This window comes from Podarcis vaucheri (assembly GCF_965113315.1).
Source record: "Podarcis vaucheri genome assembly, chromosome: 11".
In the NCBI taxonomy this organism is placed as follows: Eukaryota; Metazoa; Chordata; class Lepidosauria; order Squamata; family Lacertidae; genus Podarcis; species Podarcis vaucheri.
Genome location: NC_138749.1, coordinates 42,993,526 through 43,137,704, shown reverse-complemented (window position 1 = coordinate 43,137,704; position 144,179 = coordinate 42,993,526). Strand labels below are relative to the sequence as shown.

Here is a 144,179-nt window from a genome sequence, read left to right as displayed (position 1 = left end):
ATGAAAAGAGAAACATGCGCATAGCATTCCTGTTTGCATGCTTGAGATCTTCCATCCTGCTTGCTATACATTACTGAAGACTCTGCTTCACCTACTTTACTCCGCCACAGCTTGCCTTACGATTATTTAAACGCAGACGATGCTTTTTCTCCAGTTAAAGGGATTAGAAAAAACATGGTTGTCGTCCAATATGGTATATCAATCCTTCAAAATGGATTTTAGCAGCTGTGGCATGTGAAATGGCGGACCGTGCTATGTGGGACTTTAGCATCAAAGCGCATGCCTATAGCGTGTGCATTTATTATAATTTTATGCTACCCAATAACAGTGTGCCCTGGGTGCTTACAATAAAACATTTAAAAAAACAACAATGTTAACACGGATATCCCGTGTAGATGAGGTGGAGGTGACCCTCTGCACAGACCTGCCTGGCTGTGCCAGACTCTGCCAGCAGAGACACCAGGCATTTTGGAGGTGGGGAGGGGCAGGGAGGAGGGGGAAAGGGGGCAGCCAAGAATCCACTGTCAGAGTTAGGATTTTGCCCTTCTCTAGAGGTAAAGCTATAAAAAAGCATCAAAGGCAGCAAGTAAAATAGAATGCTAAGATACACAGCATCACTAAAAGCAGATCACCAAAACTTCAGTGGGTTAAAAGTGCACAGATACAAAAATCCTGGGACAATAAGGACTGTTGAAAAAAGATAATATGGAAGGCATTAGGCAAACCTCTAACTGAGGTGCCATCACTAAAAATACCCTTTCCCCAATATCCACCTGTTGCACCTCATGTGGCAGGAGCATCTAGAGAAGCATAGCTGTCAACTTACAGATTTGAAAATAAGGGACCAGCAGCCTCGAAAATAAGGGATCAGCAACCAAAATAAGGTACCTTCTGCGTCCCTCCCCATTCCCTCCTCTTCCTCCTCCCTCAGGCCGCCTCCTCAGCTGCCACCACCGCTGCCGCCTCTGGGCTCGCGGGCGGTGTGAGCAAGTCTCCCTCCCCCCCCTCTCGGGCGGGGAAGGGCCGATGGAACTCCTCACACAAGGACGACGGCGCCAGCGCACGCTCTCTCTCGCAGCGGAGGACCCTGAGCCGCTGCTTCCCTCCCGAGCCGGGCAAGCATGAAACCCGGGAAATTCAAGGGACATCATCAGTAAGGGACAGCAGCGGGACACAGCGCTGGGATAAGGGAGTTTCCTGCCAAATAAGGGACAGTTGACAGCTATGGGGAAGGCTTGGGGTCCAGGTGGCTGCAAGCCTTCTCCATAGCTGTCAATTTGTTTCCTCATAATCGTTCAGGGAACCTGGTACCAAGTTGTTAGGGGCTTCAAGGGTCAAAGCCAGCATTTTTAGTTGTGACACAGGCTAGGAGCCAGGGCAGATGACAGAACACTGGCATAATATGGTCAAATTAACCAGTCCATGTTTAGACACTTGTTGCCCCTTTCTGAAGCTCCCGCACCATTTTCAAAAGCAGCTCCCACACGCAATACATTGCAGCAATCCAGGAGCGTAGGTGACTGAAATAAGGCACTGTGCATCCCCGTGATATTGCAGGAAGGCCATATCATTGGGATCTGGTAAAAGGTCTCTGAGCCCATTTGAGCCTCTGTTGATGAAACTGGATCAATCAATACCCCCAAACGGCAAACCTGATCCTTTAAGAGCTTTGCAACCCCACTCTGTAACCTGGGCAGATGAACCACCTCCTAACAGCAATAGTGTGGTGGCAAATTCAGAAGTGCAGGGTCCCTTCATGATAGTCACATCCATAACTTTCTGCAAGCATACAATGATCATATAATTATACAACAACAATGCATTGCAATGATCAATGCATATGTTGCCTTTCAGCTCAATATACTATTTTCTGTGCACATACCTGGGCAAATGATTTGGAGTGCTCCAATACCTTCTTTTGGAGTGACTATTTGCCATGAAATTCCTTTTTACGGAACAAAACTTGCACACATTTCTCTCGAAACCGAAGCACCTTGTGTTCCTAAATGCTTAGCATTGGAGCATACAGGGGCTAAAATGTTGAGTGGATGATTCTAGGGTACTGATTGTGGGGGGGAATAGATAAAGCTGGTGACACCATTAATTTAACGTCTAAACCAATTTGGGGGAGGGAGCTGAACTTGAGTGTCACAATGTTAATAACAAAATCTTCTTATCCCCCTGCCCAAATAAAATGAAGTGGGGGGGGGTGAAATAGGGACAGTGATTTACTAGGGACCAGCCCTGGCTTTTGGACAGTTGGAGGGTATGTAGTTACAAACAGCCGAAAAGGAAATCAGGGAACTAATGGCTTATTGATTAGCAGTCATTGATTGCATATTCATTTATTTTTGTGAAGCCATTTAAATTATTTACAACTTGTATTTGTGCACTGAGATAATGAATGTAAATCTCTCCCATTTTCTTGTTCACCCCTATTCTCTGATCTCTCACGCCCAATGCTGTCTATTTCCCCTTGTTTCGGATTCAAGTTCCATACAGGCAACGAGGTTTACCAACATAAACTTCGGATGGGGCAAGTATTAAAAACGGGAGTTCTCAAAGATACAGGCTTGAATAAGACAGCCCCAATTCATGGCAGAAACACAGGCCCTCCTAGGGTAGTCATGTGTCCTGCTTTACAGAGGAGAGTCCTCTATTTGGAAGGGCTACCAGATGCCAGTCCTTTAGTTGAAGGTTCCATCTGTTTGAAGGCTTCAGGTCTGGTTTAAAGATAAGGAACCACATTCATATAAAATGGTCTGGTTTAAAGATAAGGGACGCGGGTGGCGCTGTGGGTTAAACCACAGAGCCTAGGACTTGCCGATCAGAAGGTCGGAGGTTCGAATCCCCGCGATGGGGTGAGCTCCCGTTGATCGGTCCCTGCTCCTGCCAACCTAGCAGTTCAAAAGCACGTCAAAAGTGCAAGTAGATAAATAGGTACCGCTCCTGCGGAAAGGTAAACGGCGTTTCCGTGTGCTGCTCTGGTTCGCCAGAAGTGGCTTAGTCATGCTGGCCACATGACCCGGAAGCTGTACGCCGGCTCCCTCGGCCAATAAAGCGAGATGAGCGCCGCAACCCCAGAGTCGGTCACGACTGGACCTAATGGTCAGGGGTCCCCCTTTACCCCTTTACCAGATGCCAGTCCTTTAGCTGAAGGTTCCATCTGTTTGAAGGCTTCAGGTCTGGCTTAAAGATAAGGAACCACAGAAAGGAAGGGCAGAAACTTTGAAGTTGCCCATCCACAATTAGCAGCACCTGGTCAGCAGACTAAGCAGGTACACAACTCACAATATCACTTAAAACATGTTGCTTCCTATACAGTCTCAGTGCACTGCCTTGGCAGGGTTCTGTTTGTTTGAGTGGCTCCTCTTCCTTGCTGAGCCACCTGACTTTGCTAGGAGAGAATCTGCTCTGTGACACAAGTGTCAAGCATTTTAATGAATTATAGAAATCCCTTTTCTCACCATGTCAGCAAGGTAATCAAGGGACTTGAGCACACCTGTCTGGCTTCTCCCCACCCCCACGCAGAACCCATCTGGCTCTTCATTAATAAATGAGGGCCTGGTGCTGCCAACAGATGTGCTAGGGAGGGCAATTACCTCTTTGCAGAAGCCAAGTGCAGTCAGCAAAATCCATGTTGATAGCTCAGTTGCAGTGCGTGCGTGCTTGGCATGCAGAAGGCCTCGGGTTCGACTCCTAGCATCGTCAGTTAAAACGCTCAGGCAGCAGGCGACGAGAGCTATCGCGTGTCAGCATAGAAAAGACTGGACTAGGTGGGACTCATAGCCTGACCTGGTACAAGGCACCTTCCTGCATGTTTCACTGAAGTGCTGGAGTTCCTAGGATTTATGAAGCAAACCAGGTGGATATCATTTCTCTTAGCCTTAATAATGCATGTGGAATATCAGCCGGGACCCTCTCAGTGGTGGCTCCCCATCTGTGACATGTTCTCCACAGTGAGGTCCGCCTGGCGCCTTTGCGGACATCTTCTCAACATCAGGTAAAGATTTATCTTCCCTACCCCAGGCTTTTGACGGACCCAGTTAATTTTGTTCTGATGTTAGTTGCTACCAAGGCTTCTTGTAGGCCAGCTATTACGCAGTGTGTGTGTGCTGTGTGTGCAGGGGTTTATATTAGAATATCGATATTTTATATGATTTTTTTAATTGTCTAATGTATTTGTTCATTTTTAAATATCCAATTGCTTGGACACCTTAGCAACAAGTAACTAATATGTGGAATCCACCATTGACATCATTGTCCGCTTCCTAAAAGCTCATTGTATGGTTCACTCTACAAAAGACATATTCATATACTTAGCACACCTGTGTTTTCCTCTTTCTTTGATGAACGGCACTCAAACTATCCAAAGCCACCAGTAGCTTTTGAAGTCTCTGCCAAGTCTTAAAAGTAGCTTATAGATTGAAAGTGGGAAAGAGATTTCAGGGCTGGACTGTGTTGATGAAATGGGGATTTAGAAACAAGTTTGGGCACAGAAGCCTCTTGTACCCAGCTACAGGCTCTCACCACCCCACCTTTTGTGCAGAGATGCAAAACACCTGGAACAACTCCCTGGGATGCATGGGCAACATAATGCTCTCCACACATTGTTGTACTCCAACTCCCATCATCCCTGGCTATTAGCCATACTGATCGGGGATGATGGGAACTGCAGTCTGACATCCGGGCGGCACCATGTGAGCTACTCTCTGCCCTAGGACTGCTTCAGCGATAGAGTTGCTCTATCATACGCTCCGACATTCCTCAGATGGAAATAGGGACATTCTATTCTGCATCAGTGTCAATTCCTTAAAGGGGTAGCTGCCCCTTTTGCCTGGAATCGCTCCTTCTCTGGGTTCCTCCCACCTACCCCTCCAGTGCGCTGTGAGCAGGGAGGAGATGGACGTGTGACTACCCCTTTACTTCCATCTGCATGCCAAATGGAGAGAGGGTATTTTTCCTTCCCACGCTGCTATAGGTGGCAAAAGAGAGCTGGAGTGCTTAAGTGATGGGATGACTGTACTTCCCCTTCCCTAAGAAACCTAGTGGCTTTGAGAAGGTGGTCTGAGGACTCTGTCAGGGTCCTAGAGTCCACCCTCTTTCTTCCCAAAGCTTGGAGGAAGTGCTCACCAGGCTTTGGGAAGGAGACCTCACACCTCCTCCCAATGCCGCCTGCTGGCTGGGGGAATCTGGGACTCTGTGTGACCAAGTGAGAAGCCTCAATGGCTTAAGGCAGCCTTTCTCAATCTGTAGGTCCCCAGATGTTGTTAAACTACTAGGCCAGAGCTCAGGGATGATGGGAGTTGTAGTCCAACAACATCTGGGGACCCACAGGTTGAGAAGCGCTGGCTTAAGGTTTTTTGTGACTATCCCAGCCTATTTGGGGCACTTGGAGGGTTTGTCCTATGACTGCGGTTCCCAGTTGGTGGTCTGCAGACCACAGGGAGTCGGCAAAACTCACCTGAGGGGGTCTGTGGCACCTTAACAAAAGCTACCACTGAGATATTAAAAATTTAAAAAGTAGGGGTCTGTGGCTTTGTTTTTGCAGTACTTAGGTAATTGGGAATCACTGCCCTATGAGGGTTTTTTTTCTGCAAAGGCCAACTAAACCCATATATTGCTAAGAAGAGCCCAATAAAAACCAGAGCACCACCTCTCAAGTGAAGTTCCAATGAATAAAAAGGGATGCTGTTGCTTTGCATTATTCCCATAGGACAACAGCCTTCAGTTTAGTCCTCTCTTTTCATTGTCTTTTAAGGCGACAGCACATTGGTATTTGCATCTGTGTGTGGTGGTGGTGGTGAACTTATTTGAAAAATCAGCTCACTTCAAAGTAAACAGAAGCCTATATTTGCATTAAATTAAAATTCAAAGAGGTGCAAATTACATTTACTTTCTATTTGCTAACATTCCATTCCTTGTCTATGAGCAAATACTCTAAAACATTTATAGTAACTATTCTTAGCCCCGCTAAAAACCATGCCTCATACCTTAAAATACTTTGGTGCAATTTTCGCTTGCATTAATTAGCAAGCGTATTCGAAACATTTTAGCCTGGATGTTGCTGCATTCCACTTTGTGACCTCCATGTCTCCTCGTTGTCTTTCTCTTTCAACTACACTGCAACTATCTCTCTATTATTCACACATTTAGAATTCAACAATTATTGCTACTGAGCAGGTCACTAAATAGGTTTGTATTAAACATTAACCTACATAGCACTTTGCCTCTATACCCATCAATTACTCAGATTATTCATATCGATTTGCTAAATTATTCAGCATGTCCTTATGTACATTAATTTGTGGAATCAATTTGTGCTTAATTTCCTGTTACATTTCTCTGGGAGTTGTGTGTGTGTGTGTTTGCTGCTATGGTATTGATACTGTGCAAATCTTTCCGACTTGCTAATCCATCATTTGAAACAGAGTCCACATTTCTACAACTTTTCAACTAATTGGGTTAAAAAAAAAGTTTTGGCATTCAGGCATTCTTTTTGCCCTTATTATACCCCAGCATTTTTCCACGAAACCTTGTCATGATCATTTGAAAGATTATAGGCTATTTCAGTATAAGAGCTATTTAATTAGTTGGTGTCTATTTTTAAAAATAAAGAAAGTCATGAATAATACACTAAAGAGCAGAGACCTTACTACCACCACCTGTGCATTAGCAATTTCAACAAATTAGATGGAACTGTATGCTGGACTCAACTGTGACCCCTACAATCATCCTTGCTTTATTAACCTCTAGAATTTCTGCTATAATGGTCTGCCTTCCAAGTCTGTTCAGACACAGGTGAAAAATATATGCAATGTGGTGCCCATCTGAAGTTGTGGACTTCGTATCCCATCATCCCAACCACTGGCCATGCAGGCAGGCGCTGATGGGAATTGTAGTCCTAACAATCCAGAGGGCACCATATTGGCAACCCCTGCAATAATGCAATACAGTGGTACCTTGGTTTTTGAACGTAATCCGTTCCGGAAGACCGTTCGAAAACCAAAAACTCAATACAGAAGCCTCAATACAGAAAACTCAGTATGGAAGCCGCATGGCATGTTCGACTTCTGAGGCGTATCTGAAAACTGAGGCATTTACTTCTGGGTTTATGGTGTTTGAAAACTGAAATGTTCATCAATGGAGATGTTCGAAAACCAAGGTACCACTGTATCCCTAAATGGGGGGAAATGGGTGTGTGAGAGAGAAAAGAATGAATGGTCAACATTGTTATGAATGCTCTCTGGGATCAGAGGAGGAGTGCACAGAAACAAAGTCCTAGCTTTCAAAACTGTTTACTAATTTTCATTTATTCGAGAGCTCTCAGCCATACAACACATTCACACATGTTCTGCGGGGATATAGTTGCAAATGTTGTTGCTGTGTCCTACTATGGGCAGATCCAGCTCAGCAGCACAGAGAAACAGTGGAACAGGACCAAGGTGACACTTCACATTGCACCATGAAGTGCTTCAGAGATCTTCCTTCCAAAGATTGTTCTGACTTCAAAGTTCATACACTCACAACTCCGTCTTTTGATTATCTGGCACAGTCTTGATTGTACATATTATCGGGGTTGCAGGATTGGCTTGAAAAGTTCGCAGGATTGCAAGATCCTTGCATCATCTTTGACATCCCTCCTCGCCATCTGAATGTCTGTAGGTCTGTGGCATGGAACAAGTATTTATTGGTGGCAATAGCCAAGCTTTGGAATGTCCACCCCCCAGAGGTCCATTTTTATGGCAAATAAAAGTAAAGAACCCTTGGATGGTTACATCCAGTCAAAAGTGACTATGGGCTGCGGCGCTCATCTCGCTTTCAAACTGAGGGAGCCAGCGTTTGTCCACAGATAGCTTTCTGGGTAATGTAGCCAGCATGACTAAACCGCTTCTGGCACAACGGAAGAGCGCTGGGAAACGCCATTTACCTTCCCGCCGCAGTGGTACCTATTTATCTACTTGCACTAGCATGCCTTCGAACTGCTAGGTTGGCAGGAGCTGGGACAGAAGAAGGGGAGCTCATCCCGTCGCAGGGATTCAAACCGCCGACCTTCCAATCGGCAAGCCCAAGAGGCTCAGTGGTTTAGACCACAGCGCCACCCGCGTCCCTGTTATGTTCTGCGGCTATTATGGCCAATAGCTGCAGAACTTCACAAGGAAAACTCTTTCCTTCCATTAACATTTTATTTGCTGAAATATTGCTTTGCTCAAGTTGTTGTTTCTGGCCCTGACTTGAAAAGAACTTCATTGAGAACAAGGGTCTTGGAATTTCAAGTATGTTCTGTTAAGTCTTTTTTCTGTAAGAAACACACAGCACAATCCTGATACCCCAAAATTGATGCTAGAGGGGGTTAGGTTAGCATGTTGGTGCCTCTTTGCTGAACTCAACCAGCAGAGAGAAGTTTCACCATTGAAGGGGTCAGCCTGGAACTAGAGTAGGAACAAAAACCTCATCTACTCCACCAACAAAAATACATTTGATGGTGTGTACTCTCTGACCTCATTTAGAATTGCTCCGAGAATATTTTATAGTCCCCCCCCCCCAATACAAAACTTCGGATGCATTCAAGATTGCTTTAGTTTCTCCTTGGTACTCTCAAACATGGTAGTGATTTTCTTTTTAAGAACAAGCGGGTGCATTTGTGCACTCATAACCATGTAGACAGAGTGTGTTTGTTTATTTTAATAAGATATATCCCACCATTAGAAATCTTTATTCATAAGGGAATGTGCCATAAAAGAAAATGTAATAAAAAAATTCTGCATACAAATCTTGCAAGTCATGTGCTCAGAAGTACAGTAGGTGTATTCATACATAGTCCAAACGGCTCCTTCTTTTACAATCCTTTTAAGATTCAATCTGGGAAATTGCTTTGAAACAATGAAGTCACAAAATCAAATCACATGGAAGACTATTGGCTAGAGATAATGATATTTGGAGATATGCTGTTTATTCCCTGCGTTCAACAGGAAGATCATATGTGCAACAGCAGCCACAGCAGTTCAACATGAAATATGAATTTGCCTTTTATGCATTAAAAATCTCTAGACAAGGAGAAGGCAACAGAGGGTGGGGAATTGGCTAAAAACCCATTGTATGCTTTTTGTGGTTATGCAGAAAATTCAATAAAAAGAGAAGTGGAAGAAAGTTATATTATAAGCTCACAGTTGGGTGAGAAACCATTCATTATGAGTAGTTCCCATCAAGGTAAAAAGGTAAAGGACCCCTGGACAGTTAAGTCCAGTCAAAGGTAACTATGGGGCTGCAGCACTCATCTCACTTTCCAGTCCAAGGGAGCTGGCATTTGTCCACAGACAGCTTTCCGGGTCATGTGGCCAGCATGACTAAACCGCTTCTGGTGCAACGGGACACCGTGACGGAAACCAAAGCGCAGGGAAACGCCGTTTACCTTCCTGCTACAGCGGTACCTATTTATCTACTCACACTGGTGTGCTTTCAAACTGCTAGGTTGGCAGGAGCTGGGACAGAGCAACAGGAGTTCACTCCGTCATGGGGATTCGAACTGCTGACCTTCCAATCGGCCAGCTCAAGAGGCTCAGTGGTTTAGACTCAGGGGTCGGAAAACTCCATACCCTCCAACATTTCTCTGGTGAAAATAGGAACATCCTAGGGAAAAGTGGGACATTCTGGGATCAAATCAGAAACCGGGATGGTTTCTCTAAATCAGGGATGTCCCTGGAAAATAGGGACACTTAGATGTAAGACTGAAATATACTCAGAGTCGAGTGTGGATTTCATGCTCTTTATCCAGCTCATAGTAGTGAGGAATGAAAGTTCCCCCAAAATATCTGCTTTATATACATTATTTACACAATGGGCCGCACGTGATTGGCTAATTCTGGGATTCTCCTGTAGGCCAATCAGGTTGCGGATTCACTTCCACCTGGAGCTGGATTGGGTGGCTCCTGCGGACCAAGCATACTGTTGCATTGTTCTAGGACCAATCAGACTGCTGCATTCTGGACCCTACTATTCTAAGACCAATCAGACTGCTGCATTCTGAATCCTATTGTTCTAGGACCAATCAGACTGCTGCCTTTTGGATCCTATTCAACTCAGTACATAACAAAGACCATCACTCCAAAACTGTTAGAACTTTTCTGCTCCCTCCTCCAAAGATAAATCCAATCTTTGGGGGATGTTTTTGCCCCTTGCCCCTTCCTCCTGTGCTAGCGAATGCACCCTGGAAGCTTCTTTCCTAAGAGCCACAGCAGCTCCCAGACTCACTGCTTTTTTCGAGTAACTCTCCAAGTTCCTTTTTGTTTGTCCTTGAGAATGTTAGCCTGTAAATACATCTTCATGCAATTTCTCTGCTTAATGAAATGCAAGCATTTGATCATTCACTTGTCTATCTATGTCCCCTCCTCTGCATTTTACCATTGATTAAGTGTGATGTACTGAGGAACTAGGCCTGTGTTGATGTGATTTAAAGATCTGCTTAAGCTGCCTTCTCATTTGAACTCATCTAGAAGAAATTACTTTTAAACGGCTGTTGTTTGGGACCAATAGTGCCAATGCTCTAACTGCATACAAAGTGATAGGGTAATGAAGTATTTAACACAGCGGCAATGAATTCTCTTAGCAGAGAGCCGTGCACATCTTAAACTTCCAGAATAACCAGATACCCAAAAGATCTAAAACATTCAGCAAAGGACGTGTCAAGAGATAAGCAGTCAATATGCAAAATGGAAAGCCAAAAGGCTATATAGTCTCTGACACATTTTATCACTCTACATGTAAGTCAAGATAATGTGGACAGATTTTATATGAAGATCGTATGTGGCATCAGCAGTGAATTCCTGTTGTTTTCCTCTTGCAAAGGAAGACTGAGGGAAATACAAATAGGAGCAGTCTGGGGAATCTCGTTGAAGATTCTCACCGTTGCCTCACACAAGGTGACTTTCCTTGTGTGCCCTGTATAAAGTTGCATTTAGGCAGCCATGTGAGAGAAATGTACACATTCTTATGTGGCCATGGCTGGACTCATCTCTGCCAACCCAGTACACAATCCACCCATAGCTAGGGCTAGGGAAGAAATTCAATTCAGTTGACATTTAAGGCTGAACCCACCAAATCCTCTGTTTCAAAAACAATACGCAGACCAAAACAGTCAGGTAGTGTGTGTAAAAATGTACATGCTAAGGTAAAGTCTGCATAAGAATACTTATATTAGTGAAAATATACACACTATACAAAAACACACTGCAAGGGGAAATTACTTTACAAAAATGTGTACATTAGGCATAGGCATGTGTAAGTTTGCATAGAAAAAAATGTGCATATTAGGAGAGATTAGCAATAAAATGTGGACAACTTCATACTCTACAAAAACATGTTGAAGCCAAAATTCAGGATGCCATCTTCCCAGAAACCCCCCTCCCTTTTTTTTTATTGCAAGAGCATGGAATCCATTTTAGTTGCTGTGATCTCAGTCCTCTCCTCAAAAAAGCTTTTTTTGCAGGGGTGTGTGTGGGGGAATCACACTGTGAAATCACATGAGATCATAGTATCCAAAGTGGCCACCTTTCTTTTGTGATAAAAATGTGGATGTCCCGTTTTTTTCTGGGACACTGGGGGGGGGGTATGTAGCTTTTTGTGGGAGTTAAAAAAATAAATAAATCACAAATTGCTGTAGAAAGGCAGTGAAAAAGAATTTAAGATTGGAAAAATGAGAAACTGGGAGAACTAATACTGTAGTGGATACTGTTGAGTACACTGGTGCCTGTGGGCACCAGGTTGACGATCTCTGTACTACATTCCTTCCTAGAGGCTCGTAGTGAATATATCTGCACAAAAAAACAGAATGTGATCCAACTTAAAATGATCAAAATAAAGTTAGAGATTTAAAAGAGAGAAGTCAGGATGTAAAAAAAAAAAAAGCCTTTTAAAACCTTGGAGGAAAATACACTTATGATTTGTCTGAGAGAGTCAGCCTCATTATGAACACTGAAATGCTTAAATATCTGTAGATTTGGCACATGTGTAATTTAGGTCCTGAATCAATTTGTCAAAATGAAAATTGACAAGTTACATTGATTTGGTTCCTTGTAGCCTTTGCCACTTTTTAATAAAGCAGTAGCAAAATTATATCGGTGAGGAATCCTTTTCAGACAAACAGTTTTCTTCTCTGTAATAACCTTGGCGCCCTCAGAATAGAGAGGAAGAGAAATGTCCAAACAGTGGAGGAAAGAAATAGAATATTAAAAAGGTCATGGCTGTGTGACACAGTATTTTAATTCATAAAATATGGGATGTACTCTAAATGCCTCTTGACACATCATTCCAATGACAAATTCCGTAATAAGGACCACAGAATGGCACAAATTATTCCATCCGTTTGACGAAGATTATGATGAGAGTGCAAAATGGTGCAAAAATTAATCACTTCCTTTTGCATTGTTTAGTCTTGCACTCTTCCTTGGATATATTATTTAGAAATATGATACAACATATTTAAAACCGCTATTAAATATGATAAAAAAGAAAACGGGTCACATTTTCCCTCCAGTCATTAATAATCTTAAGTTTTAAATAAAATAATCATGAAACTGGGTTAGCACTCCATCATTTCCCCTTTTATTTGTACATAATGTTTTCTGCAAATGTTGTATATTAACTCTCCTTCCTTTCACGAAATGCTCCACTGGAGCACAAATCCCATCTTACATGAGTGGATAAAATTGATAAAACCCATTAATAGGCTTCTTAGCAAGCCTGTTAATGTAGGCTGTTTCTGCAATTTATTAAAATATTTGAGAGAGTGTGTTGTTATTGCTGTCCTATGGCATTCTACTTGTGCTTTTAAAAGTTTTATATTTCATGAATATTTACTTCACTGAACAGCGGTACACTTTGTCAGTTTCGGCGCTCTTCACTGGAAACAAGGAGGAAAGCTGTTAGCTTGGGGGTGTAACAAGGGGCCTATACCAGGGGTAGCCAACTTCCAAGAGACTGCGATCTACTCACAGAGTTAAAGACTAGCAATGAACTACCCCCCTTTTTTGGGTTCAGATCCAAGTTGTTGAGCTTTCTTTAGGGAGAAGGAAAGCCCCATTTTTTGGGGGGGGGGATGCAAGGCAAAAGTTTTTGAGCTTTTTTGGGGGGAGCCAAACTTGTTGGGCTTCTTTGGGGGGAGCCAATGATCTACTACAGACATCCAGTGATCTACTATCTACCTGTTGGACGTGCTTGGCCTATACAATCAAAAACCAGAGAGAAGATGTACCACAATCTCTTTGGAAAAACTGAAGACAGCAGGAATGTATAACAGCGAGTAGTTAAAGACATACGAGTTGTGCCGTTAGGTAATGTGAGATGGCTGGTTTGGGGTATCCTGAAATGGCAGCAAATTGTTATTTTAAAAAAATGATTCTCACTGTACTTCTACACCCGGGAAGGGGTGCTTGTGGCATTTTCTGCCCTGGCCAGCTTTAGGTGTTATAGGGGCATGCATCAGATTAGAATGCCATATGTCCAAATTTCTCCAGACATTACTGGGATTTCAAAGGCAGGGAGAATTTTTGAAAGGTGGTGCTTTATCCTGGATCTTAGGCAAGTCAATCGAAAAATAGCAGGGGGTTTTTTGGCGGGGAGGGAATCAACAACTTTCGGGGTGTACTGAATTTTACTTTTTGAAATACAGCAACCCTAGATTAGGATGGATTTTGCTTGCCAGAGGTGAAGAAATATCTCTGCATGAGTTGCACCAAGGCACTTCAATGATCCATACATTTTTTAAATGCTGTAGGTGAGCATCTGCAGAAAGTGGGATTTCTTTAAGCTTATCGGATCACAACAATAGGATGGGATCGTGGGTGTAGAGAGGCTAAACAACTTGGGGGAGAGGGCACAGATGGGAAACTCCGTTGTGACTGACAGGTCTAGTTTGTAATCAGAGGGAATTATTTTACCTGTGCTCTCTAATCCCAGTGCTCAGGGAAAAGAGCAGATTTACCAGAGTGAAATTTATGACTCTAAGCTTCAGGAACATGCCAGGATGTGGCGGGCAGAGGACTCAGAAGGAGAGCTCCATCATGAGTGATAGCTCAAGTTTGTAATCAGAAGGAATGATTTTACCTAGAAAGTGAATCTCTTCATTTTTCCCATCCCAAAACGGAATATAAAGGTGCCTAGGACAAAAGTCCCTGGACTTTTTTTTTATTTCATTTTATCAGTGAACAAAATAAATCAAAGACAAAGAACAAACATCCCTGGACTTTTTGTCTGTAATTTGGCGGGTTTCTTACCCAGAGGCACTTCTTTCATGTTTGCAATTTTCTGATCGGTTGCCAATAAAATAGAAGGGGAGATTAAGTTATTCCTACCTTAAAACTGTAAGGGACGCTGGTGGCGCTGTGGGTTAAACCACTGAGCCTAGGGCTTGCCGATCAGAAGGTCGGAGGTTCGAATCCCCGCGACGGGGTGAGCTTCCGTTGCTCGGTCCCTGCTCCTGCCAACCTAGCAGTTCAAAAGCACAAAGTGCAAGTAGATAAACAGGTACCGTTCCAGCAGGAAGGTAAACGGCGTTTCCGTGTGCTGCTCTGGTTCGCCAGAAGCGGCTTAGTCATGCTGGCCACATGACCCGGAAGCTGTAGGCCGGCTCCCTCGGCCAATAAAGTGAGATGAGTGCCACAACCCCAGAGTCGGCCACGACTGGACCTAATGGTCAAGAGTCCCCTTTACCTTTACCTTTACCTTAAAACTATAGCACCTACTTTACAGGGAAACCATTGTAGCGATCTGTCAGGGAACTGACATCGGAGCCAGAGGTGGAGGCGAGGCTCTCAAACGATGCTGGAGAAGGGCCCAGCAGGGGGAGAGGCGGCTCACCAGCTGGGGAAGGAAATCAGCGTAACACCAGGGATAAAGGGGGGCAGATGGGGGAATCGGCGAGGGGGCTCCAGGACTCTTCGCCGGAGATCAGCGGGGAGAGCACGGGTCCTCCGCTACCCACGCCCTCCCTGCGCAGAAGACTTCCGCGCAGAGAGAGTAGGAGGAGACTTGGAGTCAAACAACTTTTATGCTGGAAAAGGTTTAAGAAACGCCCACTGACGGATTCTGCCAGCGACTGAACAGCCACGAAGTGTAGGGCTGTCCAGACAGAAAAGGTTTAACAAACTAGCCAGGAGTGGCACCAACTTGCGCACGAGTAACCCCTACAGTTATTACACGATCCTTCTGAAATTTGGCGGAATTCATACCCTCTGAAGGGGTGACCTTGCCTGCCCCAAACTGAAGGCAAGGCTTCAGAAATCTGTAGGTGAACTCCATTATGACGAAATACAGATTTATTCTTCTTTTTTCTATTCTACCTATGCCATTCGTTTGGTAAGGGGTGCACAATCACAAGAAATGGTATGGGTTGATCACAGGATGCAAATATGGCTCCAAGTCATAGAAGGAAATGAAATACAGTGCTGAGGTGTATTGTATGTATATTTAAATTATTTGCACTTCCCTCCTCCATGTCCAGCATGAAAGCAGAGCCTGCTTAAAAAGATTGTTAAAAAATTGCACACTAGTAACTCTGGACTTATTTACATGCCTGGTTTTACTTAATGTGTAATTTGGCTGTGGAGCAGCCTTCTAATGAACAAACAGTTGCTCATCTGTTCTTTTGGGTTACATATATGGAAGTTTATCTAGCTTTTGGTCATTACTCCTTCCCTTTCCCTTTTTCTGTTGTTCTATTCTGCTTCTGCTTTTCGAACAAAAAGATACCTGTTCCTTCTCATTCCAAATTCTCCCACCTTCTTTTTGTTCTTTTGCTTTCTTCCATTTCCACATATCATTGTCTGGTTTTCTGTTTGTACCAAAGTCACCGCAGCCATCCAGGCAGCTTTTTATTTCCCTGCTATTGCTGTCTCTGCAAAGTATTCATTGACACATCCTACGAAGGACATTTATACCAAAATAAATCAAATTCTCACTTTTTTATCACTCAGGCTTTAGCAAACATATTGTATAGGGAAATAGATCTGGATTTTATAAATACGGTCTTAGGTGAAGCAGGGTTTTCATAAAAAGCAGATTTTCAAAATTGCTCACAGAAGATAAGCTCAGAAATGCAACTGGGGGAAGATCTGTTGTGTATACATAAAGAAAAATTATTGCTGAGCAATTCTACTGGAATAATAGAATTTAAGACAGCAGTAACACAAACTATAACAAGTACTATTCACCTTGGTATATATGAAAACATGATGAAAGGAACTCATTGACATACTCATCTCGCTCTTCTTTTTAACCTGTTGCTGCATGTATCAGTAAGCTTAAGAGTGTTGTCGCGCTGCATGCCACCTCAATCTCCGTCCGAGCCGTGTGAGATTCCAGGAGCTCCAGGCTGGTGTTTCCCTTTGGAGGCACAGCCAAGACTGTGGTGTCTTTAGAATCCATGGTTTAGTTACACATATATACAACCTGAACTTATGGTAGAGGGGTTCACAGCATTAACACCCCAAAGGGTCTTATTTCTCGCATAGCGACAACCTTGCATTCAAACAGCAGTCAAGCATTGCTCTCAGTCATCGCTCTGACTCTCTCTGCTACTTGCTTTTTTACTTCTAGGGCACATCACTGCCATTTTCAACTCTAAACTCAGGCTTTGTCCTTTTTCCACCCATTTGCTGTATCACACAGAGCCCCTTTCCTTTGTTACCCTGAATGGCCCATCGCCCAGGCAATCGCCTCAACACTGGAATCTTGCCTGGCTTATCTTTTAACACTTTTTGGATCCAGGAGTTAGAAGGATCTCATATACAGTCATACCTTGTGTTGAAGTAGTTTCAGGTTGAGTGTTTTCAGGTTGCGCTCCGCAGCGACCCAGAAGTAACGGAGCATGTTACTTCCAGGTTTCGCTGCTCGTGCAGACGCTCAAAATGACATCACGCGCATGCGCAGAAGCGGCGAATCATGACACGTGCAGACACGGGTTGCGTTCGCTTCAGGATGCGAACGGGGCTCCAGAACGGATCCCGTTTGCATCCAGAGGTACCACTGTATAGCCTACTTCTTCCACTCCTCACTTTGGGCTGGTAACAGGGCAGCATCTTCCATGACACCTGAGAGCAGCGCAGCGCAGGCTAGTTTACAGCAGTCTAGTTTAGAGGGGAACGGGGGTCCTGCCATCTCAAACTGACTCTACCTAGCACCCACTTACTGAGGCTGCTGTCTCACCCTGCCTAATAGCAGAGTCACCCCTCTTTTCAAGAGCAGATCTTGAGCATCACTCAAGAGTGCCAGGCAGCAGCCTGGGCTCTCAGAAAGACAGTCCAGCAGGATCCACCAGCTCAGTGGCACTGGAAGAAAATATTAGAGCTCTCACCTGGAGCACAGCCTAGGACACAACTCATCAGGGTCAGCCTGATCCAGTAACACTATAGGATAGCCCCTGCCCCAACACCATGCCCACGCTGGGAGCCCAGCAGCGCAGGGACTCTGTAGCCCAAGATCCCCGAGTCAGGACCTCCAGAGTCTATACCCTTCAAACCTACACCCTTTGTGACCAATCCCTTTTATGCCATGTCCCCAGGACGCCCCACCAATGCATGCATCATCCTTGTAGGAACCTTTATGAAGATGTAGTGATGACACCAACTTGGGTGGATTTAAAGGGGAATTAGAAAAATCAGCAGAGAACAAGACTGTTGGTTGCTACTAAACATGACAACTAGTATATATTACTTCCGATATACAGTATGAGGTCTCTGGATACCAGTTGCCACAGATCACAAGTGGAGGCATGCTGTTCAGCTCCTGACCTGCTGCTGTGGCTTCACATGGACATCTGGCTGGCCACTGTGGAAACAGCAAGCTGGATTATCTGGGAATTTGGTCTGATCCAGCAATGCTCTTCTCATGTAGAACTGCTGAGCTCTGAGCCTGAGGCCTTCCCCTTTGAGGCCTTCTATTCCTTGAGGAAGGGATGGGGCCTGGGAAGGGTGACCTGGCCCCATAAAAGTTTTGAGCTCATTGAAGAAAATTGCTCACTTGGAAGTGATCCTAAGTGCCGTCTTGCCAAAACCAGATCAAGAGAGAAAAAGAGGAGCCAACAGTGAACAGCTATTTCAGCATCTCTTTCCCCCTATGGTTAGTTGGCTGGAAAGAATCTTATGAGATATTGGCCCTAGCTGGCTTACTATAGTTTTGTTTAAACCACACACAAACATATGACAACCACTATCATAACTGATAACAGAAAGCTAAAAGAAATGGGAGCAACAAGAAAACCACGGCAGCAGGATAATACTGTAATTAAAACCAGCCAACTGTGTAGCAAAGTGGGTCTCCTCCTGAAGACCACAAAGGAGGAGGAAGTCAATTGTTTTGTTGATAGCCTTGCCTTGCTCTGCCTTCCACTCACGCCATTTTGTTTTCCCTTGTACTGCCTTCTGAGATCAGTCTTGGACGTCAGCTTCGTGCCTGGTGCCTCTGCTCTTGGGAAGTACATGTTTCTAATGATCTGCTTTCATCTGCAGATGATTTATAATGTGGTTCCACTGTGTTCTTTTTTTAACCTGTTGGGTGAACATACATCAGTAAACATGATTGATTGAATAGCTGTGCCTCAGTTTTGCATTAAAAGATTTGCAAGGTTGATCTCCTGCTGATGAAGGGGGAATTCATAAGTTACCTTATTCATATAAGAACTGTAAATGACATTTGATAACCCCGGTGTGTGAAAGCAACACACAGTCATCTGTGCTGTTTGTTGGATTTTTATGCAGAGGATGCTTTGTCTATAGTGGGCATATGGCAATTGCATAGGTAATAGGCAGCTCCCCTGGCTACTGGACTGTCAGCTGTGGTCCTTCCTTTTGTGCCCACAAATGAAAAGGGATGTCATCAGCAATGACCATATTTGAACAACTGGTCAAGGGGCCTACAACTCATGTCAAGGGATTAGTCTCCCTGTTGTACAAAATGCTAATAAATGTCTCTTTCGGTTCTGACCAAGCTCAGAGGTTCTGATGAGAGCTTAACTAGAATGCTCCATTGGAAGAACTGTGGAACAGGTTATGGGCTAAGTCTTTGTCAGCTCAGACGAAGTAGACGTCACTAAAAGTAGCCTGTGGTTGGCATCTTTTGAGGCAGCTCTCTTTCCTACAACCAGGTAGTTCCCCCATGTGCTGGAGGGAGTGCCGAGTAGTTGGAACCTATAAACACGTGGTGGGAATGCCCTAAGATTTCTGATTTCTGGGGGAAAGTAAGTAAGATTTCTTTAATAACAAGATAGACCATTGTCTGTCCCCCTTGGCTCTTTTACATCTATATTTTGTCTGAGATTGCAGGGTGTTGGACTAGATCAGGCTTCCTTAACCTCGGCCCTCCAGGTGTTTTTGGCCTACCACTCCCGTGATCCCTAGCTAGCAGAACCAGTGGTCAGGGATGATGGGAATTGTAGTCTCAAAACATCTGGAGGGCCGAGGTTGAGGAAGGCTGGACTAGATTACCCTTGGGGGTCCCTTCCAACTCTATGATTCTGTAATCTCATGCAGGTGAGTTGAGACAGCAGATAGCTGTTTCTACTGCTTTGTTATGTCCAACATTTTCTCTTAAATATTGCCATGAGATGCAACATTGATCTGAATGATATGGATCCAAACCCTGGCAAACTTCTCTTCTTGGAACAATCTCCCGCGAGTTGAAAGTAGCTAGAGGACAAGAGACCTTTTTCTTTTCTTTTTTTGCCCTATGGCATTACTCCATTAATAACAATGACAAACACCCCTTCACGGCATTTAAAATGCCCACAGCATTTAAAATGACACGTATTTACAGGAAATTCTGCAAAATATCTCTTGAAGTATTACATATCAGGTTCATCACTTCGATTGTGTGTCTAACTGAAACTGGTTTTTCAACTGATGTGCCAGGCAGAGAAAAAAGAGAAGTTGGCAAGAGTGACATTTCAGTTTGATAGAGGTAAGGGTCAGTTTGTCCTGCCCTCTCTATATTTTCAGGCCACATGTGATCAGCCTTCAGAAGTCCATCTTTCTCCTTTACACAGCCTCAATATCTGCTGTGAGTGACTGACTATTACCCCTATGGGTAATGGCCTTAACTTACTGGTCGAGCATCTCCAGTTCAGTCCCCAGCATCTCCAGGACAGAAACTCTGGAGAGCAGCTGGTGGTCAATAAAGACTATGCTGAGTGCAATTGTCTGATGCAGTATAAGGCAGCTTCCTAGGTTCACCCCTGAAATCTGAAGTGACTCCACGGGACAGAGGATGAAAAATGGACAGACTGATAAATGTGCCCGCTTCCTTCTAGTTGTGATCTGCACACCAGGAACTATCTTTATGCACAAAGTATTTTTCCCTGCATGGAATTGCACTTTGATAATCCTCCACTGGATCTGTATTCTTTAGAACTATAAATACAGCTGAACTGCTGTGCCTTTTCTTTAAAATTCAACTGGTCTCTTGTCCTGATCATCTCTGAGCTGCTGCGCTACCTCTTCCAAAATACACGTGCTGAAAATCTGGGTCTTGTAGTTTTCATACAGGCAAGATAGCAGTTGAGTTTCTCCGAGCACAATTTCTTTCATAAATTGATAATGATGTGACTAGGAGCTATTTATAACTCTGCTCCTGTGTCAGCTCTTTAAAAGTAAACACGCTATTTCAATGCAGCAATGTACTGCAGATCAGATCTTCAGAGGTAAGCATCAGATTCAGAGGCAGCATATTTCTGAGTACCAGTTATTGGGAGCGACATCAGGAGAAAGCTATTGCTTTCCTATCCTACTTGCGAGTTCTCCCTAGGCATCTGATTGCCATTTGTAGAAAGCAGGATGGCTTTTTGGTCGGATCTGGCAGACCCAACAGGGACGCAGGTGGCGCTGTGGGTTAAACCACAGAGCCTAGGACTTGCTGATCAGAAGGTCGGCTGTTCGAATCCCTGTGACGGGGTGAGCTCCTGTTGCTCGGTCCCTGCTCCTGCCAACCTAGCAATTCGAAAGCATGTCAAAGTGCAAGTAGATAAATAGGTACCTCTCCAGCGGGAAGGTAAACGGCGTTTTTGTGCACTGCTCTGGTTCTCCAGAAGCGGCTTAGTCATGCTGGCCACATGACCCAGAAGCTGTATTTATTGGCTCCCTCAGCCAATAAAGCAAGATGAGCGCCGCAACCCCAGAGTCGGTCACGACTGGACCTAATGGTCAGGGGTCCCTTTACCTTTACCTTTAGCAGACCCAACACCCCATGCAGGTGACTTGAGACACAGTTAGCCTTTTCACCTGCTTCGTTGTGTCCAATGTTTCCTCTTAAATATTGCCATGAGATGTGGAATCTTAAGGCTTAAAACTGAGTGAAAAATATTTTAGCTTATTTTATGAGGAACAGGTTCAGCAATATTCCGTTATAAGATGGGCTTAACACAACATGTCGGAAACAGGTTTCCATCAATAGTGTCTAGTTGCATTTGCATATATAGTAATTGTTCCTTTTTAAACAGAGTTTGTAATTCAGATGAATATTTGAATCGGGTAGAGAATTGGCTTGAAAACTCTGTAATTCAGTTGTTTAGAGAAACGGGACGGGGGATAAATAGTTTACTGCATGTTTTGCTTTCAAATTACTAAGTACCTCAACAAAATTACTAATATTTTTATCACGACCCATCTCCATCCATCTTTCTGTGTTCTCCCATTTCCTTGCATCACAACTTACCCATGCTGGTAGCATCATCCATCTGATTCAGAGATGATTCCATTAGCTGGATCCTGTTTGATTCAAGTCAAGCCTTTATTTTTCTGTTTTATTTTATAAAAGCTCATTAATACCTTATCCTTTAGGGGGGGGAACCCATGGCAACAAAATGAAAACATCACCCCAAAATAATCACCAAGCAAGTTGTGTTGAAAAAATGACTCATGACTTTCAATTGTACTGTTAAGATGTTTTTATTTAGTCGGGCTATTGGCTTTTGCTGAATTTTCCTCTTGCTGTGTTGCTTTTGGTTTTAATGTGTTTAATATTTCTGTTCTGTGCTGTCATATTTCATTGTATTAGTTGTGCAAATCATCATTTTAATTGCAAGCCACCTTGAGGGCTGTTGTTAGGGCTGCAAGGGGGTGTAAATGGGTTTGCAAAGGAATCAATAAAACGCTCATGTCCGTGTATTTCATGGTAATCATTCACAAAGCTTTTCTGTGAGTACAAAACCTTACTAGTTGCGAATACACTTACTAGGAAGTAAGTTCCATGCTGAAATTGATGGAACATTCACATAAAGGTGTTTACAATCAGAATGCCAATTCCTCATATCCTTTATATACACATCACCCCTGGTGACTGTGCCAATAACCATTTGGTGCCTATTCCCTTTATTGAAAAGCTGCACAGCTCTTCTTGTTTAGACCTATGGGGTTCTGTGGAGTCGGAGTCAATGGCAGGCAGAGCCATCTCATTCTAACTTAGTCCACATAGTCCTCCTCCTTGCTCAGTTGCGTGTCAAGGCCCCTCAAACACCCCCCCCATTTGATGAATAAAACACGTTGACACCGGTATTTTTGGTTAATGGACTAATCAAGGGAACAACTTTATTGGTTATAGAATGTGAGTGGTATCGGCTTAGACATTGCACCCGAACCGACTATATCTGACTCCTGGCCGCCATGCAGAGAGTCTCTCAAGGGTTAACCAGCAGTAGAGGGAGGCCTGTTGATGTACATCAACTCAGAACTCCACTCAGGGTCACCGGAGAGGTCGTGCTATGGCCCTAGCCTCTACCCAGACTTTGGACAGGAACTACGACCCCCGGATTCCTTTAACAGAATACCCTTAAAAGGGAGGTGCAGGTGATAGCCACAACCTCCCCTCCTATCAACCACGCTTTTCCAGTGCCTAACCGCCAAACCTTACAAAGTTGTGATGATTTGCGACAAGGTAGGCAAAAACCAAGTGGCTGGTGCCAATCTGCCAAGTGGGAAGATTCCTACCAGGCCCCTTCAACGGGCAACCACCGAGGTCCATAGCAAGGTCAAGGTGTCGAATGCAAGAAGAAAAGGTGGGAGATCTGCAGGAAGCTGAGGGAAGAGCTCCTGGCCTTAAATGTAGCAAACCACACACCCCATTCAGCTGGATTGGCTGGCTGCGGCTGTGAATGGGCCGGGACCCCCCATGTCCCCCACGATGTGCCGGGACTCACCATGTCCCCCATGATGTGAGGGACTTGTCATGCCCCCGCTAAGGGCGGGAGAGTGCGAGACCAGCACACAACCCAGACCTTCCTGTGAAGGAGAGCAGCTTTCTGAGACTAAGGAGGGGGAAGCTAATAGCCATGGCTGCCCCATGGACAGGATGTAAATAAGGGGCTGGCTGAGGGCAGAATGAGGTGGTGCCCCACTCTCCCTAGCAGACCAGTCCATGCTGGCAAAAGGGTTGCCTGTGCTTTAAGAAAAAAACAGGGCTGCTTTTCATCCGGAACTCACCAGAGCTCAGTTCCAGCGCTTCTCAGGTGGGTGCCATTGCCATTATAAAAGGGGAAAAGGGAGGTGTTCGTGGTGAGTTCTGGCACCTCTTTTTCCAGAAATACAGCACTGTAAAGGAAATGGGCTCCATAAAGCATGTCCTAAGAAATCTGACGGGAAATAAAGAGGAATTTCCACAGAAGGAGGCCACAGTAAGAGCTTTATCGTAACAAAGTACTCAGAAATGCCACAAGCCTATGGCATAAGAAGCCATTTAATGACTACTTGTGCAAGAATATTGTACAGTAGGCTATCTACTTCAGATTACTGAAATTTCAGGTGTCCTTGTTAGTCCTCTCTTTCATAGTCATGAGTTACTTGGAGGCATAATTACCTTTACAGCTAAAAAGATGAATTTTCTCCAGGGGATTAATTGTAGCAATTTAAAATACCATTGTGAGTCGTTAACATCTCTTAATAATCACTGAGAGGCTCATGTTGTAAATGTTAGCAAGGCTATTCAAAGCATGGCATAAATTCATGACCTAATCATTTAATGCAGCACAGTTTCCCCAGCAATAGACCTTCCCCTCTTCCCTAGAACATGTTCCTACAATCACACTCTACTGCTGCAACTCCTGGGCAAGTGCAACACTGACTTGCGTGCCAGAGATGGGATAAGAACAGTTCCGTGCTTTAAGCAACAATAGCGATGGTTGAGGGTTTTCTGGTTTGTTGGTTTGTTTTCATAGCTGCATTCCCCACAGGAAACACAAAGCTTGAATGGCTGTTGAGCATCTCTGAGTTCTCCAATCCACTTCCCAAGCCTGCTCCACCCTGAACCCGGCCCACCCATTGGGCACAGAGCCACTTGGCAAGCCTCATCCCATAGGCCGGTTTTGCTGAGTGATGCAGAGAATGGAACAGTGTGAGATATTTTCACTGTGAGCCCATCATCCTTGCTTCAGGAGTTTTTAAGCCCCAGCCAGGGCTTTTTTTCAGCCAGAACTCTCGGTTCCAGCACCTCTTAGGTGGGTGCCATTGCCATTATAAGAAAACAAGGGGAGCGTTCGTGGTGAGTTCTGGCACCTCTTTTTCCAGAAAGATAGCACTGGCCCTACCTCAAGGATCCCCCTTTGCTGGAACAGGCAGGACATGCATACAGCAAATTCTCTTATGCTGCATATAGTGGTCTTGGACTCTGTACAAAGCAGAAATGGTAGGATTGTCATGGTGATTGGCCCTCTGTTGGTACTGGTGCCACCCTCTGGAGCTGGCCATGGGTTTGGGTGAACAACCCTTCCCAGCTGGGCAAAGAATGGCAGGTTCCCCACACTGGAGGAGGAAGAGAAGTACAGTGGGAGCACATCGCCCCGGCAGCACGATCCCGGTAGGGTACCATCGCAGCTGCCCCCCTGCCCGCACTGGGTGCATGCCCCTGGGACGCGCGCCAGCCCCACCCTGCCCCCTGGTGCTGGAGCAAGAAGCTCCGCCACTGGTTCCCCATTCCATATGGAAGCTCCAAAGTCAAACCTTTCCTCAGCCGTAAAATTTCCATTGCGTCTTTGGACAAATCACTGTCTCTCAGCCTTACTCTCTGTCATAGGATTATACTGATAAATGAGACAAAAATAGCCAAGCATTGTGTACACTGAAAAGTGCTATAGAAACAAGAAACAATTATGTTATGAATCATTTCACCACAGTACTCTCTATCTGAAGAAAAATTAGCTGTGTCACCAATTGGAGATAACATCATTGGAGATTTTGCCTTGAGCTGTTATGTGGTAGAAATCTGTCATTCTTCACTGCAGCAATGTTCTCGGTCACAATGAATAAAATTCCCTGCCACATATTTTCCAGTATTTGTACCATTGATCATTTCTATGGAAGGTTTTTGTCTTGAATTGTTCTGGGATCAGCCACAATTCTACTGCTCTCCAAAGACCGCTGTGACTTGTCTCACAATATGGAGTGCTTTCCTTGTCTGAAACCCTGAAGAGATGCTGCCAGTCAGTGCAGACAATACTGAGCTAGATGGACTGTTGGTCTGACTCAATATCCTATCCTGACTGCAGGGGCGGAGGAAGCGGGGTGCAGTGGGGGTGGGCCGTCCCGGGTGTCTTTGCTGAGGGGGGTGACATTTGGTGTACCGCCTGCCCGCAATTCCCAGGCCAATCCCAAACTGTCGGGTTTTTTTTGGGGGGGGAGCTGCGCCGCTTTGCCGGCAGCATTCTCCCCTGTTAAGTTGTGGGTGAACATATCAGACGACACAGCGATTCTCCAAACAGCTGTTGTTTATTCACAGGTCAGAACAGAACTGAACTGAAGGGTTCAGTCAGCCTGCTTATATAGAGCTCCACTACAACGTAACTGTAACAACTTTCTGTAACTATCCAGTCACTGAATGTCACTTTCGATCCCTTATTTGCATATGTGGACCTGAGTAAAAGCTATCTAGCGTATCCCCCTGCTGGCCCAGGGTGAGAACTTCAGTACATAACATCCCCTACCCTCTTTGTTTTGAAAGGTCAGGGGAGGCTTGGGAGTTGCGGGCAGACAGTGCACTGAATGTCCGTCATCAGCGGCTCACTCCACCCCCATGGGCAGCTCGCTCCACCGCCTGGTTCAGGGTGTGTGCGCTGCTCCGTGCACCTGAGGGGCTATCCCGCGCCTGGGAGGGCACCCTCCGCGCCCCACGCCCCTCGGGAGTGCGCCCGCCATGGGCATCATGGGCATATGCTCCGCTGCTGCCTAACTATCAGAGTCATTGTCAGCGCTCGCCTATATTCAGATGCTGAGCAGGAGGCAGGAGCTGAGCCGGCAAAGAGAACTGGTAATCAGAGTGAGAGAACAAGATGGGATCCAGACACAGAAAAGGCCATCCGCAAAAGCCCAGCCTGAACTGAAAGCTTTGGACTGTGGGTGTTCTTTGACAGTGGTGGATTGCTCTCTTTGTTTTGCATTTCTGCCAGTAAGAGTGGCTTGTGCCCATTGTCAACAGTAGGGTGGGAAGGCAGAAAGCCCTAACAGCAGTTGAAGCCAGAGCCAATGACCACACAAGACAACCAATTCTAGTTTTGTCCAACCTTCTCCTCATTGCTGAGTTCTACAAGAGTAGATAAAGGTAAAGGTAAAGACCCCTGGACGGTTAAGTCCAGTCAAAGGCGACTATGGGGTTGCTATGCTCATCTTGCTTTCAGGCCGAGGGAGCCGGCGTTTGTCCACAGACAGCTTTCCGGGTCATGTGCCAGCAGGACTAAACCGCTTCTGATGCAACAGAACACTGTGATGAAAACCAGAATGCACAGAAACGCCGTTTACCTCCCTGCCACAGCAGTACCTATTTATCTATTTGCACTGGTATCCTTTTGAACTGCTAGGTTGGCAGGAGCTGGGACAGAGCAACAGGAGCTCACCCCGTCATGGGGCTTCGAACCGCCAACCTTCCGATCGGCCAGCCCAAGAGGCACAGTGGTTTAGACCACAGCACCACCTTTTACCTTTACCTTTTAGCTTCTACAAGAGTAACACTGAGACTATTGGGGAGGAAGAAGACAGGCATGCAATGTTACCCCTCAGACTGATGGTAAGTAAAAAAGCAGGCTGGCTGGCTCAGGTCAGACAGGATGGTGTGGCAGTGACACATTTGCCCTCATTGAATAGCTTCCACAGACTCCTGCATACCTTGGGCTTTACCTAAGTATTCTGATCCTCCCTCTTGATTGTCCATGATCCCTCCAGTTTTGTTGGCACTCAACCACCTTGGCTCACTATTAGAGGGAATAAAGTTAGTTATGGCAGTGCTTTCCTACCTCCTACTATTTATCGGAGGCCCTCATCATCAGTTGGAGAAAAGATGGATTATTCTGCTAGATTGTGATTCTGAATTTGCATTATATTTCTCTTTGTGTATGTGCAATCCTTTTAAACATTCCACTCTCTATATGTCAAACTTAAGTCATATGAATGAATCAGTGTCTCATTTCCATACCACCTTGGCACAGCTCAGGCATATAAAATATATTTGTGGGCACATTCTTTTTCATTGCATTCTCAGGTATCCTGAATCAAACTGTTTAGCTCTTATATTTTATTATCGAAGAAAATAGTAGAGATCTAAGGGGAAGGGGAAGCCAGGCTTATTATATGTTGTGGGTGCCAGGGTTTGTGGGTGCCAGATTTCCCTAAATTCTGGATTTGGATTTGGTAAGTGTTAGAACTTAATCAATGCTTGGAGGGTTAAAGTGAAAGTCAGACTCTTAATAGCTGGACTCAGCTTCATGTGTTCAGGAGATCACCTGAGAGATGGGCCATTAACACAGAACAAAGAGAGGGAGATAATACCTATTGGAGTGTTAATGCTATGAGCCTCTCCATCGCAGGCTCGGGTTGTATATGTGTTTGAATAAACCAGAAAGCATAAAGACACCACCATATCTGCTGTGCCTCATTGCCAAAGGAAACATGAACCCTGGGTAATTGCCTGGAACTCCTGGAATCTTGCACCGCTCAGAGATCGGGGTGGCGTCTCACAATACAAATCTAATGGAGTTCGCACCTGAAGCTGGAGAATGAAAGAGTTAATTTCATTAGCATTCCAATTTTCCTTTCAATTAATACATCTAAATGGCACTCTGTGAACGAATATAAAAAGAGACTCCAAATATACCACCTTTTGCTATAAAAGGAGGCATATTGGCCCATAATTTTATATTGTCTATAAATGGTAAAATCTATGTGGCACTAAAGTCTTTAAATGTACTTACTGGTGCATGCCCAGTTTCCTTTGACTTTCAAAGCAATGACCCTCATCTCCAGTGGAATGTTTCAATAAAAGGTGGATTGCTACAGAAGACTGTCAGAGGTATGGGAGACAATGAGCTGCTTTGAAGTATTGAGGAGGAACACTGGGAAGAAGAATAAAAAAATTTCCTTCCAGTAGCACCTTAAAGACCAACTAAGTTAGTTCTTGGTATGAGCTTTCGTGTGCATGCACACTTCTTCAGATACACTGAAACAGAAGTTGCCAGATCCTTCTATATAGTGAGAAGGTGGGGAGGGGTGTTACTCAGAAGGGTGGTGGGAATGGGAGATTGGCAGATAGCTGAGATGAGCCTGTTGACGACTCTTAACGACTGTAATAGGTCTTACAGGAAAAGGCAAGGGGTGAGAAGTTGAGAAATGGTTTAGTCATGTATAGTGAGATAAGAATCCAATGTCTTTGTTCAGCCCAGGTCTTTCCATGGTTTTACCAAAACCATTTCTCACCTTCTCACCCCTTGCCTTTTCCTGTAAGACCTATTACAGTCGTTAAGAGTCGTCAACAGGCTCTCCCAGCTATCTGCCTATCTCCCATTCCCACCACCCTTCTGAGTAACACCCCTCCCCACCTTCTCACTATATAGAAGGGTCTGGCAACTTCTGTTTCAGTGTATCTGAAGAAGTGTGCATGCACACGAAAGCTCATACCAAGAACTAACTTTGTTGGTCTTTAAGGTGCTACTGGAAGGAATTTTTTTATTTTGACTATGGCAGACCAACACGGCTACCTATCTACTACTGGGAAGAAGAAGCTGAGCATGATTTTGTCCTAGTGAGCAGTGGCCTTTGAAGGTGCTGGCGTTAGAATACACAGCTGCTATTTAGCATTTAGAGGAGGAGCAAAAAGCTTGGATTAGGTGAGCACCATTGGTTGCATATCTTGCATAAATGGAAGCAAGACACCTTGCATAGACCAGTGTGGTGTAGTGATTAGAGTATTGGACTAGGACCTGGGAGACCCGGGTTCAAATCCCGACTTGGCTGTGAGGCTCACTGGATGACCTTGGGCTGGTCACTGCCTCTCAGCCTAACCTACTTCACGGGGTGGTTGTGTAAGGTTACCAGATGTGCCCATTTCCCAGGGACAGTCCCTGGATTTACAAATCAGTCCCCTGAAAAAATCCATCTATTTATCAGGAAGTTGAAAAGTGTCCCTGGATTCATTGGGGGGAAAACTGGTAACCTTATATATTGTGTGGATTAAATGAGGAGGGGGAGAACCAAATATGCCCTCTTGAGTTCCTAGGGGGGGAAAGGTGGGATATAAATGTAGTAAATAAAATAAACAATGAGATCAGGGATGTTTTTAGCGCACAGTTGGAAACAGAATATAGAGTTGGAAACACATTTGAGCAGTTGGAAAGCTGATAATGTGAAGTTTAGAAAATGAAAAAATGATACTTTTTTATGCTTGCAAAAACATTTTTGTATAGATTAGCCTACCGAGTTATATATAACATGTGGATGTATGTTTTAATCTGCTTTTGGTTTATTGCTGATTTTAATTTCTCTGTTCTGCGTGTTCTGTGGTGCTTGTTCACTAGTAAGGGTATTTAGGATTTCAGCCTAAATGGAGCAGAAAACACACACGCAAGTTTTTATTTGACACATTTTTGTTAACATTCATAAAATAAAGATTTGAAAACAAAGACTCTCCTTTACAGAAAAATGGTGCCCATGCAGGACTTTTATTTTATTTGTGTTATTAGCATTTTGATCTGCATCAATCTGTCTTTCATTAACTATTTTTCAGTCAGAATAGGCAGTTCTGATCTAAAATATATTTTTTGGCCTTCCTGTTGTGAACCAGATTGCACACCTAAAAAAAGCCATATTTTCATCAGTTATGTTGTGTGGTGCACCTACTACTGACTAATGAATGATAGGCTAAGAATTCGCTGTTAAACCCTTTTTAAAAAGAGGTCTTTCCAAGCAGGTGACTGCATTTCCTTTTTCTTCTCCCAGGCCACATTTTATCAATATTCTTGGTCATATTGTACCAGTATGAAATATTAAACTCTCTGAAGTAAGGCAAGCTAATGGGATATTGTCCAAGACAGTCATGCCTGCATCTAAATAAATTAGTTGTATATTATTATTTTTTCAGTTTTCTCTCGGACAAAGCAAGCTGATAAAATAGTATTATGATTATTACTATCCTTTCTTCATCTCTGTAACTCAGTCAATAAGAGCATGAGACTCTTAATCTCCGGGTCAGGGTTTGAGCCTCACATGTTTGGGATGGGCTGGATGGGAAGTGATGGGAGGCTCCAACCAGAAAACCCCCTAGGGAAGCGTCAGAGGAGGAAGGATCAGAAGGCAGGTCAGAGGATGAAGTGGGGACAGAATGGTTGGATCCTGAACAAGCAACAGGCTTGAGTGAGAGAGAGGAACCAGAGGCAGAAAAGCACCGCAGACACGGGGCAGGCAGCTGACATGGAATAAACCAGGCATGTCCAAAGTCCATTTCAGGGGTCTAATCCGGCCCGCCCGTCGATATAATCCGGCTCCTGTGGCAGTATATGTCCTGGGATAAAATCCTTTAAAAAGCTCAATAACTTTGTTCAGCCCTCACGCATGTTCACTTCATCAAATTCTTTGAAAAAAGTTTGGGCACCCCTGGAATAAACCATCCAAGTTCCATGAAAATAGATTTTTAAAAATTCTATGTATGCATGGCAGTTGCAGATGTTTGGGAAGACAATGGCATTCTAACTGCACAACCTAAATCTACTAACAACACAGCCCACAACATGGGTTTACTCAGAAAGCAAATCCCATTGAGTTCAATGGAGCTTACTCCTGAGTAAGTGGCCATAGGAGTGCCAAGGACATGTTTCGGCTATGGTATATTGTGCAGGTTGGCAGAGTGCTGGTAAGATTGATTTTTAAATCCAGCCCTGCAGTACAGCAGCTTGTGTAGAAATAGTATGCATATACGTTCTGATTAGTTGAAAGTCACACTGGTCAGACTTCAAGCCACCTGCTGTTGCAAGAGAATTAACAGTTCTTGACATGAACATATCATCAAGTGTCAATCTTCATTAGTATGTAATGGACTCCTTCACTGGAAAGAGCTAAGGAAATAATTTGTGTTGAATAAGATGAAGCAGCAGCAGTAGCATTAATAGTACAAACAGAGCAAATCACAAAAGAGCTAAGAATAGCACACACATTAATTAAGAGCACAGCCCTCACCTATGAGAGAAGGAATGGAAACAAATAGAAATGAACATCAATTTACTCTTGAAACATGCATTTTTTTAAAAAAATATATATACTCTGATTACCCTATCTTAAGTAACATTTCATGTTTCCTAAGTTTGATAATTGCATAACAGTATTTGAAAGGGAGTTGCTGAATGTTCTGTGATAGAGACAGGTGTACCGTGGTACCTCGGGTTATGAACTTAATTTGTTCTGGAGGTCCATTCTTAACCTGAAACAGTTCTTAACCTGAGGTACCACTTTAGCTAATGGGGCCTCCCGCTGCTGCTGCACGATTTCTGTTCTCATCCTGAGGTAAAGTTCTTAACTCGAGGTACTACTTCCGGGTTAGCAGAGTCTGTAACCTGAAGTGTTTGTGACCTGTAGTTCAAAAGACAGCGAACTGTTGGAGAAATCAAACAAAAAAAGCCACATACATGTTTACATTATTATGTTCCCGTTCTGCGAAGGGCAGGAAACATGGAACACCCCATATTCCTGATCTACCATTGCTTCATTCGCCTCAGAGTATTAGTTAGTCTGTCCGTAAGTAGCACAGAAAAAAAAGGAATGGATGGCTTGCATCAAAGGCTCATACACATAATGATACATAAAATAAATTGTCGTGACTCAACCTACTGATTAAATGCAGTTAACAAGCAAAAAAGTGAATCACATTTTTTATTCTTCTGATCGCATCTAGGAAACGAGGCAGAGCCAGGGATTAACAGGCTAACAAAAAAGAACCTGCCCATATTATGCAAATGTCATCCTAAACAGATGATACTGTTACAAACAATGCAAAACGGATCTGTAACTTGTTTAAATTAGATTATATTTCACACCAAAAAAAGAGGCAATAAAAATGAGCACTTGTGTTTTCCCAGCTGCTGCTGCTGCTACCAGCAATGTTGTCAAGGAGGGAAGGGAAGGAAATCAGATGGATTTAATTAGCTATTAATTGAGATTGCTACACTTAATATAAGACATTAAAACAAAGAGTTTGCAGCGTGGGCTTAGAATCTTAGAAAAATGGGGGACTGTGCTTGTGCCATCTGGATTTCCTATTCCCTCCTTCTCCCACCTAAAAAAAAGCTGCACCTAAGGGTCAGGAGTATAGGGATGCGGGTGGCGCTGTGGTCTAAACCACAGAGCCTAGGACTTTCTGATCAGAAGGTCGGCGGTTCGAATCCCCATGACGGGGTGAGCTCCCATTGCTCGGCCCCTGCTCCTGCCAACCTAGCAGTTCGAAAGCACGTCAAAGTACAAGTAGATAAAAAGGTACCACTCTGGTGGGAAGGTAAACGGTGTTTCCGTGTGCTGCTCTGGTTTGCCAGAAGCGCTTAGTCATGCTGGCCACATGACCCAGAAGCTGTACGCCGGCTCCCTCAGCCAGCAAAGCAAGATGAGCACCGCAATCCCAGAGTTGTCCGCAACTGGATTTAACGGTCAGGGGGTCCCTTTACCTTTACCTTTAAGGGTCAGGAGAAGTTTCAGAATGGAAGAGAGGGGATTTAGTGGAAATTTGGGAGTGGGTAGCAATGTTGTGCACGGGGGAAAATCTATCTGCTAGAGCAAGACAGCTTTGGATCCATGCCATTGTTGCGGCAAATTTCACATTGGAGTAGAAAACGAACAACCGACTGTATTACGGTCACAGGCAGAATCAAATATGTTAAAAGATGTTAAAATAATACATATAAATGTACTGAGGAACCATCTGCTTTCTACTTTGTTTGAATATGGAAGGAATATAGCTACCTTATCGGTAAAATAAATAGTCCTCAATTGGTCAGAAAGGGACCAACATGTCTTCTAGGCAGAGTTCTTTCAGGAACAGAGGGTGAAATGGATGGCATTGCAATTAAATGTTCAACAGCACCGCACAAGCTATGTTGAGAAACCACTTGATCATGGATTTTGTGTGTGTGTGATTGTATTCTAGCAAGTTATATGTTTTAAAATCCCCCTTTAATTAAAAAAAAATCAAAAAGTAAAATCCTTGTTTGAAACTGAAATACATATACATTTTGAAATACACATGCATGTGCTTGAAACACATATGAATTTCCCATTACTTGCCATTAGCAGCAGTTGTCTGTACCTTCTGATTTTTTCCCCAGCATTAGAGTTGCCATATGTCCGGAATTTCCCAAATTTGGCCATCAGAAAGTGTCCGGGTGGAAATAGCTTAAATGTCTGGGCAGTCCGTGTTGGAAGAGTAGATTTTGGCAAATTTCCTTAAAAATAGCTCAAAAAAAATAGTTGTTGGGTCAACAACTTTGCAGAAAACAACAGCATCCCTCTAGATTTTCACTTTTTGAAATACGGCAACGCTATACAGTATGCCTCTGTTACCAGCTCTGCTGTTTCCCTGGAGAAGTGCAGAAGCATGTGAACAGATCACCCTGCAAATGGCAACTTGGCATGTGGCTAGAGCCACCATGTAGCAAGCTTTTAAACATCCATCACAGATGTAGAAATTGAGACTTCGTCAAATGCAGTACAGAAGGGAAGAGAGGCCTCTTATTAAAAAATGCAATACAAATATTGTGTGAACATATGGATCCACCAATTTAAAGCTCACCAGTTCAAACCGTCTCTCGCCTGGTCAGTGGATTTTTCTATTTAGAACATCATATTGATATTTAGCTGTTGATAACATAAATGTTGATAAGCACAAGAATGTGCTGGCTGTATCAGAGTTTCAATTCCAAGAAAGAATGAAACGTTTTAATGACAGTGACAGTAAATCAGTGACAAGCAAAGGAAACAGAGGCTGCTATACAACACTAACTTAAGTGTTAGCTGCAGGTTTTTGTGTTTGTTTTGCTTTTTTAATGAAAGGTTTATTTTGTGTTGAACTCTACTGGAATCTTGTACATATGCCAATAAAGGTTTGAGAATGAGAAAATGAGAAAGCAGTGGCTGTGTACAAACCATACATGGTTTCCCCAAAGGAATCCTGGGATCAGACGTTTACCCCTCACAAAGCTATGATTCCTGGCACTCATAGGAAGACCCCTAAAATGTTGAGCTTTTTTAAGACAAACCCCAAAGTTGCTGACCTTTTTTATCCAAAAATGCCAAAGTCGATTGACTTGCCTAAGGTCCAGGACATAGCACTGCCATTTGAAAATTCCCCGCGGACGTCAATACCGCCTTTGAGATCACAGACGTATGGCAGCCCTATCTTAATAAACTGGAGTTTCCAGCAGGGCAGGGTGAGATGGCTCCAGTTTCCAGTGAGATGTTGCCAATATCTTATGAGATCTTGAGTGCACACGAGATCTTTTGAGGTTTCAGCGCCCCTGCTTTGTGGGCACAACTCAGGTAATGGAGTTTACGGTGGTATGTCAAAACATGCCTAGTTCCTAGAGTTCTTTCTGGGAAGTAATGTGCTTTAAATGTATGGTGTGTACACAGCCCAAATGGCAAAAGTCATAACGTCATTCTCTCAAAAGGAGAAAGCAGGTGCCGAGGTTGTTGTTTTTCTTCCCCTGTTTATTTTTTCCATCTTGAGCTGATTCTTCAAAAGAAAAAAAAGCACCATAGAACAAAGGCAGAACAGCATGAGCTTTGAGAACAAAGTGTTTCAGGACCCCCTCCCCAAAATATGGTGAAAACAGGAGAAAAAAATCGACATTTTCAGTGGATATTCAGGTGGTTGCCTAAAATTAACTTCTTTTTTAAAAAATGTAAACACAAATCAGTCTTTAACAGCCAGATGGTTAATGAAGGCAAACTAGGCAACTTCTATAATTCACAATAATGCTTATGGTAATGAGCCTGCATTATAAACTGCCAAGTGATACATAGCACCTACTTCATATAACAAAGCCCTTGGAGTGGTTGATACTAAAAAGAGAAATGTTTCATCTCTGTGAAGAAATATTGGAAGTATAATTAACAACCCTCGTTAAGCACTCACTTGAATAGAACACTCAATGTTTGTTCTAAACAAACGCTTTCAGCTGAAAATCTTTGTAATGTACTGTGGAAGAGCCAGGCTAGAAGCAGGAGAAAAGTAAAAAGTAGCCACTAAATGAGTTCGTTTATCCTGGTTTTCAATCAGGACACCATTTCCTTTTTCCATTTGTTTTGCTGCTAGCAGAGAAACTGGGGTACCATGGGGGAAGCTGCAGATAATGTTAAACTTGTGTCTTTTCCTCACATGCCACTTACAGTTGTTGTTCGATTCAATTTTTTAAAGAGTGAATCTGTAGCTAATTGTCTACACTTTTGGTCCCATGTCACTGTTTTTGGAGAGTCGGTATGTATCCTAATATTAGTCCAGATATAAGTTGGAAAATGTCCATTTCTCTTTTTTAATCTATCATACAGAAAGCAATGGTCACATCCAGACATCACAAAGGACAATATTTTGCGGTAACAAGAATGCACTGTGACATACAAGCATGTACAGTCAACCCTCGGAACTCAAACAGGTCTGTTGCTGAACGTTTCAGTTCCTGAACGCCAAAAACCCAGAAGTAAGCGTTCTGGTTTTCAAACATTTCTCAGAACTTGAACGTCTGACGTGGCTTCCGCTTGAGTGCCAGAAGCTCTTGCAACCAATAGGAAGCTGTACCTCAGTTGTCAAACATTTTGGAAGTCGGAACGGATTACGTTCGAGTTCCGAGGTGTGACTGTACTTTCCCCTATTCTCCTTCATATAAAGGAAGTTTTAATTAACAGGCTTACTGGTGTTACAGGCTGTCTGCTTTAGATGTCATGTATATTTCTTCAGTTCAGAAGTGGGCAGTAATCTCTTTCTCTTCCTCGCTCCTCCACTCATTCATAGGAGACAACTCCTAGGAACCATAAAATAGGAGACAACTCCTAGGAACCTCCCCATAACATATTTGAGGGGGGATGCCGTCAAAAATCAATGGGCATTGCTATTCAAATTGTGTGCATGCAGCAAGCCATGTGATCAATTATGCAGGGCAGGGCTTACCTGCCCCCCCCCAATAATTTATTCAAGATGGCGCCCCTGCACCCATTCCATGCTTTACAAGTGCTAATAGGTTCTTGATATGTTACAGAACAAGGAAAATAGTTTGAAATACTGATAAAAAATTTATATGTTCTGAACACGTGCAGTTTTAAACTTGCTTAAATCCCAGCTCCATCACATAAACTGGAGTTTTCCTCTGCCACAATTGTGCTAAATAAATTTGCTTGGGTATTAGCACCATTTTGTCATTGATTTAGAGTGTTTCCCTGCTTGCTATATGCACCTTTGCCTCATATTTCAGGAGAGATTTGGGGTGGGGTTGGGGGTACTGGTTGCTGCAGGGGAAGAAGAGGAACAGGAAACTGTCGTTCATCAAAATTACTTACGTTATGAGCCAAGCCATAGCTTGCTGCACAATCTGAACATGACAACAATGGTTGTCAAAAGCTCTACACCACAACTGTGCTCATTATGCTGCTATAGGAGGCTTTCAACATATTCCAGACTCCCCCGTTATGGCTGCTTTCTTTCTTGGTCGCAGTCCAGCTACCTTAAGTAAAACCCATTACTACAACATCTATAAGTGTGATGGTTTTCCATGGCTTAAGGCTACATCTCCAAATAAGTTCATTTTCTTCTGCTTTGCACATTATCTTTATTAAGCAGCCGAAGAACCTGCTGTTATAAATGTCTTTCAAAAGCTATACTTTTGTTTCAGTCTCTGGCTCAGATTCTCCACACTCCCGGTCATACTGGACTTGGCTTATTGTTTGGTGCCGTGTGTCTTCCATTACCCAGTTTGCTGTTCTTTTGTTTCAAGTCTATGGTTTCTCCCGCTCTTCCAATCATGCTGTTAAATGGCTTTGTTGTCTTGCAGCATTTCTGTCTGGCTTGTTTCATTCTAGAGTCGGTTTGGATACTCTGTGTATGAGGCTATTAATATATACACAAAAATATTTGGAACTATCTTTTGAAATGGGAAGAATTTAAATTGGCTGAATCTAACTGAATGAAAAGGGACGCGGGTGGCGCTGTGGTCTAAACCACTGAGCCTAGGGCTTACCTTTCCCTTTCCCTTTACCTAACTGAATGAAAACAGGTTTCAGTTGCGGGGGGGGGGGGTATGCTTTCCCATTAAACACCCCAGATGAAGATTTTCTTGTACAATAAATGCACAATTGGTAATTTGTTCTGGTGAGTAATCCAAACACCTTTCTTTAAGCCACCTTCAATTCTTGAATTTATGTTAAAATATGTGCTATTTTATTGGTGAATGTGGTGTGTATATACCTCCCCAACAAGCCTTAATAAGAATAATGTTTTAAAGATGATGGATCAAACTGTATCCCCACTGAGTCGCAGAAAGTCTAAGAATTAAATCAGCATTTCTTTTTTTAAAATTTTTATTTATAAAGTTTCAAATATAACAATAAAAAAAAAATCCATTTAAAATATACATCCAATTCTAATCTTTCCACTTTCAGACTTCCTTCAGTCTATCTGGAATTTTTCATGTTTTCACAATTGTTCACATTTCTTGTATCTGTATTGTTTTGTTTGGGGGTTTTTTTGACCAAATTAATCTTAACAATTATTATAAAACAATATTTCTTTCCCTTATTATCACAGAGCTTCTTGAAAACCTACAAACGTTAATTGACCTTCACATGTATTTTTAATATACTCTGGAAATTTATTCCAGTCCTCGGTAAATCTCTGGGCTCGCTGATTCCGAATTCTCCCCGTTAGTTTGTCTAATTCTGCGTATTCCATCAACTTCATTCTCCATTCTTCTTTCGTCGGAATTTCTTCTTGTTTCCATTTTTGTGCCACCAAAATTCTTGCCGCTGTTACTGCATATAAAAACAACTTCTCATCCTTCTTTTTTATGTCATTTCTTAATATTCCTAACAGAAAAGTTTCTGGCTTTTTAACAAAGGTATACTTCAACATTTTTTTCAATTCATTATAAATCATTTCCCAGAAACCTTTCATTTTTTTACATTCCCACCACATATGATAAAATGTTCCTTCTTTCTCCTGGCATTTCCAACATTTATTACTCACTTTGTACATCTTTCCAAGTTTTACTGGTGCAACATACCATCTATATAACATTTTCATAACATTTTCTTTTATTGTAGTACATGCAGTAAATTTCATTCCTTCTTTCCATAATCTTATCCAATCATCAAATTGAATATTATAACCAAAATCTTTGGCCGAATTAAATCAGCATTTCAACACAGATTATAATCAACGAAAATCCTTTCCAACTGTGATATGGTAAATATTTATCAATCATAATTTGCTGAAAATTATGAAAGTTAAGAAAGTAGTCCTATTTAGTTTCAAACATATTTGTTCTAGAATAACTAGTCTGACTTCCTAAAGTGGGTTAATCTAGTAAACTTCGTTAAATCCCATCTCTTCCATAAAGGTTCTATGGGAATATTTGGGAACTTTCTGCAGTGAGCTGTTACTCTTAGCCATTGTACATATGCTCAAAACAAATTCCAAATCAACCAACACCATATCATTAAGTAACTCAGTAGAAATATCAAAGAACCAAAAGGCAAATCATATCCAATAAAATTTCTCATAATGCTGGCTCCTATTTTGCACACTGCAACAGTGGTAATGGTTTGCACTAATAAGTCCACACTTTCAACAGTATATATTATTGATATGTAGCAGCAGTCTGTGAGCCAACCAAGAGGAGAATGGCTTGACCACATAATGCTAAATTGTTTGGCTTACAGGTAGTCAGTGTGGTGCCATCCAGATCTTGTGGACTACAATAGACAGGGAAGATGGGAGTTGGTCATGACGGCTGGGGCTGATGGGAAATGTAGTCCACAATTACCTGGAGGGAACCATATTGATACACACACACACCATCAGGAATGTCTGTCTAAAACCTATTAAAGTGAAGGAGAGTTACTTTATATTCTTTCACAATTCCAATGAAACTGGGCAAGAAAAAAGTCCTCAGGGAGTTAAGCCTAATATTCCAGTGACAGTGAAGCATATTGCCCTCCCAGGAAGGGCTGATATCCCACAATGAGCTATTAAAACAAAGAACTTTTAAAAATAGCATGCATGGAAATTATGAGTAGATTAACACTATTTGAGGTGGTTATTAGTATGAATATTCGGACCCTTTGAATATTTCTTAATAATGTTCAACATATGACAGCAACCAAGCAGGATGAAGTCCTCATCAAATAAAACTCCTATTTCCTCAAAGGGTGTTCAGGTATTTGTTCAGCTGAGCAATCATTTATTTCCTCAACTATTTGCCAAAGACAGTAGCCAGGGGATTCTATTTGGCACAAAGCAAATAACATGAATATTCAAGAGTGTGTTGCAGTATTACAAGAAACTCCTCAAAGTGTACTGTCAAAGTATTTCTGCTGAACACACACATGTCCCCAAACGTCTTAGCGCAAGCTTTGACAGGTAAAATCCAATCACTTACCATACCGCTGTCTGGCGTGAGAAATTCTGCACTACACAGTGACCTGTCAAACGTGATTTTACATCCATGCAAATTTGGAGTGTTTCTTAAGGGTCACTGCACCGAAATCAATGGCATAAAGAACAGAGACTCAACACTTGCAAACATCAGCTTACAGCCAGTTTGAAATGCAATCCAGTGGAAGCTCAGGTGCATGTCAAACAGTTTCCCGTTGCAAGATTCAGACTCAGAGATTTTTGCCACTTTCATGAGCAACCTGCTTCTATGCAACCCAAACATGGTCCCCAGCCATGTGGAGAGAGACTATGCATGTGTAGCTTACCGTATTTTTTGCTCTATAAGACTCACTTTTTCCCTCCTAAAAAGTAAGGGGAAATGTGTGTGCATCTTATGGAGCGAATGCAGGCTGCGCAGCTATCCCAGAAGCCAGAACAGCAAGAGGGATTGCTACTTTCACTGCGCAGCGATCCTTCTTGCTGTTCTGGCTTCTGAGATTCAGAATTTTTTTCTTCTTGTTTTCCTCCTCCAAAAATTAGGTGCGTCTTCTGGTCTGGTGCATTTTATAGAGCGAAAAATACGGTATACATACATACATACAAACACTCAGTTCATTATATGACACTAAACACATGGAGGCAGGGATAGCTGGTACAATACTGCTTCTCTTTCACATAAAGTCTGCTTCTGCTTCTAGGTATTCCTTGCAATGTGTGAATTGCCTGCTTATGTTCCATCCCCCGCCTCCCTTTGCCGTCTTTGTAAAACCGAATGAATCTGTGTGAGTTTTCCTAGAGCTGTCATCAACGAAGCAGCAATCCCACTCTTAATTTCTCTATCTCCACAGCTGCATCATACTATATCGGCATAATATTTTTTTTTACCCTTTTCATTTCAGCCCAGTGTAGTGCTTGCTTCCACTGGGAATTTGTAACCGAATATGTAATTTAAGCACATCTATATACAACATTTTTATTCAACTTATTGTTTGGATTCATTGTAACATCTACATTCAATAATGTTCTTACTCGCTGCATTGTGGAATGTAGCACTGAGTTTATGAGCTTTCATTTATTGCTTACCGGTATATCAAAGAGAGATTAAAGAAGAAGAACAAAAAAACCCTAAAGCCTCAAATCTCCCTCCGACTGTTTTAATATTGCAATCAACCTGTCTCTTCATCCATTCTGACTCTTTATACACACTTACCCTGAAGTAAATTGCACTGAAATCAGTGGGGCTTACTCCCAAGTAAGGAGGACTAAACATGTCAGGATTGCATCGCCTTTCTTTTTAATGTATCCCATCCATACAATACTACAGCTGAAAAGGGAACTAAAACAATGGGAGGGAGGGATTTTAATCATTTTTACTCGGTAATAAATCACCATGTATAAATATAAAATGTTTTAAGCTCTTTACAGCTGAGCACTTTGCTAGATAATTAAACACTTTCTCTCTGAAAACATGCGATCTTTCTGTCTGTCACAATAACAGTTACTGCGATGTGCTAAGGAGGACTGTTTACCAGTCAGGATGGCTTGCAGAAAGGGTAACCACAGTCACTTCAGAAAAGATTGGCTTCCACCAGGAAACAGGCACTCCTCGCAAATCAATACCTCATTGCCTACTACCTGCGTCGTGTATTCCTAATCTGACGGATCTTGTTTAGAGGAAGATGGAGAATGACAGACCAATCCTAACACCTAGATCCGCTGGCTACAGTGGGCTGAGACTGCAGGGAAATGCTTCTCTATTGGCAAACAAGAGCTGCGCTGGCAGAGGCTCTTACCTGCAGAAAGGTCCCTGGCACACCCTCCAAGTAACAACATTCTCACCTGCTTCTGATTAGCATTCCTTTTCTTTATTTTTACACTTCTGGGTAAAGTGCAGAATAGACTGAGATAGACCTACTGTATCCTAGTTTGGATGGGACGGGGGTGGCGCTGTGGTCTAAACTACTAAACAGGGCCATCTTAAGCATATCCGGCACCATGGTTCAAAGATCCCTCTGGCGGAGCCCCCCCTTTCCCAGAGTTGTCGACCTTTCCCCAAGCCTCTGCGGGGATCACTCTCCTCCCACGGAGGCTTGGGAGGCAAGGTGCAAGCCCTCCAGCCATATAGTTGATGGGGCACAGCTGGCAGGCGTGCAGGGAAAGGGGAGGCTGCCAGCAAAGCCGCACAGCTCCCCAACTCGCTGGGGCGCCCCTGAGAGGCCAGCACCCTGGCGCAACGCACTAGTAAGCCCAATAGGAAAGACGCCTCTGCCACTGAGCATTGGGCTTGCTGATCAGAAGGTCGTCGTTTCGAATTCCCGTGGCAGGGTGAGCTCCTGTTGTTTGGTCCCAGCTCCTGCTAACCTAGCAATCTGAAAGCACACAGTGCAAGTAGATAAATAGGTACTGCTCTGGTGGGAAGGTAAATGGTGTTTCCATGCACTGCTCAGGTTTCGCCAGAAGTGGCTTAGTCATGCTGGCCACATGACCCGGAAAACCTGTCTGCGGACAAACATCGGCTCCCTCGGCCAGTAAAGCGAGATGAGCACCGCAACCCCAGAATTGTTTGCGACTGGACTTAACTGTCAGGGGTCCTTTACCTTCTTTTATCCTAGCTTGGAATGATACCATCTGAATTGATTGTTTCTCCTACATGACTTAGCAGCATGGTCATCTGTTTGGCTTGGACACTGAACGAGGAAAAAAGAAGATCAAGAGTATTTTATAGATCTAATAAGTCAGACGAGTCAGAACACAAAGCTACAACAATAACTTTTCCCGGGGGCAGCAATATACACCAGAATCTCTTTGGAGAATTAAAGTGAACAGGGGTGGGGGGGTGGGGGGAGGATAAATTCAAAGTAAACAAATGAAAGTATATATCATACCTTCCACCTACTAGACATTGTATTTGGAAAAAGAGCTGGCTTCATTTCTTGTGCATTCTTAACTGATTATATTTCCAGTAATCTTAATTACTGGACTAGCTGGGATAAAATGGGTTTTAAACAATACAGAAGGAGTGGCAGCTGACATGAATTGCAGGTATGGATCTTGAACAGATGACTGCAATTCAATTGAAACTTGCTGGGGAGAAAACCTATAATAACTGAGGAAAGTCAGACGGCTCAGGAATGAAGTTGTCAATTGCTTCTGGGGTCTCTGTTGAATACTGTCAAGCTATGTGACACATTAAATATTACTACAATTATATATATTTTGCTGTGTGTTCAAGTCTACCCTGAAATACGCAATTCATTTATTTCCATTTATGGAATTTTGGAATTGTACTGCATGCTTTTATACTCTTTATAATAAGATGAATAGTGCTGATTTTTGTAGCACATTCAATCCACTCAGAAACAAACTAGAAGCAGGCAATAGTGTTCCTCACATCTACTCAGTCACATAGCTCTGCAATAATCCTTCATTAAACAGTCACATTTTTACACTAATGATGCTGCAGTTTAATGAAGGGTGGCTCCTAACAAATCCTGCCAAATTTTCTAGAGGATCTGAGGTGTGAGGGGCCCAGCTACGACGTTGCTGACATGCCACAAAGCTTCAAAATAAGCTTGCAATTCCCAAATCCAACTTGCTCTAGTTACGCTGTTGCTGTTTTTGGAAGAGCTCTAGGACTTGCCCATCAGAAGGTCGGCGGTTCGAATCCCCGCGACGGGGTGAGCTCCCGTTGCTCGGTCCCTGCTCCTGCCAACCTAGCAGTTCGAAAGCACATCAAAGTGCAAGTAGATAAATAGGTACCGCTCTAGCGGGAAGGTAAATGGCATTTCCATGCGCTGCTCTGGTTCACCAGAAGCGGCTTAGTCATGCTGGCCATGCTGTACGCCGGCTCCCTCGGTCAATAAAGCGAGATGAGCACTGGAACCCCAGAGTTGGCCACGACTGGACCTAATGGTTAGGGGTCCCTTTACCTGTACCTTACCATAGTAAAAATCTGATCACATCTCTGTGGAAGGCCGTATTTATTATTTTACCCAATCCATCTTTCCGCACAAGTCCTTTCTGAACATATGTATTACAGTGGTACCTCAAGTTACAGATGCTTCAGGTTACAGACTCCGCTAACCCAGAAATAGTACCTCGGGTTAAGAACTTTGCTTCAGGATGAGAACAGAAATTGCAGCGGCAGTGGGAGGCCCCATTAGCTAAAGTGGTGCTTCAGGTTAAGAACAGTTTCAGGTTAAGAACGGACCTCCAGAACGAATTAAGTTCTTAACCCGAGGTACCACTGTACTTGGAATCCATAGGCATTTATTCAGAAAAGAATAACAAAGATATTGTTTTAAGTTGCAGGAGGTAGGTAGGTTGTATACTGAGACCCTTCTAAGCCCTGGATCCAGCAATTGTTAAAATATAAACCAGGCGAGGTGATAGCCTAGGTAATGGGCCATTCAGGAGGAAAAGGAAGTGTCTCGGCCCCAGAGGGCAAATTAGTGGGCCTCCTTCCCTCACCTGGCCAGTACCGTATTTTTCCGTGCATAAGACAATACTTTTTTCTTAGAAATAATAGGCAAAAATAGTGGGTTGTCTTATACATGGATAGCAGAGGGGGGACGGGTGATTGGTGGCAGCAGTCAGCTGGAGATAGTCATTGCCAATTGGGCGTGTGATTGGTTGCTGCGACAAGGCCTGTTGATGATTGGCTGTGGCTGTGGCAATTGGACATTGATTTACGACAGTGTGTAATTTGCTGTAGAGCGATTGGTGGCGGTGACTCCCCCCCCCAAACAAGTGCAATAATTCTGGCCAATCCCCCCCCCAAAAAAAAGCCCAATACCTTTGGGTAATCTCCCCCCCAAAAAAATCTTTTTGTTGCGGTCCCCAAAAAATAGGGGTCGTCTTATACATGGGGGGGGTGTTATACACGGAAAAAATACGGTAATTAGGAAGAAAAAGACCCAAGTGGAGAGTTGGGTGATATGAGCTAGAAGTGAGAAGTGGAAAAGCAGCAAGCTGGGAATCCAGCAGGGGTGCCGACTTGCTCCCCACCTTGAGGGGGCCCAGTGTCATGTTACCCGTCCCATCCCTGCCCGGTGCATCAGAGATTTTGCATCAGCGGGGACTGGGGAGCCTGGAGGGAGTTCTCCACATTCTGCGCCTCCTGTTCCTTCCACTCGCCCAGCTGGATGGGGGGTGGCAGCCTCTTCTCTATTGGGGGGCTCCGTCCCCTGCCCAGAAATATTGAGGGGGCTGAAGCCCCTTCCGGCCCTGTATTTGGTGCCCCTGGAAGCCAGAGAGAGAGAGAGGTTTGGTTTCCATTTGAATCCAAGACTACAGCATTGGGGAAGCAACGCACTGTGGGGTCTTAATAATAATAATAATAATAATAATAATAATAATAATAATAATTTATTATTTATACCCCACCCATCTGGCTGGGTTTCCCCAGCAACTCTGGGCGGCTTCCAACAAAACACTAAAATACAATAACCTATTAAACATTAAAAGCTTCCCTAAACAGGGCTGCCTTCAGATGTCTTCTAAAAGTCTGGTAGTTGTTGTTCTCTTTGACATTTGGTGGGAGGGTGTTCCACAGGGTGGGCGCCACTACCGAGAAGCCCCTCTGCCTGGTTCCCTGTAATCTGGCTTTTCGCAGCAAGGGAACCGCCAGAAGGCCCTTAGCGCTGGACCTCGATGTCCGGGCAGAACGATGGAGGTGGAGACGCTCCTTCAGGTATATTGAACCGAGGCCATTTAGGGCTTTAAAGGTCAGCACCAACACTTTGAATTGTGCTCAGAAATGCTGTGAACCCCTCCATTGCAGGCTCAGGTTGTATATACAGTATGTGTAAATCAGAGGTTCCCAAACTTATTTGGCATAATTTGACTGAAACTGGAGGGGGGAAGTCTGCAAAAAGGGCCTATGGGTTTCCTTAAGAGCTCCCCACTTTTGTTCTCATTATACAGGGAGTGTTCATCTTGTCACTGTTCAGTGCCATTTCTTCTGCATTTATGACCCTTGGCTGGCCCAGAGCGAACTAATTGTGCTTAGAGCTTTTTGGTAATTCAGGGAGTTGTATCAGTTGCAGCAGAACACTGAACGTCTAATCTCTTTATCTCCAGCCACTCAAAGTATTGCCATATTGCAGTCATTTTTATGGTCTTTACCATTGTCACTGACTTGCTGTAATACCTAATCACTTCCCATATTCATTTGGGCTTAAATGATAGCCCTTTTTTTCCAGTGTAGCTTTTTGACATGATTAGTCATAATTGGTATCATTTTTGTCAAGCATCTCTACAGTAGATGGGATAAACTGTCACGTTGGCTGCAATGATTGCTAGATAAAGGAAGAAAAACATTTTAAACCCCGCTCTCCCATGCTTTAACTATTCTTATGGGGGCCATTTCACCTATTATTATATGAAGTGGAGGTTTCTGTTATTATGTGACAACATTTCTCCAAACTGAAAATATAACTCTGCATTTTATACTACAAAACAGGTTGATTGGGGGAAATTATATGTGTTTTCCTAAGAACTTATCACTGCAGAAGGAACCCAAAACCATTTAGGCAAATACTTTTAATCACAGGTTCTTGAAAAACTAGATTTTAGCATGGGAATTACTGTTGTTACTGTGGGAAGCACTTGGCATTTCCCATGTGGAAACGGAACTAAATTTTCAAAGTGAAAATCAGTCTTCTTTTTAAAGTGAGGAGGGCACGCAGATATAGTTAGAGTTGCCAAGTGATTAGGGTTTCACTAGCCCATATAGAATCTCATCTTCCGTGCCAGAACGGGAGTAGTGAAAACCAGGGTAAAGTGATGGGTAAAAATGTGCCCCATGTGCACATGAGGAATAGTTGGCTAATAGCTTTGCTGTGGCAAGGGGTTTCACACGAGCCCATCATGGCATTGGACTGCCATACGCCTTGAAAATCAGACCCTGCAAATTAGGGTCATGGAACATGGAAGTTCAGGAAGGTGCTCTGGATTCTGGACTACAAGCTGACTGAACCTGATGGGTCGGATGCTGGTCCCAGGGACCACCTGACTAGCAAATTGATGGGGTCTCATGGCATTTTGGTGGGTCAGGGAACTGAGCCTGCTGAAGCATTGAGGTTCAATGTCTAGGGCAGGGATGTAGAACCTGTGGCCTTCCAGATGTTCTCGGACCGCTTCTCCCTCATCCCTGAACATCAGTTGGGTCTATTGACTGAATTTCTACATCTTTGCTTTTGGGCAAAATAAACCCAGTTATTCTGAACACTTAAAGGAATGCGCCACCTAAATGCAAAAATATTATTATGGTTGTGTCTGTTTTACAGCTGGTTGGATGAGGGAAGAGGCACACAAATCCCAACCACAAGGAAGGAGGGCATTTCAGAAGTTTTTGAGTGCTGTAGATGTACAGTAGCTGGAACTCATCAAGTCTGCCGTCCATAAGCCCTAAGCTAGAAAGCTGACAGGAGGATGTTTTCAATGGTTTGGAAAGGAAATACGTTGGTATTTGGTTGCTAGGCAATGGACTTGTAGGCCTCTGTCTCCCTACTTAAAGGACCGCAGTGTCACTTCATTTTTATACCACTTCTGTCAAAGTCCTTGCCTGCTTGCATACATAATAACTACACACAGAAATGCCTGTAATTCAAAACAACGCCAAATAAAACAAAAATCTTTGCATGGCACTTTTAAGAAACCCATTAAAACTTTGCCACTTTTCTGAGAAAGTTGTTTACACTCACCCTCCTGTCAGCTGTCTGGCTTATAGCCTTCTCATCATGTTAGCTTCTTGACCTTTCCGCCATATGTCTGCTGACCTTCTGGACTGTTCCCTTTATGGGATTCAGCCATATGCCCAGATCCCATGCTCAGAGCACCACTTCCAATAATGGATTAGAGCAGAGGCCTCAGAGATAAGAGCTGACATTGCTTTCCATTGTTGCTGTAACCTTTGCTAACTCAGCAGCACAGACACTCTCTCCCGGTCCCCGAGTTGCTGTTTCCTGCTGTTCAACGCCTGTTTCAGGAATGACCTACTTGATAGACATAGCACTGTCTAAACATCCGCAAAAGCCATTTTAAATCTAATGTTTGCTGCTAACATTAGATGTAAAGGGTGATGTACTATGGGCCATTAATCTGTATGTGTAATCTGCTTTTCGTAGTGACATAATATAAGGTTTGTTTCATATCCTATTTGTCTTCCTGGCGAGACAGAAGTGCGCCCATAGGAATGCTGGGGACAAATTCTTGCGTGTCAGACACAAGCTCCTGTTTCACATACAGAATGGCTCTACCAGGGAGTTTGGTATGAAAATAAAATGAATTGTGTTCCCTGCCCTTCTCCTTGAATTTCACACTGTTTAGTCTTAAACCTGACTGTATATTTAACAGATGGGATTTTGGCTTTCTGAATCTTCGTTCAAATAAACACGATACGTGGACAGCGATATCGCAAACCAAACAAAACCCTAACCAATAGCTCTTCATGTTCTGTAGCTGCCGCCTGCTTCTTCTGAATGGTACACTTTCATCATTTCATCTTCTGAATGGTACACTTTTGTTTTCTTTTGGAAACATGCTGTAAAAAGTGATTTTATGAAACGGTGGTTTCATCGCTAATGTTGGCATTGGACCAGAATCAAGTGGTCCCTTGATGCAGTTGCAAATCAACAAAGGACCACATGTAAGGGACGACACCATTAATCCATCATTTTTCCTTTGGCAAAGAACCTGGAATTTCCTATAATGTGCAAAATTATGCATACAGAATTTCTGTAATATAAAGGTATACAAATGTATAGGCCTTCTGCACTATTCCTTATCTGCTTCCTAAGCAAGCTGGTTTGCCTTCAAAGAGGTATTTAATCATGGTTATTGCTTCCGTTGATTCTTTGTTCATCCGTAATTCATAAGGGTAGAACTGCAAGTTTTTTTCCTTTCTTCAGGGAAGGGGGAGATTTTAAAAAATCCCAACAACTTGAACCGTGCCTTAAGTTTCAAGTACAATTTTTCCTGGCAATTCCCAGAGCGAAAGGACTTCTGAAATTGTGAGCCTCCTCCCTTCCCCACCCACACAACAGATGGCTTATTACACCCTGCTCTGTGAGCTTACAATGTCTCCACAATGTCTCAACTGTCTGTTCTTCTTGTAGCGCTACTGGCAGAATGTGTTCTGCGTGATGGCTGCTCCTTCTGTAATTTTTTGATATTAGGTGTTGTGTTGTTGTTTTTAAATAAAACAACAACAACAACCCCCACCAAGCCCAAGTGTCACGGTTTTGTATATTTGCCCACATTTTCAATCAAAGTTAAAATTGTGCACTGTGGGAATCTTGCATCGATCTCACCTCCACGTTCTTTTCCCTAAAGGACATTCCATTGATTTCTCATTTTCTGTTCTTCCATCAAGGGCATAAACATAGCCAGAGCCATATCCACATGGAAGTTTCTTCTGCTTCGTTGCTTCTTTAGCAGATTGTGACTCTCTTCCTCAGTGTGTCCCTAAATGGGACAATATAGAGGTGCAGGTAGGTAACTTTTAGATTTTGGACTTGTGGTTGCATGGGTCCCCTTCAGAACATGGAGACGCTTCGTATTTTGCTGTGTGGGCCCTGGACTTGTGCCTCAAAGTCTTGCCCTGACAGCCCCACTCACACTCCTGATTAGCTTTACAAGCTCACTCAGTATGTACCGTATTTTTCGCTCTATTACACGCACCTGACCATAACACGCACGTAGTTTTTAGAGGAGGAAAATCCGTAGGCATGCCACCCGTAAGCATTCCCGCCATAACACGCACAGACATTTCCCCTTACTTTTTAGGAGGAAAAAAGTGAGTGTTATGGTGCAAAAAATACGGTAGTTAGAGTGCAAATCTCATTTTGTTTCAAGAGTGGTGAGGCTCCCAGGAAGACAAAGTAGGTCTATGCTAAACAGCATTGTTGAAATGTCAATGTGGTGAGTGAGGCTTCTGAAGGTTGATACATCATTGAAAGCTATTAAATTCATCAATGTAATGAATGTGCACTTATTTTAAGAAGTGCAAGAACACAGAAGGAGCAAGCACAGCTAGCTAACTGGCCATAGATTTGTGACTGATCGGCAATAATGTTCAGAGTAGGAAAAACACTTGCAGCAAGTGTACATCCTGCCATTGTTCTGATCGCTCCCCAGTTAAAGAAAGAAAGCTCTTTACTGTCAGGATACTCCTGGCTCTCGCTTGTGAAAGATTACCAACAAAAGGAAGGAAAATTAAACACAACCTTTATTCCTAAAGGGCAGTCGCAAAATTCACACACACACACACACACACACACACACACACAAAACACCTTTGACGTCCCTGCTTCCTCCATGTTCACTGAACATGTGATGGAGAAACAAGATGAATGATGTGGTGCTCCCCCACCCCACCCCCCCAGCAGTTGCATATTCAGCGTTAGTGAGAAAGGGCCCAAGTGCACAGACAGCGTTACACAAATAGGGCTCCTCTCTGCTTTTGGAAACCCCAGTTGACCAGGATTCCCAAAAGTATAGAGAAGCTGTATGCACATTTAGCTGGGCATGACCAGAGCCCCTTTCTCATGAATACAAAAAATGGAGCCACTGGGATAATAGCCAATGGCCATGTTGGCATGGGGGGGTATTGCCAATGGACTCTATCTTGCTCCACTCACTGCTTAATTGGGTTGTGTACTTTTTGATGTTTTATTTATTCTTCATGATTACTTTTGTAATGTTTGTAATTGTGTATTTTTTTCATGTTGCAAGCCATCTTGAATATGGTTTTATCAGTGGAAAGGCAGAAGACAAATAAACTTATGTATGTATTTATGCAAGGGTGCCAACCTGAATAAAATATTGGGGGGGGGGACCAGATAAGCCCCACCCTGCATAATCAATCACAAGATGTGGCACACACACCATTTGAATGGCAATGCGCATCAACTTTTTTGGGGGTCCGACTCCTCAAATATTTTAGGGTGGCTGAAGGGGGTCCCTGGCCCCTAGGCAGAGACGGAGGAAGGGGGTGCGGTGGGGGCAGGCCACCCAGGTGTCACCACTCAGGGGGGGTTACAAAATGCTGGGTGGCACTCACCCCTGGGCCTGCAGTGCGCCCGAGCCACGTGTCTCTCCTGGGAGTGACGCGGTGGCTTGGGCGCCCGCAAGCTTCACACTGCCCCAAATGGTCCACCCGCCACCTCCCCCTCAGCTATAGGGTGGCTGAGTGGGAGGAGCCAGGCAGACTCTTCAGAGGCCCCACGGCGTGTCCTGCTCTGGCTTGGCCACCCCGTGGGCAGCTGGCCCTGCCCCTGGGCACAGGGCGCGCACAACGCTCCAGGCGCCCTATTGGTTTGCTCTGCCGCTGCCCCTAGGAGTCGACTCCTATGTATTTAGGTATGTTCACTGAATGTGCGAGCGAGTTTGTATGAACACTACCACACACAAATGCATATGCTTCAGGAACAACACTAAATTCCTAATGGACCTTAATTGCTGGTTGCAAGTGTGGCTGGCTTATTGCTATGGTGTGGCCTAAAGGGTCACCTGAGAGGTGATCTGGGACTTAGCAAAAGAGATTAGTGTTATCTGATGGCTGCAAATCTCCTCCAAAGTCTTTGGGGAGACTACCCTTCTGCTAGTGGGAGAGCCAATGAAACAATTTGTAAGAGTTGGACACATATATACAGAGAGCAGGGATGTTTAGTAGCATAATAGACTGGAACATAATAGACTGCAGGTATTCTTTTGCAACCTGATCCAGGACTAGTGGTTGTGTTGCCTGCTTTAGGAATCTCTTTGCTTTTCAGTGGATTCTCTTTGTATATTTGTAAATAAACAACAACTGCGACGTGACCATAGGCTTCCACAGTCTCTCTCATTCACGCCCCCTCAAAATCCTGTACTTCTATGCACTTGGAAGAGTGGAAATATCATGGGGAGATCGTTACATTTCAGCGTAAATATCTGGTGAAGCTAGACACTTTTAGCTTTGAAGTGTAAGCTCCATAGCTGCATAATTTCTACTCTAAAATAATTATTTACATGTTTATTCCTGTGGTGGCTTCAGTGGCAAATCTTTCATTCACTCCCTCTTTTTCATCTCGTTTCTTTTTGCCTGCGACGATAAATAGACAGATATTGAAACTGATTCTCTTTGTACATTGCCATATAAAGATGGCAATGTGTGCATTTGCATCATATTATTTCTGATGAGGGTTTTCTTTTCCTTTTTTTTTTTTTGACTGCCGAGCCAAATTTTAAAAGCGCTTGATTTTTGATGTGAAAGTTGCTGTTTCAGGGTGGGACTGTAAATTATTGCTGAAAAACAAGCCCATTCCTTGCAAAAAATGGAAACCACAACAGCAGATCCTAGTTAGGATGCTGAGCCTTGTCTTGTTTGACACTATGGTTGCCAGAACATACCGCCATAGGAGCTGCCAGCACTGTAGGGAAAAACCTGCTGTGTAGACAGGTTCCTTTGTCTCCATTGCTGCTGCTACTACCAGAGAAGCTGCTTTTATGGCTTCTCGTAATGATGTACATTATAATGATGTAATGATACATTGTGCACTGTTAGTGGCAGACATGGAGCCACGTATCACAAGCACTTGGGTCCAGTTCTGACACCCCTGTCCCAAGGGAAGCTTACAAAAATGGGGTGCCCCTTTTGGACTGGACAAGAGGGGTTTGAGATGTGCTTCCACACTTTTTGTGTCGAGCGGTACTTGAAGTGGAGATGGGTTCCCACGAGGCAAGACACAGTGATAACAGCAAGAACCTTTATTGAACTAACAGAACTGAGCAACAGGGGCAAAGCAACTCCTTATATACCGTATTTTTCGCTCTATAACACGCACCCGACCATAACACGCATGTAGATTTTAGAGGAGGAAAACAAGAAAAAAATATTCTAAACGAAACAGTGGATGTATGATTTTTGTGGTTCATGCTGTGGTCACAGACATGTGATCTGACAGTGAGTTTGGAGTAGCCCAATGCAAAAATCCTGAGGATCCATGTGGATCCATGCTTTGTAACCATGTTTTTGCACCACTGCGGCCCCAGGCAACAGTGGGTGCGTGATTTTTTTGGTGCAAGATGTAGCCATGGACATGCTATGTGATCTGATGGTGAATTTGGGGTGACCCAGTGCAAAAATCCTGAGGATCCATGTGGATCTGTGCTTTGTAACCACGTTTTAAGTGGGGAGGGAAGGAAAAGCACTCAAGGGACAAGGAGCATGCGTGGGGTGGGTGGAGAAGGATGCTGCTAATAATGAAGAAGAGGGGTATAAGGGGAGAAGGCTCCTCTCCCCTCCCGCTTTGCTCCTTTAAAGAAGCAGGCTCTGCTTTTCTCCCTCCTCCCGCTCATCCTCAGCTTAGCGAGCTGAAAAACTTTGCTGCTATGTAGCAAGCTGAGTGGGGAAGAGAGAGGGACAGAGAGCCTGCTTGCTTTAAAGGAACCAACCAGACAGGAGCCGCTTACACTCGTGTAAGCGGCTCCTCTCCTCTCCCGCTTTGCTCCTTTAAAGCAAGTAGGCTCTCTGTCCCTCTCTCCTGCCCACTCAGCGGCTCTTCTCCCGCTTTGCTGTTTCAAAGCGAGCCACGGAGGAGGGAAGGAAGGGAAACCATGGATCCTCTGCTCACGACTGCAGCAGATCCCCCCCGCCATCCGTAGGCATTCCCTCCATAACACGCACAGACATTTCCCCTTACTTTCTAGGAGGAAAAAAGTGAGTGTTATGGTGCAAAAAATACAGTACATTTCTGAAGGCCTGGGCCACTCCCACTCCCGACGTGATTGGCTGTCTAAACTTCCAAGCTGCGAATCATGATTCAGAGTTTAAGGGCCAATAGCAAAGGCCCAAATCCTGAAATGTTCTGTGATTGGATAGCATGTATCGAATCAGAACAAAGGGGCTCAGAATCCTTAGGCCAGACTCAAGCGCAGGCAAACAGAGACCACTGAAAACTGGTGGACAAACTAAGGGATTCTGATTAAATCTGATAGGATCAATATGCGAGCACAGTCTTGAGACGTCTAGATCTCATCACTTTGGGGAGCTTTTATTTTCTTGCATGCTTATCTTTAAATGATGAAATTTCCAGAGCAGAGATGAGTCGATAGTGCAAACACTCCTTCATAATTTTTGTAGGGCACAGAGTGAATTGAAGCCCATTGGAAATTAGCTGATTCATAATTGCTAGCTCAAGGAGTAATTGCCATCTCAAAATAACTACCATGAAATGGCAGATCACTATATTCAGCATTCTTCTAATACACTGTAACCCTCCTGATTTCCTTCTTGGCCTCTTGTCTAAATGATGAGATGGTTCTCAGTATAGTAGTTTCTTCTTGTTCTGTCTGGGAGATGATAGTCACATTGGGTATGGTCGTAACAACAGCAGTTATTGTGGTTTTAAGTTACTGGGTCTTCAGCAGTGCTGTGAAACAAAGCACTCTATTTCCAGACTTTTAACGGCTCAGTCAATTGAGTTCTGGCACTGGATATGCTTGCAAAATAGTCAAAGTCCTACTTGCCTTGCTCTTTTTAGCTCTGCAGGGTGCCTCCAGCTAGAGCAATAGCCATCAGTTGTTTATGAAAAGTACATGAGCAAATTTCTGCTTCGGATTTATGTCAAGCTGGGTGGTGCTTACGGTAACTTCTCTTTGAGCCACTCTGAACTGACCTTCTGGTGCACTAGCTTTGATCTTTCTCCCCGTGGACAAGACATTTTGCTGCCTGAGGCAAAGGGCAAGTTGGTTCCTTCTCTCCCACATGCTGAGTGGATTGGCAGTTGGCTCTTTCTTCAATATGGACAGTAGAATAGCACCTGAGGGCAGCAGATTGGTTCAGAGGCTGCTGGCCAAGTCTAGCACACATAGCTCTGGTCTCCAACAGAGAAAAATGGTTTGGGAGCTCATGGGGAGCAGCTACAGGGGCTGCTGCTCCCCAGCCTTGGCCACCTGAGGTGATTGTCTCAGCTAAAACTCCCAGAGTTCCCTGGGAAGAGGGACTGTGACTGACTGACTGACTGACTGACTGACCAATAAACCACTATAGGAATTGTAGTTCTGTGAGGGGAATAGGAGTCTTCTAACAATTCTCAGCACCCTTAATGAACTACAGTTCCCAAGATGCCTTGGGGAAAGCCATGACTGTTATAGTGGTACAAGAGTGCTTTAAATGTGTGATACGGGTGTGTCCTGAATGTTTTGTACTTATTTTGTTATTATTATTATTTACACACATAAACACATACATATATAATGCTTGCTTAACTTTATATCATTCAGTGCCTTGTGAGAAGTTGAGATAGAAATTTATTAGTCAGATAGATACGTACATATAAAGCTAGACAGATATAATATTTATAACCCACGATTCTCCTACAAACCAGGATATTCAAAATGCACAGCCCTCATTTTTAGCTTCCTTTTTGAATGATTGTTTCATTGCTGTATTCCCTATTTAAGCTATGTTTATTCAAAACTCTTTGGTTCCCGTGTCTGCTGGGTAATTTGGCTTGTAGCAGGGCTAGCTTATAATTACTAGCTGGTGATTTGGCTGGTAGTGATATTAGAATTCTGGTTTACTCTGCTTAATGATGACAAGGACCCAACTTTGTGATGATTGTCTGCAGGAATCTGCCAGAAGTCCACATTTGTTCAAATTTCCCACTGCTTTTGCATTTAGTAGATAGGGTGGATTTCAACAGTCGGCTGCTGATGGGCAATTTTGATGCCACATTTTGCTCATATTCAGCATTCGTGAACATGTTGCTGCTATGGAAACATCTCCGTGCTGTTAAATGTTCAAGTTATTAAAACTTATTTTGGAGAAAATTACTCATTCCTAAGGCTGTCATGCCACACACACACAAAATATTTGCAGGAGGTTTACAGCAAAATGATTTCCCATTCCATGTAGAAAGGTAGCATACAAGTTAAAAAGTTATTCCCTCTGTTGTGTGTGGGCATATATATATGCAAACATTCACTTTAGAAAACATCCAAATGCATGATCATTAGCTCTTTTCAGCATTTATTTTTAGAATAATAAAACGTTAGGCAAATCCAAAGTGCCTTGATATGTTGTTGTTGTTTAGTCGTGTCCGACTCTTCGTGACCCCATGGACCAGAGCATGCCAGGCACTCCTGTCTTCCACTGCCTCCTGCAGTTTGGTCAAACTCAAGTTGGTAGCTTCGAGAACACTGTCCAACCATCTCGTCCTCTGTCGTCCCCTTCTCCTTGTGCCCTCCATCTTTCCCAACATCAGGGTCTTTTCTAGGGAGTCTTCTCTTCTCATGAGGTGGCCAAAGTACTCATATACCTCTAGATTCCAGAGTCTAGAACCATGGTTCCCAACATGGGGCACACGCCCCACAGGGGGGCAGTTTTATTTTTAAGGGGGGTAGTTTGAGAATGAGTTAATAACAGTGGGCTTTTTTTGCATTTATTGTGGTTCTAGGGGGCTCATATACAGTACACAAATATATATTGTGGCATACACATTTTAAAAATTAAAATCAGAATGTACATGGCGGCCAGCTGGTGACAGTGAAGAGGTTATCTAAACAGAAATTACACTGGGCGCATTCAGGGGGGTAGCGTTCAGTCAACAGTTGTGGAATTTCCCCCTGAATGAGACAGCTCCATAACTGCTCAGTTGAAGCGGTCGCCATTTTTCAGTTCTCTGTTACATGTTTTGAAACTTTATTTGCTATTTTTCATATCACTTCATGTATTTTATTTTTTTATTTATTTTAACAATTTCTTAGTGATTTCTTCCTCAGTACTTCAACTGTCCTTTTCATTCTTTTGTTTTTCTTTCATGGGTGCCATGTTCTTTGGAGGCTTGCTTAGACCAAGTTAATGACCTTTTAGGCTTCCTCCACGTGAATAGGAGTTCACTTTTTTGAAAAATAAGAATGATATGTAACGAGGGGGGAGGAGAATCAGGATTTTAGAGATGCTTAGGTGGGGCACGGCCAAAAAAAAAGGTTGGGAACCACTGCTCTAGAGTAATAATCATTCCAGCCATGGAATTGGTAGCAAAGTTGCCAATTAATACCTGGTGCCACAATGTGATTTAGGTTGAATGGCAATGACCAGCCCTTTTCTTACACTTTCTCTCTGCCTATTCAATGAGGATTGAGATTCTGCTCCCAGCATCTACATATGCACTCTCTCTGAGCCCGACTTCCATATAAGGGGTGGAACGTAAGAGAGGGTCCACCTTGTCACAACTATTGACCCCTATAGTTCACAGGGCCCATTTTAACATTCCTCCCCATCTGCAGAAAGCAGAAAGGTTGTCAAGCGATGCACGGTTCAAGGATGGGCTGGGACAGAATGAGATGAGTGCTAATAGCCCTGATCCTGCTATAGTTATGTTACACTAAGGTGCTATTTAGAAGGCAAGAGAGTTGGTACCTTTGCACAATCCTATCTACACTGCAAAGTAGATGAGAGACTCATCTGGATCCAAACGTGCACATCAGATCCACATTCAATCAACATGCAAAAGTAAAAAAGGATCAGGGCAAGTGTATTTAATACACTTTAAGGCACAATTTAATACAATTTATTTAATAAATACCATTCTGGAGGCCCTGTTTGATCCTGAACCACGATATTCTGGAGGCTGTTCAAAATTTAAGAAGCCATTATATCTCTAATGGTCAAGAAAGCCAGGATGACTGTAATTATTCCAAAATGAATGTTCAGTTTCAGGGTTTTAATTTTGCAGCACATACTCACCCTGAATAGATGGATTTATTTTCCCTGCCAAGGCGCAGCAAGAATGCCAAATAATCTGTTTCTTAATCAATAGAAAGCTATGTGGCCTGTTGCAGGACTATTATGCATTCCAATATATGAATATGTTGACATCTAATTCAGCACAGAACTTTGCACTTCCTTAATGATAATGATAGCTTCTTTTTGCTGCTGACAGCATGCAAGATGCTGTCTAACACAAACTCAGTTGCAGCAATTTTAACATTTCCCCCTCAGAAAAGCTTGCTGCTGATTTATTCCAAGGAATATGGTTGAACCACAGCACTGTACTGCTGTATGAAGTGCACTGGAGAGCCATCTCTGAATAAAACATTGTAAGCATAGTCAAGAGCCATAGCCACTCCCACAGAAACTGTAGTTTGTTTAGAATGCTACGATTTGTTAGGAGACCCCTATTCCCCACACAGAGCTGCAAATCACATAGTAGTTTAACAATTGATCCTTCTGTCCAGGGGATCTTCCAGACCTCACTGCCTAGCCTTTGAGATTCTTCCAAAGCCACACCCCTTCCTGTTCCTGTTTTTCCCAGGCCACACCCCTTCCTGTTCCTGCTTTGCACCTCCCTCAATTGTTTTGCTTGGCTGCACTGTCTCATTGTTCTAGGCGCATTTTGCGACTGGGAATTTCATTAGCGCAAGCAGCTTCTGAGCTCTGGGTGTAGTACTGAGCCTAAGATTTCAGATTAAAAGTGCAGAATAGTAGGAAAGGAGGACCTTTTTTGCCTCCCCACTTCCAGCTACTCTCTGAAGACTGCAGGTGAGACCCTCTTAAGAATATTAGGGGGTTGGGCGGTGGAAGGACTAGACCATGTGAAAAGTTAACATAATATTTTGTTGGGATACTGCCAGGGAGATAAAGTCCATCATGGCCCCAAGCCGTCTGCCGGACGTCAAAAGCAAACAGAAAAGCCTTACTTTCGCTTTTCCTCCACATACCTCTCAACGCAGTCTGTCGCAGTCTTACTCTCCTGTAAGTGCTGTGAATCTGGGCCCGAAACCTGTTGTTGGGATACTGCCAGGGAGATAAAGTCCATCATGGTCCATCGATCTCCCGTAGGCACGCAGTATCATTGATTAGCGACATGAGTTTCTAGAAAATATCTTGCCACATTCTAGAGCTCATGCACACTCTATCAGCAGATAATGCACAGCCAAAAGTCACACTCAGGAGAGCATTATTTACAAGCTTTATTCAGCGTTGATCAGAATAAAGAAAGACATGACTGCCTGCGTCAATGTCTCCGACAGACAGAGAAAACAAAAGCAATAGCAAACATAAACATCCTGTGAACAGGACATGCGCAGACTCTGACTCACAAAGCCTGCTCCCTTTTAAGGTGGAATGGAAATATCCTAACATATTTTAGCTGCAGTTCATTTTCAGCCTTGTATTCTTGTTATAAAAAAAAGCGTGGCTAAACATTCCGTCGTTGTGCCCATAACCTAGGTTTAAGGTGCCATTTAGCTCCTAGATAAATATCTCAGTTTCTAACACTGCCTGGCTGTAATGCATCCTTGAACTCTAATAATGCGTCTTCCTTGCTTAGATGGACAGAGAGGGTTTTGTTTTGTTTTTTTGTTTGTTTGTTTTTAAAAAATCATATTTATTACTTTTCCAACAATTTAAACACAACACTAAAAAGAAAAAAAAGAAAATACAATACAATACAAAAACACTACATAACACTAACACATTAAACTAACAAAACCAAACAAAAACAGTTTAAAACACATCAAACAATTTCAGTATCTTATCTTTCATTCACTTATTTCAATGACCTCTTCACACCTCCCTTTTTGTATTCCACTTCTGTTAATTGTTTCAGCAATTCCTTTCCATCTTCCTCTGTTTTCTATCCTATAATTATCTTAATGCATTCTAACCTTATTTTTCCTTTATTTTTCTATTAATCTATTTATACTTAATTCCTTATAACATTTCTACTAAAGCCATATAACTTCATTCCAACATTCTTCTAACATTCATTAATTTTACAGTATTTCTGTAAATAGTCTTTAAACTTTTTCCAGTCTTCTTCCACCGACTCTTCTCCCTGGTCTCGGATTCTGCCAGTTATTTCCGCCAATTCCATATAGTCCATCAACTTCATCTGCCATTCTTCCCGGGTGGGTAAATCTTGTGTCTTCCAATACTTCGTGATGAGTATTCTTGCTGCTGTAGTTTCATACATAAAGAAAGTTCTATCCTTCTTTAGCACCAATTGGCCGACCATGCCCAGGAGAAAGGCCTCTGGTTTCTTCAGGAAGGTATATTTGAATACCTTTTTCATTTCGTTATAAATCATCTCCCAGAATGTCTTAATCCTTGGGCATGTCCACCAAAGATGAAAGAATGTCCCTTCAGTCTCATTACATTTCCAACATTTATTGTCGGGCAAATGGTAATTTTTTTCAAGCTTGACTGGTGTCATGTACCACCTATAAATCATTAAATTTTCTCTTAGGGCATTACATGCCGTGAATTTCATACCTGTGGTCCATAACTGTTCCCAGTCAGCCATCATTATGTTATGTCCAACATCTTGTGCCCATTTAATCATAGATGATTTCACCGTTTCATCCTGAGTGTTCCATTTCAACAGCAAGTTATACATTCTTGACAAATTCTTGGTTTTTGGGTCTAACAATTCTGTTTCCAATTTTGATTTTTCCACCTGGAAACCAACTTTTTTGTCCAAATTGTATGCCTCCATTATTTGGTAATAATGGAGCCAATCTTGCACTTTGTTTTTCAATTTTTCAAAGCTCTGCAATTTTATTCTGTCTCCATCTTGTTCCAGAATTTCCCAATATTTCGGCCATTTGGCCTCCATATTGAGTTTTTTCTGTGCCTTCGCTTCCATTGGTGACAACCATCTTGGGGTTTTCTTTTTTAACAAATCCTTATATCTTATCCAAACATTAAACAATGCTTTTCTAACAATATGATTTTTAAACGCTTTGTGTGCTTTTACCTTATCGTACCACAGGTAACGATACCACATGCCAACCAAATGCATTATTAAAACCTTCTAAATCCAACACTTCAGTGTTTTCAAGAAGCAGCCATTCTCTCAGCCAGCAAAAAGCAGCTGATTCATAATAAAGTTTAAGGTCTGGCAGGGCAAATCCACCTCTTTCTTTGGCATCCGTTAATATCTTAAATTTTATTCGAGGCTTCTTGCCCTGCCAAACAAATCTGGAAATATCTTTCTGCCACTTCTTGAAACAATCCATCTTATCCAAAATTTGCAATGTTTGAAACAAAAACAACATCCTTGGCAACACATTCATTTTTATCACAGCAATTCGGCCTAATAATAACTTCAAATTTGTCCATACTTTTAAATCCTTTTTCACTTCAATCCAACATTTTTCATAATTATCCTTAAATAAATTCACATTTTTGGACAGAGAGGGTTTTGTAGGGTGTGCAGGAACCTACATTGCAAAGGTAAAATTCATATTAATTGTCTTGCCCACTTTTGCCTCTCACCACTTATTAGGGTGTCAGGTGTGTCAGGCAACTGCGACGGGAACTGGGGCGTGCCCCGGGGTGGTGTGGGGATGCAGGGGTGCCCCAAAGGTGTACACACCCCAGGGGGCGGGGCATGGACGGTGAACGGAGCCCTCGCCCAGCCCATGCTGCCGCCGTCCACCATACACTGATTTCATCAATAAAGCTCTTGGGAGTCCAGGTCTTTTGTTTGAGAGTGGGAGCCAGAACATTAATTTATATGTATTTTCTAGATTATAAAGGTTCTACATATTTAAGGCTCTGATTTCTCACAATGCTCTGGAGCAGTGGATTGTAATTAGCTAAGTACTGTGGACCCCCTGTTTTTGTTTTTTTTCCAAAAAAAAGTCTGGCAGAGTTTCCAAGCGCCCAACTTCTTCAAAGGACTATGTTGTTGGACATGTAACACTGTTGGTCTAATGGAAGTACAGTGGTGCCCCGCAAGACGAATGCCTCGCAAGACGGAAAACTCGCTAGACGAAAGTTTTCCGTTTTGGAGGTGCTTCGCAAAACGAATTTCCTATGGGCTTGCTTCGCAAGACGACAATGTCTTGCGAGTTCCTGCTGGTTTTTCTTCCTCCCCCCCTTTTTCTAAGCCGCTTATCAGCTGATCCGATCAGCAGATAAGCCGCTAAAAGCCGCTAATAGCGCTAATAGCGCTAATAGCGCTAATCCGCTAATCCTTCAATGGGCTTGCTTCGCAAGATGAAAAAACCGCTAGACGAAGAGAATCACAGAACGGATTCTTTTCGTCTTGCGAGGCACCACTGTATGTGAAATGTAACTGATATGCTTTTGTGCCTAATTGAACCATTACGTGTAGTGCTGTATATAAGGAAACCATTACGATTGTAACTAACGCCTTATCTCAGTGGGGAGGGGTGTTATGTACTGAAGTTCTCACCCTGGGCCAGCAGGGGGATACTGTAGATAGTTATGCAAATGAAGGATCGAAAGTGACATTCAGTGATTGGATAGTTACAGAAAATGGTTACTGTTGCGTTCTAGTGGAGCTCTATATAAGCAGGCTGGCTGAACCTTCAGTTCAGTTCTCTTCTGGCCTGTGAATAAACAAGAGCTGTTTGAAGAATTGCTGTGTCGTCTGATATGTTCACCCACAACTTAACACATGGACCCCCTAGTTTTGAAACTTTTGATATCTTTATGGTACTTTTTGTCATGTGAATGGTGCCAAGGACTTCCTGGTTGGATTATGCGGGTCCCCTGGGGTACACAGACCACTAATTGGGGACCACTGCTCTACAATAACACTAGATGCATTGTGGGAAAATAAACAGGCAGCTTCCCAGGTCCAGCCAACTAGAGCTTAGTGAAACCTGGTGGGTCTTGCTGATGTCTGCCACTGCCAGATAAGTCTTCTGGGGCGGGGGGGCGGGGGTAAAGAGGGATCCAACAGATGTTTTTCCCCTGAAGATCCCCTTAATCCTGGAGCCACCCCTGAGTGTACAGTAAATACTGTTGTCCTACTGCTGTGGATACAGAGTCCTTTCAAAGGCAGCGCACTCCCATACATAATGCAAAAGAAAATGAGATGTCTTATTACTTTCTTCTCAGCTTTGGGACAAAATAAATAGGAACAGCAGTCCCTTAATAATCTCCACTCAGGTAGCTCTGCAAGCCTTACAGCAGTACTTTAATGAACCCATTTGCACCTGTCCTTCCAAACAACAGAGCATTATTATTTCAGCAATAAGGAAGGACAGAGGATGCTGACTTTGAAAAGGGCAGTCTCACCAGCTACTGCTGACCAGGGTGACAGATTTAGTCGCATACTCTGCACGAAGAATATTCTGCATTTTACCCTTCAAGCATCCAAGAGGAAAATGCTACCAGAACCTACAGCAATTTGACACCAAGGGGAAAGGTGACAGAGGCACAACCAGCAGAAGTTTGAGCAGTTGGACTGCCAATGGGCTCACATCCAAAATCAAAGTCAAACTGGAGAAGAACCGTTAAAATTTTAATCAGGGAAGGGCTGCAGCACAGGTGGATCACACGATGGAGTTCCCAGGATCAATCCCTAGATCGGGGTTTCCGAAACTTGGGTCTCCCGCTGGTTTTGGACTACAATTCCCATCATCCCTGACCACTGGCACTGCTAGTTAGGGATGATGGGAGTTGTAGTCCAAAAACAGCGGGAGACCCAAGTTTCGGAAACTCTATCCTAGATCCCTGAGTTGGGGCTGGAATAGACTCCTGCCTGGATCCTTCAAGAGCTGCTCCCAGTCACAGTAATCCAGAAGTGGGGAAACTGTGGCTCTCCATCATCCCTGACCATGGGCCAAGTCCAAACACCTCTGGAGGACCATAAGTTCCCCACCCAGCTGTAGATAACGCCAAGGTAGATGAACCAGCGTTTCAACTCTGTACAGTGGTACCTCGGGTTAAGTACTTAATTTGTTCCGGATGTCTGTTCTTAACCTGAAACTGTTCTTAACCTGAAGCACCACTTTAGCTAATAATAATAATAATAATAATAATAATAATAATAATAATAATAATTTATTATTTATACCCCGCCCATCTGGCTGGGCTTCCCCGGCCACTCTGGGCGGCTTCCAAAAGAATATTAAAATACTATAATACATCAAACATTAAAAGCTTCCCCAAACAGGGCTGCCTTCAGATGTCTTCTAAAAGCCTGGTAGTTGTTGTTCTCTTTGACAATGGGGCCTCCTGTTGCTGCCACGCCGCCGGAGCATGATTTCTGTTCTCATCCTGAAGCAAAGTTCTTAACCTGAAGCACTATTTCTGGGTTAGCAGAGTCTGTAACCTGAAGCGTCTGTAACCTGAAGCGTCTGTAACCCGAGGTACCACTGTATAAGGCTGTTTCCTATGATCTGAAGAATTGCCAGATGTCTGTAAAAGTTAATTAGACTTTGTTGCAACAAGATTCATTTTCCTCCTTTGCTTCAAAAATAGAAGTGTCGAAACTTGGAAAAACAAAGGTCATTTGCTTTCTGCTTTTCAAGCTCCCTATAGCAGGCGAGCTGAAGCATATTCCATAAGTAACACTTGCTACACTAGTGTGAAACACGCCCCCCCCCCCGCATTTATCAGTCTGCAACCCCATTCATTTACTTGTGTGTGTAACATGTCTACCTGACTGTATTGCTATTGAAAAAGAAAAAATAAAGTACATTATTAACTCTCCCATTAAAATTGATAGGTCTTACATGTTAAAAATTCTGGCAGGATTGTTTAGGATACAGATAGCCAACAGGGGTACCAACTTGAATATAATACTGGGGGGACAGGTAAGCCCAGCCCCACATAACTGATCACAGGACAGTGCACACACACCTTTTGAATGGCAATGTCCTTTAACTGGGGGGAGAGGGGACTACAACTCCCATCAACTAGCCAGTTTGACCGGGGATGATGGGAGGTGTGGTTCAAAACATCAGGAAGTCACCACATTGGCAACCCCTAGTTTAGGATATTGGCAAACGGCTTCCACAGCAATGCATTGTTACCAACAGTACCATTGTGCTGTCGTCATAAATCAGTCCACGATAGTTAATTAGTGAGGCAGCCATAGCTGTCAACTTTTCCCTTTTCTTGCAAGGAATCCTATTCGGAATAAGGTAATTTCCCTTTAAAAAAGGAAAACGTTGACAGCTATGCAGCATAGAGCGTTGCTGCTATGCTGGTAATGGACTGGACGAGAGCCAATAAACTGAAGCTCAATTCAGCGAAGACTGAAGCACTGTTAGTAGGTGGTTCCCTAGACCAGGGGTCTGCAACCCGCGGCTCCGGAGCCGCATGTGGCTCTTTTACACGTTTGCCACGGCTCCGGGGTGGATACTAACGAGGGGAGGAGGAGCATTCTGTGCCCCGACACTCCCCACTATGGCGGGCGCTGTACTGGCTGTGACGTCGCATGGGGGCGGTGCGTGCGTTAGTCACGCACCGTCCCGACATCACCTTCCCGCCTGCCCGCTAGATTGTAAGGGGCATGTACGCTGGTCACTGCATTGAAAGGGGGCATGTACACTGGTCACTGTTTTGAAGGGGAGTGAAGAACACACACACACAAAAAGGTAACTTGTTAATTTAACGTTTATTTCTATGAGGAGGAGTAATTCTGAGGGCTCAAACAAAGAAATAATTAAAAAGTGACAAAAAAGTCCTCCTTTCCCCATATGAACTGACCAGGGCTCTGTGATCTTCTTTGTGTGCCCCCTCTATGAGAGGTTCAAAGAAGCAACACAAGAAGAGCCTTTTCTGCAGTGGCTCCCCCGTTGTGGAATGCTCTCCCCCAGGGTAGCTTGACTAACATTTTCATTACATATCTTTAGGCGGAAGGCAAAAACTTTCCTCTTCAACCAGGCCTTTGGCCAATTAAACAACCACATTTAATGTGGTGAAAGCATGACTTGGGCAGAACAAGAAACTTCTTACCTATGTGGTACCCTTGAGGCATGATAACCAATGCAACTTATGACACCTAATGTTTGGTAGCAACTTCTTATAATGGAATGCCAGTTTGTGCCATCAAATGTGTCTCACACATCCATATGTAGGATGGGATTGTATCTGTATCAGCAATATAATTTACTACCCTTCACCCTATCAGTGATCAATGCCAGCATGATAGGTGAAATCTTTGTTCTTCTTTTGGAATGAGCTTTTTCAAATTTCATTTATTTTAGTTACCAGAATTTCCATGTTGCACAACAGTGATACAGCTTTCAACCACAGCATTTTCTCAAATAGCTGTCTTTCAAGGAAAACAAAATGGCAGCCACCAGGTGTGGCCACTGATGTCTCATAGAATCATAGAATCATAGAGTTGGAAGAGACCACAAGGGCCATCGAGTCCAACCCCCTGCCAAGCAGGAAACACCATCAGAGCACTCCTGACATATGGTTGTCAAGCCTCTGCTTAAAGACCTCCAAAGTAGGAGACTCCACCACACTCCTTGGCAGCAAATTCCACTGTCGAGCAGCTCTTACTGTCAGGAAGTTCTTCCTAATGTTTAGGTGGAATCTTCTTTCTTGTAGTTTGGACCCATTGCTCCGTGTCCACTTCTCTGGAGCAGCAGAAAACAACCTTTCTCCCTCCTCTATGTGACATCCTTTTATATATTTGAACATGGCTATCATATCACCCCTTAACCTCCTCTTCTCCAGGCTAAACATGCCTAGCTCCCTTAGCCGTTCCTCATAAGGCATCGTTTCCAGGCCTTTGACCATTTTGGTTGCCCTCCTCTGGACACGTTCCAGTTTGTCAGTGTCCTTCTTCAATTGTGGTGCCCAGAACTGGACACAGTACTCCAGGTGAGGTCTGACCAGAGCAGAATACAGTGGCACTATTACTTCCCTTGATCTAGATGCTATACTCCTATTGATGCAGCCCAGAATTGCATTGGCTTTTTTAGCTGCCGCGTCACACTGTTGGCTCATGTCAAGTTTCTGGTCAACCAAGACTCCTAGATCCTTTTCACATGTACTGCTCTCAAGCCAGGTGTCACCCATCTTGTATTTGTGCCTCTCATTTTTTTTGCCCAAGTGCAATACTTTACATTTCTCCCTGTTAAAATTCATCTTGTTTGTTTTGGCCCAGTTCTCTAATCTGTCAAGGTCGTTTTGAAGTGTGATCCTGTCCTCTGGGGTGTTAGCCACCCCTCCCAGTTTGGTGTCATCTGCAAATTTGATCAGGATGCCCTTGAGTCCATCATCCAAGTCGTTGATAAAGATCTTCTAAGTCATGAAATGAGGAGGAGAGGAAAGTACTTGCAGATATTATTCCATTTAGAAAATGTCCTGTGGTGAAGTGAGAAAGGCCGCAAAAGCCTTTTGTGCCTTAATGAAAGCACCTCTGTTTGAAAATGTAATACACTCTTAAGAATTTTATTTCAAGATCTGGTTTAGTAGAGTATAGGAACTCACAAATTATTGAAGGTGATTCAGAGGTGTTTTTTTTTGCTTTGTTTGGTGTTTTATTATTATTATTACTTGCTTATCATGAAGGTAGGCTGCAATTTATTTTCTGCTTGTAAAAGCATTTGAAATTCAGCCCTACTGCTTGCAAAGAATCTAGGGCACCCGAAAAGCCAGAGGGATTAGGACGTTACAAATAAATGGGAAAAATAAAACCCTGAAGCTGAAGATGAGAAATGATATATTCAATCTATTTAAACTTATGTAAGAATTAAGAAACATTTTTATATTTTTAAAAAAATGAATTAATAAAGAACTGGAGTTCCCTATGCATGTGAAACAATGGCAATCAATATTAACAGCTGTCGGGTTCTGCTCCTTCAACCTTAGGCTACACCATACACAACAGAAACTTGTTTTTCAGTCATATGGACCCTGCCCTTTTCATTATCTCTGTCAAAAGCATATCTACTGATATGTGTTGGCATTGTGGTGAGTCAGGAACAGCACCGTAACTCATGACCTGGTCTCACCCTGCAGTGGCCCTGTTTGGAGCAGAAGTCCTTACCTGTATTAACTTGGTCCTAGAAGTATCTCCAAAATTTTCAGATGTCCATGCTGTACTTCATTATGTCCAAATCTCCTGGAATTTATTGGAGAAACGCCAGATCTGGACCTGGAGTGACCAAGTAGCTGATCGTGCAGCACTGGAAGGAAAGAACAGTTCTTCCAGATGCCCATTGACTGAAACATCTCTTTTTTCTTGTTGCATATGAAAGAGCTGCTTGTTCAGCGGCGCACACACAAAAATAAATACTGTTGAGATCTGGGACACCTATCTGGAACTGTTTGTGTGATATATCCACTATGTGGAATCTGCTGTGGCCTGTTTCCTCCCTCCTCTTCCCTTTCCCAAGTCCTCCTTCTAATTACTCCTCCTCCTCCTCCTCTTCTTTTATTATGCCTGGTTTTGATTACATATTCCCAGTACTTTTTTCCTTTTAAAATGTTTAGGGGTACTCTTATTTTCCTACTCATATTGAAATACTGCCCTTCAATAAGGCCAAACTTAGATTCACAATAAACCATGTATTACAAAACATACACACTGGAATTAGCACACCAGAGTCTGATGCATATATTGTTGTTGAGTCGTGTCTGACTCTTTGTGACCCCATGGACCAGAGCACGCCAGGCACTCCTGTCTTCCACTGCCTCCTGCAGTTTGGTTAAACTCATGTTAGTAGCTTCAGGAACACTGTCCAACCATCTCGTCCTCTGTCGTCCCCTTCTCCTTGTGCCCTCCATCTTTCCCAGCATCAGGGTCTTTTCCAGGGAGTCTTCTCTTCTCATGAGGTGGCCAAAGTATTGGAACCTCAGCTTCACGATCTGTCCTTCCAGTGAGAACTCAGGGCTGATTTCCTTAAGAATGGATAGGTTTGATCTTCTTGCAGTCCATGGGACTCTCAAGGTCTCCTCCAGCACCATAATTCAAAAGCATCAATTCTTCGGCGATCAGCCTTCTTTATGGTCCAGCTCTCACTTCCATACATCACTACTGGGAAAACCATAGCTTAAACTATACGGACCTTACATGTGTACATTTTCCTTTCTTTTCTGTAGAATGCTGTGTGCATCTAGCTTTTGGGGCTCCATAATGGTAAATATAGGGGCACATCAAGAGTGTATGTGTCAGAGCTGCTACCAGGTCCCAGCTCACATAGGACCACGCCACACAGCGTCCACTTTAAAAGAGTCTTTATTGAGTTACAGGTTTCATTTCCGAACTGCAGCGTGCAGCTCTACACCTTCTGCCCTAGGTCGGCGAAGACCCATCTGAGTCCCCGCCTCTTGCACACCAGCTTAATACCCTAGCCTTGCTCCACCTCCTTCGCCTCTCCCTACGTCTCTGGGTCCTTCTGCCCCCCTGGGACTCCTCCCTTCTACTCTCCTCTGACGCTGACCCCCCTGATCCTTCCGCTTCCTTTCGGCGGGCTTTGGGACCTGGCTCACTCTCCGGGCTGCTTACTGCTCCAGCTTCCGCTGCATTTGAACTTGGCGCGCGCGCCCAACTCTCTACTTTCCTCTTGACCGTTGCCTCGCTCTCTGAGGAGGGCGTGACCACCCCTGACTCGTGCCCTCCCTCCTGCTGACGGCCTCCGGAACCCGATGCCTGGCTGCCTTCCTCCCTGCTGCTCTCAGTCTTGAGCGTGGGTCCCGACTTCCAGCTGCTGCTCTCTGAATCTCCTCTGTTCCCTTCCTCCTGGGGTGTCCCCCCGGATCCCCCCCTTGCTCTGCTCACTGGGGCTCCCTTTTGGGAGTCCTCTGACTCACTGCTTAGGCTTGGAGATCTCGGGTCGTCATCATCACTCATTCTCCCTTCGGTTTCCTCCCCCTCGCTCTCTGTTTCCACCCTTCTCTGCGTCTCTGCTTCTGAACCCCTGACATCCATCCCCCCCTCGAAGCCCCCCCTTCCCCCCTCCCCGCTGTCAGGTGTGGGTGCTGGGTGCTCCATCATCATGGGAGGGAATGCAGGATACAGGTCGCTCCCCGTGGGTGGCCGCCAACTGAAGACCTCCGAGTCTTCCCCCTCGCGGTCGTCGACGTTGACTTGTTGCTCTTCCATCTCTGTACCGCCGTGCTCGAACCCGAGGTCCTCCCCGAACACGTCCATGTCAGTCTCTGCGTCGGTCGCTCGACCTGGCATCTCCCGCCACTTCCTGCGCCATTGCTCCTCTGGTCGATCGTCCCCCCAATACGAGATGCCTGATGCCGAACCTGCCGGTGAACCTTCTGGGGAACGGGTGCTCCGTGCGGGTTCCCCTTCTGAGTCGAATCCATGGAACGTGCTGGAAGAAAGTGTGGGTGTGAACAACCAGTCGTCGAAGAAGCTCGCTGGCATGGGTTTGTGTGGGAAGAGGGCATGAAACTCGTCCTTGAGCAGGGGTTCCTCCAAAGCGTAGTCTGGTACCCAGCTATTGGCGCTGGCCCGGGTGCCCTCTCTGGCTAAGAGGTATTCGACTCCCTCTTCCCCCCATCTGGAGTCCAAAATCTCCGTGACCTCGTTGATGTGGTCCTGGTGCTTCACCCCCCGCGTCTCCGTCCGTTCCCGGAGCGGACTTGGCGCCGTCCCTGGCTCCTGGAACCTGTGAGGTGCCTTGTAGGGAGTGAGCACCGACCTGTGGAACACCGGATGCATTCTGGAACCCTCCGGCAGCGCCAGTCGGAAGGCTACCGGGTTGATCTGCGCTTCGACTTGGTACGGACCGATCTGCTTGTGCCCCAACTTCTTCTTGGCAAGTGACCTGGTCGGCACTGCGTGGGCTGCCAACCAGACCCAGTCTCCCACTTGGATCACTTCGCCAACCCGCCTGTGCTTGTCAGCTTGCACCTTGTAGGCGTGCTTAGCTAGCTCCAGCTGCCGTCTGAGTTGATCGTGGACCGCCTGCAGCTCTGACGCGAACGCGCCCGCCGTCTGTGGTTCTCCTTCCCCCACTCTCTCCAGTCCCGGGAAGGTTCTGGGATGCCTCCCATTGTTGGCAAAGAACGGCGTCACTCCTGTGGACACGTGCTTCGTGTTGTTGTAAGCGAACTCGGCTAGCGGCAGGTAATCCACCCACGTCGCAGGCTGTTGATTGGCATAGCATCTCAGGTACTGCTGCATGATGGCATTGACCCTCTCTGCTTGCCCGTTGGTCTGCGGGTGTCTTGCTGATGCCAGATTGACCTTGACATTTAGAAAACCCATCAGCTTCTGCCAGAAAGACGAGATGAACTGGCGTCCGCGGTCGGACAGGATAGACCGTGGCAGGCCATGCACTTTGAACACGTGATCTATGAACAGCTTGGCGGTTTGTTCCGCCGTGGCCACCTTCGCACACGGAATGAAATGTGCCATCTTGGTGAACAAGTCCACCACCACTAGCACAGCTGTCTTGCCTCTCGAGCTGGGTAAATCCGTCACAAAGTCCAGGGCCACCCTCTCCCACGGTTCAAACGGCGTTTGCAGCGGTTCTAACAGTCCCGCCGGTGGTCTGTGTACCGGCTTGGCCCTCTGGCAGGTGTCGCACCTCGCGACGTAGTCCGCGACCTCCCCTCTCAGCCTGGGCCACCAGAAGTCTCTCGCGACTAATTCCATCGTTTTCTCTGTGCCAAAGTGACCGGCCGTGGGTGCGTCGTGCAACTGTTGCAGTACCTTGGCGCGAAGGTCGTCTCCTGGTACATAGACAGCCCCTTTGCGTAGGAGCAAGCCGTCCCGCACCTGGAACTCGTCCGTGGTAGCCGTGCCTCTGAGCAGTTCCGCCATCTTGTCTTGCGCGAATGAGTCGTCCCGCAATGCACGTCGCACCGCATCCAGGTCTACTGTAGCTGAGGCACACGCCCACGCCGTCGGTGCGAAGATGTGCATGGCCGCCGCTGGCGTCACCTCTTCTAGGTATTGCGGTTTTCGGGACAGTGCATCCGCCATGATGTTGGTGTCGCCTGGGACGTACTCTATTCGGAAATTGAAGTCAGCAAAGAACTCCGCCCAACGTATCTGCCTCTGGTTCAGGAACTGAGCCGTGCGCCAGTGCTCCAGATTCTTGTGGTCCGTGCAGACCTGCACCGTGTGCTTGGCGCCGATTAGGAAGTGCCTCCACGCCTTGAAAGCTGCATGAATGGCCAGCAACTCCCTGTCCCAGATGGTGTAGTTCTGCTCCGACTTGCTGAGCTTTCTGGAGTAGAATGCTCCCGGCCGCCACACCCCCTGCGGGTCTCGCTGCAGCAGAACAGCTCCCACGGCTCTGTCTGACGCGTCTGTCTCTACCCTCAACGGTTTACTGGGGTCGATATGCAGCAGTTGCTTCTCCGATGCGAAGAGATGCTTGAGCGCTTGAAAGGACTGCTCCGCCTGCTCCGTCCAGATGAATTTCTTTTTTTTGGAGCTGAGCGTGTCCGTAATTGCTGCCGTCTGCATCGCGAATCCCTTGATAAACTTGCGATAGAAGTTGGCAAAGCCGACAAACCGCTGGACCTCCTTCCGGTTGCGCGGGCTCTTCCAATCCAATACCGCACGAACCTTGGTGCTGTCCATGGCTATCCCCTTGTCCGACAACTTGTATCCCAGGAAATCCACCTCCGTCGTGTCGAACTGGCACTTCTCCAGCTTGGCGTACAGTCTATGTTGTTGCAACCTGCTGAGCACCTCCCTCACGTCTCGGTCGTGAGCTTGCTGGGAGTCCGAGAAAATCAGGATGTCATCCAGGAAGCAGACGCATGTCTTGTAGAGGAGTCCCTCCAACACGTGATGCATAAAAGCTTGAAAACAGTGAGAGCCATTTTGTAATCCAAAGGGCATAACCCTGTACTCGTAGGTGCCCAGCGGTGTGAACATGGCCGTCTTCCACTCATCGCCCTCCCGCATGCGAATGAGATTGTACGCCCCTCGTAGGTCCAACTTGGTGAACACGCGTCCCTTGCGCACCGTCGCGAGGAGGTCGTCAATCCTGGGCATGGGGTAATCAGACGGTTTGGTCATCTGGTTCAAAAGGCGGTAGTCCACAACGAGTCTTTTTTGGGGCGTGTCTTTCTTTTTCACGAAGAAAACGGGACTGCCCCCCACTGCCTTGGACTCTCTGATGAAGCCACGCTCCAGATTATGCTCGATGAACTGTTTGAGTTCCTGCATTTCATCTTCAGACATGGAGTATAGCCGCCCCTTCGGCAGCGTCGCCCCCGGTAGGAGGTCAATCTTGCAGTCATATGGCCGGTGAGGGGGTAGCTTGTCCGCCTCCTTCTCGCAGAAGACCTCCAAAAAGTTCGCGTATTTGTGGGGGACCGCTTGCAACGTTCCCAACTGCAGTTGTGATTCCTCCTCCTCTCCCTCCCGTCGGGGCAGGATGCAGTGTTCTGCGCAATAAGAGGAGCCGAAGATCAGTTGTCTCTGGTACCAAGCCAGTGTCGGACTGTGCCTGTCCAGCCAACTCATGCCCAACACAATGGGCGTGTCCGACAGTTGGGTGACATTAAAACTGATGACTTCCCTGTGGTTGCCAAGGCGCATCACCATTGGTGGCGTCTGCTTCACCACCTGCCCCCCTAGCAACTCTCTGCCATCCACTGTGACGACTTGCAGGGGCAGAGTGGCAGGCAATAGCTGTATAGCGTGCTGCTCCACAAAGCTCTGCGCTATAAAGTCTGCGTTGCTTCCAGAATCCACAGAAAGCGGCACTTCGATAGTGACGCCGTTGGGTAGCTGGAGAGACGCTGTGAGCTGCACTACTGGTTTGGGTGGGAGGGGATCCGTGGGTTGCAATATCGCTGGGGACTGCTTCACAGATGCGTCTGGCTGGGCCCCAGTGCCTCCGTCTCCAGCCAGACATCGTCGTTTCCCTGCTGTGGTTCTCCTTGCTGCGTTGCTGCAGTCACCATTGCTGAGGCTGCAGTGTGCTTGTGGAGCCTCCGGGGACACTCCTTCGCCAAATGGCCTGGATCCTCGCAGATGTAACACTTCCTGTTCCCTCTAGGAGGCTTCGCTTTCACTGCTGCCGGTGCTAGGGCTCTGGCTGCTGACTGAGCCCTTGCACCTCCAACCTCCATCGGTTCCCCTCCCCCTCCTGGCGGAGGTGTGGATTGCGCACGCGCTGCTTCTCTCGGAACGAAAGAGAAACTTCTCGCTGCTTCGCGCCCTCCACGTCCTTCATCTCTGCACCATGGACGTTCTTCCAGCCTCACCCCCACAGTCAGCGCCCTTTGGACCACCTCCTGCGTGCTTCGGGGCCTCTCCCCCCTTGCAATTTCATCCTTAACCGCAGAACTTAGACCCTCCCAGAAGAGGTCTCTGACAGGGGGCGAATCCCGATCCCATTCTAAAGCACTGACCAGCGCAAAAAATCGGGCGTGATACTGCCGGACGCTCGCCCTCCCTTGTTGTAGTCCATGAATCTCCCGTCTGGCAAGATCCACATCAATAGTAGACAAAAAACACGCATCCATCGCTTTGATAAAGGCATCTGCATTCTGAAGCGCCGGATCTTTATCCCTCCACAAATTGCGCAGCCAGGCTTTGGCATCCCCATGCAAATGGGACAATATGAACCCCACCTTCTCTTCCTCATCTCTAAAGTCTTTTGCCAGCAGTTGCAGTGCGCACATTACGTCTGCTCTAAAATTAGGGTACTGTTGCAAAGTCCCATCGAAGTGAGCCACAAGCCCTCCTGCTCTCCGTGCCAATCCCACGCCCTCCGGTCTGGGTCCCGGTTGCCCTTGCTTAACAAGCATTTCAAACCTGGCGTGTAGGTCTCTGTAGGCGGCTGTAGTCTCCTCCTCCCGTTTCTTGGAAGCCAATACCTCTGAGGACAACTGGGTCACTGCCTCTTGCAGCGCGGAGATCCTCTGTTCTTCCGTCATCTTGCTAACCTTTGTGAGCTTGCTTACAGACACCCCTCTTCCTCCCCTAGCGGCTTCTGCTCCCGCTGCGAGGTTTCAGGTTTCTGAAGCTTTGATGAGATGGGTCTTACTGTCAGAGCTGCTACCAGGTCCCAGCTCACATAGGACCACGCCACACAGCGTCCACTTTAAAAGAGTCTTTATTGAGTTACAGGTTTCATTTCCGAACTGCAGCGTGCAGCTCTACACCTTCTGCCCTAGGTCGGCGAAGACCCATCTGAGTCCCCGCCTCTTGCACACCAGCTTAATACCCTAGCCTTGCTCCACCTCCTTCGCCTCTCCCTACGTCTCTGGGTCCTTCTGCCCCCCTGGGACTCCTCCCTTCTACTCTCCTCTGACGCTGACCCCCCTGATCCTTCCGCTTCCTTTCGGCGGGCTTTGGGACCTGGCTCACTCTCCGGGCTGCTTACTGCTCCAGCTTCCGCTGCATTTGAACTTGGCGCGCGCGCCCAACTCTCTACTTTCCTCTTGACCGTTGCCTCGCTCTCTGAGGAGGGCGTGACCACCCCTGACTCGTGCCCTCCCTCCTGCTGACGGCCTCCGGAACCCGATGCCTGGCTGCCTTCCTCCCTGCTGCTCTCAGTCTTGAGCGTGGGTCCCGACTTCCAGCTGCTGCTCTCTGAATCTCCTCTGTTCCCTTCCTCCTGGGGTGTCCCCCCGGATCCCCCCCTTGCTCTGCTCACTGGGGCTCCCTTTTGGGAGTCCTCTGACTCACTGCTTAGGCTTGGAGATCTCGGGTCGTCATCATCACTCATTCTCCCTTCGGTTTCCTCCCCCTCGCTCTCTGTTTCCACCCTTCTCTGCGTCTCTGCTTCTGAACCCCTGACAGTATGTGTGCTTGATCGATGTTTGCATGCATGTCTGTTACTCTGCGCCAGTATATTGCCATGTGAGCATTGCTGAATATCTTCAATCTGTTTTACAGTGGTGCCCCGCAAGTCGAATGCCACGCAAGACGAAAAACTCGCTAGACGAAAGGGTTTTGCGGTTTTTGAGCTGCTTCGCAAGACAAATTTCCCTATGGGCTTGCTTCGCAAGACGAAAACGTCTTGCGTTTTTTGCAAGTTTGTTTCCTTTTTCTTAACACCCTTAATACAGGGAGCAACTCATAGAACGCAGTGTGGTGGCCTTTTTTGAGGTTTTTGGCGATTTTTGAAGCTTTTCCAAAACTTTTCCGACACAGTGCTTCGCAAGACGAAAAATTCGCTAGACGAAAAAACTCGCGGAACGAATTAATTTCGTCTTGCGAGGCACCACTGTACTCAGTTTGGTTTTGCTACTTATGTCACCTGCCCCTTCTTTGTGCAATATTTTATATGGCAAGCAATTTTTCTTCCTTCTCTCCATATGCTAAGTTGTGTCTGGGTTGCAGTGTGGATCAAGTATGATCTGACCTGGGACTTGGTTTTTTTGAAAGCATCCTTAGCCCTTCAGAGTAAGGAGTCAGATATTGGCTTGATATTAAACAAACAAACCCAGGAACATCATTAGGCTATGGGACCAATAAGGCATTTTCCACCACTGTGTCTCATTTTCACAATTACTTGGAGAGAAACTGGGAAAATTCTATCCTAACACTAAGTTTTCCTGACCTTATTATTTCATGCTCCATAAAACAAGATGGTCAATAAGACCACTGGCATTGCAGATAACTTCACAGTGAGCTGGCGCCTTGCAAACTCTTCTTAGTAAATTGATATTTGGGGGAGAACAGCAATTAATTTGAAAGAAAAGGCAGAAGCATTTGACAGTGAATGTTTTTCTCTATCTGTTCTCAACAGTACATATTTTGGGAGTAGGTCCTTTCAATAGAACAACATGCACCCGGATGTGTTTCTGTATATCTTGACATGTCCTTAATGCAAATCTGTCTTCATTTCTGTCATGCTGCTGGTCTCTTTTTATTTTGTAGAGTCTTCATTTGACAGCATATCTGTGGAAAAGCCTTGAGAAATCAATATAAGCTACTTGCCTGAGAATGAAATCTATTATATTCACTGCTTTGCCACTATGGCTCTAATAATAACACTAACAATACGTTTTTACTCAAACATCAGAATAAGCAAAAGCTTTCTCTTGGTGACCAGGCAAGTCAATTTCACTCAATAAATTGCCAGGAGCTATAAGTACATGTATAATCGTCTTGTAAAAAAATTCAAGACTTTCAATTTGTCAGGGGGGAAGTGCATTCTGACTAGGCCAGATTTAGTCCGCTGCCCCTTTTGGCATAGTTTTTCCCCATATGCTGTTGAGGAGGTTCCAAAAAAGATAAGAAAAATTGGGTCCTCCCTTAAAGAGGGCACGTATTGCGGTGAGACCTGGAAACCAATACCCTGTGTTGTGGGTGGGTTTGATTGATCAGCCACAACACCCGATTGGAGGTCCCTCAATGCTGGGTTTAATCGGGCCGATGGGGCTGAGTCCAAAGGGATCAAGGGACCTATTTATAGCCATGCATGTAACCCAGAGCTTCCTCTTTCAGCGCATGCATTTGGAACACCCGCCCACCTCTCCTTATTTTTAGGGCTTGCATGTTTGACCTTGCTATGCCGTTGTGTGCCGTCTGTTGTTGGTACAAGGGCACAGCAGGAATTTTCTCACTTGGAGGATTAGCTGTTGCCATTTGGGTTTTGCTTGCCACATAGCAAATTGTCACAACTTGTAAGGTTGCGGATAGGCTCTGGTTCAGGTGATAGGGATAGGAGAACGCTTTCGCCATCCCTATGTGAAGGGTATTTCATTAAAGGAATCCAGGGACTCAATGGTTTGGTCAACCCCTGAGAGGGGGTTGTGCCCGTGCTTCAGTTTTCGAATGGTTCTGGGAGTCGAACCAACTCCCAGAATGCATTCTGTTTGAAAAGGTACCACTGTATACCATACAATACACCTGTATAGGGGACTTGTGAAAAGTCTTTATCTCCCTAGCTGGCATAGAATCATGTCCTAAACCTAAAGCATCTTAAATGCTACGAGAGGGGGAAGAAATAATGTACTGCCATGAGAAATGGATGCTGTGTTGCAAGGAAACATTCCAGCGAGGAAAATACAAAGAGGCACTCTATAGGGTTGTATCACATTTTCTTTTATTTGTGTATTATATAAGCAATATTAACTTGAAAGCTGTTTATGTGAATTCTGACAGAAAGGATGAAACTATATATGGTATTTTCTGCAAATTTGCCATCTATTCTGTGACTACCTTTTAAAAGGTACTGCTTACAATACTTTATTGTGCTAATATATTGTTCCTTTTTAAAAAAGGGGGTCCTGTGAAAGCCATAGCTAAATGCAGCACTGTCTGCAAGGGCCTAGTTCTTGCTTGAAATGACAAACCTGTGTCAAAATTGTACACTTCAAACTACAGGTGGGAACTCCCATGGCTGAACCAAACACTTCCCATCAAAAAAAAAGATATAGAGGCAAGCATACTACAGGTAAAACTAGGCTGGAATATTTCCCTGAAATCCACTTCTCAGTGCAGAGGGATTTTTATTTTATTTTATTGTATGAAACAGCATATAAATACTTATATATCTATTTTTACACAAAAATTTCTCTAGGTGGTTTACAAGTTAAAATAGAATGACAGTGGGTTTTTTGTTTTTTTAAAAAAAGAGCAAATGCAGATGCTATTTTTATTAGTTAAAAGAGTTTTAGCTTATTGTGTTGCTGTCTGTTATTTGCATTGTTAGTCACCATGATTAACAGAAAGATGGGTTAGAAACACTGTTTATTTAAGGCTATGATTCAATTAATCTCAGCTGTCCCCAATATGATTATTTCCCAGTCTTCTTGGCACAGAATCCCCAGGTCACCGATATTCCTTTATGCCAATTCCTATCCCTTCCCAAGTGCTTTTCCCACCTATGTTCAGTTCATTCCATTTCCTCTTGCTGCTTCCCTGCAAGTGAGCTCCCACTGTCCTATGCTTTCCCCATCTATCTCCCCACAATTATCCAGCCTGATAAAGCCTTTGGAGTTTCACAAAATCATAGAACTGTAGAGCTGGAAGGGAATCCCAAGGGTCGTGTAGTCCAACCCCCTACAATGCAGGAATCCTGCCCACAGCCATCGGAAGTTCTTACTCTAATGCAGTGATGGCCAAACTTGGCCCTCCAGCTGTTTTGGGACTACAATTCCCATAATCCCTGACCACTGGCCCTGTTAGCAAGGGATGGTGGGAGTTGTAGTCCCAAAACAGCTGGAGGGCCAAGTTTGGCCATCACTGCTAATGTGTCAAGAGTAGGGGGACCATGTGCCCTACTTTACAGAGGGCGATCCTCTGCTTGAATGCGCCCTTTTTTGGGGGGGGCAATGCATAAGTGGCCACCCTAGTCACAAGTTCATACCTCAGACTCTAGTCCTACATACCCTCCAACATTTCTCTGATGAAAATAGGGGCGACCTAAATAAGAACAACAACAACAACAACAACAACAATTTTACTATTTATAACCCTCCCAACTGACTGGGTTGCCACTCTGGGTGGCTTCCAACATATATAAAAACATAATAAAACATTAAACATTTTTTTAAAAAAACTTCCCTATACAGGGCTGCCTTCAGATGTCGGATAACTCCATACCCTCAAACATTTCTCTGATAAAATAGGGACATCCTACTATAACCTCCAACATTTCTCTGATGAAAATAAGGATGTCCTAAGGAAAAGTGGGACATTCTAGGATCAAATCAGAAACTAGGGCGGTTTCTGTAAATTTTGGACGTCCCTGGAGACCCTATGGGCACTTGGAGGATCTGGTCCTATATTAGTTTTGGAAGTAAGTTGCTAAGCACACTGAGTCTGTCGCTCAGTTCTGTGGTCTAGGTAAGATGGGTATTGCTGAGCTTTTACTTAGCTGGAATCTTTTGCTCAGTAAGAACCACCCACTGAAAACATCACAAGCACAACCAGCACAGTAACAACCATTCTCACAAAGCCCATAGTAACTGCACAGTTAGTCTACCAATCACAGACAGGTCCCTTAGCAATGATACAATAACAACACTCAGCAATAGCCAGCGATGTCACAATTGCTGAAGAGGATGGGTGACTCGTATGTGCTTAGGAGAGCATGTTTATTCAGAAGTAAGTGTGCTTTGGATTGCAGCCTTAAACCATACCTCCTTTCTCTCTCACACAATGATCAGGCAGAGGCTCAGGTATGCCAAGCCCAGCCTCCATATGGCTTTACAGGTAAGCAGCAATTTGCCTTGGGACCTTAAGCTGATAAGCAGCCAGTACAACCGCAGCAGATGAATGGAAGTAAGATATTCCCTAATCCTGGTTTCCAGACAACAGCCAGACCAGGGTATTCTACAGTATCTGAATACTGTCCTGTGTAAATATTCATTTATTCTGCCAGTTACGAAAGTGTTGAAAGTCACTATGCATGCAAAGGTGGCAGGGACATGGTATGGCATGCAAAATATCTGAGATACAATTCCCGGCATATGTAGGGGGGAAAGGCAAATAGTGATATGAAAGACCTCTGTCAGAAAGCTGCTGCTACTTAAGAGTAGAGATAGCACATCATTGGAAGTTTTCCATGCAGTTTTTATTGCAGGGATTGTGGTCCAAAGTCTGGTCTCTTGCCCTAGCTGCAAAACTTACACAAAGACATAAAATAAAAATCAATCAATCAATCAATCAATCAATCCACCATATAAAATTAATTGCAGCATAGTATTTTATTTACCTGCAAGGGAAGAGACAAAAATTAGTTTAGGAACATACCATAAATACACAATAACACACAGGTGAGACATTGAGAGCCCTGATATTAAGATCACACACTATTTAAAGAGATGGGGGGGGGCAGGTAGAGAGAGATCTACCTGGAGCCAAAATGTCCATAAAGAAAATGCGAGGAATGAGAATGTATATTGGGAAGAAATTAACTTCTTGGGTAACCTAGTCCAAAGATATAAAAAGGTAAAGGACCCCTAACAGTTAAGTCCAGTCACAGACGACTCTGGGGTTGCAGTGCTCATCAAGCTTTGTAAGCCGAGGGAGCCAGCATTTGTCTGCAGACAGTTTTTCCGGGACATGTGGCCAGCATGAATAAGCTGCTTCTGGCGCAACAGAACACCGACACCAGAGCAGCGCACGGAAATGCTGTTTACCCTCCCACTGGAGTGGTACCTGTTTATCTACTTGCACTTTTGGGCGTGCTTTCGAACTGCTAGGTTGGCAGGAGCTGGGACTGAGCAATGGGAGCTCCCCCCGTCACAGGAATTTGAACCGCCAACCTTCTGATCGGCAAGCCTAAGAGGCTCAGTGGTTTAGACCACAGCATCACCCGCATCCAATAGTCCAAAGATACTAAGGGCCTTTAGCAATTAAAACCAGCACTTTGAACTTGCCTTGGAAATGGATCCTGGGCACTAACATAATATTGTTGCACACCACCCTAATCACCACAGCAGTGCAAGATTCAGGGGGTCTCAGGTGCTCTGAACCTAGGGTCTGGGTTTCCTTTTGGACCAATGAGGCACAGTGGAGTCTGTGGTATCTTTGTGATATATGGTTTATTTACACCTGTACACAAACTGTGCTTGCTGTGGAGAGAGTTCCAAACATCACATCCCAAACGGCACCAGTTTCTTCCAAAGGCAGCAGCATCCCTCCCTTGGCAGTCTGCCTCCTCTGCACCCAAGGATCACATTTCTTACCTGTTCTAACCTTGCTAACCTAAGCCCTGGCCTTCTGTAACACAAAAGGGAGGCCCCACTCACCTGCTTCCTCACACCTAGTGATTGATGCTTTGTTGTGCTAATACCCCCAGGCTCTCACCTCAAAGGAAATTAGGTTGACTCCATTACCTTTGAACCCATGTTAATTTCACAGGATTAAGGATGACTGGCACACTGTCCAGCACACAGGGTCTGACTTAATTAGCCTTCACCTGTGCTAATTAAAGGATTAACTGGGGTTATCACACAGTGTAAATACACCTGAGTCTGGCTATTAACTCCAGGTAAATTAGCTTTGACACCCCTAAACCTTAAGTTAAATTCTAGCACTGATAAATCAATAACAATAAGATGAAAGCATCCGGTCCCAATTTAAGATTTTGAAGACCTCTTTTTAGATCAACTGCCACTTCTAGATACGTTTCGAAGGCAGCCTCATGCACGATGCCTTGCAATAGTCTTACATATGGGGACACCAGAGCATGGATACCTTTGTCCAGACTATCGCATCAAAGAATGGTCCTGGCTGATGTACCAACTGGATAATTTCTCATAATTTTATGCTGTGAGATCTTTGGGTGTTATGCAAATTATTTAATTAATAATAGATGAAATTAATTGATAGGTTAAATATAATAATATATTTCAAGGCAGCTTCTAAGCATGTATCGACAATGCTGGAGGTATAAGTACCCCATCCAACCCATTACTCTGCCCAGTAATGTTGGTATATATGTTGGAAGCTATCCAGAGTGCCTGTTGCAACCCAGTCAGATGGGTGGGGTACAAATAATAAAAATCATTGTTATCATTATTGCTGTTATTAGGGAGTCTGGCAGTGCCTCCATCCTTTTGATAACCTTGTTGCACGGGCCAATCTAGTTATTTTTTGCATCGATAGGCTTGTCTGGTGTATCGGATTGCTGGACAATGGATAGGATCAGGCTGTTACTTCTAATCTGAAGAGAGAAAATGCCCATTTTATGTTAGCAGGGCCACTCTTCTTCTGTGACTTGCATTTGTTTCACCTAGGGCTCAGGATGGACAGCTGATAACTTTATGTGTGTATGTGAATCATTATCCCTCGAGCACCTGCTATAAAATCAGACCACATACATTAGCAAGGTACTTTCCTGACCAAATCAGTGGCTGATTTCGAGTTTCCCAGCAATTGTGGGAACTCAAGGGTAGGGATATGCATTGCGTGTTACTTGTGTGCTGCTCAAGAAAAGCCCCGCTGCCAGGAGCTTCTACACCCTCATAGCTCCGCAAGGACAACTTTACTGCGGGCTCCAGGCGGAGCTCCGCAGCGGAGACCCTGCCTGGGAACCTCCTCGGCCGAAACAGACGCCCGCAAAACTCCGGCCCTCAGAGGGAACGAGGGAGAGCGGTGGGCGGGCCCTTCCAAAACCACCTCCTTCATCTCCCCTCACCGATTGGCTTCCTCCCGAGAGGTGGGAGGCGGGATTGGCCGGCGCGTGCGAGGCTTTCCGGGCGGGATTGGCCGGGCCGGCTTTCCGTCCCGAGGTGGTGCGTCTCGACTGCCGCCGCCGCCGCCGCCCTGTCGCCCTTTGGCTTAAGGGGAGGCGGTGAGTTCTCGCGTCCGGATTCTTGAGGGCCGGCGGGCGGGTGGGCTCCGGGGCGCGCCACTGCGGGCCTTGGCGGGAGGAAGAGGCAGGCGGGCGGGCGGGCGGGAGCTTGGCTGGTTCTCCGCCCCCTCGCGGTTCTCCTCAGAGCGGAGGCCTGGGTGGGGGAGGGGAAGGAGGCCGAGCCGGCCACCCCTCCCCCCGCCCGCTTCTCTCTCCCCCTCGGTCTCGGCCAGGGGTTGGTTCTTCCCGTGAGAGGACGGGGGATCCGCCGTAGCTGGGTACTCTGAGGCGTGGGGGGGTGGGAGTGGGCCTGACAGGGATGCGACGGGGCCCCGGAGGTTGCGCGGTGCCCAATTCTTGTGGGGGGTGGGGGAGCTTTGTGATGCGCAGAGTTACGTGTTTGTGTGTATATACATAGCGAATGGGTACGTATACCTTCTTGTGTGTGTATATATACAGTGAGATGTGAGCATGCTTCTTAGCGCGGGGGGGGGGCTGCGCGTGATGGGCGCACGCGCGTAGGTCGCGCGAGAGTGGTGCAGCGAGGGGGCTGAGGGTTGGCTCCCTTTTTGACAGGCCTGCATTTGTTTCGGCCCGTGAGAGGTTTGCCACGGGCGTGTGATGCAAAGCTTCTTTCCCCCACCTACGTTCCTCCTCCCCACGTGGGTTTGATTTGGGAATGGAGCAGAGAGAGTGACGACTTGCACTGAGATTTGAACTGGGAAGGAACCAGATGAATTATCCGGCTCTCCATCGGAGGCCCGGAGATATAAAATGTGGGTTTATAATTTGCCATCTTCTGCACGTGTTTTCGTATTGTATGCACACCTGGGGCTTGTTGCTGTTTAGTCGTGTCCGACTCTTCGTGACCCCATGGACCAGAGCACGCCAGGCACTCCTGTCTTCCACTGCCTCCCGCAGTTTGGTCAAACTCATGCTGGTAGCTTCAAGAACACTGTCCAACCATCTCGTCCTCTGTCGTCCCCTTCTCCTTGTGCCCTCCATCTTTCCCAACATCAGGGTCTTTTCCAGGGAGTCTTCTCTTCTCATGAGGTGGCCAAAGTATTGGAGCCTCAGTTTCAGGATCTGTCCTTCCAGTGAGCACTCAGGGCTGATTTCCTTAAGAATGGATAGGTTTGATCTTCTTGCAGTCCATGGGACTCTCAAGAGTCTCCTCCAGCACCACAATTCAAAAGCATCAATTATTCGGCAATCAGCCTTCTTTATGGTCCAGCTCTCACTTCCGCACCTGGGGCTTATGTAAAAACGAAAGAGAGAGAGAGAGAGAGCCCCCCTGCGCCAAGAGTTGTCTCCAGAAGTACTACCTAAGAGGGCCAGTGCATTTTGACATAGGATTCTGATTTGGAGGTAACAGAGAAGCAAACAAGATGGAATGGTCTTTATGCCTCTGCCCTATATAAATCGTGTGAGAGAGGGGGAGTTTGCAAGCATATACTGATTATATAAAAAGGAGTAGGGGAGCAACCTCATCTGCCCCTAAAGCACTTTGCTGCTTTAAGCAGTTTTCCAACACCAGAAGTGAGCTGGCCAGAAACAAACAAACAAAAACTATTAAAAGCAACAGAATGCTGGGGGGGGGGGGGTTTCAGTAAAATAGCATGCTTGAGCAGATAGCATGTAATACTGTTTTAGCTGATGGTTGATACGACTGGTTCAATTGCTCCTAAAGAAGTTGTCTTGCATTTTGTTTGGTCTTCTGGGTCTCCCAGAAGAGTCCTACAACTCAAAATAGTGAGCGTCTAGTACACCTTTGAGATTTCATTCTTTCATTCCCATGTTGTTTCTGCCTTCAGTCTGTCTGCCTGTAGTTACCATACTGTGTTTGCATGCTAAACATTATTTATCTGTTTTGTATTCTTTCCTACTTATAAGGAACTTGGACAGTTGGGTGCACATAGAATTACTCCAGTTTCAAATTCTCTTTATTAAAACATACAGGGTTTAAGCAAATAAACCCACCTTTTTATTTTGTTTTTGCAGTATTGATCAAGCTGGAAATAAAGGCATCACATTTGAAAAAGTAGTCTTAACCTAAAAGCTGTTGTGGTATATTGGGCCTCAGTATGTTTCCTGAAGAAAGGGTTAAAACTTATGACTGGTTGCTCACAAAATCCAAGTTTGGAAAGGCTCAAAAGCCTGTTCAGTTCAGCCCCTGCTCCAAGGGCAGACACGTTCTCCTCTTTGTTCTCATCAGGCTACATAATCCAGTATGTTCCAAAGAGAAAAGTTTTTCTCATGTAAAATGTCACATCTGCTTGGCAAAAAGATATGTGTCATTGAAAGAGAGATACTGAGGCTATTTAGATCTTTATATTTCTATCTCAGATAATTAGTTTTATGCCCCTTTCCTCTGTTAAATAAAAAGAGGGGGGAATGCAAGCTTAAACCTACTTTTCAATGTTACACATTGATTTAATACAAACATAAAAAGTATATAAAAAGGAGCAGGAAAACTTCTAAATGCAGTGCTTTCAACTCTTAAAAAATTAAATGTACACTGGATAATTTAACGGTTTGATTTGGTTTGCAATTTGGTAATGCACTGGTGGAAAAACTTTAATCTTAAGGTCTGCATTTTCATTTATGTATTAAAAAAATTGACTCCTTTTCATCATCAGTGTGGCCCCAAAGCATTGCCTGATGGGCAGCCTTCAAGGAGTTATTTGACAAATGAATAGAGCAGGGTTGGTTAGAGACATGGATGGGGAAGGAGGAAGAATCCTGAAGGCTGGATAGAGAGGTTTTTCGTGTCACATTTGGGCTATGGAGTGCACATTCCCTATTCCTGAGTTAGTAGATGCTGCCCAGCTTAGAATGCTCAAATGGTAAAAGATTGCAATATGGTTTCCAGTTGATTGGTAGTATGATTAGTTGATTTCAGAAAATATAAGTTTAAAAAATGTGCTTGATAAGACTTTCCAATTAAGAAATTTTGATCTGGTTCCTCATGTGAAAATTGTGAACATACTACTTTGTGTCACACTTAATGCAGTTATAATAAACAATGAATCCTATTCTTTTCTGACTTGGGTGTTTTTGGAAGATGATATCCATATCTGAGATAACATGCATGACAAGCTACTTTAATCTATTGGAGATGGGCACAAAGCATGACCTGGAAATATTTAATCCTAGCTTCAAATTTATCTCTTTTTGCATTGTATGAACTGCTGAAAAACAGATGTGTAAGTGACTTGTGCCTCCACTGTAACAGTTAAAGGAGAATTCAAGTGGAGGCCATGTGTGAACTCAAGGTTCTTACAGAGCTAGTGCATTTGGCTTTCATGAGTATTCTTTTACAGATAGGTAGCCGTGTTGGTCTGCCATAGTCAAAATAAAAAAATTCCTTCCAGTAGCACCTTAAAGACCAACTAAGTTAGTTCTTGGTATGAGCTTTCGTGTGCATGCACACTTCTTCAGATACACTGAAACAGAAGTTGCCAGATCCTTCTTTGAAAGCTATGGTGAAAGTACGACTCACGTGTGTTGTCCTTGATAGTTTGTTTATAACCAAGGCCTGATGCAGATGTAAAATTCCTAATCTCAGGATCACAATTTAAGAGCAGGGATAGCTAATGTGCAGTCCTCCAGATGTTATTGGATACTATCAGCCCCAGTCAGCATGGTTAAGGATGTATGGGAGCAACATCTGGAGGGTCACAGGTTAGCCACCACATTTAGAAACCCCTGGTTTAATTTCCTCCTCCCCTTTTGGAGATAACTATTATATCTGTACCCATGTTAACACATTGTGTGGTTAGTGTCAAATCAAAGTTTGCCTCCAGGTATGCATGTTTGCATACCCTGATTAAATTTAACTGAGGCATTAACAAAAGTGGAAATGGAATAATTTCCATAGGAGAGGAGACAAGGGAGAGCAGCCTGGCTTAGAGATGTGGAACATGTTGCTTGTTCCAGGCTTTACAAGACAACCTAAATCAATAAAACATGTTGTATTGTAAGGATAAGAAAACTAACCATGCAAGACCTTTGAACATACTTTAGGTGCTTCTGTTCTTATCATTTTTGTTGTAATCCTAAACTGTGATACATCAAGTATACACTTTAGAGATAATTACTTAAGTTATATCACTGCGCACAACACCACTATTTTTTATTTAGCTGCAAAGTGCCGCTGGCATGAATTTAAAATGTTTATTGTCTGTTTGAAGATGATTTCTTTAATATTACATAAAAAGTTGAAGTGTTGTAGTTCTAAATCCCAAACTCCTGGAATCTGAATATCTCAGTAGTGCCACTAGTCCAAAAATTATTGGAGTATTTGTAAAGTGTATGCTTTCTGCAGAATTTCACTTTTCACCTGGCAACTGTGAATTATGAAATGGCTCCGTATTCTGCATGTTTAGTTAGTTTAAAATGAAGTAAAATAAGAACTGAATCAGAAGTTTGTTGTGAGACTTTCTAAGCCAATCATAATTATAAATTTTGGGCTGCTGTGAATGGATAACTTATTCTGTTATTTCTGTAAATAAGTTATAGAGATAGTTGTGGAGAAGCTGAGGTAGATGATTTCAGATGAATAAGGGGAAACTGACTTTGGGGGTGAAATTGCTCTAATAAAAAACATGTTCATGTACTATTCTGTGTTTTATTGTTTTTTAAAAAACTTGCAGTTCATGGTGACTTGTTCAATAATAGTCTCCACATCTTCTGCTACACCTTCCCAAATGCCATTAACCTACAGACCAACTCAGAAAGGTCTTGCAATATTTTTGAAAAATGCTTGGAATTTGGCAAATTCTAGGAAAAGAATTCAATAGTTACCACTGAGAATACTTTTATAGTATTGATGCCTGAACATGGCATGCACATTATATTGTTGAGGTCATTCTTTGTCAGACTAAGATCACTCAGTGTAAGGTTCTGTGGATAAATATTAGCACCTTCCTAGAAGACTACCTCTAGAAGGAATGGTGTGCCAGAGGAAGGGTAGGAAGGAGGAAGATGGCTGCCAGAAGCAGTAACTGTCTCAGCAGTGGTGCAAAACTAGAGGAAGTCAAGGATATGGTTAATTGAGGATTGAAGCAGTGGATGAAGAAGGACCTACCTGCCTATTTAAAAAAAAAGAGAAGGAGACAAGCTCAGAGGAAAAAATGGAAAAAGAAAATATTACTAAATGGTTATTGGTTTAATAAAGCAAAAATGGGCTGTTCCAGTCTTCTGAGATCTGCTTTAAAAAACAACCTAAAAAACAAACAAACCTACAATCCTTTTCCTAATAGGAACATGGTTTGCTTCTAGGAAGGCAGACCTTTGGTTCATCTAGCTCAATGCTATCTATGCTATTTGGGAGCAGCTCTCCAGATTCAAAGAGGAGTCCTTTCCAAACTTTCTGATAAGTTTTCTGATTCAAAATTTTCCAGAAAACCCACATTACTGATCATGAGGCTCCAAATGTTCATTAAATATTGGTCTGTGTTCCAGTATCCAGTGGACCACAGACTACCTCTCTTTGTAATAGATGAAGAACAAGTTATACCAGCTCAACTGCATTCCTCCTGAATAGGCTCTGAGAAACAGAGAACCTTGTAGAAAGACTTTTGTTAACGGTTGGAAGGGGCACTGGACTTGAGATTTGTGGGAAATATTTTCATCACAGTGTTTTCCACTTGGCATTAGAGAAGGATTGTATGACAGATACCTCAGAGAAAGCACTTTCATTGCAGGGATAATCCCCCAAAGCATCATAGGACAGCTGATATTTTGTGTTGTCAGAATCTCTACTGCAGACTCCCACTGGAATAGGAAACTGCAGGAACAGACAATCTCTTTCAGTCTGATGGATTTTCTTTGCTAGTTGAATACACTGATTCTACAGTTAGTTTACATGCACCACCAAAGGGGTTCAGCAATAATGAATATCTGAGCACCCAAAGGTTTAAATGTTTGTGGCCAAAAGCATGTTAGTGATATTCTGTCTGCCTTAGATCACAAGTCCTGGTGGCCTGTTATTTCAGTTTTGTTTGAATTTGGCTTCACTAAAGGTCCACAAATCTGTTGCTAGTGGCATTCATATATGTATAGATTTCCAGAGACCGTTGATGAAAGCCTGTAGTATATCCTCCATAGGGATAACGGGCTTTGAAAAGGCTGCTGGCACAGAAGGCAAAGTAACTCTTGACATGGTGCTCTGCTGTGCACTGTGTTGGGATTCAGTGTCATTGATTGAAGGTTGGGGGTTGCCACAGATACTCATCTCCAAAGCCCCTCACATCTCAACTGGCTGTTAAAATGGTTGACTAAGAAGTTGACCAGAATTATTTGCGTCATTCTTTAGTGGCTCTGCTGCATTCAGTCTCTTATTATGAACAGGTATCACATGAATACCAGTACTAAAGACCTTAGTCATAAGGAAAGTGTGAGCACAGTGTACCATCAGCACAGGATGGCATCAAGCCCCGTGCCTTCCTATGATCTCTGTCAGTAGCCTCTTAGATGTATTGGAAAGCTGATTAGCTACCCTTTCTCCTGTTCCAGAACCTCCCTGCCCAGAATGCAATGAAGCAATGTCACCAACATGTCATCAACAATATTGAAAGCCATTGAAAGATCCAAGAGGATCACTAGGGTGTGATTTTCTTTGCCCATTTCAAGGCGGATAAGGCAACCAAGGTTGCAAGTTCTATCTCTTTGTGATATCTGCTATGAATGCCAAATAAATGAATGCCAAATAGATAGTGGTTAAAAATGCTTGCATTTAGATGTGCCCAAAATGGAAGGACGGTTATTACAGTATTTTATTTACAGAAGAAGAAGATGGAAATCAACAACAGCTAGTTTAGAGCATTGCTACTCAAAACTCGTGGTCCACTGGTGCTGGTCCACAAGTCATTGGCTGCTGGTCCGCAGCAATTCTACCACAGCCCAGGTTGGGTGGGATGCTTTTGGGACCATATATGCTTTGTGCGCTGGTCCAGTTGGGTGGGGGGAGAATTGCTGGTCCACCACATCAGTTTGAGAAACACTGGTCTAGTGGATCTAGAGTACTGCAGATAGGAGGGCAACTTGTACACTGCATTCAATGAATGAAGCAATAACAAAGTGCAGAGTCTGCTGACTGCTGAGCATTCACTAGAAATTCTGAATCTAGTGTGTCAGTGATTGCTTCCAATCATAGAATTGTAGAGTTGGAAAGGGACCCCAAGGATCATCTAGTTCAATGCCCTGCAATACAGGAATCTCAACATGCAGTCCTCTCTCCAGTTGAAGCCATAACAGGCCCTATCTGGAATGCTGACCCCATTAACACTAGCAACTTCCAAGGGAACTGAATCTAAGCAATATTATATGCAAAGCAGCTGGTGTATCATTGGCAAGAAAATGAGCAGTTCCTCAATTTTCAGGCAAAGAGAGCCTGAATTTGTCAGAACAATTTCCATGTAGAATAGACAGATTGTCCACACAGAAGACCATTTCCTTAGCAAACTATGCTATAGCAGTGACAAAGATCATTTAAAAGGCAGTGGCCAAACTGTAATAACAGCAATCTCATTTCCATTCCCTGGAGGATGTATTTCTGAGCCAGGAGAATACATTAAATGTAGTATATGACCTACTATTTATCAGCTAAGCATTTTGGATAAATCCCAGATTGTTAAAGATAGGAAATCCTGAACCTGTTTTCCTGGCCTTTGATGCACATATGCCAAATTATTCAGAGTAAGAACTCCACAACCATTTTGACCAGGAAATAATGTATGTAGGATGGTTAGATGACAGCAGAATCTCCATTCTAACTCAGACCATCAAGATAAGGAATTTGTTCTGCTTTGGCTAGATTGCATGATTTTATTGTGTTATAGGCAAATAAATCTTTATAGATCACAGCTGCTTCAATCTGTATGTCTTGAAAAGTTATCTCTAAGAGAGCAAAGTCTCTGCCGTGTTTTTGTCCTCTTAAATGCTTGCTGCCCAGCAAGCGGTAGTTTTTGATGGCCTAAACTAGGGCTTTACTGTTTTGTTTTTAATTCTATTTTATTGCTCAATATTTCTTGAATAATAATGTGAATACCTGAATTGTTTGAGTCATTCCTTGATGATGAACTGCATATAATCCAAAGCAGAATAGGAAGATGCATTAGAGGAAGCATTTTGAAACAGGCTTGTTTCATTGGCACCATAAAGTTTCTCTCTAGCATTTATAAGTTATACTCTGCCTTGTAAAAGGACCTTGCACACTAAAATTGTTTTTGCAACAGAAGTTATTGCATTCTTTAAAAGTGATGTAGTTAATGCACAGAGAATTAATACTTTTATAAATATAAAAGATTGCTTGTAGGGACATCAAAACGGACTTTGAAAAAGTGTTTTTGTAAGATAATGTTCCTGAATTACCTTCTTTAGATCTCTTGGGAAATCTATAGCTGTAAATGAAATAAATGTGCAAACCTAATGATAGAATACATACAGCTTTTTTGTACTGAGCATAACTATTATAGACAAACTTGGCCTTTGTTTAAAAGATACCAATTAAAATCATGTGATTGGTATCACACAGGTTTCATGGACAAATAAAATGATAGATCTGATGGACTGAGGAGATGGCGGGAAGAAAACTACTGGGAGAATATGGATCATATTGAAGTCTTTTCTAACAAGACCCTGCTGAATTGCAGTAGGTATTACAATTGTTGGAAGGAGATATCTACTAGAATAGGTCTGGAAGAGCAGAGAAAATGAAGTTTTAGTTTGTTAGACATTTTTAAAAATGAGTTTCCATAAACAAAGACGAGTTTCAGTGTCAAAAACAGTTACTTTGTGGGCTTGCACACTCCTTCCTCTCATCATGGCATTTCCCCCCTCCGCATCGTGTTTTGTAGGTAACTATAGCTTGCCATACAAGATATGAATCAGGAAAGCCATGATTATTGCCAAAAAAAGTTTGCCTACAAACCAGAATTCACAAACCCACTTCAGACTGTGGTTTCTTATTCTGGTTTGAAGGCAAACTTCCATAGCTCATCTGAATAAATGATTAGAACTCATTTCTCCAACTCTAATTAAAGATTTATATTAATAGAATTACTGCCAATCAGGGTGCATGACTTGTAAGTAGTTCATGTAGTATCTCTGTTTCCTTCCTTGCCTGCTTGATGTTGGTTATTCTTGTTTGCTTTTAAAGCAACTATTCTAAAATTATTACTGTTATTTTTACTTTATCTTAGAAGGCGACAGATGGATACAGATTGCAAGGGATAACTTTACTGCAGCATAGTCTAGGGAATGCAGATAAAAAAGGAAAAGAACTATATTTTATACAGACACACTGAGAGAAGTAGCAGAAGATCCATAAGCCTTAAGGCAGGACCTTATTTTAAGCTTTTTATAAACAAAACTATACAGCACTTAATTGCATTTTTGGAGCTTAACAAATTATAAATATTAAGATACAAGGCAAATGTACCATAGGCACAGTGAATAGACTTTTCATTTTCTTCAGTACATCTTTATCTTGTGATGTTCATTGGTGTAAAGTATATAGAGGGCCACTAGCTTAAATGAGTTAAAGACTCCAATTCATGAGACCACAGGTATGTCAGCAGCTATTAGCTTATTGAAATCTCTGTGCCTGGGGCATTGTACCTCTGAGTATCAGTTACTGAAAGAGAAATAGAATGCGTATCACCATCAGCTTCCAGAAACAGTTCAGCCTCTGTTGGATGCACAATGTTGGGCTCTTTGGTCTTTGATCTGATTGCGCAAGGCAGTTTGCGTGTCCATTCTTTGCGTGATCCACGCTTTAAAATCTGCTTGACTGCCATTGCCTCCTATCTGAACTTCAATAAAGAACAGACAGAACATCAGAACCTGCCAGCACTGCAGCAGACGTTAATTTGTTTCTATTATAACGTGAGTTTCCCAATTATAATGTGAGTTCATGTAATCCATCTTGTAATTTTGCACTCTCCTGCCATCAGGTTGAACAAGCAGTGTTTGTGCACGCTGCTTGCCCTAGTTCCATTATTTCTTCTTGTGGAACCCTCACCTGCCTCACTCATCCTCTTTTGCTTCTCTTGTATAAAAATCTGAGATTGCAGTGCTTTGTAGTTTCAGTTCCTATAAGGTAGTGATAAACCAGAAGTGGAGCAGACTAGATCATAGTTGTGACTGTAAGGAGAAGGGATAGAGTCAGTTATTTAGAATCGCCTTTTGAGCCCTAATTTTGTCCTTTCCAACAGAAAAATGCAAGCGTATTGTACTCAGCAACTGAATCCCCCCATATTTAATGATAATATGAAGGATTATATATTTAAATAGAATTTAAGCATAAAATACAACAAGGGATGTAGTGAGCAACCTGTGTATTAAAGGTGGCTGTTCAGAAGTAGCTGTATGTGGTTAGTAAAGAAAGGCTCTGGAAATTTGACTAGCCCCTTACATGTTGGCACCTATTTGTAGGTTTCTTCCAGCAACTTGAGAAACTCTGAGGTGCTGTTTGAATCCCAGTGAGAGAAGCAGCGGCATAAAACAGGCTGTGAAACTGAAGAAAAAGCTAAAAGGGAGATATAAGGAACAGTTGTGGAATGGGTTGGATTGTTTGTGTGATATTTCCTAATGTTAAAAAATGCTAGAGAAATGTGATTTATTAGGGGATGCTGCTAAAAGTTTAAGAGAGTCAGGTGCATCGATTCAGCTGGGCTAACATGCCAGCTATTTTCTAAATTGGGAGCTATTAGACAAAAAAGCATGCTAGTTTGTTCTTATGCCGCTGTCCTATTTTTAGGTTTTATGCAATATTTTGAAAAGTAAAGTAATATGACAATTGACATACAGTATATACCTGTATTGCTAGCAGCATGAGACCTAAACTGTAGTTTTGCATGTAGCATTTGTTTATACAATGATTAAAAAATGATTTTTTTATTAAAAAATATTTTCTAATGTGTTTAGAATTGCTTCCCTCCTCCCCTCTTTCTCTTGCAGAAATGGGTCAGGAAGCTGGAAAGCCCACATGGCCAAAACCAGCAGGAGGGTATCAGACTATTACAGGCAGAAGATATGGAAGAAGGCATGCCTATGTCAATTTTAGACCATCTCTGACGAACCAAGAGAGAAATTCGAGCCAACACGATGGAGAATGTGAAGGATTAGAACTAGATGATGTTCAAAAAGAAAATTATTTGTGTGCGTGTCAAATAATTACAACCTGAAAATATTTTTCTTCTTTAGGGAAAGCATTTGAAATAATAACAAGCTGTTGGTACAAGTCAGTTGAACAGAAGGCTAGGCAATAGTGAAATTGGCACCATTGATACAACTTTTTTCTTACATCTACAAGTGTATTTGAAGCTCATCAGAACGATATGAAGTTATTAAACTGCGGTCAAAACCTTAGCCACAGCGCCAAATTTGCGTAATTCTCTATTGAGGGAAATACTAAAAGTGGTTTGTATGACAGTGGTTCATAGATGGATCATTATTGGAATTTTAGTTTTATTATGCATGCAAACAATAGAAAGCACAGAAATGGTGTTTCAGGTTTCATTGTCCATGGATCTAGGCAATTATATACCATACTTTGTAGTGTTGGGTAGTATGTAAGTGACCTTCTGTCCATTTCTCTCTCCAGCTTTGCTTTATTTGTTGCATCCAGTTAGTTTCTGCACAATCATCTTCTAGCTTCATTACCTTAATTTTGTTGGTTGTTGCTATTTTGAAGAACTCCTCTCCCCCCTCACTTAATCTTAGCAGTATTTTAACTGTTCTAAAAATGTAAGAATAACTCGAATCCAATTTTCTCAAAGTAAGACCCATAGGAACATGGGAAGCTGGCTGGTACTGATTGAGACTATTGGTCCATCTAGCTAGTATTCTCAGTGATGACTGGCAGCAACTCTTCACGATTGCAGGCAGGGAGTCTTTACCAGCCCTACCTTGAGATGCCAGGGATTGAACCTGGAACAATCAGCATGCAAGGCAGATGCTCATCAACTACACTACCATATTGAAACCCATCAATTACTACTGTATTTTTTGCCAATATCGTAGGAGATGCCAAATCATCAGTTAACACATTTACATCTAACCTCTTAGCCAAATGTTCATGCTGCTGCTTACAACATATTAAATGTAAATCACAATAAAAGCATTTAAATGAAAATAAAATAATAACTTTGGCAACATAAAGTGAAACAGCATCCTATTCAAGCTAGCAGAATAGGTGCCCTTCCATGTTTTCAGATTCTTTCATCAAAATCACAGAAATACTGATGGAGAGACAGAGGAAGGACATTCCAGAACTTAATTAAATTGTTCCATGAAGCACTTGGCTTTGACTTGGAGGATTGTATCCTAAGGAATGGCATTGACAGTCACAATAAATATACACTTGCTTAATCTTAGTAATAGCTATTGATAGAAAATACTGCATTCCTCTTCTTAAGATGTTGTAGAACAAGAATTTCCTTTAACTAGCCATGTTAGGAGGTTTGATAAAGTTTCTAGTGCAGGAATATTCTTTAAATTTTCTGTAATTTAATACTGTGTGTTGACTCAGAAGTAATACATAGTAATTCTGCAGCCTAGTCAAGCATTCTGTGTTGTCCCCTAAGTTTTTAATATGTGGCATATCAGCAGCTATAAAAATGTCAGGTTATGGTTAACACAGAACTGCTGGCTTTCTCATTCTGACAATACAGCATGATTTCTCAGCATTACCTAAATATATTTTAATTCTAGCAATGAACATCCATGAAATCTTCATAAAATGCCTCTTATACATATTACGACTCGGTTTTTTTAACATTCTAATGAAGAACAGCCACAGTTGAGCATCATCAACAAATGCCATTTTTATTATGTGTGTTGATAAAAAAAACTTTGATTGGTCTTATCATTCCAACATATGCTTTCTTTACATTTTTATATAAAGGTTCCAGTCCACTTGCCCAAGTATGTTCTTCTTTGGCAGATGTACCATTGTTAGCGAATGTTGCTTCAGAAAATCCTGTTGGTCAAGCTGAACTGAACCAAGCAGTCAACACAGATGCTTCTCCATTTTCTCCAGCATGTTACAATTGGGGAGACGGCCAAACTGGGGGTAACAATATGAATTCTGATCCTTGTGGAGAGCACAATAACCTTCATGGTCAGAATGGAATTGCTTTTGTAAACATTGACTCTTATGAGCCAGATAGCAGTGATGGAGAGGAAGAGAATGACCAAAATGATCTTTCATTAGCTAAAGAAGAAGCGGGAATATTTCAAGAGACACTGGATAGTATGCTTTCTGAATTGGAGAAAGGAGTGGACTCCTTTAGTGATCTGCAGTCACATCTGTCTAATTTCAATCATAATGCTTCAAGCAAAAGTTTTGAAGACATAAGACCAGTGCCTTTCAAGAGACATTCTAGCCTAGAATTGGATACTGATCACCAAAATAAGACACTTGTAAAAACATCTAGTGAAGACGAGCGTCTAGTAAAAAATAACTTTAGTGTTACTTCTGATATGGAACAGCAAAAAAATACAGCTGATCCTACAATTAGGACACAAATAGGAATTTGTAACGAACTGAGTACTGTGAAGACAGACCAAGAGAATTCATCAGAACTGGTCGTAAGACCCAAAGTTAGAAAACAAAATCCTGTGAGCCAGTTGGATAGGAAGCAGTCTTTTTCAAATGAAGAGGAAGAAAAGACCAGCAGTAGAAGGTGGAGTGAGAATGTGGATGTCCAGCACTGTAACACAGAATGTGTCCTGAAGTACAGCAAAGAGAAAAGCAATTCTAGTATGTTTTTTGATCCAAGAGACTATGGAGGAGCTCAAAAGAAAATAAAAAGTGAACTAAGGAAGCAAAATATAACACTTCAAGAAAAAAGCAAAGTGGACGATAGTGCTTTCTGGGATGAATTTGAAGATTCTGGCAGAAATCTATCAAGCTCCAACAAAGATGAAGACAGGTAAGATTTTCTTCAAAGTTTAATTCAAATTTTCTACATGTCTCAATACCTGTACAATGAAAATCACCCTGGTTAGGACAATATTAAATGGTCTCGTAGGACCGACCCCATGTAAGGTGCAGTAAAGTGATATCTGCCAAATGGTACCAGCTCCCCATATTCCTTATGATGTAATTAATGGTCCCAATTTTACCCCTTTCTGATCCTTGCCAAAGGGAGTGGGCCCCAAGACAGAAAATTCCAGACTATATACCATCTGATGTTTATATTTTTCACTATGTACTTTATGACATAATTATTGGTGCCAAAAAGTGGTGAGTTTTTTGTTTTGTTTGTTTTTTGGTGGAGCCGCCAGCCCTAAGACTTAGCAGTTACTCATAAGACCAGCAGTTTTGGAAATAACATACTTTTTGTAAGATTTCTTGATAGCCAGACCTTTTTATATCTTGTGACTTAAGTATTTTGACCCAGACTTTTGGACTATTAGCATCATCTGCTAAAAGCAAAGCTGCATTTCTCTTTTTCTTTAGTGGTATATTCACTGCTGTTAATGCTGTCTTAATATTTCAGAAACACTTTATCTCCACATGACAAAAAGAGAATGAAGTCATAAAAGAAGCCACACAAACAAATTTAGGAATGAAGGTCAAATGGAAGTAAAATCTTTTATCACTAGCGGCCTCTTCAAATGCACTACAAACTTTGAAAAACATCTGTATCTTGTCCTGAGTTTGCCCAGCAGTGTGCAGATGTAGTGTTAATGCACCTACTGGAATTGAGCAGATTCATTATTCTATATATGCTTCATGGGTAGAGAAATTGGGGTTAGGCCACAGGAATATGCCGCTTCAAGAATCTTTAACGCTTTTGGAAATTGTTCTATCAAGTAGAGTAGGGCAAGGTGTTTTCAGCATAGGTGGGGTGAAATGTCGGACTCCACACCTTCTCATTGTACTCATCCTTGTGTGCACAAACTCCCACCTCTGATTTATTAATAAAAGTAAAGGTAAAGGTAAAGGTACCCCTGCCCGAACGGGCCAGTCTTGACAGACTCTGGGGTTTGTGCGCCCATCTCACATTTATTGGCCGGGGGCCAGCGCTGTCTGGAGACACTTCCGGGTCACGTGGCCAGCGTGACAACGCTGCTCTGGCGAGCCAGAGCCGCACACGGAACGCCGTTTACCTTCCCGCTGGTAAGCGGTACCTATTTATCTACTTGCCCCCGGGGGTGCTTTCGAACTGCTAGGTTGGCAGGCGCTGGGACCGAGCAGCGGGAGCGCACCCCGCCGCGGGGATTCGAACCGCCGACCTTTCGATCGGCAAGCCCTAGGCGCTGAGGCTTTTACCCACAGCGCCACCCGCGTCCCGGGGATTAATAAAAGTATATACTGCCAATTCAAACAATACAACATGGCACTGTACAGCAGCACATACAACAAAACACCATAAAAACAGTTGAGAATGATTAAAATGACTGGCTCATCCATAAATTTAAGCAGGTGCATAGGCTTGTCTACATAAAAAGGTCTTTAAGAGATGCCTGGAAATAAAAGCAAGGGTGTCTGCTGAATTGAGGGTGTTTGCTGAATCTGCTGGAAGAGTGTTCCGCAGCACAGGATTGGTGGCATTAATGCCCACCTTCTAGTGGAAGCCATACCTTTCCCCCAAAAGATGCAGCCCCCAAGATACCCCAACTCTAGCTTTGGAAGGTGAGGGGGCTAATTAATTTCAGCTCTTCTTGCCGCTGGAACTAGCTTCAAAAGGAAAGTTCAGGGAGCCATTGCATCTCTCCCAGCCTTCTCCCCAACCTCTTCAGCTGCCTGGCTACCTTCATTTGGTTGTTGTACACTGTATAGTAATTCTAGATAGTTAAGTAGATTTTTAATTTCCCATTGTTGAAACTAATAAGCTCTCTGCACCTTCAAATAAAGAAAACAACTGTTTCAGAGCTGTATCTGTAGGATATCCTTTGCATTATCCTTTCTTTGAATGTTTTAATGAATGGAAGTACTTTAAATTTTTTAGCATATTTAAGGCATTTTCCATGGAACTTGGACCTGAATGAAAAGTAGCTATGAAATTTCCATGTGCTGAGCTCTCCTCTATATAAACGCACCTCTTCATTAAAAGCGCAAATGTGTTTCTGCCATGTTAAATCTACTTTGTGATACAAAGTTAATTTGTTCAAACGCCCAAGTAAAAGAAGAAATAATAGATGATTCTCTAATTTGGCTGCATTCCAGCTTCACTTTTAATCATTCCCTCAGTGCTAACTGGGTATTGTTGCGCAGTGTAATTAGGAAGACTTGGATTTTAAATGTAATTAAAATGTGCTGGAATTTTACAATGGTGGTCTGTTTCTAAATTGCTCAACAACTGGGAAAAGAAAAGGAATAATTGGAAGGGTGATACAGAAGGGTGCGTTTTGGAAAAACTGTTAAAGCATTAAACTGTTTAGGAGCTAGTATGCACACATTTGGGTCTGTATCCTAAAATAAGAGGTGCCCAAACCACTTCAGTATTTCTGAGAATGAAAATTATGTTCAGCATCTACTAGTTCATTCCATCAAGGCATCAACTCCCTAGTTGTTCATTCTTCTGGGTATTTTGTTTTAATTGAACTACTCTCATGTCATGAGCATGTGCTCCTTTGCAAGTGGGAATAAAGAACAGATGGAAGTATTTCATCATATTTAACTTCTGCGCTGTTGGAGCAACTGAATGCCGTACAATCTTGGCAAACCTATTGGAATGCAGCATATTACTTCTTAGTTTAAATTATTTTCAACAAAGCCATGAACATATGGCAGAGGAAAAATCACATTTACACATTGTCCCATAACTTGGTCAGAAAAATACAGCGTAATTGTCTTAAGATAACTTTTCGTTCTGGGTCTTAAATATGTCTACAGCCAATTAGGTTAGAACTGCTTCATTTCTTAGAATTTTTAAATGTGGAAATCAGGTCTGGTTAAGAAAAATGCAAAGTAGTATATGAATGACTATATAAGTGTTTTGCGGGATTTTCTAGAAACATTTTACGGCTATTAAAATACATTTCTATGCTGGGGATAAGTAATGGGAAGCTGAGTAGTCCCTACTTTGATTGTTACAACATTCTAACCAGCTATTTTGATTAATTGCTTTTAGATAGAACCTTCATCTAAACTTTTAAAAGCAACTTATTTATTTATTTATTTATTTTATTTTATTTAACTGAGAAGCAGACCAAGCTGACAGCTTCTGGTAGTATTTGTAGTCTAAAATATTACACATGGAGCTTTATTGCCACAATACTTGTACAAATGTGGCATGGCTTTGGATGAAACTGTATATAGTACTGTTCATTGAATCCACCCTTTCTGACATCGTTTAATTTCATTTTGTTTGAAAATCATGGATCAGACTTGTTATTTGGCAAATGTTTCCCACTCCCAGTTATTGCAAATTGACCAGGAGCTAAAATATTAAACATCTCAAGTGTATATTTCTCAAAGGTAATTTATTGTTATTTACTTATAATAGGTTAAAAAACTGTAATAAAATACAGCACAAACAAGCAATTAACCAAACTCAGCAATATCAAAGCAGTTAAATCATGCAACAGCAAGATTTACAATTGCACGCTGAAAGCATGCCAGGGCAGAAATGCCTTCAGTTTCTTGTTTTATTTTTTTGGAATATGTATTTTATTGGTTTTAATAACAATAACAAACAACTATGAAGTGCAATGATGCAATTATACAGTCAAGTTACAGTTTAGCTTGCTCTTGAATTACTTTGCTATGGTATGTAAAGTGTTCTGAAAGAGCTATTTCCCATTTTCTCCAAATAGCAAGACTAACCCCCAGTTTCCAATTCGCAGAGATCTCTTTAGATGTCCATGATTTAGAGGCTTGAAAACATTTGGATTTGGGAAAGAAAATTTTGTTGACCAGAATCAGTAAAAGAATTGACAGCTTTTAGTTTGTCCTCCAAAAGGAAGATAGCCATTTTTATTTTGCTTTCGGCAATGTATTGTGTACTGATATAATGCATAAAGAAACTGTACAGTGGTACCTCGGGTTAAGAACTTAATTCATTCCGGAGGTCCTTTCTTAACCTGAAACTGTTCTTAACCTGAGGTACCACTTTAGCTAATGGGGCCTCCCACTGCTGCCACGCAATTTCTTTTCTCATCCTGAAGCAAAGTTCTTAACCCGAGGTACTATTTCTGGGTTAGCGGAGTCTGTAACCTGAAGCATCTGTAACCCGAGGTATCACTCTAAATACAATGGGCACACAATCCATCCAAACTTTAAGCATGATCAAATCTCACTGATTTCAATGGGAGAGTTAAGCTTGTGATTAAATTTCTGTCATTATAGTTTTTGGGACAGAAATATACTTAGCTTGGTTAGATCACAGTCGGCATGTTAACTTCTACATAAAAATCAATCAGCATTGTAAATGCAAATGGAATGTCTTCTATTGCAGCTCTGAATGCAGTGATGGTGAATGGTCTACATCTCTGCCCTCCTATTTTGCTGTGACAGTGAAAGATCAGTCCTCCAGCGATGAGAGCTGGGAGACTCTCCCAGGAAAAGAGGAGCAGGAACCTGAATTGCAGAGTGACAGCAGTGGTGTGGAAGAGGAACATAATGAGTTTGGTTTCCAAGCAGGGTATGTTGTCTTACAGAATGAAGTGTACTACTCAGTAAGAATTATTGATGTATTATGTACACTTTACTGTGATAGGTAAAGGTGATAGTTGCTGCTAAAAGAAAACTAATTATGTACTGTTCCATATGTGATCATTGGCTGAAATAATTCCAGCAGGAAGTATATAATTAGCTTTTGGGAGCCCCATTTTGGATAGGTTTCCGTATGTAACATCAGGTAAGGTTTTCCAAGTAGATGTTGACTTCAATCTCCTCTTCCCTGATTCCCCCCCCCCCAAAAAAAAACCACGTTGTGGAGTCTTCATTAGCTCTGCTATACTCTGCATTATCAACAGCTTTGGGGGTCACTGATATCCTATTTTGTGATCAGTAAGGTTTAGCTGAGATAGAGAAGCAGAACCAATAAGCCTACAGCCTTTCAGCACATTGAATATGTGACATACAGTGTGCAGGCTACAACCAGTTTACGTGCATTTGATGTGTGTTCATACACAGCATTGAATCAGGAAGTGACCTGAAAATATCACCAAAATGTCACTAAAAGGGCAGAACAGGGTCGGGGTGGAACGCTTTAAACAGGCCCCGCCGATGTGCATGGGCATCTGGAGCATAACTCCCGTGCAAAGCAAGGATTGCCTGTATCTATAGCTTCAATACACTATGACTCTCCCTTACCATGAAAAGTAGCATCTGCTTACTCCGGCGTAGTTTATTTTTGTAGATATGCCAAGTGTGCCCAGTCCAATCTTCCATGATTTTGTCAAGTTGAAGTGTTACAGGTAATGAAGACTCCAGAAAGTGACATCTCCTGGGGGTTGGTGGGGTGTGATTGTCAATTAGCAAATTCAGCTTTGGTTTAGTTCTATTCAAGTGCATAGATGGTGACTTGAACGCTGCAGTTTGTTACTAATGTAATCATTATATGGAATGCGCCGAGTTTACTGGACACCAGTTGAAGGGTATGGGATGGTACACAATGATGTCACTGTTACAGAGTGTTCTCTTTGTGTGCTAAATCCTTTTTATGCATTTACAGATACTGTTCTTGCTCTGTGCCTCAGTAACTTACAAGTACAGGGCCTACTCCAGGATGCAGTCAGCTTTATATATCACTGTTGAAGTGGCTGTTCTCTCCGTTTTACTTGCTTTATAATTTATGAACTGTCAAAAATGTCAAGGTAACAAGTAACTCGGAATTTTTGTAAGCAAGAGAGCACTTAGAAAATGATCACATAAGAGAGAAACCAGCTGTTTCTGTTTTGGTGCAGAGACGACCATTCCAACATACATTTCCTCTATCTGCATTCTGAAGTGTTACAGTCTCAATAAAGCTGTGCCACATAGCTTTTTGTCTCGCATATTTATTTATTTTTATCACCCAGCTGCAAGGTGAGCTGGTAAGATTAGAGCAATAAGGGCTGCAGGCAATAAGAGTAGTTATAGTGCTAATAAATAACATTAGTATATCCACTGATACATCCACAGCTAAAACATTAATGTGGCCTCATTCTGCTCCTAATTTAGTGTGGTATCACTAAAATCTGTGTGTTATCTTACCTTATTAAACTTGTTTATTCTCAAGAAAGCCAGTAATGATGGATGTAAGATAAATTTATCTAATTCAGTAGTTTCATTGTGAGAGCACAGTTTAAAGGGCCGTTCAGGAATTTAAATCTTTTTAGGACAACCATGAATCATACTAAAACTAGCTTTTGCCCTATGTTGACTTGTTTCTGCATTTTTTACTGGGGAAATCAAAAGGGAGTCTCAAACAAAAAGCCTGTGATATCAAATTGTAAGAAAAATTATATATGGTGAAATGGGTTTTTTCCATTGTTGTTACCTTGCTGGGTTACAATTTGGCCATAGCAGAAAGGTTATGTTAATAGAAGCGTCATTGATTATGTGATTTTTGCAGGTGCATGTGCTGCATTACATATTCAATACCAAGGTGTAAATTTGTTATATAAAGGTGTAAATTTGTTATATAAAATACTTGAAAACCTCAAAGTGGGCTTTTGTTGCTGCAATAAAGCTGCTTAGACCACTCCCTCCAGTTCTTCACTTCTGCTAGACAGAACATATATTAAATATTTTGGTCGATGCTTTCCTTTCTGGATAGATTTAAGAGCATGTAGAATTCTTGCTCTGATAAAACTCACGTTTTCTTAGAGCTGTGCCAGTTGTCATGCTTGTGTACAACCAGTTGCACAGAGCTTGAGAATTCATTAGCAGGGATTCTAATGACCTTTCCGCTTAAGTCAGTCACTTTTGAGGAACTGGACTAGAGCAGGAGGAATGTCTTGTTGCAAATAAGTAGTGAAGAATCGTGTGATTCATTCTAAAACATTTGGTTGAGATTTTTTTTGTAAATGGAAAGAAAAATATAGTTTAAGACCATAATTTTGTCCACCTACACAATAAAGCAATTGAAAAGGAAATTGTTTTACTTGCATGCTAATGACCTTTTTCATGTCACATGACTACAATATAACAAATCGTGACTCTTACAGAGTTATTTAGATAAGAGGTACGTGTGTTCTTGAATACATAGTACTGACAGTTTTTAAATAGCAGCTAACTTTAAATTATTCCCTCTCCCTATTTTCACACACAAAAATATGAAGGTCTTGTAAATCATTTGATATTGTTGACCTTTATATAAAGACAGCAGACTGATCAGTAAGCAAGATAAGTTTCAGTTGCAGCTAATTTAGCTAGAATTAGTCTCATGTAGGTTTATAAACTCTGCTTTATTTGGCCTTTTTTATCATCAAGAAGAGAATTGCTCAAGCTTCACATTTCAAGCTAAAAGAAACACACACACAGCTTGGGTTGTTTTGTTTTGTGTTAAGACAGATGGGGAAGCAAAGAGTTATATCTAATTGTATTTCTTTGCTGACAGAAGACTTTTTGATCCAGTGGAGACTTCTGTGAGTTAAAAGGTGAGAGGAAAGTGATTTTCACAAACTCCTGCTTTCCCCTACAGTCCCTTGAGTGTGTGCAGGTTGCTGCAGAGGGAAGGAAGAATATGTGAAAATGCTCTCCCCTCTCTTTTCGCTAATGGAAGCCTGTGCTGAAATCAAAGAGTTTTTCATCAGTGAAGGGACACTATTAGATGCAGGGTTGTATAAGCCCACAATGTGTCATTGTCTTTTCACACAGAAGGATCAAGAGCAGGAACTCTACAAAGAGCAGGTAATAGTTCTACTAAGGCCCTCCACAGTCACTCAGTACAAGTAGTAGCGTTGCGTAGCCACTTGTGTAGTGCTGATTGAGTCTGCCTCCTCATTCTAACACACGGTGCCAGATTCTCAAGAGTTTGAGGCTCATTCCTTGTGCAGTAGGTCAGTAGAAAAGGTGAAAAAAGCTGTACCCATTTAAGTGTCCTAATCATAAGTGCTTTACTTTGTGCAGGTTTGCTCCTTTTGTACTATATAATTTGCTTTTTAGTATAATAAGGTTCTTAGTGGATGTTTTCACTTCCACAATTCATAGAAGCATAGATTTGTAGAGTTGGAAGGGACCCTAAGGATCATCTAGTCTAACCCCTGCAGTGCAGGACTATGCAGCTGTCCCATACGGGAATTGAACCTGAAACCCTGGTATTATCAGCACCATGCTCTAACCAGCTGAACTATCCAGGCTCAATTCCAAAAGGGATATTTTCTGACTACTATCAATATTTATGAAAAATAAATTTAATATCGCTAGAAATTACAGCTCTGATTAAGAAATTCCTCTGCTCTTGTTATTAGCCAGCTGCTTTAACTTGTCCTACTCACTTCTCTGACTATCTGCCTTCCAAATGATCCTATTACAGCCTACCTTCATGATTTGCATTTTGTGAAGATGGCAGATGTATTCCTCTCCAGAGCAAGATCACTAATTTTCAGTTACAATAAAACCTTTGTCTTGGATTCTGGTTATAAAATGGGGAAAACAGTATCATTCAATAATTATGCAAGGATGAACGTTCAATAAACACAGTGAAGGTTTTTTTTATTTTTTTTAAAATGATTCATTTAGTAAATTTATATTCTGCCCTTCCTCCCATAGGAGCCCTGGACAGCAACCACCAAAGTAATAAAACAATTAAAAATGGAGTAAAAACATTTAAAAGTATTTTTAAAAAAAAAATTCTGAAAGCACGTTAAACTCATTATTGTGCTATAGCGGTAGGAGAATACAAAATTCAACTATAGATTTGTGAATGGACTTGACAAAGAAAGTAGTAGGGTGGTAGCTTCCCTGCACAATGTGCTAGGACTTTGGCTCACATCACCAGAGCAGTTTATGCAGACATTAGATCTTTATTATTCATATGTATATAGAAATAATGGTATTTTAGCTATCGCTGTTGAATCGTTACTTAATAGGATGTGCTGCTTTCTATGGAAAACGGCTGCCAGGTTTTGTTTGCTAGCAGCTGGACATAATATGAGCATTCACCAATGAAGAGCGCACTCTGTACACTTGCTTACATGTAGTTTTACTTTCATTTTGTATAGCTTTTCTCATTTTTGTATAAAGGGAACAGACTACCCTAGAGGACGGCGAAATTCCTTGGTTGCAGTATCATGAAGAAATTGAAAGCAGCAGCGATGAGGAAAATGACCAAGTGAGCCATTTTGTGCATCCTGGCTTTTTCATGTTGGATGGAAACAACAATCTGGAAGATGATTCAAGTATGAGTGAAGATCTAGACGTGGAATGGAGGTACTTTACTATGCGCTGATGCTTATTTGAGACATTCACCACTCACATGTTGCCTGCATTAAAATCAACTGAGAAATGGCATAGTAAACGTTCTGCTGTAACAGGTTAACTTAACTACTGAAATGTATTATGAACATTGGGTCTCAGCATCTGGTGGGTCTCTGAATCAAATTCAACATAGAGAAAGGTTCTGCTAGCTCCCCAATTGCTATCCAGCACTGTGATTTCCCTCCTTCCTCTGTGTAAATTAAAATGTGTGGGGTTGAGGGAGGGAGTTTGGAGAGTTGCATGATGAAGGGAGGGGAGCGTTAATCCAAACTTAATTCTACTGTGTTTTATGCTCATTTAGTATGGGATGTAAAACTGGTCTGAGACCGTAATAAAATTTAGATATATAATGAGGCAAGTCATGCTTATACACTGTATGTCCATGTCAAAAAGGAAGGCCTGTTAGCGTGTTGGGCCATTGCTAAGGATTGACCTCACATGCCACCTGTTTCCTTCGCATACATGGAGGACTTACTGGCAAGGCCAATTGTGAAAAGGGGGAATATTTGGTCTGCCACTCACTAACTGATTACCATAGTAAAAATCCTGTAGCTGCAGATATTTTTGTTTCAGGTAGGTAGTCATGTTGGTCTGATGCAGTCGGGGGGGGGGGGGTAAAAGTTGTCCAGTAGCACCTTAGAGGCCAACTCTGAAGTGTGCATGCACAAAAAAGCTTATACCCAGAACAAACTTAGTTGGTCTCTAAGGTGCTACTGGACAATTTTTTAATTTTTTAAAAATATATTTTTGTGTTTACTTTCTGCATGACTGCTCAGCTCTAGATCCCACCTAAGTGTTCATTAGCACAACTTAAAAGAAAAATCCAAGAAAAACCTCTTAAAGCTCAGCCCTGAAGACTACATTTTCACTTATTCCTCCCAGAGGAACTATAGTCACCCTAAAAGAGCCAACACTTTTTGACTCAAAGATAAGAAATTTCGGCTGTTAAGGTACCGTATTGAAAGTACTGCTAATCAGGTTGATTTTGTGTTGCATTCATCTTCTAAGATCACCAGGCCAAGCCTGTTGAATGGTTGTATTTCCTGGCAGCAGCAGCAGCAGGTTTCTTTGTGTGGTTCGTTTTTCAGACTGAGAACTTATTATCTGAAGTTCTAGAACATGAGAGGCAAATGTATGCAGCCCCTTGTAACAGCCTAATTTTTTTTTTTGGGGGGGGATATGGTATCTAATTGCAATTGAGAACATAAATCCTGCTTTTCCCCTAGGCTGCTTGATGAATTTGGTGATGGCTTGGGTGTTGCTCAAGCCATTTCTTATGTGGATCCCCAGTTCCTTACATATATGGCCCTGGAAGAACGACTGGCACAGGCTATGGAGGTAATGCAATACTTTTCTAAGTTTTCATTTTAAGATTAGTTAAACTGAGGGAAAACATAGCTCAGCTACATTTATAGTAGCGTGAACATCCACTGTGGATTAGGCTTTTTCATATTTATCGCATCTGTGAGGAAGCTCACAAGAAGCACCTGAGTGCAGTAGCACTGTCCCCACAGTGACGCCAAGCAATTGGTACTCCTAGGCACAGTGGCTCTGACAGTGGAGGCAGAACATAGGCCCCTATCCCCAAAATAGAGCGGTGGCAAAAAGGCTCAGCCCTCAGGAGGTAGGCTGCAAATGGTGTAAGGAATTTGGACTTCTCTTTAGGAAAGGGAGCATAAAGATATCTGCATTAGCTTTATTTTGCTCTTCGATTTTGCTCTGATTAAAACAGGATTTTTCTGTTCAACGTGTGCTATATGAGCATTGAGCGTACTGCATTGTCTTAAATGCAGTGTTAAAACATTGGCAATATTTCTATTTATAATGTATATGTTGCTGGATGGATGTCTCAAATATTTCAGTTTTGTTCATTCACCCTTGTAGCATGGGAATGTGTTTATATACTCCCCCTGGTTTAAGTCAAGGGACTCAGCTAGGTTGGTAAAGAAAAAGCGTTATATATGAGTTGTATATGCGATATAACACTTTGGCACCAGATGGTGCCGTGGAGTCCTGTCTTTCCCTACCAGATTTCCCTGTATGAGTTTACGATGCATTTAACTGAATCGCTTCTTTGACGTGTCTAGATCCAGCCAAGGTTTTTTTTAAAAAAAATATTTATATTTGTATAGCATCTTATACATGGCTGCCATTAGTCTCCCATTTAAGGGACTGGCCACCTCACCCAGGTTCAGCAGTACTGTGACATCTGATCCAAACCACTCCTTGGTTTCTGCTTTAAGTCAAGTTTTTGTTTGTTTGTATGTTTTTAAAGCCAAGCTGGTAAAAGTTGTTGGTTATTGCTACTTTGGAAAGAGGTGCAGTTCTTCTATAGAACATAGAGAAGGGCAAGGGCTCTCCCTGATTTAGGAGCTGGAAAGGAAGGTGAAAGATTTCCATGCAGTTGCATTGTGCTTTGCAGGCGTTTGGGGCACCTCTGGAGGTCAGCATCATGTCACAAGGTCCCTGCCTCACCTGTTGGTCAGGGTCAGGGGAAGGGTTGGTGACCTTGGGGTGGTGTGTAGATAGTGTGGATGATCCTTTAGTATTACCAAAGTATTATCAGAGTATACAGAGATAGCCCTTGGTATGAAATTTTTGGCATCTGCTGTTCAGTATAAAAGTTTCTCTAGTTTGTTCTGTATTTAAGTTCAATATTATGTAGGAGATCAGTTTCAGGCTTTTGGATATGGGTAAATTCAGCTATTTCATAAGATAGTTTTTGAAATAACTACATTTTATTGTGATAAGTACCGGAACAGGCCATATGATCACAAGTAATTTAGATCCAAGTTTAGAGATCATAGAGGTCATTGAACACTTGGAATCTTAACGTAATGAGAAATATAATAAACCTCTGCTTTTTAGTGAACAAGGAAGGTTGAAAAGTCCTCCTCCCAAAACTAAGCCCAATTCTATTTATTTGGGCTAACAATTTTTCAGCCACCTGTTGTAACAATTGTGAACCTGATAGTTTCTTGGATCTTTTCCATTATAGCCTGGGAAAGTATTTTGGATATGTTTGAACTAGAGAATTCTGTCACAACCCCTTGAACAGCATAGGGAGCATATAATACATACAATTGTAATGCATATAATACTAATCTGTAATATATCCACATGTTCCATGGATTTCCTGAAATTGGGTCTGCATGCTCTGCTATTAATGCCACTTTATTGACATTTTTGCCAGTTGCCTTTTGGATTCTCTCTGCTCAGGAAAATTAAATTAGGAATTGCCTGAGTTGTATGTTGTTGCGTTGCTAAAATAGCAATGTTTAGTAGTCTAAATGAATAATGCAGATTTAGGTTTTCAAAAATGTAGATTCAGAATTTGGACATGTGGTCAACTATTGGAGAAATGAAATGGTAGAGGGTAGAGCATAGAGCATAGAGCAAAGAGCATCAAGGTTGCATATAGACCAGTCCTGAGCTTCTGGGCTCAGGTCTGCTCAATATTCAAATAAATAAATCATTGTGCCTGTCACTGCTGGAATTATCCTGCACATCCTTCCCCCCCCCCTTTTCTTCTCCTGCCCCAAGACGCTAGATAGTTCTGTGCTTTCCCTGTTGAGTTCATGAATAAACGGAAAACACATTTTTCTGGCTAATGTCTGAAGTGGGGGAGAAAGCACTTTGACTTCTGAATGCATAATTGGAAAAGCTGTAGGTTTTCCATTTAGGAAAATGGGATGAACTCCAGTCAGTTATATATAATGCTGGCCAGGGGGAAACTAATTTCTTGGAGTTAAGACCTTCAGTTTCTATGCAACTTTTTGAAGCATAACTTATGTTGAGGGTTGAGAGACAGCCACACCCGTAGATTACAGAAAATATTTATGGATTTGAACCTTGTCTCTAATACCACTGTACCACACTAGCTTTGCTAAAGATCAGGGCACCAGTAAGCTCAGGGAAGTGTGACAAGTCCCTTGTTGGTATTGCTACCTGGGACAGGCTTATTGGTAGTATTGGTAGCAAGAACCTGGCAGCAGTTGTGGTGGACCCTGGCAGTTGCCCTAAGGTATCACATGCTGGTACTCATTTCCTTAGACATTTTTGATATTTTCTTATGTAGAATAATGGCAAACTTTTTTGTTCACACATACAATTTTTATTACATGTTGAGGGACCGCAGAAATCAACAATAGTTTTAAATAAATATACTTAATATTCTTTAAAAACAGGATAGTGATATTTTAATATGTAATTGTTATTACAGTATCATAAATGAAACTTGTATTCCCAACTTCAGTTGAATAAATTATACATTTCAAAGTACATGTCAGAAACCTTTTACACAGAAAAAAGAGAGTTTGCGTGCTTATGTATGTGTGTGGGTAGTATATGCATGTATTCTGTCTTGCTTTGGTCTCACAGGATTTCATTGTGTATAAAAATAAGTTGTGTAATTCCTTGTTAATAAATAAGTTCTCCATTTTATTTTATTTAAAAGCAAGCCATTAGTCCAAGACTTCTGTGTATTTCTTTCAATATTTTATTTCATACAGTGGTGCCTCGCAAGACGAAATTAATTCGTTCCGCAAGTTTTTTCTTCTTGCGAGTTTTTCGTCTTGCGAAGCACGGTTTTCCATAGGAATGCATTGAAAATCAATCATGGGTTCCTATGGAGACCGTCCGGGGACAGAGGGGAAGCGCCGCGGGCCTTCCCCTCTGTCCCCGGACCTGTTTTAAAGCAAGGGAAGGGGCAGCAGGGAGAATCGCTTCTCCCCGTTGCCGCCTTCCCCTCTGTCCCCTCTTTTGAAGCAAGGGGCGGAGGGGAGAAGATCGCTTCTCTCCGTTGCCGCCCCTTGGTTCAAAAGGGGTCTGGGGACAGAGGGGAAGGCGTGCGCGCACCTTCCCCTCTGTCCCCAGACCTGTTTTAAAGCAAGGGAAGGGGCAGCGGGGAAAATCGCTTCTCCCTGTTGCCGCCCCTTGGTTCAAAAGGGGTCCGGGGAGAGAGGGGAAGGCGCGCATGCGCCTTCCCCTCTGTCCCCTCTTTTGAAGCAAGGGGCAGAGGGGAGAAGATCGCTTGCGCCTTCCCCTCTGTCCCCGGAGATTGCGGGGCTGGCAACGGGGAGAAGCGGTCTTCTCCCCACCGCCCCTTGCTTTAAAAGAGGTCCGGGGTGCGGGGGCAAGCTTCTTTTTGCGAAGCAAGCCCATAGGGAAATTCGTCTTGCGAAGCAACTCAAAAACGAAAAAACCTTTCGTCTTGCGAGTTTTTCGTCTCGCGAAGCGTTTGTCTTGCGGGGCACCACTGTATCTGTTATAAAAAGAGAAAAGTTTGTGATTCTAAGAACTCTTTTTAGAAGATAGTTCAGTTTCCTGAACTTTGTTCTAAAAGGAAAATTCAGAACTGACTTTGAGCATTGTGTTATCAACATTTAGGTGAATTCCTTTAAAACACTGTACTCTTGAAATAAGTAGCTTGGAGAAGTTGTTTTCAAGTGGCGAAAATATACTAGTCAACACTACCCTGTTTCAGTTGAATGTTTTATTCCTTTGTCAATTTATTTATTTCAACACCTTTAAACAAAGATTATTTTTCTATGTGCTGCATTTAAATAACATGCTTAGTGTTTCTATATCAGAGAGGAGCTGTGCAAGAATTTAACATTATAGCTACCGTATTTTTCGTCCCATAGGACACACCTAGTTTTTTTGGGGGGGAAATAAAGGAAAATTCCGCCCCCAAAAAAGCAGGTCGGGGAAACCGAACCAGGTCGAGGAACAGCGGGATGGCGGCACTGCGCCTCCCTGCTGTCCCCCGAGCCGGCGCGAGGGGCGCTCTACATCTGCTATCCGCAGCGTGGGGAGCCCTGCAGGGAACTCCTGCAAGGCTCCCCACGCTGTGGATGTCTGCCGGGCGCGGGGGGCGCTCTGCTTCAGGGCGCCCCTCGCGCTGGGCAGCGGGCTGCTATCCGCAGCGTGGGGAGCCTTGCGGGGAACTCCTGCAAGGCTCCCCACGCTGTGGATGTCTGCCGGGCGCGGGGGGCGCTCTGCTTCAGGGCGCCCCTCGCGCTGGGCGGCAGGCTGCTATCCGCAGCCTAGACATCCCTGCAGGACCTCTCGTAGGGCTGCCTAGGCTGGGGATGTCTTCCTGAAGCCTGGAGAGCGAGAGCGGTCGGTGCGCACCGACCCCTCTTGCTCTCCAAGCTTCAGCAAAAGCCTGTATTCGCCCCATAGGACGCACCCAGATTTCCCCTTCATTTTTGGAGGGGGAAAAGTGCGTCCTATAGGGCGAAAAATACGGTATAATAACTGTACCAGAAACAGCCATTAGTTTACATAGGAACTGAAATGTTTTGAAATTTCACTCCTTAGCTACTTTAGTTTGGGGGTACGTATTTTTAAAGAATGCTTTACTCCTCTTCATCACTAAACTAAATCTTTTCAAATAACAAGCATGTTCATATAAATGACTTACCAGTGTCCACAGGTACTTGCAATTTCTGATTCCCTCCATTCCATCTATGCAGATGATGTACTTAATATGGCAGAGCGCGAGCATTTTTATTTTCTATTTTCTTCTGAATCAGTGAGTCATTGCCTTCCTGTAAGATTCAGTGACCTTTCCAAGAACATTACAGTGCACAAGAGCCTTTGCATGTAAGATTTGGAGTCGCAGGTAGTCTAATTTCCTGGAAAAGGCAGAATGTAAAATGTTGATGCCATACCATAGTTGGTACTTGTCATTTTGTGGCAGTTTTGGCTGTGGATTTATTTATTTATTTATTTAGATTTATTTAGCTGCTTTGAATACTTTTGAATACTTCTTACATTCCTAAGTTATCTAGAAATGGTATTGGGTGTATTCTACCCTCATCAACAGAACTTTTATTTAAGTTAAATATAGTTCTGGTGCCCTGCTGATGTGTTTTATGTTGAAAATGTGCGCTGCACGTCCTATACCAGCAGATCACAAACTTCATTCAGATAGTCTGTGGCAAGTATATGAATTTGTGGTTGAAGATGGGAGATGTCACATCCATCACACTGAATATTTGTATTCATTTGAATCGTGCATTTATTCATTCATTCATTTCCTTTCATTGTATTATGATTTGAATTCTGTGGAATTACAGTTGCTACAATGGACAGGAAAATGATATAAGTGGTCTGCCAAGAACTTCAGCAATTTTCAAGTGGTCCATAGGGAAAAAAGTTGGGGAACCACTGAGTTAAACTAAATACTGAAATTGTGTTGCAAAGCAATTGTAAAGGGAAAAGTAAGCAAATGTTTATTATAGTATAACATTGAATTGTTTTATTCCTCCTTTAAGTTTAAGATGGCAGCCTTACTGCAAAGATTATTGCCTCCTTTCTTTAACTCTTTTAGATGTTTAGAAGATTAATCTTCCAAATCATTGAAGTAACTTTGTCATCATGCTTATGTAGTTAAACTTAATCTTTTAGATTTGTTTGTGTGTTATGTTTCCCATCATTCTAGATTTGTTAATAAGTGTGGCATCTCCAAGCAGCTGGATCTGCATTTTTTACTGTTTGCAATACATTATTCTCATTGTGAATAACCTTTCTGTGTTGGCTTGCTAGTGGAAAGGCTGGGGGAGAACATGCCCTGTAGGTCAAGGTGGAAGGGTTGGTGACTGCATGTCACAACATCTCATTACATGTTTTGCGCCTTCTTTGAAAACAGTGGAATTTTGTGCAGTGAAGTTGGAGTTAGAAAAGATAAACAAGAAATCAGAGAAAATATAACAGACAGGCTCTTCTCTAAGGATAAATTAGTTAGAATAGTTCATAATTTTCTCATATTTTGACAACCTCAATTTTGAAAATTCAGAACTCTGCTACAAGCAGAGGCAGTTGCTAATAATAATAATTAATAGTAAGAAAAGTAGCTAGAGAATGATGTTACTAAGAAATATTTGTATTGCCTGGTGGATTAATGGTATGAAGTTCTATCAGATATTTGCACAACTACAAGCAGAATAGTAGTTTTACTACAACAGCAGAATTTGTCTCAATTATTTGTTATCTTCTAGGACACAATTGTCAGCTGCCCTAGGTTTCAGAAACACTTGTGATCCACAACACTTGTGCACCAAACTCGGTGATACCCATTCAATAATGCAAAAGGGGGGGATCAATAACAGCCATAAGGTAAAGGTACCCCTGCCCGTACGGGCCAGTTGTGTCCAACTCTAGGGTTGTGCGCCCATCTCGTTTAAGAGGCCGGGGGCCAATGCTGTCCGGAGACACTTCCGGGTCACGTGAACAGCGTGACGAAGCTGGCGAGCCAGCACCAGCACAGCGCATGGAAACACCGTTTACCTTCCCGCTATAAAGTGGTACCTATTTATCTACTTGCACTTAGGGGTGCTTTTGAACTGCTAGGTGGGCAGGAGCTGGGACTGAAAGACGGGAGCTCACCCCGCCGCGGGGATTTGAACCGCCGACCATGCGATCGGCAAGTCCTAGGCGCTGAGGTTTTACCCACAGCGCCACCCGCGTCCCAATAACAGCCATAGAAACACCCAAAAGCAAAAAGGCAGGTGCACAAATGAATGTGGTTGCAAATGTGTTTTGAGGAAAAATTTCATCAAGAGAAGTGTTTAAAGCTTCTTAAAACCTGTATCAAGCAGTTTTTAGTACAGCTTACCTTAAGTGGCCGACAGGTTTCTGAAAGCACAACGTAGGTCCATTGACAGTTGTTACTCTTCCTGAGAACAAAAAACCAAACCATGTTTGGCACAAATCTGAATATTAGAGTTGTATGCTTAACATAATACTGGTGGTGTTGGCTCCAAAAGCTTGTTTGGTTAGCCTTTAACTCACTAAGACGCTGTGGACAACTCACTATCCTCTCGGCCCCATATCTACAATATGAAGAGCTTGGCCTGCCCTACATAGCTCTTGTGGGGATTGCAGAAGACATGTATGTGGAACATTTTGAGCACAAAGTACTATACTTGTTTTCATTTCCTGAGTAAGTGAACATATTTTCTCTCAGACTTTCTAGCAGTTTCCCTTTTAAAATATATTAAGTTAAAACAACAGCAAGTAGTCTAATGGAATAAATATGTATTAAAAGAATATGTAGATTTAGATATTCCTATGATGTATTTTTTATTGAAGAACTGCAAAGTTCTTTGTAAATGATGAATAATAATGCCATTCTAGTATTTTTCTGGGGAAGTAATGTAAATTTATGGACCTTTTCATTAAGCACTGTGACGCAGTGTTGAAGGTGAAATTTGGCATCTGTTCACCAAAATAACCATGCATAATCAATCAGAACTTAATTGGAACTACGGATGTAGTCTAAGCAGTTAGACCCCAGAGCAAAAATGTACTACATTCTTCTGGTTATGGAAAGGGGTTTGGTTATCTTGGCCACATACCCAATGAAGTTTACATACGAAATCTTGTTTAAATAATAATAGCCTTTGTGTGGGTGAGTTTCTCAATTTTTAGACAATATCTTGATGTAATATTGAACAAAGGCATCTTCAAAGTGTGTGGCGCCACAGGCAAGTTCCTAATTCTGCAGCCCAATTGAACCACCTGATCACCTATCTGCAGCTCATTCTGTATGTGCAAACCAGTACATGGCATCTGGTTTCCATTCTCCTAAGAGATTATACTGCATGCACTGCTTCCCCCCTGAGCACCATGGACACTCCATTTTGGGGAGAAGGACAGCATAGCAAAGTTGTGACAAAGGAAGATGTAGCTGCCAGCTAAAGTAGGGCAAGACATGAAGAGGGAAGCGTATGTTTTAGAAGCATGACTTAATAACCTGCTCCATAACAGCATTAAACTATGCAAACCACTATTGTAACTGAAAATTGAACTGGTAACAACTGTGATTGGTTGAAATGAGAGACTAATCTATGATAGTGCCATGCTGTTACTAAGGCAATCAAGCCTGGACCGCTCTCCTCTGCTGAAGTAAAAGATGACAGATGGTTCATCCACTTTAATAATATAGATTCATGTTCATTAAGGAGTAAATTTTATTCTTTAATTCTCAGAGATTAATATTTACAACCAGATCTCTCATACGTATTATATCAATTTAGCATTTCTGAAGGGAAATGTAGAAGCATGTCAATTTGTACCCATCCTTTTCTACAGTTGTTGAGCTTCATGCAACCCTTTTAAATGGATTTTTTTTAAAGGAATAAATTATATCTGTCTTATGCATCTTTTTAGACCGCTCTGGCACATTTAGAGTCCCTCGCAATTGATGTTGAGCAGGCCCATCCACCAGCTAGTAAGGAGAGCATAGACTGTCTGCCACAGATTATTATAACAGAAGATCACAATGGTAAGCATAAATGAGACAACTCTGGTCAAATTCTGATTAAAATAATGGTGGCCTGTGGTTTTTTTGTTTTTTGTTTTGGTTTTTTTTGCAAGCTTTAGCATGGCAGTATCTAACCTGCAAGTAGAACTAGAGGCTAGTTTCAAAAGCTTTATGCTTAGAAGGCTTATATTTCTAATTGTGCCACTTTAATCTTTGAGATCTCTTAGGTTTTGAAAGTGCAGGCTGATATGTACTTTGTTTCCCTAAGCTGTAGGTCAGGAGCAGTGCTGTGCTATCTGCTGCAGCGAGTATATCAAAGAAGAAATTGTAACAGAACTTCCATGTCATCACTTCTTTCATAAGCCCTGCATAACACTTTGGTTGCAAAAGGTGTGTATTTGCATTGAAATCTAACAAATTCCTTTAAAACTCGCAATTTCTGTGAAACATTGACTATACTCGGTGGACATGGATTTCTTCCTACTTGCTTTCAGTTGTACTTTGAGAAGATGCCAAACAAACATAATATTTCTCTTTTTTGAAGTTAGATTTAAATGTATAGCTACAAGTGCATGAATATGTTCAGTGCCATGTTAATTATTTTTAAAATGCTTCATTGACTAGAGATCCAATTGTTCTTGTGTTTAAAGGCAGAAAAGCTCTGCTGGTAGTGGTTGTCAGACTTCAATTTAGTATTGAAAGAATATAAAGATCAATTCAATTGGATCCTAGGCATTTGTTTTCAGTAGCTGAACTGAACATAAGTACAGTGGTGCCTCGCAAGACGAAATTAATTCGTTCCGCAAGTTTTTTCTTCTTGCGAGTTTTTCGTCTTGTGAAGCACAGTTTCCCATAGAAACGCCTTCCCCTCTGTCCCCGGACCTGTTTAAAGCAAGGGGCAGCGGGGAGAAGATTGCTTCCCCCCATTGCCTGCCCCGCAATCTCCGGGGAGAGAGAGGAAGGCGCGCGCGCCTTCCCCTCTGTCCCCGGACCTGTTTTAAAGCAAGGGAAGGGGCGGAGGGGAGAAGATCGCTTCTCCCCGTTGCCGCCCCTTGGTTCAAAAGAGGTCCGGGGAGAGAGGGGAAGGCGCACGCACCTTCCCCTCTGTCCCCGGAGATTGCGGGGCTGGCAACGGGGAGAAGCAATCTTCTCCCCGTCGCCCCTTGCTTCAAAAGAGGTCCGGGGACAGCGGGGAAGACGCGCTGCGCTTCCCCGCTATCCCTGGAGCTTGCGGGGCAAGCTTCGTTTTGCGAAGCAAGCCCATAGGGAAATGTGTCTTGCGAAGCGGCTAAGAAAACGAAAAACTCCTTCGTCTAGTGAGTTTTTAGGCGTTCGTCTTGCGGGGCACCACTGTAACAGTCCTTCCACACACAAGTTCACTCCTGGTTAGCTTTCTTTCTTTCAGCAGCCTAATTAAGGTGGGACAGTAGTGTGTCTGTGTTTGCTATTGTTAAACAGTTGGGAATCAGCAGTCCTTGCTGGTCTACAGCAAGTTACTCAGAGACCTACGAGTAGATCCCAGACTATCACCCCCAAAGTTTCTGGAATATTTGCAAATTTCACAGCTTTACTAAAAAGTTTGATTACAGTGAAACACAGGTTAGAGATAATTGTTTTAGTAATGTTTTAGGTCTTTTCTATTGGAAAATTTGACTATATTATATTTGTGATTTGACCCTAACGAATTCCTGAGATTTCAACGTTTGCTGTGGCAACAAGTGTTAACTTAACCTGCCCTCATCAAGACACTAGTCCAGGGGGAGGGGAGGGGAGTGAGTGCAGTGTTGCATATAGATTGGCTTTCTGCAATTAGAATTTAGCTTTCTGAAATGAATTTTGCCTATTTCACATAGTAGTGAACTTTAAACAAAAAATCTAGTGATAGGAACCTTCTTAAAATATTGAACACAAGTAATACCACATTTTGTCATTTTATGTTTGATGTTTCACTACCTCTACCAAAGGCAGTCTCACGATTTGCTTATTCCAGAGAAATCCCTCTGAAATTGGCATGACACCTAAGAAGCAGGTACACAAAGACTGGTCTTAGGTTAGCAAACTGGCTGCTTTGCTCACTCAGGGTTCACACACGCAAATCTGTGTTTATTTGAGGTGTTGTATTTTGGCATTCTTGCGTACCTGGCCTTCTTGTAGCTGCCTTGCAACTGATCGATGGCCTTTTGTTTCATCTAGTCTGGAACGTGTCCTGTATGCCGCCACGTGCTTGCGCCTGTGCTTCCAGAGCCATCTATTCCCACAGTTACCTTCCTGCCTGATCATGATTCTACTCCTTCAGTCCACAGTACATCAGGAACACAATAAAATGAACATCTGAAAAGAGAGTTTGAACCATCAAATTTTACTGTAAATTTCTCCTGTTTAATTACAATGTGAAATTGATTTATATGTAAGTATATATATATAAATATAAATATATATTAAAAACACTTTAAAGTATACTAGTTTAGAAAGAGAATGTATGACCATTCTAAATGGTTTAGAAACCATTTAGAGCTAGAATTATCAGACTAAAAGGAGTAAAAGCTTGCACTAGTTTTCCTCAGTAAAACATGTCGCTGTTAACTAATGTCTAATGCTTATATTAAATTTGTCTTAAGGAATGATCATTATTAATGTGGCACTTGTGTTCAAGGTAATGCAACTGCAGTGCAGTTGGAGCTTACAGATGTTATGCATATATAACCTGTTTTACATTATATAATAATTGAGGCTTGGGTTGTTTCTTTTTGTTGAAAAATAGTGCCACTTGATTACTTTGTACATAGCTCTTTCATATTTGCATCAAATGTGAAGACGTTCTGTGATCACAGCAGTAGTATACTTTGGTTTCACTGGAAATAAAAAAGCATAATAACTCAACTTCCCTGTGATTTCATAATAGCATGTGTGCTTGTGAGCGTTTCTCTAACCAGTACCCAGAACTGATAGTTGGGCAGCTTTATGGAGTTCATAAAGCTAAAGGTAAAGGGACCCCTGACCATTAGGTCCAGTCATGGCCGACTCTGGGGTTGCGGCGCTCATCTCGCTTTATTGGCCGAGGGAGTCATGTGGCCAGCATGACTAAGCCGCTTCTGGCGAACCAGAGCAGCGCACGGAAATGCCGTTTAGCTTCCCGCCGGAGCGGTATCTATTTATCTACTTGCACTTTGATGTGCTTTTGAACTGGTAGGTTGGCAGGAGCAGGGACCGAGCAACGGGAGCTCACCCCATCGCAGGGATTCGAACCGCCGACCTTCAGATTGGCAAGTCCTAGGGCTCTGTGGTTTAACCCACAGAACCACCCGCGTCACTTTATGAAGTTCATAATCTGACACAATTTGACATGCCTGTGGTAGAAACTGAGGGCACATCAGACTATAGAAAACCTGTGGGAGCTGGGTGCTTTCATTATATCAGCTGTTGGAATTTAGATAGGCAAATTTTAGTGGCCAGGTTGAGAGGTTATAAAGGGGGTCATACTGCCTGCAAAGCTAATGAAATACAATGGAAAGAAAGAACTCCAATTCTTGTCAGTAGGACACCTAAGGTACAATGCATTACATTACATTACAGTACAGTACAGTACAGTACAGTACAATGCATTAGTCTTCAAAATTTTCTGCTGACTTCATTATTAATATTTTTATTATTTTAAAATTGTGTGTGCAGTAGGGTGAGCTGCTGGGTTACACACTATCCACTCACTAACTGTTCTCTTTATACATTGTACAATACATCCAAATCCCATGATACTGATGGCTGGGGAAATTATGCAAGTCTCCAACACCGAAGTGTCTGCAGATGTATTATTTTACTGTAAGAGACTGTGAAACAGACGCATCCCGGGGTTCTTCTACCCAGCTCTTATTTAATTTACCATAATATGAAAAAAGGTTTTGCGCTTATACATGAATGATCTGTTAACAGCTACATTTTTTTTAACAGTTGTCAGAGTATATTCTTCACTTGTCCTGTAAGAACAGATTTTGCAGCAGTGCTTTAGCACTGTAAGAAATAGCAGGGATGGGGGGAGAGAATAATTCCACACTTCACCCACAAAAATGTCAGCTCACAGTTTCTAGAACAGAAGGGAAATAACAGCTGGACTCTGTTTGGAAAGGGTGTAGGACTAATTATTTAAGCCCCCATAGCATCCTTGCACTGTTGCTCTCCCCCCCCCCACGCCACATCGCTGAAGCTGTATGCAGCTTAGCCAGTTTGTCAGGTTTAAAGAACAGGAAATTATGTTCTCAAGTCACCTAGCAATAGACAGATGCTTTCATTCCTCCCTTCTACAAAACTAGGTAAAAATGCCTGGGCTGAGGCTTTGGCAAGAAGAAACATCATTATCACGCTGGTACATGAGGGGAATGCCCTTTCATTTCCAAGGGTGGATTGTCCCCCACCCCAATGATCTAAATCAATCTGCCTTGGCAAACAGAGCATTCCTCTTCGTTACCATCATTATAAAGAAGGCTTTTGGTGCCCAAAAGTCCAATTTAAATAACCTCTTAAATCAAAATTTTCATGCTGAAATACATGTTTCCTGAAAAAGATGCATACTTTAAGAAACCAGAGGCCTTCCTCATTGGAATATTAGGTTCTGAACTGACCAAGAAAGATGTAAAGGTATTTTTGTATGCCACAACTGCTGCTCGAATTTTAATAGCCAAAAAGTGGAAAACACAAGAATTACCAACTGTGGAAGAAGGGAAGATGAAGATGATGGACTTTATGGAGCTAGCTGATCTCACTGGGAGATTCCGTGACCAGAAAGAAGAGGAATACCAAGAAGATCGGAAGAAATTTAAAGACTATTTGAATAAATATTGTAATATTAAAGATTAGAAGTTACTTGAAAGTACTAAATAGATCTAGGTTTAAATTAGGATTTAAATAAATAAATGAGATATAGAATGTTAAGACAAGTTAAGAAATTCGATTATAAGAAAATTGTTTTCTGAATAATGATATTGGAAAACTGCTACATTTAGTTACAAGGAAATTCAAATGGAAGAGATTAGAGGAAGTCAAGCAATATGTTTATGATGTTGGAAGTTTAATTAATTAATTTTTATTGTCTGTGTGTTTGTGGTTATATCTTTTGTTACTATTCGTTATATTTGTTTTATTTCTTTTTTCTCTTTTATTTTTGTTTCATTGGTTTTATAGTATGTGTTGTATTTGTATGAAACATAATAAATATTATTGGGGGGGGGAGATGCATACTTTAATTGAAACTGTTTTGTACAACCTCGGAGCATAATCCAGAACTTTTGGCCATGCATCTCACAAAGCTTTGCACTGCAAAACTATAGAGAGACGTGAGACTTTTTTCTGTTTAGCACTCTCAACCCGTGCAAGGATACACAAGAAAGGGCCTTCCCTGTTAGTGGCTTCCCATTTGTGGAATGCTCTCCCCAGAGAGGTTTGACTGGCACCTTCAACATACATTTTTAGGCACCAGGCAAAAGCGTTAGCCAGGTCTTTGGCTAATTAATACTCTACAGCAGGGGTGCCCAAACTTTTTTCAAGGAGGGCCAGATTTGATGAAGTGAAGGGCCGTGAGGGCCAACCAAAGTTGTTGCGCTTTTTTTAGGATTGAAATTGTTGAGCTTTTTTTTTTTTAGGGTTGAAGTTGTTGAGGGGTTTTGTGAGGATTTTACCCCATAAACTGCCGGAGGGGCCGGATTAGGCCCCCGAAATGGACTTTGGACATGTCTGTAGTAGAGCCTTTAGCCAACAAGGTGTGCTAAAGGTGGGAAAGGAGATTGCAGAGGAGCTGAACGGATTATTTGCATCTGTCTTCAGAGCAGAACACTTGCGAGTAACATAAAAGTAATAAAGTGAAACAGGAGAGATGCGAGCCGGGAAGGGCGACAGAAGGGCCCGGCCGGGCGGCGACTCACCTCGCAGGTGGTGCGCCATCCCTTTGGCCCAGGCGAGGCGGCGGCGGCTGCTCAGCAACCTCCTTGCCCGTCTCCTCGTGAGGGAAACGCGGCGTCAGCGTCGGGGCGCCTCCGGCGGAGCAAGGCTGCTGGCCTGCCTTCCCCTCCGCCTTCCTCCTTTTCGCCGCATCGCCTGCACCTCCGCTGCCTCCCGCTCTCGGCGGGCCCTCCCGGGCGTTGGGCTCCGAGGGCGAAGGCACCCCTCCTCGGCCCCACTCCACCACGCCCATCTGCAGCACGGCCCCCGCCGCCACGCTCCCGCCAGCCACCCTGGCTGCTTCACCCGCCTCCTCCTCGGAGGAGGAGGAGAAGGAGGAGAAGTGATGGCGACGACTCCGCCGCCCCAGCTCCAGATGCTCCAGGCCACCGGGAGGGCAAAGTCCCGCTATGGCCCCCCGACCCTGGACGAAGGCCGCCGCCGCCGCCGCCTCAGAAATTTTCTCTCAGGCCGGCCGTGTAACGGCGCGGGAAGGGAGCGCCTTCGCTTTCTCCACCGTCCGCCTTCCAGCCCCCCAGCCCAGCCCACAGCGCGCCGCCTCGCAGGGGGAAGCGGGCTGGCAGCTACACGGGCCACATGACAAGGTCTGGCGGGCCGGATTTGGCCCGCGGGCCTTGTGTTTGACACCCGTGCTCTACAGCCTTTTAAATGTGTCTGTGGGGAGTTGGGGCTATTGTTTTGCTGTTTTGTTTTAATTATTTACTTGTTTTTATCCTGTACTTTATTCAGTGAACCGCCCTGAGGTCTTATGATGAAGGGTGGTATATAAATCTAATTATTATTATTATTATTATTATTAATAATAATACAGCAGAATATCACTGCAATCCTGGGCATACCTTTTGGAAGCAAGCCTTGTTGGAAAGCAAGACAGCTAGTAAATGTCTACCTTGTTAAGTATATGACCCGCCCTGAGACCCCTGGGTATAGGGCGGTATATAAATTAAATAATAATAGTAAATAATAAGTCATAACTATTGTTAACTGCAAAGCTAACAATAGAGAGCATAAAATAGGGGCACAAGCTAAGATACTTTTTCTTTCATCCTGGTGAAATAAAGAAGGCATTTCCTGGATTCTGTTCCCCAAGATGAATTTCTAGTCATACCATGCAATAGGTTCTAGGCCTGATTCCCAGCTACAAGCTAAAGTAGAGCAAGTTTTTTGCCCAATCTAGGCCCATATAGTGAACGCTTATTTCAAATATAACCATTGCATACCTCTTTACATTTTGGAAGGCAAGGAGACTTGAGGCCTGTTTCAGTGCAACTGTTTTCATTGCATCTTGTCAGCCACCTCTTCAAGATTAGTCCTGTGGGCAGGAATTCAAGATCCAGGGGTTCTTGTCAAACAATCTGTATGAATGACATATCCCATTACAATGACGTCGTGTATATATTTCAGTGAAATCTCCCAAGTGTTATGTCTCGGAGGCAAAATGTGGTCAGGAATGATCCAGTTAATCCATAAAGTGCTTTTAAATATCCATTTAGTTTTGGACATGTGAAGAAATGAGTAAAAAAGCTAAACAAACAGTGATGTGTCTTGTTAATGGGACAAGTTGGCAAGAGCCTCTTTAGATCTTACGTACGGGGACAATTTGGTGGTGGGTTCTGTGTCACTAGATAACACGGCTGGCATATAAAAAGAACCATGCTGGTCCAAAAGCCACAGTAGGCCAATACCTCTATTAGGATCAACTGCAATGCCACAAAGTGCAAGTTGTAAATTAACTGTCAAAGGTCTTGTAAGGTAAAGGTAAAGGGACCCCTGACCATTAGGTCCAGTCGTGGCCGACTCTGGGGTCGCGTCCGACTCTGGGGTCACAGCGCTCATATCTCGCTTTATTGGCCGAGGGAGCCAGTGTACAGCTTCCGGGTCATGTGGCCAGCATGACTAAGCTGCTTCTGGTGAACCAGAGCAGCACACGGAAACGCCGTTTACCTTCCCGCCGTTTACCTTACCTATTTATCTACTTGCACTTTGACGTGCTTTCGAACTGCTAGGTTGGCAGGAACAGGGACCAAACAACGGGAGCTCACACTGTCACGGGGATTCGAACCGCCGACCTGATTGGTAAGTCCTAGGCTCTGGTTTATCCCACAGCACCACCCGCGTCCCACAAAGGTCTTGTAGCAACCTACATTTACTAAATGCTTTTGCAGGATACAATCTCAAATCTTTTAAGCTTTTTAATATATATATGATCTTATTCACCTTACTGCAAATATTCAATATTCAGTTATAACAACGGAATAGAACTTTAAAAGCAGCATTGCACTCAATGGTAAGCAAAAGTGAAAATACATAATCCTCTCCACATAAACCGAGGGCCTAATATTGTCCTTTGAATACCTGTAGGGGGCTTCCAATAAATAGACTTTCCTGCACATTGGAATTGGATTTCATGCAGACAGAACTTTAAGCAGGCAATCTGTTTCTCTCTCTCGCTAGCTGACCACAGTGTTACAAGAGAACCTTATCCCCACCCACCCACAGAGCAGTTTTCAAGTTGCTCTGCCAAGTTTTCCGTATGTTGCCTTCAATCCTATAACCTGGGGAGTAAACTTCACTGGGCTCAATGGGGCTTCTGAGTAGATCGCACTGTTAGAAACTTTCCACTAGTTGTTTGTATAAACTGGAAACAAAAAAAGAACAGAGCTGGAGATGGTTATTTCCCCACCATCTGTTACTGGCCTCATCTCTTGGCTCCCCACCCCCCTCTCAGCAATTGGCACAAAGGAAAAACTGTCGAAAGGTAATGACTTCTTAACCCAAATTTGTAGTCTTTGTTGGCACGGTTTTCAAACTCATGTATCCTAATTAAAAGGTAGGCTGGTGAGCTTCGATTCTCAAATTCTTTTGGATTATGAATCCTGCTGTTGAAGCCTTGTATTGGTTTTTTCCTCATCAGCACATCCAATGGTAATGATGGCTGCTACATTTAAACATTCAAAGCACAGTCCCAACATAGGAAGAGCAGAGTGTGAATGCCATGCTTCATCTCACCTCTTGTACATGAACCTTCAAGAAAATACAACAATCTCATATTGGCACCCCCACGTACAGGACATAATACTTAAAACTCTCTTACCCTGAACCAGCATTGCCACACTACTTTTATGTATGCCAGGCAGCAGCTGTGCTGGCATAAAAGCATGTGTATGGACTTGCAGTGCTTCTTTCAAAAGTTACAGCAGCCATTCTTAAATTTCCCTATAGTAAAGGGGAAGGGGATGAAGCAGACCCAAAGCTGAATCGAACATCCTACAAAGTGCCTTGGGTCAAAGTGGTCTGTTTTCCAAAACACCAAATTGGGGTCCCAATCAAATCTTGTGCTATGTGCTCCTACTGAGGACTTATCATCATCCACACGGGGCTCATAAAAACTTTAAAATAGGCTCTCAGGTTAGGACTCTGGGGAAAAAAACAAGAAAATGGTTCAGAAATTGCCACAGAGCCAGTCTTTCATAGCAGTGCATATGTCTGGAAATTGTATACGTACCTGTAAAAGAGAGGAAAACAGGCTGTAGACCACCCCCTTGGCATCCAGAAGGTCATCTTCTACGGGCATCTTCAGGTAGTGCTGGAAAAGTCCCCTCTCTGAAAACATGGAGAGACATGGACAGTCAGCGCAGGCCAAGCTGAGCTAGGTGGGCCAACAGCCAGAATAACACAGCCTCCTATGTTCCTGTTGCCTACCATTTACTTTCTTAGGGGTACCATTTCAGGGGAGGTGGAGGAGCAAAATCAATGGGCTTGCTAAAAATCCTTCTCTTTGATATTTCTTTTTTAAATGCCCCCTTTATAAATAACCAAATTACTCTCCTCATTCTCCACCTCTCTTCACCCATGACATTTCTAGCTGGCAGTTCCATAACGTAATTACCATATATTTTCTATTACAAGATCTATAGGTAGATAAACATGTTGTATCAGTCTCCATCAATTTGCCCCTTTTACTTCAAACCGACTCCACCAGAAGGAAGATTTTTCTGAGGCCATCGTGTTCCTGCAGGAGCTCAGTGTGCAACCCTTGGCCAAGGTGTTGGGGAGGGGGGGAGAGGAGCAGGGAGGAGCTGACTCCCCTCCTCAAAAACGCCAACCCCCCCCCCTGCAGCGGGCAGCTTAAGGAGTAAACCCTACAGCAATCCAGAGTGGAGTCCCTAATGCAGTTAGATGGCACCTGCAGCTCCTGCAGCCCAGCTGGTGCCAACTGGATTGCTCTGCTTCCCTTTGGAAGGCAGCTGTGCTCACCACGATATGACCAACGCTGCTTCCCTTTGGACCACATCAGAGAAGCCAAGAGAGCCTCGTCTGGGCAGTCCAAGACCTCCAGGCTTGCACTCCAGAGAGGTGCTGCTAACACAAGCAGTTTGACTGCACCTGCGGAAGCGCACTCCATTGACTCTAGAGACAGATGTATGCCGACAGCCAGCCACTGATTTACACATATCACAATAGTTATTTGAAATCTTTCCCTTTCTTTGCACTAAGAGGAAGATTTCACTTTCAATTTTCGGAGGCTCCCACTTGCAGAATTCTTCAGGGAGAAAACTGGATTGCCCCATAAAACAGACCCACCCACTCCTACCGACTCTCCTCCGACTCTTGAAATTAGTTGAGATAAAAAGCTCACTGGTGGGCATTGGGGCAGGGCTCCCAGGGCTGCCTCTCCATCCCTTCCCCTCTTCCAGTGAGCAAAAGTGACACAGCTGCCAGGAAGCTAGCCAGTGCACTTGGGTGAGCAGCTTCTGGGTTCACACCTCCAATTCAAGGACATGTGTCAGTCCAAGCAGAAGTGTTTCAGGAGAGGGCAGGAAGAGTGAGTGTCCCTGGGGAGGGCAGGACCTAGGAACAATCCTGAGGGACAGAGATAATTGCATTTGGGCTTCCGATTCTGCACCTTGTTTGTAGAACTTTGTACTGCAAAATGATACAGTGATGTAAGAGGAAATCGGCTGTGTGGATGCAAAGAAGAGGAGGAGGAGTTTGGACTTGATATCCCACCTTTCACTCTCCTTAAGGAGTCTCAAAGTGGCTAACAATCTCCTTTTTCCTTCCTCCTCCACAACGAACACTCTGTGAGGTGAGTGAGGCTGAGAGAAGTGTGACTAGCCCAAGGTCACCCAGCAGCTGCATGTGGAGGAGCGGGGAAGCGAACCCGGTTCACCAGATTACGATTCCACTACACCACACTGGCTCAAGTGTCTGTTTGGGAAGGCTTTTCGCTCTGACTCCTGAATACAGTACAGCTCTTGGGACCTCTGAAATATTATTTGAATCCCTAGCTGAAAATTATGCTTTAACTTGATTTTGTTCTTTCCATTTGCTTAAGGTCACATGTTTAGCACCAAGTGCTTTATTAAAAGAAAATAGATGGGAGTTCATAGTGTCTTACAGTGACAACCATGATTAATAATGCCTGAAAGTTGATAACTGCTTGATGGTTCTGAAATTGGAAAACCTGCTGAGGTTTTTTGTGTGTTTTTTAAACACCCCAGTGCTTGAGCATTTTGTCTTGTAAATTGAAGAACAGTAGTCAACTGTGACCTGTTAATGTAGAGATGATCTCTGTAAAAGTGAAGATAAGCTTCACTGCACAGGAGTAGAATGTTTCTACTAATATATTTAAAATTCAGGATGTGCCGTTACCGTTCAAGACCTGCATGACTGGATGGAGCAAAACTTGAAAATTAAAATGCAATGTATGTTGCAAGCAGTTCCTTCAATGCACAAAGCCATGCCCCAGGTCTTCCCATTTGGGCCCCAACATAACCCCTGATCTCAAGGAGTTCCAGCCCCTCCATTCTACATGTGCCACTATGTCCCTCAACCGTTTCCTCCAAAATGGAGACATAAGCAAAGAGCTCTTGAGCCACTTCTTCTCCAGTGCAAACATTAAACGATTCTTTAGGAGAGCTGCACCAGAGAGCTACAACTTCTTATGGGCTAGATCACAGATGGAGAGAACTGTTGACAGGATGTGGTATTAGTATGTGAAATATGTAGAACCAGGCAGTCAGTTCATGTGCTAGCCATATCCATCCTCCTTTCCGGAGGGATAGGTAACAGTGGACAGTGGCTGGCCAGGAGATCTGACAGGCAGCACAAGGGCTTGAGAAATTATCCCACCACTGCTACCCCAAAGTTGATGGCCTTCCAGCCACCTTCCTTCTGCCAGGATCTTTAAACTTTACTTGATGGCTTGGGAAAAGGCAAACAAAATTATATCCATTAAACTTCAAGGGGACAGTCTATTTGTCCACTCATTGGTTGCTCTGAGTGTTTGCTTCTGGAGCATCTGCTCCCAACAGATTGAGGAAGAGGACATGTGGAATGGATGTCCCTCTCAGAAAAAGAACAGGACCTCTGAGGTGTACAAGCAGAACCTTTATTCTTTTCTCTCTTTTTCCTATTGAGGACCAACTTCCCTTGGAGATTATCTATCTGTGGTCACACGCTGGCAGTGAGCCAGCCAAAGCCAGCAGTGGCCTGTCTGCCTGTTTTTCTCACTCATCTTGACACCACCTTCTCTCCTGTCCATCACCCTGGTTGGGGAAGGGGCAGATTTCTCAGGGAGGGTTTTCATCCAACTTCCTCCTTCCATTGCTCAATTGGTTTCAGCTCCTTCTCCTTCCCAGGTTTTTACCCTTCTCCCCACCCCCACCCCTGCACCCCAGGCGTCAGCCAAGGATGCAGCCCTTAGACCACAGCACTCCCTCTCCCCCACCCCGGAGTAAAATTTCTTTTCCTAGAATTTCAATGTCAAGCTGACTTTGTTTTTCCAGCTTCCTTTGCCTCTTCTACCATGTGTCTGTTAATCAGTTAAAAGCAAGACAGTTAATTAATTGAACAGCTTTACTTGATTAGCACCCTTATTTAAAACATCCATTCTTTTTAAAAAAATGGTAGTTTCAGTACCTGGAATTAAATAGTCCTTGCAGCCAGGACCATTCAGCACTAGTTAGATGTAATTTGTAGTACCATGCACAGTGCAAATCAAAAGGAATGTTGTCAAGGGGGACATGTTTGAGCGATAAGAGACTAGGAGCACAAGTCAACACTGTGATGCTGTAGCACAAAAAAACCCAATGCCATTTTAGGATGCTTTTACTGGCAGGAAGTCCATTATGAGCAGTATCGAGGCTAAAATTAAGGCAGTCTAAATGGCAGTAATCAAGAAAATGCAAAATTAGTCAATTCTTGCCCTTAGGTGCCAGTTTGTTAACCAGTGCTTGATTTATGGAGGAAAGGGGAGGCAGCTTTTAAATACCCAACCCCTGACTCTCCCATCAATAAACTACTACCATTAATTTTTAAATTTATTATTATTATTATTAAGACCACCCTTTATCTGAAGGTTGCAGGATGGTACACAGTAATATAATATAAAATCATGCAATAGATCCACAGAGTGTCATAAAAACCTAATGTTGAAATAAACTAACTGTGAGCATCTCAAAGACTCAAAATATGTTCAGCCCTTGTGCCTCAGTTTCCCTAACTATAACAACAGCAATAACAACCACCACCTTAAACAGCATGCCAATACCAAGGGGGGAAATTGTATCTCCAGCAGGAGAAAGTTCCACAATCCTAAACCAAATCATGTCCCCAAGTAGCCTTCATAAAGCAGCCATCAAAGATGTAAAAGACTAGGCCAAGTCTGTAATTTGAATGACGGTGTTAACCACAGCGCTGTGTTGTGCGAATTGTTTCTATGAAGTTGAAAGGCTCTGCACTCCTGACAGACCTGCTGGTGGATGTGGATAGTCTGAGGCTCTGTAGACACCATACATTCAAAGCACACACATACCACCAGGTAAGTTATATATGTGGGCACTGTGTTACTGCTAGTGATATCCTTAAGTGTAAGACCACATGACTGGTACCTTTTCTGATATGTACTTGGTACAAGGTGTCTATTGGTTGATGCTTGTTGGAGGGATAGTTGTGGTCTATATGTCAATTGAGATTTTTTTTCCTAGGGAGTGATTACCCCACTTAAATGACACATTGCATTCTGTGAAGTTAGGGAGCAAAGACCAGAAGGTTTTGCAGCCTTCCAAAGAGGTAAAAGACAGTTCTATGACACACTAGGTAAGTTGCTATGGGCAGCTCAGCCCTTAGTATTTCTTTATAGAGGGTAAGATTTGCATACAGAGTAACTGGAAGGTTTTTGCTATTATTATTTTTCAATATCTCCCTTAAGCGCACAAGTCTTTTGATCTATGCAAGCCTGAGCAGTTCTTTCATAGTCCAGAGTAGTTATGCCACTAATAAAGAAAGGACACAAGAAATGTGTGAAATGTGCATATGCTGATGTGCATGTATGGATGCATGTTTAGGACTCAATACTATAATATAAACAGAAATACAATGCAACTCACAATACTGGAGAAAACTGTGACCAAGTGAGCTGTGCACCTGCTCAGTCAACTGCCCAGGTGCTAACTACTGATGCTCCAATTCAGGGCACCTGTTCTCTCTTCCTACAGCTCTTTGACCTTTAAACCACACTTGCACCAGCCTTTTGAACAGAGCAATGGTGGCCACCAAACTTGGCCCTCCAGCTGTTTTTGGACTACAACTCCCATCATCCCTAGCTAACAGGGCCAGTGGTCAGGGGTGATGGGAATTGTCCCAAAACAGCTGGAGGGCCAAGTTTGGCCACCACTGGAATAGAGGATCCCTCCAAACAAAGGACTGTCCAGTAACAACCTTTCAAGCAGAGGACTGTTATCTGTAAATAGGATGAATGGCCACCCTAGCCATTAAAAAAAGGCTGAAACAACTGAAATTATTATTCATGGTACACATTGGTGGTTAGTTTCGCTATTCCTGTCTTTAAAAATATCACTCTTTCAAACTGTGTGTTAAATTATTTGCAGTTTGAACATTTTAGTGCTGTTTGCTTTAAAATACTGGATTATGAATTGACTTCAGTGGTGTCCTGCTGTTCATTGAAGGCTCTCTGATCCAGTGGAGGCTTCTGTGACTGTAGGAGCATAATAAGAGCCCTGCTGTTAAAATTCAGAGCTCTCCACAGCTGTATTTAATGTCAAAATAAAAAGACTGGGAGATCCCAGATCTTCTGAATAACTACCCACCAGTCTTGGACAGGGAACGAGATATTGTTGCGGCATGTCCATGTTTAGTGTCCTCCCCAAATGCAGTGTTGACATTCAGGAGATTAAAAAAATATATCTGAAGAATACCAAAAGCTCTTGATACAAAGCAAAGCAAAAACTAAAACTAAAAATCTTTTGAGTGCCTGAAAATCAATGCAAAATAGTATCCATATATGACAAGGATATCCTGCACACATTTCTGTCAAACTATCATTCTGCCTCAAGACTGTTACTTCATTTATGCCATCTATATTAAAGAGTGGTGACAACTCTCATTAAGGAAAAAGTACCTCCTGACCTTAATTCTGAAAGAAAGCTTGCAAATGTTCCAGCTTGACAGCTGACAAATGTTCATTATCAGAAAACTTAATTAATAACCATAACTTCGAAACAATAATTTACTTTATTCTGTTCCGTGGCGGAATTAGGTCACGTTTATACTAAGACTGGGCCGAGAAGTGGAGATGGTACGAAGTTCTATATGAATGTTGTTAATTTAAATTGACTTTTCAGCTTAAAGACACCCTGGATCAGTCTGCTCCCAGTCTGCTGCCATTCAGATGCTGCCAGAGTACAACCAGCAATATCTCTGAACATTGGCCATACTAGCTGGAGTTGGGGAGAGTTCAAAAACATCGGGAGGGCACCAGGTTCTAGAAGTCTGTCATGTATTATATTAGGTAAAAAGGTAAAGGACCCCTGGACAGTTAAGTCCAGTCAAAGGCGACTATGGGGTGTGGCGCTCATCTCGCTTCAGGCCAAAGGAGCCGGCATTTGTCCACAGACAGCTTTCCGGGTCATGTGGCCAGCATGACTAAACCGCTTCTGGTGCAACAGAACACTGTGACAGAAACCAGAGTGCATGGAAACGCCGTTTACCTTCCCACCACAGTGGTACCTATTTATCTACTCGCACTGGTGTGCTTTGCACCCCATCGTGGGGATTCGAAGCACCAAGCTTCTGATCGGCAAGCCCAAGAGGCTCGGTGATTTAGACCACAGCACCACCTGCTCCCCCCCCCCATTATATTATTGTAAGACAGGAAGTTTGAACAGGCAGTACTATTGAAAACTGCCTTAATAGCCTTGTCAAAATAGGCAAGTGTCTCATTTATTAGGGAAACTACAGATTTGCAGCCTGAACTGACTGGAGACTCTTCTAGAAGGCAGAAGCCATTTTGGCAGAAGGACATTCCTTCCACCATCACTGCCACCACTCCAACAGGAAAGAGAGAGAGAATAATAAAGGTTCTGCATGTAGACCTCAGAGGTCCTGTTTTTTTTTTCTGAGAGGGATACCTTTCCCACATGTCCTTCTGTGAGGAGAGCCAGATCCCTGGAAATACATACTGTATGCACCACACCAGGCATAGGCAAACTCCGGCCCTCCAGATGTTTGGGACTACAATTCCCATCATCCCTAGCTAATAGGACCAGTGGTCAGGGATGATGGGAATTGTAGTCTCAAACATCTGGAGGGCCGGACTTTGCCTATGCCTGCACTACACAGGCTTAACAGATTAAGGGCCCTAAAAACTATCAAAAGGGCCCTAAAAGGCTGATATCTAACAATAACTTTTGCTGGGCATGGTAGACCAACACCAGCTGAGAGCCCATCTCTTCTCCAGGCATTTGGTGGTAAACAAGGTTGAGATATTGATTTTAGAAAAACCAAATCAAACATTCATTCATTCATTTTCTGCCACAGCATTTATATACCATTTGATTGTAATAAAATATCTAAGTGATTTACAAAAGAAATAAAAATTAAAACATAGGAGTTTTCTTATTTTCATAGGAAGAAAATCAATTTGAAATGGCTTTGATTGATTGATTATATTGTATTCCTTTATTCATATTTTGTTTGAATGTGATCAGCCCGAATATCACTTGTGAGGAAGGGCATTGCATAAATCTTATATTATTATTTTTTAAAAACCAGTATTCTGAAGGCATTAATGTTAAAGATTTTACTTCATAAATCTGGCAGTTTCAGCAATTCCTTACTCAGCAAATGGGGTTGTGTGATTGCGCAAACGAGTATGAATATATTATATTCCATGCAAGCATATTCTGAGTTTAGCAATTTCCAAAACTAGTGGCTGATGTATACACTGGCACATTATGCCAAACATATTTATTTCTATGCACTGTTACCACTACGGAGTTTAAATATAGTACAAAAGGCTGGCAAGCTCACTAAAAAATGGTGCAGTGGCAACTAGCCAATGTTTGAAAAACTAAATAGAATGAGTTGGTGTTCATTCAAGCAAAACATCCATTGATTGCAATGAAGTGAAGATTATAAGAAATATTTTTCTAAAAGGGTATTGTTCCATGCTCCTCATATTAGCATAATTTAATTTTAAAAACTCAGCCATTTAATAACTGCTTTACAATTGTATTTGGCATTACCCCATTTACTCTATTCCTTCTAGTGGCAATCATTTATACTCAAAATGTACTGTTGTCAAGACCTTGATCAATAAACTAACTTCTTGTTGATTCACCAGCCATTTCTCATCCCATTTTCTAATTCTAATTCATTTTTTCTAATTCGATTCTAATGATCCCTTAGAATAGACAGCGGTTAGCTGCTGCTCAGCTTTAGGCACACCTGAATATATTTCTGAGCCCCTGTGTGCAGCCATGGAAAACAAGCTACTCTAGAAAACCAACAGGGGAGATCTGAGTCTGTGCGTTTTATTGGATCTTTGAACAGCCTTTGATGCTGTTAAGAACCTAAGAAGAGACCTGCTAGATGAAACCAAAAGCCCATCTCATCTGGCTTTCTGTTCTCTGGTATAGAAAAACTTGGGGGTGGTTGGCTTTTGCTGCCCAACTCCCCAAGGGACTAAGTCCCCCAAGTCCATGATCGGTCAGAGATGAATGGATGGAGGGCGGGATGAAGTGAAAGCAAAGCAGATCTTTATTTTTCTGTCGCAACAGAGTTCCCTCCCCTCCGAGCAAAAAGGCAAGAGAGATCCAGAACCAAGAAGAAAAATCTCTTTTAAGGGTTTGCATTTTGGTGTGGAGAAAGAGGACATCCCCTCTGCAACCAGTAAGAAATTATATCGCACATAAGGTGGGGTTACTGTGGCTCAGGCAGGCCAAAGTGTGATGTTCCTGAGGATTCAGCAAGTTTTATATAGTTCCAGACACAGTTTACAGAAAACATTAGCATCTGATAAGACAATTAGGATGCCAGCAGACATCCCTCAATGCAGAGCATTGACAATACAAAGGAGTTTCATAGATATAGGAAAGGAATGCCTTCAGAAACCTCTCCTGATGTTCTGAGGCAAGGGGGATTATGGAGGCAGAGGAAATATTTAGTCTTTAGGGGAGCCAAGATGGCTTTTGGATTGCTCTCCTGTACTATTTTAGACATGTGGTTTATATACTTATGTGTGTTTACCTTGTGCAATTATCAGCATTTATTCTATACTGGAGGCCTTAGAATTCCTATAACATAGAGAAAATACAAACAGGACATGAGCAAGACAGCACTCTCTCTGCTTGCACATCCCAGAAACTGCTATTCAGAGGCAAACCACTCCCACACTGGGGATAGGACACAGTCATCAGGTCTAGCAGCTATTGCTAGTTTTATCCTCTATGAATTTGCCTCACTCCCTTTTAAAGGCAAGCGCTCAATCATCACCTCCTGCGAGATCCAGATCGTTGTGCTCCTCCTGCTGCCCGAGGAGTTGGCCAAGCATGCCATCTCCAAGGGCACCAAAGCCATCACCAAGTACACCAGCTCCAAGAGAGCTGGGCACCATTCTTCAGGTGCCTGGGAAAGTTCTTATGGCCCCTTCTGACTCTACAATTCTATGAAGTCAGTGACCATCAATACAGCTTGTTGTTCCCTGTTTATGGGTTACCACCTACCAGGCAGGTGGCACTGTGCTCTAAACCATTTAGCCTCTTGGGCTTGCCAGTCAGAAGGTTGGCGGTTCGAATCCCCATGACGGAGTGAGCTTCCATTGTTCTGTCCCAGCTCCCCAGTTTGAAAGCACAGCAATGCAAGTAGATAAATAGGTACTGCTATGGCGGGAAGGTAAACGGCGTTTCCATGTGCTCTGTGTCCCATTGCACCAGAAGTGGTTTAGTCATGCTGGCCACATGACCCGGAAAGCTGTCTGTGGACAAACGCTGGCTCCCTTGGCCTGAAAGCGAGATGAGCACCACAACCACAGCCTTTGACTGGACTTAACCATCCAGGGGTCCGTTACCCTTACCTTTACCTTACCACCCATCACCACCCTCTGAATTTTTCTTGCAAGGTACAAGAATGCTTGCCAAATCCTGCCATCAGTCGTCACCAATTAACTCCTCAGTATCTTTCCTTTAGCATGCCAGAGGGCTCAATGCCACTCCTCTCTTTTAAATGTTGACAAGACCAGTTTAAAAACCTTGGGAGATTTGGAGACGAATGCCATCTGTAGGCTAGGTGCATCCAGTTCTTCACACACCAGACCCTTGTCTGGTGGATGTATTATTGCACTTCCACCAGTGTCTGCTTGAGAATTGCATGGGGGCGGGTGGGCAAGGCAATGTCAGGTAAAGACAGAGCAGACTGCATAATTATAGCAGAAATAATAACAGGCAGCAGGGCTGTCTGAAGCAGCAACGAGATGCCACAGAATTACAGAATGATATGAAAGAGAAGGAAGAAGTGGGTGGGGTCTGAAGAGTGTGCGCTCGTCTACTTGATAAGAAAGGCTTCTTACCAGATTTCTCACAGCAGTGCCCACCTGCAAGACCTTGGCTCCACAGCTGCCAAATCCATCAGACCCATTTGCCATCTTTCCATACCTGCTGGGTGAGAAGTCGCCAAAAGTCGAAATCACTATGACAAAACCTGGCCAGGAATGTGGAGTTGTGTCTCCACCTATGCTCAATCCATATGTTTGTAAAAAAAAACCCCACAACTATTACAAGCTCCTGAAGATGGCCTGATCCTCAGGCTAACACCTCAAAAGGAAATTGCCTGAGTTAATTAGCTTTTACACTTGGCTCAATTAAAGGATTAGAAAGGTCTAGCACACAGCTTAAATACACACGGTGTTTGGCCTAATATACATGAGTCTAACACATATCTTATAACAAACAGGTCTGACATCCTGTTTTAACATATAAGTTCTAATTAAATCCCAGTGAACCCAGGCATTTAGCAACCACAGAACTGTAAGATTATGTATCCAGTTAATACAATCCTTTTTGCATCTCCCTCCTTTTTATCTGCCCATGAACTCCAACAGTACCGCTTTGTAATTTTGCAATCGTACTATTGAAAACATTCATTGTCACAATTGATTTTGGAACAGCTATTGTTGTTACATTGCCAGCAGAGCTGTTTTCATCTTCACTTTATATTATGATCTTTGCCAAAGAATCTCCTAACTTTTAGCCACCCTCATGCCAGGTGACATAAGAGTTAAGTCAAAACATGACTTCATCTATCGGAATAATTCTATAATGATAGTTCGAAGAACATCAGAATCTCAGAACAACGGGCTCAGATCTGCTGCATTTTGATACGTGCCGTCGACATTACGGCATCTGCTCACATTGCTGCCTGTTAATGTACAATGTGCAGCCATGCGTGTAGGTAACGTATAAGAGAACAGAGAAATGACAACATTAAGACAGCAAGGCAGGAGAAACAGATGGTGCATTCACTTAAACATGTTCCCTTGTCAAGCTTGCTAGAACAAATGCTGTTGATATGCTTTAATTTGTTAAAACTAGTTTGATGCAACTGTACGGAAAGCATCCAAAAATGGAGAGGAGGAATATAGAAGTGATAGCAGGGCTGGTTCAGCATCACCCAGGAAACTCACCAAGGAAGATCCTCTCACCAGTCTACTATAATATACAGGGCAGATTCATATGAACTGAATCTTCATAGGTCACCATTTCTGAGTTCCTTCCAATAGTATATTATGGAGTGAACCAAAAGGTTGCATCACATCGAAACAACTGCAGAATAGGAATGCTACAAGATAGGTGTGACGGAGCAGACTCTGGTCTGACATCTAAGGTGCTAATGAAAAGTTGCTGACTATAGGACTAGAAGATAACAGGAGCATTTCTATAAATGAAGTTAAGAACACTTTGTACCCACGAGTATGTCCAGCTGGAAGGTGGATTTACAGCTGCATTTAAACATAAAAACTGGTATTATCTTCAACATGCCCAAGTAATTTAAAAATGAGTATCTAGACTCTTCTGTTGGGCTGCAGGATGTGGCCTATTATAAATGTTGAAGCTATAATAAGCAAGCCAACACAAATGTTCAAAACACAGGGGTTGCATGAAAAGGCAACACTAATTTCTGTACTAATTAGCTAAAGTCGTCAGGTCTAAAGACCTTCCTTAGCAAATTTGAGCTTGACCCAGCTTGCACTCATGTTAATTGCTTTCTCAGGTGTTCTGTAGATGATCTATATTGTTGTGCACACCACAATTTCCAAGCAGCAAGAGACTCCAGGGATTCCAGCACTTATCTAGGGTCCGGGCTCCTTGGAATAAAGGTCAATGGGGACTGTGGTGTCATTAATTATTACTGTTACTGTTACTATTACTGTTACTATTACTATTACTATTATTATTACTATTATTATATCCCACCTATCTGGCTGGGTTCCCTCAGCCATTAGGATATATATATTTATACAGTATATACAATCTGAGGACACTATGGAAAGGCTCACAGAATTAACACTCCAACAGAATTTGCCTCTTCCTTAGTTTTTTTTTTGGGGGGGGGGTATCCTCAAAGCTACAGCCTTGTATTCAAGAGCAAGACAGGTCCGTCTGTGTCTTTTCAGCTCCCAGCATAAGCTAAACTAATGCAGAGACCAGTTCTGGCTCGTGTTCTCCTAACTTCACACCTGGCAATGGCCCTCCACGCCAGTTATGTGATGAACCACCACCATTCTGCGATCTGGGGCCAGGGTCCTGATTCAGATCAACTCCAATGTGAGAAGAATGGAACAACATGATGACTACTCCCCCAAACCTCCCACAGAATCTTTCTCTTTCTGTTTTTGCCCTCCTGAGCTGGAGATGCCCTGGACACAGTGGAACTGCTGCTAGGACCAGAGCCAAATCTCAGAGCTGGAGGATTACCAGCCACAATATATTTTTTGGCCTTCATGTAATTCTGTTTGAAATGGCTGCCATGTCATCTCTCCAGCCTAAACTTCTGCACGAACAATTTGATGAAGCCTTAGAGACTCTGGGGGATCTCTCTGGGCTATAGGCCTTACCCCACAGGCCACACCCACCTGTCAATCAGCTGGAGCCACTAAGTGATGTGAGTTGATGAAGAAGATTTCAACCCTTCACCAAGGCCATTCCTTCTGGGGAACGTGCTGGCAAAGCAAATCCCCGAAAAGAGCGTGATCGAACCCTTCGTTCAATAGCAGCTGAACTGAGACTTCAGTCTTGTTTGGTGCTGATTCACTAGTATGTTTGCGCATTCCCTGGCCCACGGGATGGGGGAAGATACAGCTCTAACCTGCTGGTCCAAAAATGTTCTCCACCACTGTGTTATTGGCTCTGGAGGAAAAATGATTATCTGGTGCAACACATTTAGTTAAAGGCATGAGCTATGGACTAGAAGGTCCTGGTTCTGTTCTCAGTTCAGCTGTAAAAATTGCTGGGTGGTCTTAAGCAGCCTCTCAGCCCTTAGGCTCCATGAGTAATGAGATGGGCACAGACGCATCCTCATGACAGGCCTGGCATCTGCTTACCTGGTTGCTTCTTCCCCTGCTCTCCTCTAAATCATCCTGATAAGTGGGCTCAGTATCTTCTGTGCAATGCGAAACCAGCCCCAGATCGAGCTTCCAAGGGAAGCTGGAATTAGTCACCATTTGGCAAGCAGCAGCATGCTTGCCTCCGATGACATGTCTGACAACTCTGTGAAACTGAACCTTGAATAAATTCCCTGGCCTGCCGCAGCTTCGAGCCAGTCCGCACTTCTCTCTGTAATGGATGTGTCAGGAGGCAGCACAAAACACAACTGTATGTTTGGGCAAAGTGACGAAAACACCCAGAGCGTGCCAAGCATCAGGCATATGCAACATAATGGCACTACAGCACTTGCCCGATCAGACCCACAATCTGCTGTGAGCTGGTGCTGCAGAGCAAGGGCAAAGCCAAGCTCTCTGGGAAACCAGCAAAAGCCTCGTGCCAAACTGGGCAAAGCAGCAGGCAGGCATCCGGCACTGAGGTTCAGAAGCCAGTCGAGGGGAGAGCGCAGTGGCTACAGGCCACCGCAGCACAGTAATCCGTGAACGTTTGTCCAAACCCAAATGATCAGAGAAATATGGGAAGCTGCCTTTTGCTTGAAATAAAGCTTCAGATGGGAACATTGGCTCACCTGCCCTGCCCCAAAGGGCCTTTCAACTTCAACCACCTAACAGCTGCTTCCTAAAATTGGGGGAGCATGAAAAGCAAATTGAGATGAGATGGAGAATGGCGAGGCCAAAGTCTTTCTGGGTAGACACAAGGCCCATCTGTCACCTAAACACTGACGGGTGACATGGAGTGAGGCATTTGTAGCACTGCTTCTTTCAAACCCACAATAGCATTCATTATTCTGCCAGTCTTCACAACCACATCAACTCTTTGCATTAACCAATGGGGAGTTCTGTCTGTCCTCCCATAGAATTTGGCACAAGAATAATTTGCTCACTTGCCATGCAGTTTGAAAGGCGAGGATCCTTTCTATCATGTGGATAGTCTCCCCCTCCCCTGGGATGACTTCTGAAGGATTGTAAGAATTGGATTGTTGCAAGGAAGTTAGGATTTCAACGGTGAAATGTCACAACCTGATCTGAAGCATGCCAACTCAGAAATATGTATCACTTGTTCCATGTAGCTTACTCCCTAGGAAATAGGCATAGCACTGGAGTCATGCAGCATAACCCTTTCTATGGTCAAAATAAAAAAATTCCTTCCAGTAGCACCTTAAAGACCAACTAAGTTAGTTCTTGGTATGAGCTTTCGTGTGCATGCACACTTCTTCAGATAAGCATGCACACGAAAGCTCATACCAAGAACTAACTTAGTTGGTCTTTAAGGTGCTACTGGAAGGAATTTTTTTTATTTTGACTATGGCAGACCAACATGGCTACCTATCTGTAACTGGAACCTTTCTATGGTTGCACACAACCCCAATCTCCAAGCGATGTGAGATTCCAGAGGTTCCAGGCACTGAGACGCAGTAGAGACTGTGGTGTCTTTTGGATATATGGTTTATTTACACGTGTATACAACCTAAGACTGTGATGGAGACTATGATGGAGAGGTTCACAGCATCAACACCCCAAAATGGTCTTGTTTCTCCCTTAGCCACAAGATGGATTCAAACAGAAATCAAACATTGCTCTCATACGTTGCACTGACTCTCTATCTGGCTTGCTACTTTGCTTCTAGGTCACACCACAGCATAGCAGCTCTAAACTCTGTCTTCATCCTTCTAACTAACTGCAAGCTGAGGTAAACTGCATTTGGCCCATTTGCCATCTCAGGGAACCAGGCAGAGGGCCTTCTCTGTGGAACGCCCTCCCACCAGATGTCAAAGAGAACAACAGCTACCAGACTTTTAGAAGACATCTGAAGGCAGCCCTGTTTAGGGAAGCTTTTAATGTTTGATGTATTACGGTATTTTAATATTTTTTTGGAAGCCGCCCAGAGTGGCTTGGGGAAGAGTGGCTTGTTGTTGTTGTTAATAATAATAATAATAATAATACTTCCTTTGTTTCCCATAATGGCTTATCACCCAGGCAATCACCTCAGCACAGGAAGCTTGCCTGGCTTGTATTTTAACACTTGCTGGATCCAGGAGTTAGAAACATCTCACATATAGCCTACTTCCTCCCTCCCAACTCATGGTGGTATATTTGTTTGGGGGGGGGGGGAAATCCCACAATGTTCAATAGCACTTATTCCATGGTAAGTGTGCATGGGATTGGAGCCAGTCCTATTACACTTTCCTGGGAGTAAGCAGCACTAAACACATTGGGGCTTATTATTGAGTATACATGTGGAACTTCCTTATGAGTAAGCATGCACAGGATTGGGCTGTGAGGCAGTCTCTCTACCTGTTTCAGATTAAGTCTCACTGGGTTTACTGAGGCTCATTTCTGACTTACATCTTGCCTCAGGTTATTAAGTCTTTCTAAAGTAGGGCACTAATGAAACAAAATGGCCAATGTTCTGTCTGATAATATTGTCAGGAAAGGAACTCCCTGCAGCAGATGGCATTAAGAAAATATTCATCCTTATATACACATTATGCAAGGGAATACATTCAGAAGTTTCCAAACTTTGTAACAAGGAGAAATGAGGAAATATTTTATAGGGAACATTTGCTTTAATGGCATCTAAATTCTGTGGGACATCATGACAAACCACTCTTAACTTGGAACTGGCTTAGAGGCGCTGTTAACATTGTTCCAATTGATTTCCATTATGTCTGCAACTCTTTCTCTGATTGCAGAGCAGCTGCAATAGGTCTTGCCTTTGCCTTAAAAAAGCAAGCATTACCCTTCAAAATGGACATCTCCACTGGCATATAAATTTTGGCAGATGCGGCTGTGCAGCAGCCCCTATCTTTTCCTGTTGTAGAAAGGCATCGGCATTTCAAAAATATAAACCTTTGTTGCTCTGCCTATAATTTTTACTTGTCCTACTTTTGGGGCTGTTTGCAATGAATCTTACAATAGAAAGATGGAGTTATTGGTCAAGCTGACTGCACCCCCCCTTTCTTGGTTAATTATAAATGATAAGCATGGCTGCAGCCATTTTTCCAAGTGGGGACAAACAAACACCCCCCCCCCCGAGCATCAGAGAACAGGCCTACCACTTCTGCTAGATTTGTAGACCTAGACCCTGAGAAACTAGTATTCCAGGTCTACCTCTCCATTGCAGGTTCACTTGCTTTTTCTTTATTGTACGGATAGGGAACCCGATGCCTTCTAGATGTTGCTGTAGTACAACTCCCATCTTCTTTGGCCATTGGCCATGCTTGGTGAGGCTAATAGGAGTTGAAGTTCAACAGTATTTGGAGAGCCACAGATTCCCTGTCACTGATCTACAGATAGACCTGGCATTCAGATGATATATTTACACTGAGTCCCTCAATTGCTTAATTCATTGCACTACTTCTACAATCAGCTTTACGGCAAGCCCCACTTCCTTCACTGCATTTCCCTTTAAATAAACCACACATCCAGAATAAATAACACCGCAACCCCAGAGTCGGTCACGACTGGACCTAATGGTCAGGGGTCCCTTTACCTTTACACTTCTGTGTTGGTCCACACTGCTCTCACTTCCCTCTCTCCCCAGCAAAATGAATATAAGAACAATGGGTTACTTTCAGGGCTGCAAAACCCTGCACATTCTGCCTACAAGGGTTTCTTTTATTTCTGTTTTCCATGAAAGCTGGAAATCTGGCAATATGTCTCATGGTATGGTGATAATGCCCCTCTTCCCTCTTTGCATATACTCATGAAACAGAACTACAATAAATTCATAATGTAATGACCTATTCCGCCTCCAAGGTTTATTATTCTCCAAGGTTTATGGCACAAACACAGATGAACAGTGGGAATGGAACCAAGGAAGAAGGCAGGGCCATCAACAAAAGCTAGATAACACCAGGTTGTCATGTGCCTTCATAAGGTATATCTCTTAATGGTGAAACATTGAAATGAAAGGTTCCCTCTTGGACATGCCATAGATTTACACACCAAGCCACAACGTACTCTCCTTACTCCATGTTTTGGAGTAGCTGCTGGCAAATATACAACAAACATTGTCCCATTTGTTTTGAGCCAAAAGTCCACCCTGATGAGGAGTATCCCATTCTCGACTTTATGTCTATATCATACACAAGATACTTTCACACATTAAGGTAACAATCCATCTGTAGAAATTTATCATTCAATGCCTCTAATCAAATGAGCAGTAGCTGCGCAAGAGCACATTAAGACTTGTGTGCAAATCCTATCTGCAGCATTATTAGTGGACTGTGTGACTTCATGTGACATCCCATATCTAAATAGCACATTTGAAAAAAGGAATATAATAATGTTGCATGCCGTCCCAACCTCTGAGCAGTATGAGATTCCAGGGGTTCCAGGTGTGTTTGTGTTTCCTTTGGAATGGGGTACAGCAGAGACTGTGGTGTCTTTATGATGTATGGCTTATTTATGCATAAACAACCTGAGCCTACAATGGAAGGGATGACAGCATTAACAACCCAAGAGGGTCTTGCTTCACCCCTAGCCACAGCCTTGGATGCAAGCAGAAATCAGGCATGTCTCTCCCCCACAAGCTCCAGCCTGCTTCTTCCTCTTGCTTCTACCTTTACGCATACACAACTCAACTCTGGCCTTTGTCTTTTCTAACTAGCTACCAGTGAGTTGAGAGAGGAGAGGCCACCCATTTCCTGGCTAGTCCAACAGTTTGAATCCTTCCTTAGATTTTAACACTTGATGGAATTAGAAAGGGTTTCGGCATACGGCCTACTTGCTGTAATGATCATACTTGCTGTAATGATCATAATGATCATTAAACAGCAAGAAAGGTTTTCTTCTGTTTGCAGTTTGGTCAT

General features: G+C 43.2%; 1 protein-coding gene and 1 long non-coding RNA gene across 9 annotated transcripts; one reads left to right on the top strand and one right to left on the bottom strand.

Moving 5' to 3' along the window:
- The first annotated feature begins 79,576 nt into the window (after nucleotides 1–79,576).
- On the top strand, nucleotides 79,577–119,339 carry PJA2 (praja ring finger ubiquitin ligase 2). 8 transcript variants are annotated; one of them, XM_082191440.1, is made up of 10 exons: nucleotides 79,578–79,727; nucleotides 91,355–91,471; nucleotides 93,781–93,981; nucleotides 95,729–96,758; nucleotides 101,235–101,420; nucleotides 105,953–106,138; nucleotides 107,413–107,524; nucleotides 116,366–116,480; nucleotides 116,728–116,849; nucleotides 118,653–119,339. In XM_082191440.1, exons 2-10 carry the CDS (start codon nucleotides 91,426–91,428, stop codon nucleotides 118,779–118,781), a joined length of 2,127 nt encoding a protein of 708 aa, XP_082047566.1. In that variant the 5' UTR covers nucleotides 79,578–79,727; nucleotides 91,355–91,425; the 3' UTR covers nucleotides 118,782–119,339. The 8 variants fall into 8 exon arrangements, with proteins under 8 accessions (XP_082047572.1, XP_082047566.1, XP_082047568.1 ...); XM_082191442.1 differs by having other exon boundaries at nucleotides 79,596–79,619; XM_082191441.1 differs by lacking the exon at nucleotides 79,578–79,727 and adding an exon at nucleotides 82,706–82,815.
- On the bottom strand, nucleotides 80,198–82,774 carry LOC309514403. The gene is made up of 2 exons (XR_014211967.1): nucleotides 82,660–82,774; nucleotides 80,198–82,318 (listed from the first exon to the last, which is right to left on the bottom strand). It is a non-coding gene; the product is annotated as an uncharacterized lncRNA (long non-coding RNA).
- Nucleotides 119,340–144,179: the final 24,840 nt, after the last annotated feature.

Excerpts from the sequence above, each read along its gene's own strand:
- PJA2 (XM_082191440.1), top strand. The coding sequence starts at position 91,426 with ATGGATCATATTGAAGTCTTTTCTAACAAGACCCTGCTGAATTGCA. Across the intron at positions 93,982-95,728 it reads TCAAAAAGAAAATTATTTGT|GTTCCAGTCCACTTGCCCAA; the intron begins GTGCGTGTCAAA and ends TTTTATATAAAG. Across the intron at positions 96,759-101,234 it reads TCCAACAAAGATGAAGACAG|CTCTGAATGCAGTGATGGTG; the intron begins GTAAGATTTTCT and ends CTTCTATTGCAG.